At 38.8% G+C, this 144,179-nt stretch overlaps 2 protein-coding genes across 2 annotated transcripts; one reads left to right on the top strand and one right to left on the bottom strand.

The window, feature by feature from the left end:
• Positions 1-40,570: 40,570 nt before the first annotated feature.
• Positions 40,571-106,151, top strand: pcsk2 (proprotein convertase subtilisin/kexin type 2). The gene is made up of 12 exons (XM_048205933.1): positions 40,571-41,087; positions 44,299-44,403; positions 53,286-53,399; positions 53,796-53,904; positions 58,755-58,792; positions 67,834-67,910; positions 73,236-73,324; positions 76,711-76,886; positions 81,537-81,752; positions 86,772-86,872; positions 95,563-95,790; positions 104,997-106,151. Exons 1-12 carry the CDS (start codon positions 40,905-40,907, stop codon positions 105,484-105,486), a joined length of 1,926 nt encoding a protein of 641 aa, XP_048061890.1. The 5' UTR covers positions 40,571-40,904; the 3' UTR covers positions 105,487-106,151.
• An 8,047-nt stretch (positions 106,152-114,198) lies between these two features.
• On the bottom strand, positions 114,199-141,337 carry LOC125277519 (filensin). Its single transcript, XM_048205932.1, has 8 exons — positions 139,208-141,337; positions 137,572-137,632; positions 136,677-136,772; positions 126,392-126,478; positions 122,458-122,571; positions 119,770-119,990; positions 119,172-119,263; positions 114,199-116,018 (listed from the first exon to the last, which is right to left on the bottom strand). The coding sequence occupies exons 1-8, from the start codon at positions 139,594-139,596 to the stop codon at positions 115,099-115,101; spliced, it is 1,980 nt and encodes a 659-aa protein (XP_048061889.1). The 5' UTR covers positions 139,597-141,337; the 3' UTR covers positions 114,199-115,098.
• Positions 141,338-144,179: the final 2,842 nt, after the last annotated feature.

Raw genomic sequence — 144,179 nt, 5'->3', positions numbered from 1 at the left:
AGAATGTTTCACAATCCTCAAAGTTCCACATGCTTGATATATGCAACGAATGCATCATTTCTTGTTGTTCAGAAGCATCTCGTATTTGGGTTTTTGTCGATTTCTCTGAAACGAGAGCCGTACCCTGTTCACATTCTGTGTGATACAGCCCTGTCCGTCCCTGTATCTGAGTTGATTTACCCAATATCCCATCACAGCACGCCACATCTCCTTCAACCCGGAGTCGATCACCAGTTGGCCAGCATCAGCATTGGAGGGTTTCCATGGATACGGAGGGGTCCGTTGTGCACAGTGGAGTGACGGAGTGACGGCTAGACCTCGATGTGTGTGTTTGTGAAAATGAGGGCAGCAGCTGTGCTCCTTCAGCCTGCATCGTCCACAACTGAGGAGCTCACAAAGAAAATCAATCTGAATCTCATCAGAAAGCATCTATTACAGTCGGGCTGATGTAAATCTGCTATTCAGCGGACTCTGCTATTTGAGTCTTTGATTGTACTTGGGCTGGGAAAATACTTGACAAGCAAATCCCCGGGTCTACAGTCGACATTATCCTTGGATTCACAAGCACATTTTTAGTTTTTGTCTTAACATGCATACTTTCTTACCAAAGGGACTGGTGTGTACACACACCATAGTGTGTCAGGACTATTGCTCAGCTAACAAAAATATGTTCTGAGAACGTTCCCATAAAATGTTATACCTGAATGTTTTCAGAATGTTATGAAAGACCAGATAAATTTGAAAGTCAAACAGAACTGCCACGAAACACTGAAATATATTTTTCGAACAGTATTACACTAACAGTAATGGACCGTGGGGCGACACTGTAGCTGCAATTGGGAAGTAATTGGCAGTTGCTTCTAGTCCTTATCTAGATCTAGCTTAATCCAGAGAGTCTCTGTGTGTAAAGTGACGAGATTCAGCTGATAACAATGACCTGGCGGGAGTCTGCGGTTTGAAAACAGAAGGTCAGATACAGGGCCGTAAATCCTATTTCGGCAGGCATGGGAATCAATGGATGGATCAGAGCAAGTGATACGAATCTTCCAGAAGAACAAAGGTCAGGCTCATGGCAGATGTCGACTCGCCAGTGAAAACTCTGCTGAAAAATCCAGCATAAACCAGCATGGATTCCAGGCTGGTTCAGGCTGGTATAGAGCCGGTGGACCAGCATGTTCATGCAGTTCTCAAGCAAAACAGAGCCGGTGAAGCTGGTTCAGCTGAACGGTCTTGTGGGGTTGAGGTCAGCTGTCTGAATGCAAGCAGTGTTTTGAGGACAAGCATAGTTTTTGCTTGCATTTTAACACATTAATGATGTAAATGAAGAACAATATAATGTTAAAGGTGCCATCGAACGTTTTTTTACAAGATGTAATATAAGTCTAAGGTGTCCCCTGAATGTGTCTGTGAAGTTTCAGCTCAAAATACCCCAAATACCTCATTTTTTAACTGCCTATTTTGGGGCATAATTGGAAATGCGCCGATTCAGGCTGTGGCCCCTTTCATTCTCCTGCTCCCCACCCACGGAGCTTGCGCTTGCCTTAACCAGTGCATAAACAAAGTTTACACAGCTAATATAACCCTCAAAATGGATCTTTACAAAGTGTTCGTCATGCATACTGCATGCATGCGTCGGATTATGTGAGTATAGTATTTATTTGGATGTTTACATTTGGTTCTGAATGAGTTTGATGGTGCTCCGTGGCTAAAGCTAACATTACACACTGTTGGAGAGATTTATAAAGAATGAAGTTGTGTTTATGAATTACACAGACTGCAAGTGTTTAAAAATGAAAATAGTGACGGCTCTTGTTTCCGTGAATACAGTAAGAAACAATGGTAACTTTAACCACATTTAATAGTACATTAGCAACATGCTAACGAAACATTTAGAAAAACAATTCACAAATATCACTAAAAATATCATGTTATCATGGATCATGTCAGTTATTATCGCTCCATCTGCCATTTTATTGTCCTTGCTTGCTTACCTAGTCTGATGATTCAGCTGTGCACAGATCCAGACGTTAATACTGGCTGCCCTTGTCTAATGTCTTGAACATGGGCTGGCATATGCAAATATTGGGGGCGTACATATTAATGATCCCGACTGTTACGTAACAGTCGGTGTTATGTTGAGATTTGCTTGTTCTTCAGAGGTCTTTTAAACAAATGAGATTTACATAAGAAGGAGGAAACAATGGAGTTTGAGACTCACTGTATGTCATTTCCATGTACTGAACTCTTGTTATTCAACTATGACAAGGTAAATTCAATTTTTTATTCTAGGACACCTTTAAAACATATTGAATTATATCATTGTAACTTTGTAATTTCTTTTGCTCCCTCTGCTGAAATTGTTTTAGTTATGATGACATTATTAATCAATGTCACTGGTAAACTGGGGGGAAAAAGGAAAAGCATCAAAGGAATTGTTTCTTGTTTCAAAAGATCTGTACGCAAATCATTTATAAAGAGCTTGTGTACAGTGCAAAACAAAAACATTTAGAGATATGAAAACCAAGAACAATGCCCAAAAAAGCATAATCATAAGGTGTTTGTTCAATAACAGGGGTTATGAGAGCTCTTTCAATGGGACAGTTAATAACAACTTCAGAATTGAAAGTTGCTGTTTTTAAAGATTGTCATGATCATTTGGGAACTCACATGGGTCATAATCCAGCTGTCAGTCACTGATGACAAAAAGTGTACCTAGTAAACAGTATGTCATTGCAGTCGGGAGCATGAAATATTGTAGACAACAGTGATAGCATGTACTTTCATCAACTGCTGAAAGATAATTAATTCAGCCAAAGTGAATAGCCAAGTGTCTAACAAAAGTGAACACTAATTGCCATAATGGTGACTTCAAACAGACTTCAACAACCTTTGTACATGTACCAAAGAAAATAAAGCCAAACTGGTTTGTAATAAGTGAATATGGTAGTGCTGATTTCAGAGTTGTTTAATCATCTTCTGGTGAGATATTGATGCAGTTAATTTCATCTAAAGGCAGGAACACATCAAGCCGACGGTTGGCCGTCGGGCAGTTTTTGTTCGTCGGCCGACTAAGTTTTCTCAGTGTGTTCTGCACCGTCAGCTGAAGTTGGTCCTTGTCTGCTTTTTTCGGCTGATTCGACATGTTAAATCAGCGCCAGAGCTTTTTGGTCCGTCGAGCCATCTGATCATTCTGATTGGCCGTTCAGCTACTGCCACCTGCTGGTACGGAAAGGCATTTCATCTCACGCAGAACGGACGTGCCACTTGGCCGTCGGCTGTCGAGCGTCGGTTTGGTGTGTCAGGGCGACTTTGGACACAGACGCTGCCGACGTGAGCCAACCCTTCAGCGTCGGCTTGGTGTGTTCTGGCCTTAAGGCTGTGTGGCTGTAAATCAGTAGTAGTTGTTGTGTTTCTTCTCATCTCCTCTCTTTTTTTCTGTTCTTGTTGTTCCTCTTATCTTCAGTGATTCTGCTTGTTAACCGCAGGTGTTCATCACTAATGCTCAATCATCACTGTAGACTGAATCTTTTTTATTTCACTAACTGCAACATTGCGTCAGTGTTACTTTTACTCCCTATAGATTGGGACCATATGAAAATTGAGCTGTGTTTGTTTAACACTGACAATGTTACTGTGTACCAGATATGTTCACGAGTCTTTTATCTGGAGTCCGAGTCAAGTCTGAAGTCTTTATCGCTGGAGTCTGAGTCAAGTCTGGAGTCTTTTGTCATGAGTCCGAGTTGAGTCTCGAGTCATTTAAAAAAAAAATATAAATAAATAAAAAATAAATTCTCATAATCAAATCCTAGTTTATCCTAGTTGTATTATATAGAAAAATTATATGATCTTTCTATAATATGTTTTATTTTAAATTAAGGTCCTATGATGTAAGGGATCATGTACATCCAGTTTTTTGCTTTATAATCCATTACAATGTACAAAACATAGGTACAAAACAGTCGTCCTGGCAACACGAGTAGTCATTTTAAATACAGTCGCTAAACGGACACAAGATGGCGCCAGTGAGTCACGGTTTGTTATACAGCAGATTGTTATACAGCTTCGTTATTGGTGACGACAGTCATTATCAGAAAATATCAAACTTCGGAATGTTTAAGAATGTCAATATAAAACTCTACACATGCTGATAGTGATATGTTAAAATATGAGCTTTAAGTAATAAATGGATTAACATCTCTTTCTATCTCTCTTATGGACACACATTAAGAAATAGAAAAGCTGCAAATAATACGAAGATTGATAAAACGTAGTGCTAGGTTTAAAGTCTAGATTTTTTTGTTAATATTTTAACAGGCTGGCAATTCAAATGAGCCATGCAGCTACACCACAGTATAATAGCTAGTTGTGTGAGTTAATGTGACTAACTTTTGTGGATGCGATGTCTCATAAAATTTGATGGTGTTGTTCCGGTGTCTTTAATTGTTTTCCCACATTCTGTGCGTATAGCTGATCTGACGTGATAATAAACCCAAACGAAAGAACATATGACACGGTTGCTCCCGTCATGTTTCATGGGACTCTTATTATGACATTTCGGAGTTTATGCGCACGGACATACGAAATCAAATTCTATGGCAAGAGTCCAATCTACCACGACACGTAAGGAAATATATGTGACGCAGATATTATAAAACCATTTTAACACAACACAAATTCTTTATTTATTATGTCAGTAGTTAAGGGTAAAAGACTTGAGTCGTTTTTAAAATATTCCGAGTCTTTTGTGCCGAGTCGAGTCAAGTCTGAAGTCTGTTAAAATGCGACTCGAGTGCGACTCGAGTCCGAGTCTCTAACTCGAGTGCCCATCTCTGCTGTGTACCAGTAAACGTGTAACCAGCAAGATGCATTTTTCTTGATTAAATCATTTATTCAAATTAATTTGGAAAATTGTTTTGGGACTTTATTTAACTACGAACAAACACTAAGAAATATGAGCACATACGCAAGTTTGTTGTGGTCTTGCTGGAATCATACCAGCACCCAAAAGACAACAAATGCTGGTCCACCAGCACACCAGCATCCCATGCTGGTCCCAGAGAGCAAAACATACCTTATCCTGGTGACCAGCAATGCTGGATTTTTCAGCATATTAAGGTGCAGTAGTGGTGTCAGCTTATGTTAAACATAGTGTCATGCAGAGTCAGGGCCTAAAATTAACACTCACCAAGCGCCAAATGTGAGTAAAAATCAGCATGTGTACATTAAGTATCAGTATATTGGATCCGTGCAGGTCTTAAAGTGATAGCAACCTGCATTATTTAATGATAAAAATCACTCACTGCTCTTGACTGAATAACTTTTGTAACTTTAATAAGGATTAAACTATGTTTCATTTATACAGTGAAGACTATGCTGTGTTATTTTACATTTAATTAGCCTACTATTCAATTTCTGTACCTGAAAACTACTGAAAAAATTCTACACTCTAAACAATTCTGGGTTGTTTCAATCCATGTTTGGGCCAAATATGGACAAACCCAACCATTGGTTTAAATTTTTTAATTAAATTTTAATTTCAATTTTTTTCACTGATATCTAAAATTTTGGTGTCATAACTGCCTGTTTTTGCATGACTGTAAAAAATATTTCTGCCTGGTAAATTTTCTTAAGTCACTGGCCATTAGCAGGTGTGGAAAAAAGTTAGTTTTAGGCCCTAGTTGTAGTACTTGACACCAGATTAGGTCTGAGCCCAAGACCATATATTCATGGACTCATTTGGACATTTGGACTAGGTCGTGACTCGGACGTGACCCTCTTCTGGTCTCGGTTTTGACTCTGACTCAACCTACTCAGGTTGAGTTGACCTCGACTACAATTCTGGTGAGGCGTAGCCAACTGCTAACCTGGAAAACATTTGAGCTTTGGCAAATCCAGTGATCTTCATTGTAACAACCTGGCTCTTGTAAATTACATTGCACAGCATGTGCTATATGCATCAGGAGGTCAGTGAACGAACTTTAGGCACTTCAGACCTGGGACTTGATCCAGGAACGTGTCCTTTTCTTGGCAAAATCACATCATGCACCTAAACAGGCTGGATTAGGGCTGGTAGAAGCTTTTCTCTGCATAAAGACAGAAGTTGATGAACACTGAAGACACGACCATTTAAAACGATTGCTTTAGAGCCCAAACTTTCCGGCTTGTTTGCAGGATGACAAGTGGAGGTGTTATTCCAGCAGGAACAGCTCATTTCTCACAGCAGGCCTATCATGCAAGCCTTTGTCTCATGCATTTCCTCAGCACTGAGGAAAGAAACATCCCTTTCTCTGAGGTGCTGATCGCTGCCAACCCTAATCAACTTCCACCTGTGCACCTGACCAGCTTACATGAGGCGTATCAAAGACTTTATATAAAGATGGAGCACTTATATTACTTATGAATGGGAGAAAGTGCACAGTGCAATAAGCCCTGCCTTCTAAATAAAAGAGCCAGTCAATGATTGATAAAGTCATTGCGTTACGGCAGCTATTTTTGCATAAGAAACAACATTTATGGGACAGTTCATGCCAGATGTCAGATATCGTAAAGTGGCATGAAGCTTTGTTGTCAACTACTGTGTCAATCTTTATCTCTCTTCTAGCCCTCTGATACTGTTTTATCACGTTTTAGCATTTCATTTTTAAACTTTTTTTTTTTTTTTTTTACTTTATCAGAATGGTACGAAACTTATTGACCTTTGTCCCACTTGCTATGTGAATGCACACAAAAGTGGGGGGTGGTTACAACTTATGAATCATGATGCAAAAAACAAACAAACAAACAAAAAACAGCAATGAAAGGGTTACATTTGACAATATCAAGAGTGCAAAACACACACACACACACACACACACACAAACACGTTGGGTTTTCATGTTTTGTTGAATATTGTGTAGTACAATGAAATCCCCTAAAATTACAAAATATTCCCCAAAAAATTATTCAAATGAAATATAGTACATTCATTTGATTAAAATACAATTATTTTTTATGCAATTTACGCAATTTAATTACTAGTAAAATTCCATAAAATTGAATTGAACAACTGATTAAGATTGTTCAATTATTCAATTAAAATACGTAAAGATTATTGATGGAATTTTACTATTAAATTGTGTAAATCTTAAAAAAAAAAAAAAAAGGCTTAATTTTTTTTTTTTTTTTTTTTTTTGAGTGTCTGTAGGTCTATTTGAACCCGTGAACAGCACAAGTGTAAGCCCCAAACGAACAGTACCAGAGGGCGAGAGCATTTTAGGAGACAAATCATGTGACAACATTGATACTATGTTGAAACGTAACATATTCCAGATCTCCAGTAAGCTTTGAAAGAGCAGGAAAACTGTCCTCTGAAAAACAATCATCAGCACTCAAATCATTATGTGACCATGAGCATCGAATGACCCAGCAATGTCCATTAAAAAGAAACAACGATGTTTTGGGGCTTGCAGGAGCCTACTAAAGCTTTTTTATGGCGGGAAGAAGGATACAAAATGAGTGTGTGTTTATAGGAGAGCGGGAGAGACAAATAGAGATACAGACATGGAAAAAAGGCTTTATTGGATATATTATGGGTGTTATTTTCTAAAACAATGTTACTTAGACCTGATGAGATCCTGTGCTCCTTGACCATGCTATGGTCATCACCATAGTAACCGCTGTGTTTGAGGAAGCGTCATGGCTTAAATGTACTATGGTCATTGAGAGAAATGGGCCAGAAACAGGTAATGGCAGGCTTCACTACTTCCGAGACGGTGCCATACGCCACTTAACTGCTCTCCTCCACCAATGCAAAACACCACGGTCGTCAGGGTAAAGTCATTACAGGCAGTTTTGCGAGTGAAATAATTTCTTCCGTTTCGTTAAGTCACTCTTCGTTAAGCTTTTGCCAAAATAAAGCATGCGGCCACTGTTTCTCTGCAGAAGTGACAAAGAGAGCAAGTATCATTCCTGTGAAATCTGAATGGACTGCAAAACAGTTGCTCTCTCTCACATCAGACACCACATTATATTGATTTGTGGGTTTTGCCAGAGATTTGCATTGCAAACAGGGCTCGTTTGTTTCACAGTGACATGAACTGAAGGCCAAAACAACGACTGTGACAAATAAGACTGATGTCTCGCCACACTAACGCCATCATAAATATGACATTAAATCATTTAAATATGCTCCTAGAGAACACTGAATGTTTCACGATGCTCCGTTTTGCGTGCAGTTAGATCACGCTGCAGTAATATGGTTTCATTCTAGAAACCATAGCTACAGCCATGAAATAAATGTAACCAAAGTAGAATGTTCAGATAAATAAAGGTTCCAAAAGTGATGTCATAGAAGAACCTTTTATTTCTTAGTGTGAAGAACATTTTTTAAATTCTAAAGAACCTTTTGCAGAAAGAAAAGGTTCAATAGATGTTAAAGGTTCTTCATGGAACCATCAATGCCAATAAAGCATCTCAAACAAAACACCCCCTTGGTAATCTAGGCTTTTAGGTACATTTAAAAAGTCAATATAAAATATATTTGCTTTTTATGATGCTTTTTAATATTTTCCTTTTCTCTTAATGTATCTGTTTGTGCATATATATGATCTTAAAAGTTACAAAGTTCATAGTCTCACATAAAGGGATTTATTCTATCTAACAGAGAGAACACTGATCCAGATTTGATTTAAGTCCAGATGTTACTTCCTCAAACATCCATGTCACAATGTGAAATATTAGCATAATGCCGCCCAAAGGCATACGCAAAGCAAGAAGGGGATGCCTTTTTTGGCCTTCCAAAAATGAATCAAATTAGAAATCAGAGGTTAAGAGAAGACAGTTATTAATAAAGCTGTTCTTGTGCACAGCGCATTTTACAGAGGACGGCTGTGAGAGTAAAACACTGGCTATATATAAAGACTACTGACCAATGTCAAACCTTCTGCTCAAGTCATGCTTGCAAAGTTGGTTCGGCATTTTCAGAATCCGACTCAGGCTCAAACTGACACGGTAAAACCAACGATATTAGGTGCGTTGAACTAGACGGAGCCAGCTAATCGCTCTCGCGGTACTTTGATGTTTTACACCGATAACACACCTGTTATTAACTGTGTGTTTACGATTGCTTTAGAAGCCTTAGAAGCTGAAACTCGCGGTTATTGTTAGAGCCGTTACATTTCTGTGTTTGGACATTCAGAACGTACTGGGTCAGCTGGCCAATCAGAGCACTCTGAGCTTTTCGGAAGGCGGGGCTCAGTGCGTTTCATTCAGACTGGGAAAAGAGAATCTGCAATAATGTACAGTATGTGAAAAATAATGTGTTTTTTGAACATTAAAGCATGTTAACCTATTCTATTACACCTGATATACAAAATAATGAACTTTAAAAAGCTGTATTTTTAGACAAGAAATATGTCTAAAATTCCTGTCCCCTTTCCTTTGATCTGTCTCTTACTAATATGTTATGTTATTTGTATAAACACTTTACTTGAAAAGATTTACATGGTGATATTTTGTTGTGGTAATGAGGTTTCTAAAATGTTGCAAGGGGATGTGCTAACAACATTTCTGAAACGTTGTGAAAATGTTATAGTACATGTATTTTTTTAGGAGTGTAATATAAAACTAAAAAAGTTTTTACACACTGTTCTCTTCACAGCTGAGAGGCAAATTTTTACAAATAATTTTTATTTAAATATATCATTAGGGTTCATTAAAGGTGATTTCTGAGAAATGCTGTTGATATTTGAAATCACCAAAACAAACATGCCCCTATCTTGATAGCCCCGCCCCCAAATTCACAAACACACTGTGCAACACAGGCACCTCCCCCTTCGTGAGTGGACACGCCCCTTGCTGCTGATTGGCTACAAGAGTGTTTTGGTGCTCGGTCCAATCCACTTTTAACAGCATTTCTCAGGAATCGCTCACTGCACCTTTAACTAATGACTGAATTAACTAATTTAATAATTACCTTTACATGCTCACCCACCTATAATACAGCTCTCAATTATTTATCAAATTTCACTTTTTTCTCCAATTTATTTGTATAGCGCTTTTAACAATACACTGCGTTACAGAAAATCATGATGTTTACAATGTCTTGATATCTTCATGTCTAATAGCTGAATTTAGCAGATTAGAGCTGTACGATAACATATTTACATTTTCGCAATCAAGTTGAGGTACAGTACATATCATCCAACACGAGTAATGAATGCATGAGGTTAAATCAGTGAAAAATGGTTTAAACTTCAGTTTATCACTCAAAAACGTAAGGCTTTAGGGGACTTATTATTGACAAATGTGGTAAAGCAGCTCGGCTAAGTGACTTTGTGTTCCTTGAAAGGAAAAATAATACATGTTTTAACAACATGAGGGTGAGAAAATGACAGAAACATCTCTTTAAGAGAACATTGCATTAAGGGGACATTAGAAGTCTGTCTGATATCTTTAAAGCACATAGAGGCCCTGAGAAATCACAAGCTGCAGTTAATTAACATTTAGGATAAGCTGTTCAGTTGTCACACTGTATGCCCGTTTTATTTATAGCCAAGGGTTAATTAAACTAAGCTTTTGCTTTTGTTTCCTCAAAAGTTTCTCATATGCTTTCTTTCTATTTTCATTTTATCTCTCTTTTCATTTTTCACTCTCTTATTCTCAGTGAGAATGAATCATGACTGCAGGGTTTGCATTAGCAGCACATGAATCTAAAGTACTGACATCTCATAATGTACAGAAGAGAAGAGAACACGGGTGAGTCATTCATTCTGAGGGGATTTCACGTGTGTGTCACTGATGCCTTCATCACATTCATCTGTCTTTAAAATGCTTATGGAGAGCCTGAATCTGATTCAGAGCATGAGGACTCACTCCATAAAAAACACGCTCGTTTAAAGTCCCCAAAGCACTCTGTGTTAGATGGGTATGAAAACATCAGGATGAATCAAATCAAGATCACTTATAATATACATTACTGCAACCAATTTAAAAATAAGCAGTCATTTTCATTAAAGGCACAATATGTAAGATTTTTGGATTAAAATAAATCAAAGCTCTGTTTTGTTGAAGATCATTAAAGTGTCTGTACGAAATCACGCTGCCTGCAGCAGTTTTTGGCTGCATCCTATACTCTCTTAAGCTAAAAAAAATGCTAAAAAAGTGTATAGTATGAATGTATATAGTTATATATAGTTTTATATTAATGTGTGTAGTAGGTAATCTGGACGTTCTACAGTCGCCATCTGCTGATCTGTTTACTCATTTGTAATATTCCACACCTTCAGTAAACTGCTGCAATTGGGTTCATCTGCAATTGTGTGTTTATATAGAAGCATAACTACAAGATATAGCAAATACATTTTTTGCTATTTCTTGTAGTTATGCTACTGGAGCAGAAAACAAACTTCACCTTGAAAAGCGCAATAAACAGAGTTAAATTGCTTAGTGCCAGTACTTCAGAACAAATATATTAAACATATTATGATAAATTTAGTATTAAAACAACGCAATTTGCTATTCAAGTGCTGTCAAACTGATAGGCAGCTGCTTTTGTGCTTTTGCATGTGGATTTTTTTTTTTTTTTTTTTCCCAAGAGAAGAGCATGTGCATCATAAATGTTATTAATTGTTTGGCCAAGTTATTAATGTAAACACAGTCTGATATGTTGACTGTAAACCAGATAAAATCAGATTTGTGTCAAAATATTGGATCTGTGCATCAGGAGCAAATGCAGTCTAATATATCTGTCTATTCTGCTGTCAAACAACAATTCTGACAAGAAAGAAAAAATAAAATCTCTTGCTTCTCATCGTTTAATTAATGTCCAAATAAATGAAGGATGCATTCCATTGTTTTAATTCAATATTTATAGTAATTTTATATTCATGTAACATATGTTATTTTTTAAATACATTATTTATTATGTTATGAAGCAGGCTAATATAGGTTTTTGAAAGTTTACCAAAACGTTCATATTGTGACCCTAAATACCACGGTTAACTTTTAAAACACTGCAGAAACATCAGGTGGTGTTTGTCACAGCAGTCACAACGAGAGCTGTTCTTCACCGGTGACGAGTGTCAGAAGGTCCACAAGCACAGCTGCATTATCCTTGAATTTAGCTGAACCAAAACATAACAGTCCAACAATAAGCTTACAGAAAAACACGAGGACTTCAGCACTGGCTGGCTGACGTGGGAGCGTCAGTTCTCTTGGCTATTCTAATCTTCTTTTGTCACGGTGGCTTTTCCGATTTCCCTCCCTCATTGCTGCATGTGAAGTTTGTCATGACAACCAATTAAACATAGCAAGAAGAACAAGCCTAAGTAAAGCAATTAAGTGCTGATGCCGAATTGCCTGCTCACGGCTGTGACTGATATTTAATTTTTCTGCTTACTTGAAGAGGAGTAATTAGAGGAAAAGAATCCAGTGGAAAGATTGAGAGCGTTGAGTCAGTCTCTGGTTAACACTTTACAAACATGCATGACCCACACAAGTGCCCTTTATGTGGAGGATGGTAGAAGCAATACGGTAAAACTGTTCCAAATGAGACTTTGTTGGACATTTTCAATATGCAAGTGGGAATCACTCTTTTACCCAAAAATGAAAGTTGTCATTATTTACTCACCCACTCATGTCAATCCAGAACCATATGCTGTTATTTTTTTTAATCTAAGGAACACAAATGGAGAATCGGGATTTGTATGACTTCAGAATGAGTCATACAGCAGCACAGACTATTTTAATGTTTTCTTGTCCTTTTGGAGCTTGACAGCCCCTGGTCACCATGACCTCGTGTTGTATGGATAAAAGCTGCGTGAAAAAATCACCAAAGTTTTTGTGCTTTTGTGCTCCACTGAAAAATAACAGCATACAACAGCTATTCAGTTGACCTTACGATAGCGGTTACTTAACCATGAAGTCAAAATGGACAGTTCTTGTATTTTTCTATGGAATATTGCTGTCACAGTTCTGCCAGGCTCCTGCACCAGCCAATCACAACACACTCCCTCTCCTGAAAACTATCCATGCACACCTGCACCTTGTCTGCACCCTCATCATCTCTGCCATTTAAGCACACACCACGCTTCAGCTCATTGTCCGGTCTCGTTCTTATGAAGTGGACTCTTACCTTGTTTCCCCAAAGATTATTTCCAGCGTTCCCTCCTCCGATCCTCACCAGTGTCTTCCCCTTCCTCGAGTCTTCTGTTTATACTTGCAAGTATTGTCAGGGATATGGAGGACTCAAATGCAGTGAACTAACGTGAAAAGTTTATTAGGAAAACTTGAGGAACAAACGTGAACAGTTAATGTGACATAGTGAAGATGTAGAAGCTCTGTATGGTGGTACACACCATAAGCGGACACACAGACTGAGGAGACCACCAAGAGGAAACGCAAGCAAGAGATGACGAGCCTGAGTCCAGCAAGTGATAATGTCCTGCTACAAACTCCTCGTCTTAGGGTCCTGAACACAATAGACAGGACCATAACAAACAACAGAGAAGAACCGGTGACACACCCTGACCTGAGATAAGTATACTCACCGTTCATTCAGCGAGGTGTGTGCATCCAAATATCATCCCTTCCATCAATCCACAATCTCCTAGTCCAGTAAAAGAAAGAATTACCAACCAGACTTGCCAATTTACCTGCTTCCCATGATCTGCTCAGTTGTCAATAAAACCTCCAGTTAACTGCCATGAATATACTTCTGTAACAAAAGACCGGACCTGCTACAGTCTGACAGCATCATGACCTTGCTGAATCCATTCCAGGAGAAGCCTGTGGGAGATTCATCAGTGGGTGAGAAACTTTGTTATATCCGTCAGGGAAAAATGTAAATGAATGATTATGCCCTCAAGTTCAGAACTCTCACAGCGGCCAGCGGATGGAATGAGGGCTCCCTCCTCTCAACCATGGCTGCATCTTGCTGCATATGATGATTCCATCGGCCTTGAGCGTTTCATCCAGCTGTCCATCAGAGTCACCACCTGTATGAAGTCGTGTCTCGAAGAACACCAGGGCTAACAATCCTCCTACCTCCTCTGCCAGCCTGAGGCCATCAGCACTCCAGAACCAGGCAACGAACCCATTCAAAAATTAATTCTACAAGACTGACCCTCATTGAGCGGCAGAGGCGGCTGACCTCTGTCTTTACTGTGATGCTAGTGGGCATGTCATCTCCACATGCCCGGTTCGTCCTCCACACCCTATGGTTAGTGTTCTCCATACTCCAGTTGTTAATTTACGACCACTCACTACGATTGTAATGCTTACATGCCCTCCTCAATTCTGGGTCAGCCAGGAATTACATCTCTGGAAGCCTCTGCCACCAGCTCAACCACCCGACAATTGCAACTAAAATCATCTACCAGGTCCAGTTGGTAACTTTATGCAAAAAACATGTATGACTTAATGCTGGTCCCATCCATCTACGAGTTGGACAGCTGCATGTGGAATCACTCCATCTCCTGGTTCTGGAGAACTCCACCACTGATGTGATTCTAGGGTGCCCGTGGCTAGTGCGGCATGATCCCATCATCTCTTGGAAGACTGGCGAAGTCCTGAAGTGGGGCAAAAAGAGCTTCCCAGACTGCTTTCCACAAGTTCCTCATCCTGCTCCATCTCAGACCAAGATTCTTCAGGTGAACTCCACCTCCATCAAGAGCCCCTTTGAGAAGCAGTCGGTCAACATTCCAGCCTGTTATGCCCCCTTCAGTGATGTATTTTGCACAAAGAAAGCCTCTCTGCTGCCTTCACACCGGCCAAGGGACTGTGCCATCGATCTGATTCCAGGTGAGCCAGTGTCCCGTGGGAAGATTTATCCCCTGTCACTTCCCAAGCAGAAGGCCATGAAGGAGTATATAGAAGAGGCATTACAACAAGGCTACATTCACCCTTCTACATCCCCTGCTGCATCGAGTTTTCTTCTCCATGGCCAAGAAGAATGGAGGCTTGCGGCTTTATATTGATTACCGCGCTTTAAACAAGATGACAGTAAGGTTTTGATATCCACTTCCCATTGTCCCAGCGGCGCTTGAACACCTCAGCGGACCTCAGCAGCACATATAACCTCATCTAGATACATGAGGGGGACCCCTAATGGCCACTACAAGTATCTCATTATGGCGTATGGACTGGTAAATGCCCCCTCCATATTCCAGGATTTTATGCATGAGGTGCTCTGGTAATATCTCCACTGGTTTACTTGTCTACATTGATGACATCCTCGTCTACTCCCAGAGCATGGCCGAACATCGCCACCATGTTACGGAGGTCCTGAAATGTCTGAGAGAGTTCCACCTTTTCCTCAAAGAAGATAAGTGTTCATTCCATCAACCCTCAGTGCAGTTCCTTGGTTACAACATCAGCAGCAATGGTATCAGATGGATGAGGGGAAGGTGGAGGCCATCAAGAGCTGGCCCACTCCAACCACCATCAAGGAACTCCAACACTTCCAGATGAATAATCGGCTATCGGTATCAGTGGAGAAATTAAGTATCGGAGCATCTCTTTGTTTTTTTTACTCAATTTAATTTCTCCATTTCTTATCGTCCAGGTACAAAGAGTGTTAAGGCTGTTGCCCTCTCCCACCTGCACACTCCAGAAGTAGTCAGCAAAGAACCCAAACCCATACTGTCTAAAGAACTGATTGTGAGTCCCATTCAGTGTTCTTCAAATACCGACCCACCTCCTCCAATGCCTCCACCGCCGCTCTGCCGGGCTGTCCACCAGAATTTTAGTATGTCACAAGAGCACCTACCATCTGGCAAACTCCACCCGTTGCCCGTTCCCAACCGGCCATACTCACACCTAGGAGTGGACTTCATCACAGATCTTCCCTCTTCTAATGGTAACGCATGCATTCTGGTAATCATTGAACTATTTTAAAAAATCTTGTTGTCTTCTTCCCATGGCGATGGAAACAGCAGAACTTCTTTTCAATCACATCTCCCAGAAGACATCGTCTCAGACTGCGGACCTCAGTTTATCTCGAAGGTATGGAAAGCCATTTTACCCTGCTAGGTGTGACCGTAAGTCTCTCCTCTGGATACCATCCCCAGTCAAAGGGGCAGATGGAGAGAAAGATCCCAGAAAGATCTCAGTGTCTGAGTATACTTCCGTAACAATTACAGTGTTTATTATAAATGATTTATTGGTGCACATCATTATCTTGTTAAATTCATGTTCCACAGAATATCTTCTCCTCCCTCTTGCAGCGACACCTCTTCTCTTCTCTGATGACGAGGGCGGGGCAACCTGTCACTCACAAGTGATCCACCAATAGCAAACTACAACCATCCAATCAATTCCCAACAGACCTACCCTACATTTTTTTTGTTCCAGAAGTGTTTGACTCAGATATACGTAACAATAGAGAAGAAAAGTCACTTTCACTTCTCTTTCATTATGACTTTAACTACAGCCATTGCTTTTTCGATGGCAGGTTCTCTGTCAATATACAAACCCGATTCCAAAAAAGTACAAATTGTGAATAAAAACAGAATGCAATGATGTGGAAGTTTCAAATTTCAATATTTTATTCAGAATACAACATAGATGACATATCAAATGTTTAAACTGAGAAAATGTATCATTTTAAGGGAAAAATAAGTTGATTTTAAATTTCATGGCATCAACACATCTCAAAAAAGTTTGGACAAGGCCATGTTTACCACTGTGTGGCATCCCCTCTTCTTTTTATAACAGTCTGCAAACGTCTGGGGACTGAGGAGACAAGTTGCTCAAGTTTAGGAATAGGAATGTTGTCCCATTCTTGTCTAATACAGGCTTCTAGTTGCTCAACTGTCTTAGGTCTTCTTTGTCGCATCTTCCTCTTTATGATGCGCCAAATGTTCTTCTACGCAGCCATGATGTTGTAATTGATGCAGTATGTGGTCTGGTATTGTCATGTTGGAAAATGCAAGGTCTTCCCTGAAAGAGACGACGTCTGGATGGGAGCATATGTTGTTCTAGAACTTAGATATACCTTTCAGCATTGATGGTGCCTTTCCAGATGTGTAAGCTGCCCATGCCACACACACTCATGCAACCCCATACCATCAGAGATGCAGGCTTCTGAACTGAGTGCTGATAACAACTTGGGTTGTCCTTGTCCTCTTTAGTCTGGATGACATGGCATCCCAGTTTTCCAAAAAGAACTTCAAATTTTGATTCATCTGACCACAGAACAGTTTTCCACTTTGCCACAGTCCATTTTAAATGAGCCTTGGCCCAGAGAAAACGCCTGCGCTTCTGGATCAAGTTTAGATATGGCTTCTTTTTTGACCTATAGAGTTTTAGCAGGCAACGGCGAATGGCACGGTGGATTGTGTTCACCGACAATGTTTTCTGGAAGTATTCCTGAGCCCATGTTGTGATTTCCATTACAGTAGCATTCCTGTATGTGATGCAGTGCCGTCTAAGGGCCCGAAGATCACGGGCATCCAGTATGGTTTTCCGGCCTTGACCCTTACGCACAGAGATTGTTCCAGATTCTCTGAATCTTTGGATGATATTATGCACTGTAGATGATGATAACTTCAAACTTTTCACAATTTTTCTCAGAGAAACTCCTTTCTGATATTGCTCCACTATTTTTGGCCGCAGCATTGGGGGAATTTGTGATCCTCTGCCCATCTTGACTTCTGAGAGACACTGCCACTCTGAGAGGCTCTTTTTATACCCAATCATGTTGCCAATTGACCTAATAAGTTGCAAATTGGTCCTCCAGCTGTTCCTTATATGTACATTTAACTTTTCCGGCCTCTTATTGCTACCTGTCCCAACTTTTTTGGAATGTGTAGCTCTCATGAAATCCAAAATGAGCCAATATTTGGCATGACATTTCAAAATGTCTCACTTTCAACATTTGATATGTTATCTATATTCTATTGTGAATAAAATATAAGTTTATGAGATTTGTAAATTATTGCATTCCTTTTTTATTCACAATTTGTACAATATCCCAACTTTTTTGGAATCGGGTTTGTATATGTTTCTTTCTCTGTCAAAATGACAGCACTAGTCGGCTCGTTTAATGAAGTACTTGATGATTTTGGAATAAATTACTTAAAATGCAGTTGATCATCACAAAATCAGAAAGCACAAGGTATTGTAGCACTAAATATAATGGTAGAAGATGAGAAAGCTGTGAAATTACATGAGGAAAGTGTCAACGTCATTGACACATTGACATTAATTAACACACAAAAAATGTGTCATGAACACTATGCAGATGCAAACAGAGGTAAATAATATGTAGGTAAATATGTTTTTTGTATGTTTTAAATATAAATGTATGAGTATTTCGAAAAAGGGGAAATCAAACATCGAATAAAGCACAAAAACAGTAAAGCAGTGCTCAGTTCATTACAGAAGCATGTCAGAAGAGTTACGTTATATGAAGAAAGCTGCTGACTGAATGAACCACATGTATATGTATAAGTGTATGGCAAATAATGCATGATAATGTGATCAAAAAATGAACAGCTTTCTGTTGTTTAAGTAAATTAACTATAAAATATTAAATGCATTAATTGGGATCTCGAATCGACTAATTGTCAGAAGTTATTACCTGCATGTGACGTCATTATCGACAGTCCTATATTGTTGAAGGAAACACACCCCTGACAAGCTCTGGGGTTATTTTTAGTGCCTACGCACATGAACACCCCTCAAACGGTCACAAATTCATGCATGACTAAATGTCTCCTATCTGTTACCCCAGTTGTGCTTTTATTTATTTTCAAGAGTCAATAGAGAGTTTATAGATCCTGCAGGTTTGTTAAGCTTAATGGGCTTTTCATTGATTGAGTTGCTCGTGTACGTACTTGGTGGACGAGAGCAATATTCTTTTAAATAAGGACATCTAGGCACCTTTTGCTCTGTGGTTTTATAGCTCAGGTTGTGTTTAATGCATGGTTTGTTTTGAGTGCCTTTATGAGAGCGTTATTTATTCAGGCAGATGTCTGATTAAGCTTGGATTCTGAAGAGGGTATTGAACCAGCGTCTTTCATCAGTTGCTGTGCATGCCAACAGGATTCAGCTCAATAATGAAATTCTCTTTCCTTGTGCCGCAGCTGGACTGCGTGTTGTATTAGTATTAGTAACATCCCAGATAATTTCCTTAACATTTCATATTGACTAATGAGGATCTGCTGACCTACAGAGACCGAACGAGAGGGAGCCTGTTGTTCATTCGGTTTGGCATATGAGTCAGTCTTGTTACACAACGAGAGAATTATGAATGTGTAAATTGACTATACAGTATATTTCTTTAGGCTGTTGTTGTTTTTCCCTGTAGGTTAATAAGTCAGGCCTATATAGCCATTGTTTGTTCTGCTCACGTTTCATGAATAAGGTTTTGAGCGTGTATGACAATACTCAGTAAGGAACACTAGTATACTTCGTAGTATGTACTATATAATGTCTTTAAAAAACATAATGTCAAAGAAAATTGTCATATGAACTTATTACCTTGCACATTTATTCAGGTAGTGGCATGCAGTTGTCTTAGAAATAAAAATATTTCTATTGCAACTTTGTGTAATGATGTCTTAACCTTTGATAATAATGAATAAACCATGTTCCTCATAATCTTGAATCAGAATATCTTCTCCTCCCTCTTGCAGAAACATCTCTTCTCTTCTCTGATGACGAGGGCGGGACAACCTGTCAATCACATGAGATCCACCAATAGCAAACCACAACCATCTAATCAGTTCCCCACAGACAAAACCAAGCCCCGCCCTACATTTGTTCTTGTTACAGAAGCCGTATTTCCCGCTATACAGTATGTGTTTCTTCAATATATAGTATGCATACCTTGCAAAGTATGAAACAGCATAACTGGATGATCAACTACATTTGCTTAGATCTGCAGTGTTGCACATGTCAGCGATCATGAAAGAGGTCGTACAGGGACACCATCCATCCAGACGGAGAGTTTTTAATCTGACAGCCTCACACCTCTCTGCTAAGAGCTCCTCCTGTCAGAACGCCTCAGTGTCACTGTTGCTTCTTCACAGACCTGCAGGCTTGACCTCTGACCTTACGCCGACATCATCATTTTGCTTTAATGACAGCCAAACTGGAGCCGGCATGGACTCTAATGATCAGGTTATCATTTACTTATATGCAGTACCGGACACTTTTTTTTAGGATTCAGGATGATGAATAAAAAAATAAAAAGCACAAAATTATTCAAAATAGAAATCTTTTCTAAGAATATAAATATTTACTATCAGAATGATTTCTGAAGGATCATGTGACACTGAAGACTGCTGAAAATTCAGCTTTGATCACAGGAATAAATTACATTTCACAATATATTCACATAGAAAACAAAAATAAAAATATTTCACAATATTACTGTTTTTACAGTATTTTTGATCAAATAAATGCAGGCTTGATGAGCAGAAGAGACGACTTCAAAACATTAAAAAATAGTAATGTTTCTAAACTTTTGACTGGTACTGTATTTTACACACTTCTAGCTCTGGTTCTTTTTGTCCATTGTTTTATAAACAGGCTTATCAGTGCCGGCTGAACAAACATCCAGTGTCTGTGTACTGCGGTGGGGAGAAGTGGAAACCTACTTAAGCTTTGTGCCTTTGGGTTGTCTGTAAAAAACCTTGTTTGCTTTTCTAATGGAGTGTGTTCTTGTGCTGGGTCAGGTGTTGCTTCTGTGATAGGCTGAGTACAGCGCAGGCTGAGAACAGTGAGGTATCATTACCGTTTCTGCTAATGTAATTTGAAGGTGGAAAAGAACATCACCCACACACAAACAGGCACACATGGCTCTGGTGAGTTGTAGCACTTGCGTGAATGAGATCGTCGACTTTGACCCAAACCACAGGTCAGATGTCTGACTTTGCATATGATTTCTCTCATTAACCCAAGCATTAGTTCACCATATTAATTTCAGTAATGCTAGAAAATGATCAAATCAGTCAGCATGTTGTGTGTTTATTATTTAGCGTCAAAAGAGTCATGACATGAGAAATCTAATTTTTCTGGATCTTTTGACAAAAAAGAGGTCTTTGTACCATTGAAACATCAGGGAAAATTCATAGATTAAAATGGCTTGTATTGATATTGCAGGATCTGTGACATAACACGGGCAAATACATTTGCATATGACATCGATGAATAGTTATACATCATCACACCATAGGCATTCAGTTGCTTAACAGCTGATATTTGCCTACACTGGATGTGAGCATCGCATCAAAAGCAAATATAAGTCATTATAATCACTGACGCCGTCTACGCTGATGCAGTATACAGATGTGCGTTCGGTTTCTGAAGTCATTATAATCACTGACGCAGTCTACGCTGATACAGTATACAGATGTGCGTTCGGTTTCTGAAGTCATTATAATCACTGACGCAGTCTACGCTGATACAGTATACAGATGTGCGTTCGGTTTCTGAAGTCATTATAATCACTGACGCAGTCTACGCTGATACAGTATACAGATGTGCGTTCGGTTTCTGAAGTCATTATAATCACTGACGTTGTCTACGCTGATACAGTATACAGATGTGCGTTCGGTTTCTGAAGTCATTATAATCACTGACGCTGTCTACGCTGATGCAGTATACAGATGTGCGTTCGGTTTCTGAAGTCATTATAATCACTGACGCTGTCTACGCTGATGCAGTATACAGATGTGCGTTCGGTTTCTGAAGTCATTATAATCACTGACGCTGTCTACGCTGATACAGTATACAGATGTGCGTTCGGTTTCTGAAGTCACTATAATCACTGACGTTGTCTACGCTGATACAGTTTACAGATGTGCGTTCGGTTTCTGAAGTCATTATAATCACTGACGCTGTCTACGCTGATGCAGTATACAGATGTGCGTTCGGTTTCTGAAGTCATTATAATCACTGACGCTGTCTACGCTGATGCAGTATACAGATGTGCGTTCGGTTTCTGAAGTCATTATAATCACTGACGCTGTCTACGCTGATACAGTATACAGATGTGCGTTCGGTTTCTGAAGTCATTATAATCACTGACGCTGTCTACGCTGATACAGTATACAGATGTGCGTTCGGTTTCTGAAGTCATTATAATCACTGACGCTGTCTACGCTGATGCAGTATACAGATGTGCGTTCGGTTTCTGAAGTCATTATAATCACTGACGCTGTCTACGCTGATGCAGTATACAGATGTGCGTTCGGTTTCTGAAGTCATTATAATCACTGACGCTGTCTACGCTGATGCAGTATACAGATGTGCGTTCGGTTTCTGAAGTCATTATAATCACTGACGCTGTCTACGCTGATACAGTATACAGATGTGCGTTCGGTTTCTGAAGTCATTATAATCACTGACGCTGTCTACGCTGATACAGTATACAGATGTGCGTTCGGTTTCTGAAGTCATTATAATCACTGACGCTGTCTACGCTGATACAGTATACAGATGTGCGTTCGGTTTCTGAAGTCATTATAATCACTGACGCCGTCTACGCTGATACAGTATACAGATGTGCGTTCGGTTTCTGAAACCATTATAATCACTGACGCTGTCTACGCTGATACAGTATACAGATGTGCGTTCGGTTTCTGAAGTCATTATAATCACTGACGCCGTCTACGCTGATACAGTATACAGATGTGCGTTCGGTTTCTGAAACCATTATAATCACTGACGTTGTCTACGCTGATACAGTATACAGATGTGCGTTCGGTTTCTGAAGTCATTATAATCATAATCACTGACGCCGTCTACGCTGATACAGTATACAGATGTGCGTTCGGTTTCTGAAACCATTATAATCACTGACGTTGTCTACGCTGATACAGTATACAGATGTGCGTTCGGTTTCTGAAACCATTATAATCACTGACGTTGTCTACGCTGATACAGTATACAGATGTGCGTTCGGTTTCTGAAGTCATTATAATCACTGACGCTGTCTACGCTGATACAGTATACAGATGTGCGTTCGGTTTCTGAAACCATTATAATCACTGACGTTGTCTACGCTGATACAGTATACAGATGTGCGTTCGGTTTCTGAAGTCATTATAATCACTGACGCTGTCTACGCTGATACAGTATACAGATGTGCGTTCGGTTTCTGAAACCATTATAATCACTGACGTTGTCTACGCTGATACAGTATACAGATGTGCGTTCGGTTTCTGAAGTCATTATAATCACTGACGCTGTCTACGCTGATACAGTATACAGATGTGCGTTCGGTTTCTGAAGTCATTATAATCACTGACGCTGTCTACGCTGATACAGTATACAGATGTGCGTTCGGTTTCTGAAGTCATTATAATCACTGACGCTGTCTACGCTGATACAGTATACAGATGTGCGTTCGGTTTCTGAAACCATTATAATCACTGACGTTGTCTACGCTGATACAGTATACAGATGTGCGTTCGGTTTCTGAAGTCATTATAATCACTGACGCTGTCTACGCTGATACAGTATACAGATGTGCGTTCGGTTTCTGAAGTCATTATAATCACTGACGCTGTCTACGCTGATACAGTATACAGATGTGCGTTCGGTTTCTGAAACCATTATAATCACTGACGTTGTCTACGCTGATACAGTATACAGATGTGCGTTCGGTTTCTGAAGTCATTATAATCACTGACGCTGTCTACGCTGATACAGTATACAGATGTGCGTTCGGTTTCTGAAACCATTATAATCACTGACGTTGTCTACGCTGATACAGTATACAGATGTGCGTTCGGTTTCTGAAGTCATTATAATCACTGACGCTGTCTACGCTGATACAGTATACAGATGTGCGTTCGGTTTCTGAAGTCATTATAATCACTGACGCTGTCTACGCTGATACAGTATACAGATGTGCGTTCGGTTTCTGAAGTCATTATAATCACTGACGCTGTCTACGCTGATACAGTATACAGATGTGCGTTCGGTTTCTGAAACCATTATAATCACTGACGTTGTCTACGCTGATACAGTATACAGATGTGCGTTCGGTTTCTGAAGTCATTATAATCACTGACGCTGTCTACGCTGATACAGTATACAGATGTGCGTTCGGTTTCTGAAGTCATTATAATCACTGACGCTGTCTACGCTGATACAGTATACAGATGTGCGTTCGGTTTCTGAAACCATTATAATCACTGACGTTGTCTACGCTGATACAGTATACAGATGTGCGTTCGGTTTCTGAAGTCATTATAATCACTGACGCTGTCTACGCTGATACAGTATACAGATGTGCGTTCGGTTTCTGAAGTCATTATAATCACTGACGCTGTCTACGCTGATACAGTATACAGATGTGCGTTCGGTTTCTGAAACCATTATAATCACTGACGTTGTCTACGCTGATACAGTATACAGATGTGCGTTCGGTTTCTGAAGTCATTATAATCACTGACGCTGTCTACGCTGATACAGTATACAGATGTGCGTTCGGTTTCTGAAACCATTATAATCACTGACGTTGTCTACGCTGATACAGTATACAGATGTGCGTTCGGTTTCTGAAGTCATTATAATCACTGACGCTGTCTACGCTGATACAGTATACAGATGTGCGTTCGGTTTCTGAAACCATTATAATCACTGACGTTGTCTACGCTGATACAGTATACAGATGTGCGTTCGGTTTCTGAAGTCATTATGATCACTGACGTTGTCTACGCTGATACAGTATACAGATGTGCGTTCGGTTTCTGAAACCATTATAATCACTGACGTTGTCTACGCTGATACAGTATACAGATGTGCGTTCGGTTTCTGAAGTCATTATAATCACTGACGCTGTCTACGCTGATACAGTATACAGATGTGTGACATACTCTATGCACTTGAGTCTGTCGACAACAGGACGAATGGAAGAGTGAAGAATTACTATTAAATTTCAAAAATAATTAGATTTGACTGTGCTGACATTATCGAATGAAGCTGAATAATGACATATGAATATAAATATAGTCTTCAGTAGAGCTGCTTTAGAACAGAATTTGAATTTATCTCATATTTGATGAAATTGATTCTGTTCTTTTCCTGTTTATTACTGTGAAGCGGCTTTGAAGCAGTTTCTGTTGTATAAAGTGCTATAGAAATAAAGGTGACAACAAAAAAATGGCAAGTAACACACTAAATAAAACATTATTTTTTTGCAGTAGAAAGACTGAAATTGCATTTTCTTGTATAATGTTCTCCAATAATATTTGTTTTATTTATTTTTTTATTTTCAGTTCTAAGTTACTCGAATAACATATTTTTGTAAGTCGCACTGTTTTTGCTTTTTGAACCCTCCAAAATGCCCATAGACTTCATTTGTGAATGCATTACAGTAAACACGATTTCCTACATGTGAAATGGTTTTGCGACATGTGAATCATGGGTGCAGTCTTGGGTCCTTTTAATTTAAGGCGCTTTCATTTTAGCAAGCATCTTATCATCCACCTAACAGGATATTACTGTTTTGTTTTGTTTTTTATCTGCTTGTCACCGCATGAGATCATTTTCTTGGAGCATATTCTCAGGTGTCAGTTTGATCTTGACGGAGTGAGCCTGTCCACGGCGGTCACATTTCACCTACTTTTAAAGGAGTCATTTTCAAAGAGCAGCCCTAATGTGTCGTATTCTTTCATCCGTGCACAACACAGATGGAGCTCGAAGGACACTTCGCCTTTGAGTCGTTCCACCCATGCTGTCTCAGAGTTATGACCAGCGTTACCCTTCAGTGACTGCAGTGAAGCCTGTGCTGAATGAGAGCACAATGCATTCACAGCATATGTGAAAGGGTCAGAATTCATCTCACTTTCTGACTTACAAAGACAACATATGGTCATGAAATCTATTTTATAGCTGCAGACAGGGCAAGAGAGCTTGTGATCATATGTGGCATTTGCAGTGAGATCAACTGATGTATAGTGAGTCCTAAAGTCTGAGAATACATTGAGCATCTGCAATTGATTGGCCTAATAGTGAAGGAATGAAATTTGCCATAGGTAACTTTGTCTCTGTAGGATCTGTTAATGTCATTCAATTCTTTAATTTTTATAATCTTGGTGGTTTTAAAAAATCTTGACTCTGATTATCTTATTTATCAAGGCAATTTTCTTTGATTAGCCTAGATTTTTCCTAAATATGAATTGTGTCCTGAGGAACTCCAGCTGACTCTGAATCACTCACTTCCTTCTCTGTCCATCAGCGGTTCATTCTTTAGAGCCACAAGTGCTCAGTGCTAAACAAGACATGAAGCGAGTGCTGCGAATTAGTCTGATTATGCATTACTCCCATTTTCTTTTCATCAATTATCTTAAATTTGCACACAGAGCATACAAAGAATAACAATGGGGCATCATTTTCTGGAAATTTTCCTTTCTTTCTTTCAAAAATAGCAGAAAAGTAGATTATTTAAATTTAATTTAAGAATTCAACTCAAGACAGTTAAAGGGTCAGTTCACTTAAAAATGCAATTTCTGTCATTAATTACTCACCCTCATGTCGTTCCACACCCATAAGACCTTCATTAATCTTCAGAACACAAATTAAGATATTTTTGATGAAATTCGAGAGACTCGTCCATAGACAGCAATATAATCAACACTTTCAAGGTCCTGAAAGGTACTAAAGACATCGTTAAAACAGTCATGTGACTGCAGTGGATCAACCTTAATGTTATGAAGAGACGAGAATACTTTTTGTGCGCAAAATCAAAACAAAAATAACGACTTTATTCAACAATTTCTTCTTTCCGTTTCAGTCTCCATATGCAGTGCTTCCGTGTTTCGTTTTCCGGTTCCGGCGGTAATTAAATTGCTGTCTATTGAGGAGTTAGAGAGCTCTTGGATTTCATCAAAAATATCTTAATATCTGTGGTTATACCTTTTAAGAGTACAATGCTTTATAACAGCAGATGAAGCCTGCATTTATCATGCATTATAAAACATGCATAATGTCTGCTTTAAATAAAGTAACAACAAATTGGACAGAAACAACTTATATAATGCTGAACTTTAAATGATTTTATTTCAGTATAGGCTGTCATGATATATTCTGAGAGATGTGTCAGTGTCCTCACATCGAAACAACATCAGTATACCTCAGCGGGCGCTAAACACACGCAGCAAATCACCGAGTTAGCAATGCGAGGGACTCATCTGTCATTCGATTCCTGACCTGATGCGGAAAATATAAATAGCTCTGACACTGTGGCAGGACAATTTAGTTTCCTGAGAGAGGGAAGCGAGACGGATGGATTTAATTTAATCTACCTCAGCCAGTGTTGTGTCACATGACAAATCGTCAATCACTGTCTGCCTCTACAAACTCAGTTTAACAGGTGCTTTCTTCAGTCTGAACGGTCATGCAATCTTGTGATGTGGCTCTAGAGGAGCGATGCAAAGTTGTTTTCCAATTGGCAGCTAGAAAAGACACTGCCACTGGACAATACACTATGAGGCAGATGATCACACATCAAGTGATGGCTATTTTATTGATTTTCAAGAATATAAATTCATAATGGTGTGTAATATTAGTTTGGACCTTCTTTAGCTCCGCCAGTTGCATTTGGGTCAGTTTTGACCCGGAAGAGGCACATACAAAATTCATAGTTTTCAGTACTAGAAAAAAACATCAATCAAAATTTACATCATTTATTTTTTTTTCAGATTTTAGCTATAAACATTTAAAAAAATTGTACATTGTAACACCACTTGCGTTCCGGCTCAATTTTGACCCAGGTGTCAACTGAGGCTTTACACATGGTTTTATGCATTATGACTTTTAAAATTGGGGTTTTTTGCAACCTGGTCTCATGGAAAGACGTACCTGTGGGAACGTTTTCGCGAGTCGCAAAAATACGTATCAATACGTATATATCACTGCGGTTTCCAACAGAAATGAACACTAGAGGTAGTAAAACAGCAAGCGCTTTTAATCGTTTTCATACACAGTTTCACGTCTCCTTGCACAATATTGTGTTATGATCTCAAAACGCTTTTTACCAAAGTGCACGATTTATAAACAAATATATTTTGGACTTTGCATCTCCATATGTTTTGCTTTTCTGACATAACAAGATTGCTCGGTAGCTCAGCTGATAAGGAGTTGGATTTAAGATGAGGAAGCCTTGGGCCCGAATCTGGTGAAAAACAAGTCACGGTAAAAGAGCTCAAAGATGAGAGATCAAAACAAACTAAAACGGCATGCTTTTTATGTCACATTTGGTACGTATTTTGCGACTCGCAAAAACGTTCCCACAGGTACGTTTTTCTAATGAGACCAGGCTCGTTTTTGTCTCAAAAATACTTTTGTAAATATATATTCAGGGTATGTTTACACATAAACGATGTACTAAAAACAGAAATGTTTTTCCTTTGCGTTTTTTTGTATATAGACGACAATGTCAAAACGATTCGCAAAAACTATTAAAAACGCTGTATTATTCAGCCAGGCCAGTAGTTGGCAATATCACTTCATAAAAAACGTCACCGTTTTCACATAATTCGTGTTTTCATAGTTTACACAGAGATGATAATGGTACCGTTTTCAAAACTTGCACTTTGAATCCTGATTTCAAAAGTTTGTGTTTTCAGGCCCCCAAAACATCATTGTCATGTAAATGAGCGGCCAAAATGCATCAAAAGTTTCCCATTTTCAGTTAAAAACAGTGTTGTATAAATGGCTTTCCCATATCTCACACACACTTTTAGGACTGAATTTTGTTGGTAAACATGAATACGCACATACAAATACACTACAGGCGTACAAAAGATGTAACTGACATAAAAAATAAACTATATGAACTACAGCCCATGAAAATATATCATCTTATATCATCATAAAAGTGAAAGTTATACATGTAAAATTACACAATTTCTAATTTCTAATGTATATAATTTTTACATTTATGTTATTTTTGTTAAAAATAAATAAATTTGGACTGTTTGTAAGCAGTTATATGTTCAAAGAAACTGAATGAAATCCATTGATTTTAATGGCGCTGATACTGGTATATTCGTGTAAATTTTCATATAATGATATATTCAAAAACAATTTTCATGAATATTGGAAAAAAAAAATATTTTTCTTGCATGACAGTGGTTTTGCTATAGTTTAAACTTTGAAATTTCAAATGATTTCACTTTTTTTTTTTTTATTATTAAAAAGGGTAAATGTAGTAACAACACAGTATTAACACTGTAATATCTAAAACTGTCATTTTTAACGCACAAATGCATTTATTAATGATAAGTATGTTTTATAAGCTCGTGTTCAAAGCTGACCAGGGAATGCAAAAGGTGCTGGCAGTTTTTAAATGCATTATGAAAGTTAAAAACCCTAGGATCCCCACTGGAGAGAGACAGTAGACCCAAAGAAAGATGCAAAGTCTCCGAGCAGCAGCGAAGGCCTTGATGCGCATGCGAACCTGCAATCAGTGTGGATGTAATGGCTGTGATTAAGTGGCAGTGTGTAAACAGAGATCAGTCTGAACCCTCACCTCTCACTTAATCTACCATTCAGGGACAGAGAAAGAAGCAGACGTCTCCAAAGAAGAGCCTTTGGAACCACAGGAGGAAATACAAGCTTTAGTCTTTCCAGACGTTAAAGATGTCTTGCTTGTTTCCCAGGCAACATAAAGTGATTATATTTCACAAGTTTTTATTTGGATGCTGTTCGGCAATGTTGTTGTACGTCTGACATCGGGCTTCTTCTCAGTGATTCCTCTGCCTTTTCTAGGAAAGATTTAAAGAAACCGCATGCAAAATAAAACAAAGCTCTCTAGAATATCAAACGATGCGTTCTCGGCGAAAACATCAGATCGATATGTTGTTATGTTTAAAAGGTCACAGTGACCAGGTGAGTGGATCTGATACAGTGAAAGGTCAGCGCTGACATAGCTTTTCCGCTTCACTTCCAGCACTGTCAGAATGCCGGAGTTGATGGCTGATTCCTGGGAGCGGTCAGATGGAAGCCCGCATGCAAGGCTTGAACTGCCCAAAGCTTCTTCACCCCAAAATCTAAAGAACAAAATAAACTCTGATTTATTTATAGATAAAAGATGGCTCCTTTGTGTTTGGCAAGATGATTAACTTTAGCTCTACTGCAATTTTTTACGTTCGGCAATCTTTGATAGAGAGTAGGTTTTTAAAACTCACCTATTTAACCCTTATGCGGTCTTCGCATAAGGGACTACACTCGTGGTCTTCCGGGTCTCTGGAGACCCCGGCAACAAAATGCAATTTTGTAACAATATAATATATTTTTTAAAAACCAATGTAATTTTACTCTGTTTATTAATGTTTTACTCAACACTTGTGCAGTTTTTGGAGGATTTGTGATATCTTTTAAATTTATATAAATACATTAAAAAATATTTTTTTTAAATAGGTTTTTATGCAAAAGCAGCTTTTTATGTAAAATTCACTTTATGAAAGGCCCAGATTTCTAACTTTTATTCATGGGGATAACATGGATAATTTGACATGGTTTAGTGTGAGATTTTTGCCCATCTTTTGGAAAATGCAGTTATAAAAGTAAAAAAACTATAATTTTTACCAGTAGATGGCTGCAGAGCTCCACTATTTGCTATGTGCTATTTGAATGACTGAAAGACGTCTTTGCACAAGTTTTTTTTTCAGTTGGATTCATATCTAAATATTATGAATTCACAATTATAACAATAAAAATTACTTTTTACTAAGTTTAGCATTTTTTGTACTGAAAAAAAATCTGTTTTTCAATAATATCATCAATAATGTAACCCACAGAGACCCCACTTAGAAACTGGACAAAATCCATTCTCAAAATCAGAAACAACGCACAACACACATAGACAGAAATGAAGTGGCACACTTCCAAAAATGCAAAAAACATCCCCAATACAAAATGGACATGCTCACACACACACGCACGCACGCACACAAAAATAAAAAATATTTATTTTATTATTTTATTATTTTTATTATAAAATTATTATTGAAAAACTGATTTTGCCCTGCACAAAAAATGCTAAACTTTGACAAAGTAATTTTTATTGTTATAATTGTGATTTCATAACATTTAGATATGAATCCAACTGAAAAAAAAAAAACTTGTGCAAAGACGTCTTTCAGTCATTCAAATAGCACATAGCAAATAGTGGAGCTCTGCAGCCATCTACTGGTAAAAGTGATATATTTTTTTTTACTTTTAAAACTGCATTTTTCAAAAGATGGGCAAAAATCTTACACTAAACCATGTCAAATTATCCATGTTATCCACATGAATGAAAATTAGAAATCTGGGCCTTTTATAAAGTGAATTTTACATAAAAAAAAAGCCTGTAATGTTCATGCATAAAATGCCTATTTCAAAAAATATTTTTTAATTTATTTATATAAATTTAAAAGAAATCACAAATCCTCCAAAAACTGCACAAATGTTGAGAAAAAACATTAATACACAGAGTAAAATTACATTGGTTTTTAAAAAATATATTATATTGTTACAAAATTACATTTTGTTGCCCGGGGTCTCCAGAGACCCTGAAGACCATGAACGTAACTTTTTTTTTTACACTAACATAAAAACAAGATATCACTCCAATTTTTTTTTTTTTATTTGTAGATCTTAAAAGTGTTAACCACAGTACAAAGTCTCATGCCATTTGGACAAAGAGAACATTTTTTTAAAAAATTTGAGCAAACATCATTTGCGGGTCAAAAAGACCCCGAAGACCGCATAAGGGTTAAACAGCAGTTTACAGGTCGATATATAATGTGTTTAGTGTGAGTTTACTTTTGTACAGCACCGATAATGTGTATTCATTTAGTTTTGTCTTCTAATATTTTGTGTACAGAAAACTGGTCAAACTTGGGTTGTTTTTAAATGTGCTTTATAAATAAAATTAATAATAATAATAATAAAAAATGTATCTATTATTGCTGTTAACACCTGGCTCTTTGGAGTTCTCATGCTGATGGACTTTTAAACAAAATTCCTTAAAATAGCCTTATTTTTTCCTCTCTATGAACAAGGACAGAAGAACTCAAACAGCACAAATGATTATCTCTCCCCTGTAAATTGCAGGTGTGCGAGGATTTGTTCAAGTGCACGCAAACACGCTCATCAAGATTAGCACCCGCCTTTCGGACTGATTTACAATTGCCTGGTTGTTCCTACTGTTACTGTAATGCGAGGACACATGCATGATTTACCAACATAATACCTGGAGCAACAGTGGACGGATAATGAGCTGGAGGTGCGTATGGAGTGAGATTGTGAATAAAAGGGGATCATTAGCAGAAAGCCTCCTAATGCAGTGAACATGAACAAAAAGATCAATGAACAGGCATTAACCTGTGCGACCTTTTTAATCGTTTTGCCTGTGTTAATGCCAACTGCATACATTTTGGCACAGGAGTGTATTTTTATTGGAATTTTCCTATTTCACCCCCATTTTTCACTAGGTACACAAAATAGCTCCTCTCAGGACCTTAAGTACAAAAATGTCCCCATTGAAACCAATTTAAACTGTAATTTTTAATCCCAGGGCCATTTAACTATAAAATGATGGTATCTTTGTTAATAGGCTTTCATTCTGTTGACAAGGCGTCAAAATGTTTGTTTGTTTTTTCTATTTTTTACACGTTTGGACTGTAAAGCAAATACTCACTTTATTTCTGTTTTCTGCTTATGCATATTATAGAGCCAAATGGATAAATTATGCAACTATAATTGTGTGGGTGTGTTGGTGTGGATGTCAGAGAGTGGTTTGTATGTGTGTAAAAATTGTGTGTGTGCTTGTAATTTTGAGAGAGAAAAACTCTGCTGCAAATGACAAATCCAACCACTGTGTGCACCAGTGGAGTTTTGCTGGCATCTAATGGGGAAAATTTGGTACTGCACCCAAACAAAATCTTACTGAAAGCTCATTTTTTGAGATATCGAACTTAAATTTGAAACATAGCTTGTTTAGATTAATGGCTTTTATTCTATAGCAATTTTCGAGTTCAACCTGTTTTAACATGTTTCATAAAAACTTACATAAAATAATGTTCATAAATCATTTTCATAAACTTTATTTAACTTTTTTTATAGCATTTATTATTATTTTTTTTTTTACTTCAGCAATAATCTGCCAATGGTTTACTTTAAATTAGACCAAAATTAGATATTTTTTTAACATGTTAATGCTAACTGCATACATTTTGGCACAGATGTGTATTTTTATTGGAATTTTATTATTTCACCCCCATTTTCTTTAATAAATCTATTTTACACTAGGTACACAAAGTAGTTCCTCTCAGGACCTTAAGGACAAAAATGTCCCCATTAAAACCCATTAAAACTGTGATTTTTTTAATCCCAGAGCCATTTAACTATTAAATGCAATTTAATGCAATTATTGTTAAAGGCTTTCATTCTGTTGGCAAGGCTTCAAAATGTAAATTTTTACTATTTTTTTTTTACCAGATGGAGCCATTTTTTATTTTTATTTTTATTTTTTATAGAAAAACTCTACTGTAAATCACAAATCCAACCACTGTGAGTTTTGCTGGCATCTAATGGGGAAAATTTGGTACTGCGCCCAAACAAAATCTTACTCTTAGGACATCAGTGTGTCGTCACGAGCCGCAGGGTTTAATTTGGATTTGTCTGTGCATGTTTTTTCAACTCTTATTGATGGAGTTCCCATTGACATGCATTATACGACTGACAGACGGCAATCAAATTTTCATTTTTGGGTGAACTATCTCTTTAAGATGAGTCTATTTTTATGGCAGTTTTTTTGACACTGACATTTTTGTCCTCTATGAACCTGTGTAATGTTTTTTAACTGATACACAAGGGTTAATGTAAAAGTGGCATCATATCTATTTATTTATTATTATGTGGATATCTTTTATGATGGATGGATGGATGGATGCACTTTTTTTTCCTTCAAAATCTCATCTTCTATTCACAGCCATTATAAAGCTTAGGAGAGCCAGGGCATTAATTAATATAACTCTGACTGTGTTCATCTGAAAGAAGATAGTCATATACACCTGGGATGGCTTGAGGGTGAGTAAATGATGGGGTCATTTTCATTTTGGGGTAAACTATCCCTTTAAGACTCCAGCATCAGTATTTGACCAAAGATTAATTGTTGCAGTGAGAGTAATTTATTAATTTGTGTCAGGAGTGTGCATCAATAATTCTGAATCAAACTGGTATTTATCATTATTTGATATAAAAAGAGAACACATACCTGCCTCTGTTTATTTGTTATCACACGAATGCACACAACTCCATTGAGGCTTTTAAGTCCAAAGACTTACACATTTAGAAACATATTAATAAAACATCATATGTTTATTTTACATTTCTTTAGTAAGAATGAGCATTTCTATTAATTTTCCACAAAATTATGCTATCTAAGGATGTTTGAGCGATCTCTCTTGTCTCATACTGTTATCCTTCAGCCAGAGCAAAAGAGGGTTAAGTGTATAATCAGACAGTTATGAGTTAACTGGAGTATACGTCATTATGAGATATGCAGTTGCATTAGTCCAGTGTGGTGACAAATCAGGTGTTGGCAAAAATAAGTAAACATTTTCAACATCAAACCTTATGGTTAAAACTGATATATCTGTATAAGGAAGAGTGTATGTTTTTAAATGTTTAAAACTGTGTCAGGTCATCATTATCTTTTACTCCACTTTTAGTCAATTTTTACATTTTTCATTGAGTTACAATGAATTTGAGTTAATGAAAAACTCTGAGTAAGCACTGCAAATGTAATCAATAGTAGGAGGTAAACCTCTCACCATTCCTAATATGCATGCTTGAAAATGTCTTGTTTATTTTCTGTTGGGTTCCTGATTAGCAACAATTTCATGGATCCCCAAGAGAGTCCCTTTAGAAAGGGGTTTGTGAGTCACTAATTGGTGAGAAAATTGCCCAATTTTGTCACTAATTGCCAAGAATTGTTTTTACATTTTAAGGTAAAATGCAAATTCATGAGCAATGAATAGTTAAAAGTAGAGTATAGGCAATTTTTTTCATAAACACTTTTTATTATTCTGGTTGATACTCTCTTCACATTCTGTTAGCAATCAATAAAAGAAGTGCTCTAAATATTAAAACATGTACATATATCTTCTGTGGAAATCTCTGGATTGTCCAATCATTGCATTCGGTCTGAATACGATGTCAGCATATGTATTTGCATATCTCCGCCCATCTGCTCATGCAGACATCACACGTCATCAGCGCGTTGCGTTAGATAAACAGCAACCTCCTTTAACAGTTCCTCCTGAACCAAAACAACGAGCTTATGCTGCGTTCACGCCATGTTGTAACCATAATTACGAGATGGTAACCTGCAATGTTCTACCCTGAGATTTATGCGTTTCTATGTCAACACAATCAACGGCGAAATTAATCAGCAGCAGTCAGGTGGTACAAAGAGCTTTGTAAGTTGTTTACGTTCAGTATTACTGTAATGTTATGTGCTTTGAGAAATGAGGTAATTTATCGCCATCTCTTGTGATTCTTTGCAGACTCTGCTCTGGCTGTATGCGTTCATGTGTTTTGAAGGGGGCGTGGCCAATTTAAGTTGTTTTCAATCCAAGGGCTGCTAAATATAGGACAGAACACATGTTGGGTTAATTTTACCCAGCAAATTGGGTTGGTTATTTAACCCAGCATAATGGGTTGATTCATTTTTACTATAATACTAGTTTTTTGTTTTTTTTTACTTCATACATGAGTTAATGTTTACAGATTAACTGAAATCCTAAAAGCTTTTTTTAAATACTCCACACAACCACTGGTTTGCATGATAATTCCTTTATTTTTGATTATATTTTATAGTACAGCATATTTTATATTGCCTACATTTAAGCTTGTTTAACAAATATTAGAAGTAAAAATGAAACATTTAGAAGTAATTCAAGTGTAATGGATCAGTCTCTGTTGTCCCGTTTCCACCGTAACATCGCTGGATCTCGTGCCGGAGATGGCTCACGTTCAGCGAGGGAACTGATAACTTCAGACCGCCGCCTGCGTTTTTACTCATAGACGAAAAATGCTGTGACTGACTCCATAACCTGTCCCTAAATATTATATTTTTACATCCTAAGTATTTATATTCTGTATCTGTTTGAATAAAATCATAACATTTTCCATCACGCGAAAAGACTGACACGACACTCGTTTAGGTGACACATCGCACCCCTGTATGTTGCTTTGCATGAAATAAAATGATATACAGAACAATAATGAATTTTTAGATAAAATAAAACGTACACAAAACTGTATTTTACCGAAGACATGCACCAATTTGATGGAGCTGCACTGCTCTCTCCTGAAGAGGGCGCAAAAACCCCACGATAAATAACTCAACTCTTGTGTTGTTACGTCTGACCCAGGATCTGGGTTACACAAAAAAATACCCCCCCCCCCTCCAAAAAAAAAAAAACAAAAAACAAAAACAAAACCCTAGGTTGTTTAGAGTGTGCTAGCCTCTCTAAAATTGCCTACTCTACCTTAAATGACAATATATTTAATTAAATAAATATTTCTGTCAAACATTGTTCATTTTGATAGGTTTCTTTCAGAATTATTTTGCTTTCATAATTTCCACATTATATTTCACATTGCTAAATAGATAAAACAATTTGAATAGGTTTTTATGGACAAAACGTGTTTTTTGGCTGTCCAGATAAATAATAAAAATATAAAAAGTAAATAAAAAACTATTTTCCTTGGAAGACTGTAAAATGACATGTCAACACAGACCTTAATTAATTTCTAACCTGCTAGACATTTGTCCTTCCAGCACAAGGCCACAGCGCTTCTGCCGAACGCACAGTGATGTTCAGACACGTTCACACCGAGAGCCTATTCAGAGACACAGACTGAAAAGGTCACTTCAATAGAAACCCCAATAACAAATGACTCTACAGCATCACATCTACGTTCAATCACAGAACAGCTTCACACAGAAGTTTTCCCTGGGTCTGCCGCGTATACTCTACAGATGACAGCTCAGTAAAACAACATCTGTTTGTACACACATCCCTCCCTGACCCCATGTTTGGATTTAATTGGTGTTAGTAATGGGCGTTCTGTGAAAAGAAGCCTTCAGCGCTGAAAGGAGTCGGAAAACGCCGCAGTGAGGATGATGGACATTTAGCCCCTCGTTGGCTTCATAATCGTGCTCCTCTATGGAAACTCACATACTGAAGTGTTTCAGTCTAAATGAAGAAGTGCTCCTCATTTGCATATAAAAAAGAAGCCAAGCCAGCAAAGGCTACTGGCATAAAATCTAGAATGTCAACATGAAATCAAAACCTTGTAACACATTCCTGCTCATATTGTTCACAATAATTCTGACGAGGAATTAAGAATTTTTGTGGAATAGAAATTTAAATTGAACTGAAACGTTAAAAAAAGCAGTTCCTGCTTTGTTTGTTGCTAGTTAACAAAATGCAAAGAAAGAAATTTAAAAATGTGTTTCTTGAAAGGTGTTTAATATTGCTGACCCACTTTGGCTGAATATGTTAGATTAAGTGGGATTCAGGTCAACCTTCAGTAATTATACTCAAATAAATAAACTGACATTTGTTGGATATATTATAGTTGACATGTATAATATACTTTTTTCGAAACAGAAATGGGTGTACAGTCAGGAAATTCAAGTCAGAGATGGAAGAAAGGAAAGAACAGAGAGGAAGGCGAGATATTCATTTCAATCTGTGAAGAATCTGAAGAAATGATGAGAGCAAAATTTAGATGCAGAGTATAAAGCGTTAAAATTCAGACACAATTAAAGTTCATTTAAAGTGTTTAGAGAAAACAGATATAGGAAAACATTTTATATGGTCCTCTCATTCATTTTTTGTTAGCCTATGCCTATTTGTTGTCACATGTGTTTAAGTCATATTTTTTAATATGTTAGAGTTAATTTTCATCAATATCCTGATTTCTGAATATTCTGATATTAAGATTTCATCAAATGTAATGTCAACATAACATGTTATATCAGTTGTTTAGAATTTTATACATGCATTGAGTGAACTTATGATTTTTGGATTTGTTAAAAATATATATATTTTTTTATTTATATTTTTTATTACCGTCCCTCGTGTTGTTCTGTCTTCTGGTTTGTATTTTCACAGCATGAAGGTAAGATCTTACAGATTTATGAATGAACCACCCTCTTTAAAATATTCCCGGTCTACTGACATTTGTTATGGCATCTGCCGCAAACACAACAATGCACATGATAACCTTTGTTAACTGTACAATAAGTAAATCAACTTCACCAGCTAATTACACTTCAACAGCGATGCCTTAGAAATATATAGAGAACAGAAGTTCAAAGACAACACTCTAAAGATGGCTGCGTTTTATTTCAAGGCTAACATTATATTTCTGTGACGCAGAAGGTCTATACCTTGACAATAACACATTATATAAACTGAATTAAAATAAAACTATTACAGACCATAAAGTTAAAAGTAGGGTAGAGCGGGGGAAAACACCCCCTTGGTGTAACCCCCCCACTGTTTTTCCAAAATAACCACTATAAAGTCAAGATACATTTTTGTTGCAACTATGGACTACATTAACAAGAGTAAATGTAGTCAGTAAAGAGTAAATCACTGTAAATGATCTAATTTTCAGCAATAAGAAAAGAAGTTTTAAAGCTTGTTTTGTAGAACATCACAGTTATATTATATGAGAATAATATCCATGTAGACAGGGATTACATGTTATTTTAGGAAAATATAATTATATTTTCAGAATGACAAAATAATTTTTTCAAACAAAGTCTGTGGGATAAAACGCCCCATTCTCACTATCATAATTACTGTAGTTACTCTGTTCTGAACATCAGATACTTTGTTTTTCAATCAAATGTAGTATAACTAGGTGCTTGAATAAAAATATTTCGACTTTATTTTTTTTTTTTTTAAATGACCTCAAATTAGCATCAGGTAGCTAGTTAGCTAGCAAGCCAGTTAGCATCAGCTAACAATTTTTTTCAAATAAGATATTATCATTTTGTAAATCATAATTATTGATTGTATTCCTTTTAATTTTAAGCTAAAACTGCCTGTAGTCTGATTTTGCTAAAGCAACTTGCTTTGTCAGACCGTAAGCATTTTACCCCACCTGTGGGGCAAACCACGGGTACAAATTAAATTTTTGTTAAAAATCTAAAACTCTGGACATTTTTCATACTTGGTTTATAATTTATGTCATTGTCACTAAAACTATGATAGCTATTCTGGACACATTTAAAGGGATAGTTCACCCAAAAATGAAAATTTGATGTTTATCTGCTTACCCCCAGGACATCCAAGATGTAGGTGACTTTGTTTCTTCAGTAGAACACAAATGATGATTTTTAACTCCAACCGTTGCCGTCTGTCAGTCAAATAATGCATGTCAATGGGAACTCCGTCTATAAGAGTAAAAAAAAACATGCACAGACAAATCCAAATTAAACCCTGCGGCTCGTGACGACACACTGATGTGCTAAGACACGAAACGATCGGTGTGTGTGAGAAACCGAACAGTATTTATATCATTTTTTACCTCCAATACACCACTATGTCCAACTGCCTTGAGCAGTTTACAGGCTCATTTACTCATTGAAGTATAAGCACGAGACATCACTGCCGCTGTCAGAGCACGATCAGACCTCACTAACCGAGTGCTGAACGCAGTTGGACATAGTGGCGTATTAGAGGTAAAACATGATATAAATACTGTTCAGTTTCTTGCTCAAACCGATCGTTTTGTGTCTTAGCACATCAGTGTGTCGTCACGAGCCGCAGGGTTTAATTTGGATTTGTCTGTGCATGTTTTTTTACTCTTATAGACGGAGTTCCCATTGACATGCATTATGCGACTGATGGACCACAACGGCTGAAGTTAAAAATCATCATTTGTGTTCTACTGAAGAAATAAAGTCACCTACATCTTTGATGCCCTGGGGGTAAGCAGATAAACATCAAATTTTCAGTTTTGGGTGAACTATGCGTTAAAAAAACTATACTAAATTACACATTAAAAAAAAGTGGCCCACATGATCTGAATTCACCATAGTGGTTTCAATCAGTGTTTCAATACACATTATTTCTGAAGCCTGAAAATCTTGTCCTCAAATTAAAATGGCACAAGCAAGATTAGCCTAACTGATCTGAGAACTGAAATCATGTAACTTCACAATACTTCACTACTCATATTTTGTGGTGCTTTATTGTTTTTTTCTGGAGCTTGACAGGAACGGACCTCATTCATTTTAATGTGAAAAAAACAAAACAAAACAAAACAAAACAAAACAAAAGGTTTGGAATTGGCGGAACAAAGTGAGTAGCTGAATGATGACCATCCCCCAGATAACTTTTAGGATAGGCTACCAAAAAGGACAGTTTACAAAGGAAACATTTACACTTCAAATAAACAGCTAATTTAAGAAATACGAGCTGCAATTATTCTGAAGTCTCGTTTACAAACTGAGGAACGCGTCGAAATGATTTTGTGTTGGGATTCCTCATGAATCCGAGCTGGGTAAAGTAGACTAAACTAACCCGAGTCGGATGGAGGAATTCTCCAGGGTGCTGAAAGTACAGCACTTCATCCACTCTACTGAGGGAGGGAGAGAGGCGATCAGCCACACCCGCTTCAGCTTATTGGGCATCTTTCCGTGGAACGTCACATGCAAAAGAGCCACACGTTTATGCCGATGAATTATAGATTAAAGGGAGGCTGAAAATGCAGATTCGGTCCCACACACAAACACGGTGCTCGCTCGACGAACGGTCCGACTCCGCGCACCTCATCCACCGATGACTGAGGAGATGCGTCCTGACGAGCCTTGCTGAAGCGGTCCAGCGTTCACAGCGATCTCCGTTTGACAGCGTTCACTCACAGACAGCAGAAATAACACGATGCGTGGATTCTTTGGAGATGGGACAGCGGTGGCTCTCACACTGCTCAGTGCATGGGCGCTCATAGCTGCAGCAGACGAGGAGCTCATCTTTACCAATCATTTTCTGGTCCAGTTGCACGAGGGGACGAATGAAGATGCTCATCAACTTGCCCTGGAGCATGGCTTTGGGAGTGCAAGGAAGGCAAGTAACAGTATGCACCTCAGAATGGCTTCAAAACTGCCAATTTCATGCATGCCTGTTTGCTTCAGGCACAAAGGCAGTTTTTTTTTATAATTATGCAATAATATAGAAGCACATATATCATCATGTAAATCTGAGTACAAGGTGTTCTTGTTTACAACAGAAACACAACCACTGGAATTAAGTACTACATTCATTCTGCAAAATATAGTCTCAGAAGTTGAGAAGTACATCCATTTACAAAGTCATGCTGACTACAGTTTATTGGTTTTTAATGGTAATACGGATCATTAGGCTTTTACTAGTCGGAGTTCATTTTCCCTTCAGAAACCCTAAAGAAACATGCACAGGATTCCTAGTGGAACTGCCAATCCTAACTTCAAATAAAAATGTGGAAATAATAAAACTTGAAAGGAATTTCAATTTATCCAGTAGGATTTTATTTAATTCCTGGACGGCATGTATTTGATTCTGTTAGGATTGGTTTCCCAATTATGATTCCAATAGAAATCCTGCAGATATTTTTGACTAGTGGAGATTGTAGATATACAATTATGCAGGTGATTGTGATAACATTACGCAACTGAATCACATAATTTCTTGTTTGCAGCACATAAGGAATATTCACATACAAAACATCAACCTCTCAAATTTGCTGAAAATAGCTTAGCTTGTCATTTTGATTATGCTTATGTTATTCTATAATGTTATCAGGAGCAGTAAGAAAATGAGTGAGAATTAATCTAGTGTAAATAGTAAACATGTCTTTCATCTGACATCCCAATGTTTATTTATTCCATCTCCATAAAGGGCCATTTATCACAGAACAGAGGACTTGATTAGCTTGACAAATCAGCCTTGTCAAATGTCAAAACATCACTGGTGTGGAACTGAGGCTCACGTGTGGCCATGCATTGGAATAACACCTTATTACCATATGGCTTACTGATTTTGACATGTTTTTGTTTTGTTTTTGAGAGAGGTTTTGTCCTTCTAATTCATGAACTCATTGTCTAAACCAAAAAAATTGAAATAGATAAACAATGTTTGGACTCTGGGATGAAGCCTCTATTCGTTTTACTGGAGGTTCTGGAGATTGTCTCTCACTTTATTTTACTTCAATTCCTTGATCAGAATTTTCACAATCACAACTTAGCTTGTAAATCACCTAAGAACAAGATTGAAATGAACAATTATTGACTGTGAAAAGATGTTGTGAGAAGAGGAACAATTAAGAATCGATAAAAGATAAATTATAGTGTAATATACACTAGATAGCTAAAGTAAAAAAAAAAAAAAACGCAGCTGCCAAAATATCATTTAGATGTAATGGTTTCAGAGCGGCAGTGGTGTAGCCATCATTTCAGAGGTGAGGGGGACAGAAATGTCAGGTGTAATACCAGTTGACAGATTTTTATTTCTCTTGCTTTTAATTTGGTAAGAAATTAAATACACTGCTGAACAATAACCAATAATATCGGTAATATTTTTTCCCTTTATGTGCTACAAACACTTGTGCATTAAATCCTCAGATTATCACAGAATAAGGCAGAAAATTTACAGTACCAGTCAAAAGTTTGGAAACATTTAATGTTTTTGGAAAATGTTTTTGTCTCTTCTGCTCATCAAGGCTGCATTTATTTAATAAAAAAATGCAGTAAAAACACCAATATTGTGAAATATTATTACAATTTAAAACAACTGTTTTCTATGTGAATTTATTGTGTAATGTAACTTATTCCTTCATATTTTGGTGGAAACAATGATGCCATTGGAAAAAGATAGAGAAATTAATACTGTTATTCATCAAGCATGCATTAAATTGATTTAAATTGATCAAAAGTGACAGTGAAGACATGTATAATGTTATAAAATATTTCTATTTAATAAATGCTTTAATAGATTTAATAAATGAATAAATGCTGTTCATTGAAATTTCTATTCATCAAAGAATCCTGAAAAACTGTTTTCTACATTGATAATAATCATAAATGTTGAGCAGCAAATAATCATATTAGAATGATTTCTGAAGGATCATGCGACGCTGAAAATTCAGCTTTGATCACAGGAATAAATTACATTTTAACATATATTCACATAGAAAACAGCTGTTTTAAATTGTAATAATATTTCACTGTTTTTACTATTATTACTGTATTACAAAATGTACTGCATTTTTGATTAAATAAATAGCCTTGTTGAGCAGAAGAGACTTCTTTCAAAAACATTAAAAGGCTGTCAATTAGCACTGCATTATTCATATACTTAATTGTCACTAAATACCTTGAGATGGCTTGAAAAACACACATAAACCATATATTATCGCAATCGTGTGTTTGATTCATCACATTTCATCAGTCAAAAAGTTTCAGCTTTTTATTCAGCTGCTGCCACAGCAAATATCTGGATGCCTTTGTTCATATAAGGGATTTCCTGGAACATCATAAATTATTACTTCTACGAATCCGTTTTGGACTTTCTGTGAGAGAGCGCCCTCTGGCTTCAAATATAAATTAAACATGCATTACACAAGAGTGTTAGTGCTCCATAAAGTTCAGATCACCTCCTTTTTGGATAATAATAAATATATTTTGTCACTTTGAATTTAAACCTAGATGTATTCACATTGGCCTCTAAGTGAACAGTTACATTTAGAAGGATGGAACTGGATCTGATTTGTAGCAAACATTTTAACATATTCTGCATGAAAAATAATGTAACGTATTTCCTCAATGTTAACTTATTAGGATGAATATTTATTAGTTGGTGTCAGACCAGGTTTTGTAGATCAGTGTAAGCCAATAAAGTTCTTGCTTATAATGTTCAAAGAGTGTCAGTTTATAATATACAGTAATACACATCACTATGATCATTGCTGAGGGAAGCATTAGTGGCATTGATTTCGACCCATAAACATCTTACTTTATCTAACATTTGCAAACATTGCATGCGCAAACGATCTCAGCATCTTTTCTAGACCCATTTCAAAACAGTTTCATGCTGATAAGTGTATGAGTGTCAGTTTATGAATTCACATGAACAACACAGTGAGATGAAATATTGCCATTTAACCAGACACTCTGTATTTTGACCTTTGAAAACAGAACATTAACATTACATTAAATCAATCATACTCAAGTGCATCTACTGGGTTTGTTTTATTCCACACGACTCTTTGCAGTCCTTCTAACAGAGGTGTGTTTCATTTCAGCTTCCTTTCGGTGAAGGGCTTTTTCACTTCTACCCACGGGAAATCCCTAAAACTCGGAGGAAACGCAGCCTTCACCATATCCACCGCCTGGCGAAGGATCATCGGGTAAGACCAGAATCTCACAGTGTGTTTGTTCCCATAGAAACCAGCCAGTCATTGGAAAACAATAGCTAATCTGATGCCAGATCCATTGTTTGTACGAGTTAAAGGCTAACATGTCAATCAAGTTTTCGGCTTGATATTTAAGTGCTCTTTTATCAGGTATTATGACATCGTGCAGTTTGAATGAGGTTACGTTATTATTTATAAAAATGCTTCGTTATAATCCTGGATGCTGATTGGTCAATGCAGTGCTAAAATACACAATATAGTAACAGCTCTGACGTGAAACACTTGTTACTGTGTATATTGCTGCACAGACCCATTGAGGCCAACTGTTAACATTAGTTTACATGTCTAGGGCAAGAAGGGTGGCATCTATTATTATTTAAAAATTATGCCATAATGTCATGTGTCAAGGTTGTGTTATACTGTGCCATGACAATATCAGTATATATAACGTATGTTTTAATGTCAGCATAAGATGAATAGCATTTTAAAAAGCTGATTAAAGTTGATTGATTTGGTACATAAAGTCCAGCTCAGCATATTCTGACCAACAGCTGCCAGTTTAGACAGGAGGAGACATGTTTGTTTTGTTTTTTATGCTATAGTGCGAACATCCAATAAGTACCAATTATTTTAACTGTGACGGTACCATTTAAACACAGACTACACTTTCTGTTTGGAGCAGAGACTACTATTTCATAAGGAAATAATTCTGCTCTAAATGAACCATAGATGTATTTTTGAGACAGAAAATGGGAAGATTTCAATCTGTAAGATTTAAGCCTATAATCATCCTCCATAATCCTGTGAGGCGGTGCAGCACCAATTTGCACTCACATGAGAGGATCGGTTCAGTTTCTGCACTTTTAATAACTAAACAGCTATTAATGTTCAATTGTGGGTTTCAATCGGGCTTGAGGAGTTGAATTATTTATTAGTGTGTTCGTCAGGGCTGAACCTTTTGAAAGCATTGCTCCGACTGGAGTGTGTTAACTCATCCGCTGGCATAAAATGTTTCCCAACCATCATAACAGCCTTTGAGTTTTGCAAAGATCTTCAAAGCATGAAGATGCATTAAATTAAGCCGGTTAAAGCTTCTCTGGACATCAGGAAAACAAACTGATTTCAACTTGATTCACGTAAACTTAGTAAGTTTTCCTGCCTAATCTGACGTATTTTATGTCAAATTAGAAATAATGGGAATTATGCGATTTTGGATGCAGTCTGACTTTTATGTTTTATTTAATTCACTTTAAACTAGAAAGAAAAAGCTCACCAGTCACTAATGACTCTATTTTTCTATGCCTGTTTCCTTACATGGATGATATCTGTGAAAACTTCCCCACTTAGAGTTTTGATTCAATTAAAGGCCATTCCATTGACCAGGGTAATAAATTAAGAAATGACAGTCCCATCACATTCAATGCATTCATCATCTTGACAAATAACACACATCTCATTAACAGACTGTGATGTGCTTTGGCTCAGAGGGTCTCTACTGATGGCCACAACCTAAAAACGGACATCAGGTCATGGACAGCAGGGAAAAAAAAAATAAAATAAAAATTGCAATGCAAATAAAAAAACCCCAACAGACTATAAAATTATGCTATCAGCTTTTACAAAGGAGAAGAAAAATGCTGTTGACGTCAAAGGTTTTGTGTCCAAATTCTACTGTATTTTGGTGAATATGATCTGTTACTTGGTAGAACTTAGCCAAATGGTAACTTGCAATTTTTATCTTAATTAGTAATTAGCTATATAAATCTATAGTTGTGTCCCAAGCGACGCACTATACACTGTGCACTTATACACTATGTACTTATGCACTATGTACTCATCCATGTAGTGCGTGAATTGTATAAGGTTATTTTGTCATTTAACAACGGAGTCCGATACCCCCTCCCCCTCCTCTACGTAATTAAAGCTGCGACAGTTGAGTGCACGAAGTGAAATTATCACAGTTTGTGATGGATTTACCTCAACTTTAGGTTTTACCTCAATCTCTCTCATTCATATTCAAGAGAAGAGTCTTCGAATGACCCTGGAAGGCCCTTCAGAATCGATACAGAAGAATGAAGGAGAGGTTTCTCCATCGCCACAATCATTTTCAGCTCAAGTGTTGTCACAGAGCGCTGTGTATTGATCTGTTTCTTGTTTTTGTGCTCTGCTCATTCACACTCTCTCTCGGGTTGTTTACACTGACGCACTGCTAATATTTGCTTTGCTCTTCATTTGGACAGTCTCTCCCTTTCTGTCCTGTTCAGATGTTGCATAACAGCATTCTTCATTTTGCTGCTGAACGTCATGGTCCGTGGATCATTTGTCTTAATCCAAAGCAAGTTATTACATTTAAATAAAGGATTGCAAAGAGGACATGAGCTACACTCTTAAAAATAAAATAAAGTTGTTGTTTTTTTTATGGGCATTTATGGTTCTATGGAACCTTTAACATCTATGGAACCTTTTCGTTACACAAAAGGTGGAGAAAGGTTATTTAGATTATTTAAATGCTCTTCACACCAAGACAACTGTTTACTGAAAGGAAGAGTTTTGGGTTCAGTTTATGGAACCCGAAATGGTTCTACTATGTTAAACCCCCTTTTGGAAGCTTTATTTTTAAGAGTGTACTGAACTAAGACCAGGAACTTGTGCTAATGAAACAAGGTCAATTATTATGTCATGTTCAATTTAATACACAGTACCAAGTGCTGTGGCTCTTCGTATCGCTCTAGGTTTTGGGTTTTGATTCAACAATGCTAGTGGAGCAATTATTACACACTTCACCTTTAAAGACTCTTTTAAATAAGAATGTGTTCTTTAGAACTTTATGGATAAAATTTTGAAGGATATTTATGCAAAGACCCTCTTACTTTTGCTACCAGTTTGAAACACTCGTATTTTCACTCGCAACACTTGCAAAGCTGCACTACTTATTTTCTCTCTTGGATTAATCATTACAACTTGTACTTTTCTCATTTGAAAGTCACTTCGGATAAAGCAGTCTTCTAAATGAATATATGCAAATGATTAAAATATAATTGCATATGAAGATCTGGCTGCAAAGGGAAAGGAAAGCGTTCAGGGTGATGCACATATGAAGCATGCGGTGCCATTTTGAGATGCAGCAACATCTGAGTCACGAGTATGTCAGATGCGAGGAGATAAGACAGGCTGTTCTGAGCGCAGTCCCACAGGAAACGCCACATACAGTACACAGAGCAGAGATGCACGAGAGAGAAACAGACAGGGTTAAGAACATATGTCTGTTCCATTAATCAGGAAAGATAATAAATCAGTTTTTTGGGATCACAGATGGTAAAACACAATGCAACTGATTGCGAAATTGGTAAATGAAAGGTAATGTGTCCTTCAAAACCCATATATGCTAGTGTATAAATTGTTCTGCAAATTATGTGAATTTTTACAATAGACAGAATCGAGCCATAAACCCGTGAAGCCAATTTAATCCTTGTACCTGTCACTTTCCCACCTTCAGCTCAAATTCGTTCAACTCAATTATCGTGTCCTTGAATCTACCTCCTGGTAGAGCTAGATTTTCTTGTCATCTTTTGCAGAAAGAAGCACATGCAGTGCAGTATAAGTAATTTTTTTATAACAGTAACATCATGATACACATTTCTCCTAGTAATATGAGGAAAAAGTTTTATACATTTAATGATGTGGTACTGCCAATTTGTGGATAAAACAGTGAATTAAATACTTCACAAATTAAATGTTCTTCATTTCCTTTTATTTTTTAAACTTTTTATTTGGAACTTGCATATTTAATAAGATTATTCATAGCAAATTGAGTTAAAAAACAAAAGATTCAAAAGAGCAAAACTAATGACAACGATAATTCAGGCACTAAATTCTGATTAACACACTGTCAGCTGAAGCAATGTCTTTTTCAAAAAATAAAACAAAGGTACTCAGAAAACATGAGCAGAACAAGCAACTTAATGCGATGAAGACCGAGCAAAGACTATCAGAAAACAGGCTCACTTTATATACCAATGAACAAAATGAGTGACAGGTGCAGTGCGTTAAACAATCAATGTATAACCATGGAAACAAAACACTATCACAGACAACAGCAAACAGTGCGAAATCAACGAAGAATACAACTCAAACAAAACTCAAACTCAGACAAGATGTGATAGCACATCAGCTGTGCTTTATAAAAATTTACTTGATAAAGCTGCTAAATTAAAATGTTTTCTACATTTCTACTTTTACTCATCATATATCAACCAGATTAAGTCTGTATTGTTTTTTTGTAGTTTGCATTATTACATGAATCATCTCTATTGACCTATTACAGACATTAAAGGTGCAATATTTAAGATTTTCTGTCCGCTAGAGGTCGCTAGAGGCCTATTGAAAACAAAGGCATAGCTTGATGATGCCAAGTTTGAGAGCAGAATCTTGGGACATGTGGTCTTCACATCACAGCTGGTGGAAAATAATCGGGATAGGACTCGGGAAGAAATCATGTTCATGGATGTGATTATTAACGTTACTGTAGTATGAAGCAGAGCAGGAGCGAGTGTTGTGGAGCTGAACGAGGAGCTGGAGCGATTGATCAACACACGCCTCACGAGCAGCGGGACTTTTATTATGACACAGTCGCCGGCGCCGCTTCCGCTTTACCAGTCATGAGTATGAGGTAACGCAGCTCTGTTTATCATATTAGATACATTTGAGAGTGTTGAAAATGATGTTATAACGTTACTCTGTGCGTTCGCTCGGCGGCTGCTGTGAGACACTGTTACACACTGCAGTAAGATAGATCGATTTTACAATATCATATTAAATGCTGGATGGCTTGTGTTGATAAATGACATGCAATTCATTTTAAAGCGTATTGTATGATGGAGAAAATGCTGTATTACTGTTACTAAAAATAAAGCTGCATCTGATTATGCTATGTTAGCTACTTCACAAAATAGTGTTTTTCTCTGAGGCATGGTAAAGCATGGTACTCGCAAAACATCAAGAAAATTAGATTTAAACAATAAGACTAAACGTGTTGAGCTATATAACAATAATTAGTTTTCTGTCTATAAATATATCAAAACAGTTGTTCCCTTGTCTATTAAAACGTGTAATATATTAAAGCGTCTTTGGTGTTTCCATGGTTTCTACAAAATAAAACCGGAAACCGAGGGTAACGCGGGTATGACGACATTGACAGGCGACTCCTCACACGTCCCGGAGCCTTGGTTAAAATTGCAATTTTCTCACGATTTACAAATAGTTGGAAACATTTGGGATATTGTAAGTACTCAAGTGAACAAAATATATAACGCAGGTCTAGTGGTTTTTAGGTATTTTACTGCTAAATTCTTACATATTGCACCTTTAGGCACAACCTCAAGTCAGATTTATCTATAATGCATTAGAAATAGTTTTATATTGTTCGTAATTGTCATACTTGTACTACCACATGGTTCTGTAACTGTGAAGGTCTTTCCAAATGGGAAGATTCAATTTTTCTGAATAATATGCTGGAATCTTGTGTATATGCTTTGTGTATCTTAGTGAGCTGAGACACCAAATACGGGTGATATGTTGTCTGAATTCATTTATTTGAATGACCCTGAATGGGAGTTGCATGTGTTGATTTACTGTCGCAGTGGATCAATGGGGTCAAAGAGCTCTGACCTCTCATGGGTCTCTGGCAACAAGAATGCTGCTGCAAAGTATTTTCACAACTGAGAGTTATTCGTACCCTCGCAGACAGCTGTTAGCTTTTTTGTTTTGGTAATGAAATTTAATGAATGTAAAGGTGCAAAGTAGCAATTTGCCGCATATTGAGCTGAATTAAGAGATTTATTCCAACAGATTTTTCATAAAATGTTACTACATAATATGTGGCCTTAATATTTTTCTTTAAAACATGATTTTATTATGCATTAGTTATAAGTATAAGTAAATAAAAATATGTTATTTGTGCAGTGATTGCAGACAATTACAAGGGAAGCAGGTGTTTCACGTAATAGCTGGTAGTATATTGTGTATTTTAGCACAACTGTAATGTTGTTTTTAGCAATCATAATGCAGAACCAGAAGTATATGTTTCGTAATACACTCTCATATAAGGTCGAGAATCCCAACTGCCCTTAAAATGTTCTTTAATGTGTGTGTCTGTACACTTGCTGATACAATCAAGATCACAATGTAAATTAACAAGCAAAATGGCCGTGAAAATGAAAATGCTCATTTGATGCTAGTATTTGTGTTGTCTGGAGGGCCTGGTTTGAGCCGCCATCAAAGCGCTCTTTGAAACAGAGTGCAGACTTTGATCTGTTTTGTCTTTATTTCGGGAGCGAGCGCACATGCAGATGTGAGAGCGTAATTGGGGGTTTCTTTGTCTGTGAGGCATGGCTGACGTCATGCTTTGGTAGTGATGGGCTTCGGGGGTTTCTGCTGCTGTTGAGGTGAAGGGTCTCGCTGTGAAGCTTTCTTTAGTGTGCTGGTTTAAAGGACAGCGATCCAACCATAAGTAATCCTGTACTCTACAACTCTACAAGCTGTGAATATTGTGCTCTGCTCTGCTGTTTGTGTCTACTGATAAGACTTCATGGATGATCACCAGAAGATGTTGTGTTTTGGATGCTGGTGTCCACATGTAACTCACATGTAATTACATCTATATTTACACTGTTGACCCTTCCCTTATCTTACCCATACCACCAAACCTGTCCTAACTTTACCCTTATCTACCTCAATAACAGCACAAGTATTCTGCAATACAACATCAACGCAATATTTAAAGACACCTAATATAAAGTGTGACCAAAATCACTGTTTTTATAAAAGCGGTAACATTTACAATACGACCTCATTTGTAAACATTACTTAAATGCATTAGCTAACATTAACAAAGAACAATATATTTTTTAAAGAGTTTTTAATCTTAGTTTTTAGTAAAAATATAATTGTTCATTGTTTGTTCATAGTGCAGTACTTGTGCAACTTTTTATTTAAGAAATGCATTAGTAAATGTTGAAAATAACATTTAACATTGTCCTATGCCGCCACTTTCACAAGATGTAATATCAGTCTCTGGTGTCTCCAGAATGTGTGTGTGAAGTTTCAGCTCAAAATACCCCACAGATCATTTATTATAGCTTGTCAAATTTGCCTCTATTTGGGTGTGAGCAAAAACATGCCGTTTTTGTATGTGTCCCTTTAAATGCAAATGAGCTGCTCCCGCCCCTTTTCCAGAAAGAGGGCGGGGCTTTAACAGCTCAACAACAACAAAGCTGGAGAATCTCACGCAGCCAAAATTAAGGATTGTCAATTAAGGCGGGTGCACACGGTGCGATTTTGGCCACGATTTGGTCGTCTGAGACAAATTTTGAGAATCCTAAAAGATTCCTATGATCCTAGGCAAAAATCTGTAGTCTTTGATCGCTAGTTTGACATGTTCACCAACAGCCGATTAATGACCGTTGTGATCAAATTTTACCTCAGATGAAATTCTGGCAGTGTCAGAAGATTTGGCGCACAGTCCTGCAGTGTGACTTCTCCTACGACAAACATCAAATGGCCTTCGTTTTTCAAGATAAGCCGTAATCAAAATTAACGCTAAAGATTTCTTTGTTAGCCACCATTTCAGTCCCAAGTGTAATGTAGCTCACTGTCACCGAATGTGTGTGGGTTGATGATGTAAAACTCCGGACAAGTTTTCAACGTGTCTTGACTGTCGTACATTCTGACATAAATGACAGCTGAGATCCCACGGTGTGACATGAGGATCATGTTCGTACAGTCTCACAAGCAACAATCATAAAGGACTATTATAAATCGCACAGTGTGCACCCGCCTTAACGGTGTTCAGCCTTACGTTGTTCAAAGGAGTCGATACTGATGGAGAGACTCAGGAAGAAGTTACAACTTTTAGAATGAAACTGGACGTTTCTGAATGGTTAGTGGATAAATTGATGTAGTTGCTGTGGAGTTGATTCAACTCATCCACTAGCATGTGCCGTCATGTTCATCTTTTGTGCAAATCCAGCGTTGAATTGATCCTCGTTTGTGAAGCAGTCCAGCGCAAAATGACGGCATGATAACAACACTCTACTACAACAACTCTTCCTCTTCTCTAAAGCAGCCCAGCATGGCCCCGCCGTTTTTGTTGTGTTTTCTCGGGGGCGGGGTTTATGTAAATTTTAGGGTTTGTGATGTCACCAACCCAGGAAGAAGCTCATTGTAGTTCCTACCAGCTATTTGTTGTAGTCCTTAAAAACCAATTTCTGTAAAAGAAAATATTTGCATTGAACTTTGAGCGTCGTAATTTTGCAGATGTTGTTTATGCTCTAAAGCAACATTGCACACTAACTAAAGTTTAAAAAGTCAAATCATAACCAACCACCCCTTAATTAATGCCAACAGAAGTGTTATGCTGTCAAGTCACCTTTATTTTTAGTGCTTTATAAAATACAGTTTTTCAAATCAGTAATAAAAAGGAAAATAACAGAATCAAATATGAGACAAATTCAAATTCTGCTGTAAATTCTGCTCTAAAAAGGTAATAGTTGTGATTAAGAGTTGATTCAATTCTGTTCAATAACAATGTTGATGTTGTCAATTATGAAACAAAGTTGATTCAGCTATAACGCAGCTCTGCAGAATACAGTGTTAGTTCAAGTTAATGTAGTTAACTAAAGTTAACACATGAAACCTTATTATAAAGTGTTACTATAAGCAAAAAGGTGCATAGGGCCATGCTATATTATGATTATACTCTGCTACCTTATTGCTACAGTATTTGTTTGCTGTAACACGGTATTCAAGGAAAGAAGTGTAAGTCTGAAGCTTGAAATCAAAAGAAATCCAATGTAAGTTGCCTTTGCTTTGTTTTTCAGGTGAAAAATGTGTTTCCTCAGGAGGGGTTTGGCCGTCAAAAGAGGGGCTACAGAGATATCAGTAACTTTGATGTCAATATAAGTGACCCGCTTTTCACCAAGCAGTGGTATCTTGTAAGTAATTATTGTTCGTAATGTCTTCATTTCATTTGACCTTCAGCATTGGAACTGATTGTATTGTATTAGTCGTGATCGCTGATGACTCTTTATTTAAATGATTTTCCTCATTAACCATCACCGTCAACATTGGTGCATGAGCCAGAGTCAAAATACATTGATATCTTCTTTATTTCTCCAGGGCTTATCGTGACAGGCATCCCTGTCTGCTTTGCCAAGGAGAACATTCTTTAATTTAGTTTGTCAGTTATAAACACTCCACAGCAGGGTTTCAGCAAAGTGTAATATCTGTGTGACATTTATTTTCTCTACCTCGCCTCCTCCCTCACAACATCTAATTTTCAGTGCGTTGGATGCTCAGCTCGTGTGACGCTTTCTGTATTGTTTGATTAGATAAATACAGGCCAAGCGGATGGAACCCCAGGGCTGGACCTCAATGTGGCAGAAGCCTGGAACTTGGGCTTCACCGGCAAAGGTGTGACCATCGCCATCATGGACGACGGTGAGTTAAGTCTGTCCACCATAGACCAGTTATAAATGACTTAAAGTGCCCCTTTTATGCTTCATTGGATATGTACTTTCATGTAGTGTGTAATATAGCATCTGTTTGTGAGTGTAAAAGGTCTGTGCAGATAAATGGAGTTATTAGCTGCATTTCCATTACCCTTTACATTGTGCAAATTGAAATTGCGAATTGAAAATATGCCCAATTGGAAACGCATCAATTTCGCAAAAACTCTCTGATATATCTCGAAAAAGTTTTTATGCTTACATGAGGTGGTTTTTCAGGTCAATTTAAAAAAGGTATATTTCACAAAACTGCAATGGAAACAGTTTTTCCCATTCAGTCGGTCATGTTCGATGTACATTGGACAGACTGACGAATAGGAATCTCGCTAGAGAGGCCAATCTACTTCAAATGTGTAATTAAAACGAGCCAATGCATATTGGCATGCAGTTAATTGCAGCAGCTGATCTGCCCTGCTCTGCATGGGTATATAATGACCAGCAGGTGCACTGCATCTTTAGCTTTTCGCTTCGGAGCCGAGCGGTTCGTTTGTTCCCGTCTCTAATCTGCAAGCAGTGTTTTCAAAAAAAAAAAAGAAGTTCTTCAAGGAAGAAGCTTTCTATTTATTGGTGTCTGCTTGACGGTGCTATGGTGGTGATTCGAGTTCTCTTGTTCATGTGTGCGCCTTCAGTGAGCGCTAAAAGACCTCTCGCCCCTCTGGCGCTTCGCAGTGCGGGTTGTCACAGCGCTCTAGATGCACAGTCTCCTTGCCTATTCTCCATTGTAACGCCATCTCTGGTGCACCAGAAGAGGTCTACTTTGGTGAAATAGCTTGAGTGACTTGAGGATTGAGGGCTTCTCCTTCGAGGAACCAACCTCCTAGGGCCCCTCCCCCTCTAGCGCACTGCAAGCTGTGCAGCTTCTGGATTGGATTGCTGGTCCTTCTCATAGGGGAACCTAGCATTTCATTCAGGACTCCAGCTGAGGTTCAGATGTCGATTGCTGCATTGGTGAGAGGGCTGTTATGCTCTGGAAATGAGGGTGACGCTGTGCTTCCCACTGTAATGGTTTGTGCTTGTGCTGACTCAGATTCAGAGTTTACAGCCATGCTTTTCAGGGTCATTCTGGATGTGCATGGAAAACTTGGCAGTATGGATCTATATTGGTGCCAATAATATGGAATGCCAAAAGTGCCAAAATCTGCATATTTTTTTTCCCTCTCTCACTACCCTCAATAGTGGGGTGGCTGTGCACAGACCACACCCGCCCTGCGTGTGAGGCCAAGGCACTTTTAATGCACAAGGGTAGTTCTGAGCTGGGGTTGAGGTGCGCTGATCAAAGTCACTGTGTTCCACCTCGCTGCCCCCTGCAGGTACGCCTACGGTCCCATTGGTCCCGCTGTTATGGTCTCTGCAAGCCTGGCTAGTGCTCCCCAGTCCGCCTCACTGGCTCATTTGGACCATCAGGCTCGTCTATGCGATTCAATTCGCCCGGCATCCCCACAAGTTCAGGGGCATCCACTTCACTTCAGTGGAAGCTGTCGATGCCCATGTCTTATGTGTGGAGATCGCGGTCCTACTGGTGAAGGACACGATAGAGCCAGTCCCTCCAGCTGATATGAGGTCAGGGTTTTACAGCCCCTACTTCATTGTACCCAAGAAAAGCGGTGGGTTACGACCAATCTTGGATCTGCAAGTTTTGATTCGGAGCCTTCACAAGCAACCATTCAAAATGCTCATGCAGAAATGCATTTTCGAGTGCATCCGTCCCCAATATTGGTTTGCAGCGATCGACCTGAAGGATCTGTACTTTCATGTCTCGATTCTCGAACTGTGCCGATTCTCCTTCGGCACAGTTTGCGTTCGAGGGTCGGGCATATCAGTACAAGGTCCTGCCCATTCGGCCTAGCCCTGTCTCCCCGCATCTTCACGAAAGTCATGGAGGGAGCCACACAGAGGAACATGCTCAGTCAGTTTTGAACTGCTTGAATATGTTCAAAGGCAGAACAGCGGCCCCATTGAAATTCTTTCAGAGGCTCCTGGGGCATATGGCAGCCACAGTGGCAGTAACCCCCCTCAGTTTGCTTCATATGAGACCGCTTCAGCACTGGCTTCACGGCTGAGTCCCGAGACAGGCGTGGAAATGCGGCACATACAGAGTGGAAATCACTTCGGAATGCCGCCAATGGTTCGGAATGGTCGAACCCCTTGTTTCTACGGGCAGGAGTGGAGCAGGTCCTGTTAGTTGTGCCCTATTGGCCCAACCGGACCTGGTTCCCGGAACTCATGCTCCTTGCAACAGCCCCTCCCTGGCGTATTCCTCTGAGGAAGGACCTTCTTTCTCAGAGACGGGGTACCCTTTGACACCCGCGTCCAGACCTCTGGAAACTCCATGTCTGGTCCCTGGACGGGACGCGGAGGTTCTAGGTGACTTACACCCCGAGGTATTTAAAACCATCACTTTGACACATGCACCGTCTAAAAGACGTGCTTACACCTCGAAGTGGAACCTGTTCGTTGTGGTGCTGTTCTCGCCGATGAGACCCCCGAAGATCCCTCAAAGTTCATGCTGCCACAATATCCGCATACCACGACCACATCGATGGCAAGTCCGTTGGTAAGCACGACCTGGTTGTTAGGGCGAGATTGTTAAATCCTCCTCGACCCCCCTCCATACCCTCTAGGGACCTTGCTCTGGTGCTTTGAGCACTCCAGAATTCTCCCTTTGAGCCCTTGCAGTCAGCAGACTTTAAGATTCTGAAGACTTTGCTGCTGGTTGCATTGGCCTCCATTAAGAGGGGACGAATCATGACTAGAGTTCGGGCCGGGCGACGGCCATGTGGTACTGAGACCCCGGCCTGGCTATGTGCCCAAGGTTCCTACCACTCCCTTCAGGGGCCAGGTAGTGAGCCTGCAAGCTGCCCCCGGATGAGGCAGACTCAGTCCTGGCTTAGTGTTGGCTGCTGCGTTAACATGCACTTATTGCTCCAGAGAGTCCCTACAAGGCAGACCCTGTTGAGTCTTCCGATTACCCTTCGGCAACCGGACATGGCAGAGTGTCTGGTGCCAGGTCTATACTCCGTTGTATCCTTGAGAATCGGATTTAGGCTAGGTTCCATATGTGTGACCCAACGGGGATCCCATATGTGTTTTCCACGGTTGCTCCCAAACAAAGCCCATGACTTTCCCTATGGGAGAACCCTACCTCTTATCAGGTTTGAGTCACCCCAGTACTTCCATATGTAGCACAGCCCTTCCTTGGTTAGTCCATATATACATCTCCACATAACTCTTTCTGGAAGGATGTGGCTTCCGCAGCGTTCCTTTTCTAGTGAAAGGGTATGCTTTCCCAGTGTTGTCCAATAGTCTCTCTGAATGGGTTGTGTGGAACAGTAGTGATCGACACTCTCTGTGTTAGCCCTGTCACACCGTCCTTAGGCAAGGGGGTGCAGGAGGCTTGCACAGAGCACTGGAAGGGTGCAGCGCCCGTGGTGCTTTGGTAGGGATTCCTATTCGTCGGTCTGTCCGACGTCAAATGTAAAATGCAAAACGTCTTGGTTACAAAGGTAACCCTCGTTCCCTGAAGGAGGGAATGTATGCGTACATCCTGTCGCCACAGTCGCTGTACCCCACTGCTTGGCTCCTCAGCGAAAACCTAAAGATGCAATACACCTGCTGCTCATTATATACCCGTGCAGAGCAGGGCAGATCAGCTGCTACAAATACTTGAATGCCAATGTGCATTGGCTCATTTTAGTTACACTCGAAGTAGATAGGCCTCTCTATCGAGAAACCTATTCATCGGTCTGTCCGTCTCCGTTCCCTCCTTCAGGGAATGAGGGTTACTTTTGTAACCGAGATGTTTTGAATTTACAGGTCAACCACCGCATGTAAAGTCGATCATTCTTTAAAGAGGGCACGGTATGTTTGGACAGAAGATGAGAGTTCTTCATTAAACTCATAAAAGACAAAAGTATTATGAGACTACTGGATTCTAAACAACAAAAAAATGCCACAGTTTGATTTTATCAATACTCTGAAGCAGATAGGAGGGAGAAACATCCAGAAACACCTCATACGTGGCCGCTCCCAAGTATAAGGTGCTTTCCTTGCCATAAATACTTGGATAACACGCCTACGTCTCCTTTGATTAAAAATAATGGCTAGTGCAGTGGCTGGAATATGTGTAAACCTACCAACATCTGTTGCCATGATTTTTGGAATGGCTTATCGTGAGAGGAAAAAAATATGTTTTAGTCGCATAACATCAGTTAATGGAAACACCATCATTTCGCAAAAGTTTTTTTACCGGTATTTTAAAAATATTGCAAAAGTTTTGTGCAAATCTGTAATGGAAACATGGCTATTGTCTCCTAAAAGAAAGAAGCAATTCTGAACTGCCTGAAACGAGTCGTCCAGTTTCACTTTCTACATGAACCTTCATAGGTTTGTAACTAATTTGCATAGTGCCAGCCTATGGTCTTCATTGGCTGCCAGCTAACAATGTCTCCTTTGCCCTGCCCTCAAACACTGTATTTGTATCTGAGACTGGAAGAGTTTGTTTCATGTTGTTCATGTCGAGAAGACGCTGTTTTCTGCTGCCAAAGCAAATCCACTTTGATGTACTGATGCTGATGCTGCAATGTGTATTATGAGAAAAATGCAGTGTTTTTTGACCTTGGATGCATGCAAACTTATTGCAAGGAGACTCCAAAACAACATTATGAGCCTTTAAAATAGCATAATAGGGCACTTAAAAGGCTTGATAATGTCCAGGATTGTTAGTGAATTTCATTATGTAAGATTGAATGCCCAGTAACGTACTTTTTTGACATTACCTTGCAGGTATTGATTATCTACATCCAGATCTTGCCTCAAATTATGTAAGTACTTTTTTTTTCATTTAATCCTTATATTAAATATTTATTAAAAAAATTAAACACCTTTACAATAAGGTCCAATTTGTAATGCATTAACTAACATAAGCTAACAATGAGCAATACATTTTTTTTATAGTACTTATTCATTTTTATTAAAATTAGTTAAAACATACAACTGTTCATTGTTAGTTCATGTTAGCTCAAATACATTAAATAATATTAACAGATACAACTTTTGGATTTTAATGTATTAGTTTGTACTAATGTACTAAGATTGATAAATGCTTAATAAATTTTATACGTTTTGTCATTGTTAGTTCATGTTAACTAATGTAGTTAACTACTGTTAACTAAAGAATCCTTCTTGTAATGTGTTACCGATGTAGTACTTTCATCTGTGAAGTATTTATTTTACTGAACTGTCCAAAAATAGTCATTGCCGGATGGTTATTTACTAGATAAACCATTTTAATTTGAATGCTAGGCAATAATAATTTTATTATCGAATATACAGTTACTATAATATTAAATGATATTTTGAAATGAAACTTCACACATAGTCTTGAGTTCCTCTCACACGTCTAGAACTCATTTAGAGGCAGATTAACTAACCGGTTAATGTGGAGCGCTAACCAAGCAAACCCCTTTGTGGCAAAATAATGCATTGTTTTCCGTTTCTCATCCTTATTAATGTTTAATGTTCATACAGCTTATGAAGCAGTACAGCATGTAGACAGTGGACTAAATCCAATGTATGGCAATGATCCCTGTTGTAAAGGTTTGCAAAGACAGGCATTCTTTTCTTCAAACAGATGACACATTTGCATCCTGTGCGCAATTAAATATGCAGCTAATGGTTGAGTTTGCTTCCCCGCTGAGATGGGATTTTGCTGCACCTTGGCAATTAAGAAATGCTGCCACACATCATACATCAGTGCCTTACTTGCATACACAGATCTCTTTCCACCTTTACTTCACCCTGTGTCTCTCAGAAGAGATGCACTATTTTCATTCTGCCAGTCCTTCATGACTTTTGATAAAAAAAAAAAAAAAAAAAAAACGCTGGTAAAACACTCATACAGTGTTTCCTGCACTGGCTGTGTCAAGGCAAAGGCAATGATGTTTTAGTTACGATGTTGTGAGCTTGTCAGTCTGAATTGAATGTGATGAAAGAATGATTTGGTGCCATAAAATAATACAACGTCTATAAATAATTAATGCATTTTCCTTTTGTGTTGTCTTTACTAGTTGCACGCAGCAACAAACACATTCTTGAACGAATGACTTTTATGAACCATTATTTTTGAATGAATAATAACCCTGTAAAGCCTACAATATCATACTTGATATGGAAATTTCTAAATGATCAATATGATCAAAACATTGCTGAAAAACCTGTTGCACTGAATCTATTACATACCTCATCATGTGTAAACACAAGCCATTGAATGAAGTCAGGTGATGTTGCGTAGTACGTGACTGCATCCATAAAATTGCCCCTGCAAACGACGTCACCAGATTCATTTGTCTGAAGAAGCCTTGCAAGATGTACTTGAAGTATGGTAATGTGACACAGCATCTTGTTTCCTTCTCAGGGAACCAGGTTATTTACAGTATGTAACCCTGAGATGTTCATGAGAACTTTAATGCTGCATCGTTGTGTTGATGCCATGGGAACTTAATACCCATGCCTCCATACTGGGAGGATGCCTATAAAACATCTATACTATAAAATCTAATGAATGTGTGCGGAGAGGACCTTTGTATCACACACCTCATAGATGAGAGAAATTACATCTGAAACCCAATGCAACATAGTCTGTTTGGTAGCGGTGGACAAAGCAGACAAAGAGTTGATTGGTTTTATGCCACTGGCCTGATTGGTGGACATAAATCCTAAGGACCCTTACTGTACATCTATTCAACCTCTCCTGCTCCAATGAGTCAAACAGTGGATGGGATGAATCTTGAAGAATAACAGGATGAAATAGCGATGAAGGTACCTTTGGACCGGCCTTAGGTGCAACATCACCTTGACCAGTCCAGGGGCAAAATCAAGACAGGAGTAGGCTACTGAAAGGGCCTGCAAGTGTCCTATACTCTTTTATTGCTACTAGCAGAGTTAACCTTGAGAGTCAGAAGCTTCACTGAGGCTGACTCCAAAGGTCCAAAGGGAGCATCCGACAACCCTTCCAAACAATAGAAAGATCCCATGAAGGAACCTGTGGTCTGCAGAAAGGTATGAGGTTACATATCCACTTTCAGTCTTTTGGACTTACAGTGGCTGCCATGTGCGCATGTCAATTAAGTCCATGAGACCATAGGGTGTCACATTTGTCATCTGAGGTTTCAGAATGGTGTTCCCTTTGCGGTCGATATGCGCCCTTGATGCACACTTTTGCCTGAGCCACAGCAGACTTCTTCCCAACAGTCAAAGTGGTGTTACGTCACGAAAGTGCAGACTCGTAGGAAGACCACAAGTGTTTAGAGTCCCTTTTGGGACAGGGCCTTTTTCTTTTTCCTTGATCCCCTACAAGTTTAGCCACAGGTGCCTCTCTATAGCTACCATGGCTGCCATTGAATGGCCGATAGCGTGGGCCATCTGTTTGGTAGTTTGAAGAGACAAGTCTGTGGATCTGCGGAGCTCTTTAACCATGTTAGTGCTAAGGCCCTCGCCGGTATCCAGTTCCTTCAGCAGGTCAGCTTGGTAGGCCTGTATCACAACCATGGTGTGCAGAGAACCACCAGCCTGACCTGCCTCTTCATAGGCCTTGCCAACCAGTGCTGATATTATACAGCATGGCCCGGAAGGCAAGCCAGGCTTTTTCAAAAAATTATGCAGAAGAGGGAGAGAGATAGCTGCAAGAGAGATAGCTGCAAGCTCCTCCACTCATAAGGAAACGCTCATCCAGTTTATTACTAGGTACTTCCCTCTTTTGATCGGGCCATTTGATGCTTAACATAGCCACTGCTCAAATCACAACCTTGAGCATCTGTTCATAAGATTTAGAATAAGAAGGCTGCCCAACAGCCATAGCCGATTGGAAACCTCTAAGTCCAACTCCTCGAAGCTAGACTCAATGGAAGGAAGGTACTTTTCCAGACCGGAAGAAATCGCAGATCAAGCTTCCAAATCCAGAACAGATGTTCCCATAGTGTCAACGCAATGACGCAGTTTCGAATTTCCCTAAAAAGGGAACCTGTCACAGCAACATTGACTCAGCCAATGGTGTGAGATTGGGACAGGACTATCTGTTTGACTGACCAGTTGAAAATAGATTTTTTGTTTAGTATATACAGTATTTATTGCGGAAGTTCTTGTGGGAGTCGGAACCAGAATTCCATCCCTGCAGAATATTTTGCAAATGCTCCTCTTCCAGTGAAATAGAGCTGTTATTGTTTTGAGACCTGCTGAGCTCTGTGAGCCGCAGGAGCTGTGAATGTGCACCACAGATGAGTTTTAACCCAAAAATAACCTGGGTTTGACTGCGGTGGGGGATGATGCTGCTGCACGCTCCAGCTCGTCTGATGTCTCCAACTGGGCCCAGCTGAAGCATAATTCACCATGTCCTCCCCTGCTACTGTTTTATTTAGCTTCAATTCCTCCCAGACCTCCCCGTTACTCACCATAAGCTCTGTGTTTTTATACACAGAGTGCAACAGAACTATACTCGATGAAAGACAGAATGTAAACGATTGTGTGCCTGAAGTGTGTGAGGTTAAAAATAGATTTAGGATAATTTGCCTAATAAGGACTAATGTGGGATGAGGAGTGAATTAGCATAATCGTTTGAAGGATTTTTTTTTTTGACAGGGGACTGGATTTAATTCATCGCTTGCTAACTGCGGTCTCCAGGCGGCAGCCAAATGGAGACTTGCCAAAGAACAGACCGCATCACTCTCAGCTGCTGCTGAATTTAGTGTGCTTTACGTCTATCTTTCAGTGTGCTTTCCTCTATGGTGTTCGGTTTCCATGGTGAATAAAATGATGTCATACACACACACACACAAGGGATTTATAGTGTTTTTAAACTTTGACCTCACAGATATAACATGAGTGGAACTATTTAGTGAACATTAATCTTATTTTATACAATGCAAGAAAATTATGTTCTTCCTCAGTATGTTTGTCTTGTTTACAAATATCTAAAAATTCTTAAATCAAGATTTGAAATCTTATTTGAGAAGTAAAATTACATCTTGATTCTGAAAAACGTATCAAAATTAAGTGAATTTATTCTTAAAATAAGAATTTATTGAATTTATTCGCAAAATATCTGCCAATGGGATCAGAAAATTAAACTTTATTTCCCTATGAATTATGTTTATTTTTCTGGCCCCACTGGCAGATACATAAACAAAACTTAATATCTTACGTCACTTCGCTTCTTAAGAAAAAAATCTTGATTTTTTTTAGATATTGATTGATGTTTAGATATATTTACCTGAAAACGAGACAAAAATACTCAGGCTGTGTGTTACAGTGATTTAGCCATTGTATAAGGGGTGTTGGACCCTCAGCTTCCCTTTAACACTCTGAGGTCTGAAAACGCGCCGGCGCGTTTTGCAGGTTTTTTTTCACATTGCAGCAAAACAGATTTAAAATACTCCGTCATTTTTTGTCATAGAGACATAAGTAATATATCAATTGAAACTATAGAATATCTTCTTTTATTTGTATACACTCAGAGTAAAAACACAATGTTGTGCTTTTTGTAAAATAAAGAAAACTAACATGATGCGTGATTTCTCCTCTCCCTCTGAACGAAGTCCAATTTGATAGTTCTCAGAAAATGAACTGTAACTTAGTGAATACTAATCACAGAAAAATTAAACTTATGTCTAAAAAAACGTTAAGATGTCAGGTTTTAAATCATGTAAGTCAAATCGAAAACAAACCTTCTGTGTTTATGTAATCTGTATGAAAAGAGAGCCATGTCAGAAGTCCGTGATTCAGCTCATTATCTGCTAATGCGGCCACGCCCACGGAGCCAGCGCTATTCAGACGCAAATTCAGAGGCAATACATGCATTCATCGTCTCAATCGTGTATTTATTGTCTTGAAAAGTGTTTATCTGGATGTAAAAGTCATGGTTAGCGAGCTCTAGAAGACATGCAGTTAGTACCTGTTTTCTTTTCTTCTATAGATGAATTTTAGATGAGTTTTTGTTTCTTTAGCGCCCTCCGGCTGCAGTATGAATTGGAAACTCCATTCATGGAATAGCCTCTTCTTCTTTTAGATGAATTTGTGTACTAAAAATGCACAGAGAGCGCCCTCCGACTTCAAGGATGAATTGAAAACACCAGCGCTCATAGTAATGACAATGAATATTAAATAAATATAACTCCTCTGTATAGAAAATTGACATAAGCATATGAGAATCCAATATTTCTCCAAATGTGCATGCTTTTAAACTAAAAGCCTATATTCAGACTCTTTGCATCACAGAAATACATTATATTTTAAAGTATAATATAAAACCATTACTTTATATTGTAATAATATTTTTCTGTATGTTTCATATATCATGATGAGCTTGAGACATCACAGAAGGTTTTTTTCACAGCCTACCTGACTGAAATGCCTCATTAATATGCAAGTCATTTCAGCTCATTACTATCCAATTCTTTTGTCTTCTCAGGTGAGAATGGCCCATTATTCAGTGGTGATTCACGCCTCCACGCATACTGTGTTTCTTCGCAAAAAGTGTCTCACAAAAACTAAATCAATATATTGTTTTATATGAAGGAGTAGGCAGCATAATTTTTACATAATTTTGAAGCAAAAACTCTAGTCTACAACCTCCAATACAAAGTATTGTAAACAGTATTGTCTCTTCAGACTCCAGAGGGTTAATTGTGGTAAAATCACACACTCTGTCATGGCTTATAGCTAATTTTGCAGTAATGTAAATTGTACATTATATCTTGTTTTTCAAGCAAATAATTAATGAAGCTGCCTGCATGTGTATATATATACACACATTGCAGTTCAGTATAACTGATGATGTTTTGAAGCACTGATGCAATTTCATGTTTTCGACTTGCTCTCCATTAATGAACTCTCTTGGGCAGCAGAGAGAAGAATATTTCCTCCCCTCTGGGAGAGCTGAAGTGAAGGCCGACATGAACGGCAGAATCTGAATCTCCATGATTGCACTGATGGATTATGGAGACAGATGCACTGCTCTAGAGCACAGCAGACTGATGTGTCATTTGTTCCTGTTCTTCCTACCCTCACTGTGTGCTGGGGCTTTGGGAGCCGTTCGCTCGGGGACTGCTGTCCATTATCATGCTCTACTTTCTCTGAGCGCACAGTCTGAGAAAGTGGACTTTTTTATATGGCAGTAACACTAGCTATGTTTCCATCCACCTATTTTTATGTGAAAACGCTGGATGGAAATGCCAAGAAGCGCATAAAAATGTATGCGCTCAATTGAGGTGGATACACTTTCTATCTAATAAGAAGACATGCGCATAAACTACGATGGAAACACATTAACTGAATAAATCCCTCAAAGCGCAACAAAAAAACTTGCATGACTTTGCCTTAGCAGAGGATGTGATTGGATAACTGGACTAACCGGCGGATCTCATTACAGCATATCAAATGTTGGTTTGGTGGTTCTGAAACGCCAAACTCAAAGTCTGTCATGCGTTTAGTCTGCCACTCTGAGATGCAACTTATTCATGATGGAGGAAAAAAGAGCCATATTGCAGAAACTTTTTTATTACTGATATTTTGCACCAATTTCCCAGAAAGTGACGATTTTGTTCTCTTGAACACATGGGATGGAAATGGTGCTTTATTCGCAAATGTTTAATGAAATATTTCAATTTTGACCCCCAAATTCTATATATGGGGGCAAGTTTTTGTCTTATATATATGTCATATTGTAGAATTATGCCTTTACCTTCAACTCTTTTTACCTTCAACTTTTTAGGTCCTGAGCACCAATGGTGTGAGGACCCCATTGTAATTGCTCCGTTTCTTAAAATTCTTCTCCGAAGTGAATTGCAATTTTGAGGGCCTAAACAATCACAAAACTTTGCACACACGGCCCCAAACTTAACCTGTTTGATAAGAGTCCTGGCCTGAAGACATCTACATGGCAATATTCAGTTAGTCATACCGCCACCTGCTGGGAACAGGAAATGACATGCTTTACACTGTAATTCACTCCCAGAAACACATTTAAATATGCCATGAGGTACCAAACATGCTAGATACACGTTAAATCATGCAACACTTGGCTAAGTTCACATGTTTGATAACAGTCCTGACCTGAAGACATCTACATGCCAATATTGAGTTATAGTCAAAGCGCCACCTGGTGGCAGCAGGAAGTGTGGCACATCAAAAGGACTTTGCCATATTTCTCCTATATTTACCTGCTTAAATGCATGTCGCTCACTATTGACTGTTTTCCTAAGGCCACGGGGTGGTGGTGGCCCCCGTTGCAAGGGCCCTTTCAATGCTACTTGCAGATTTATTTATTTTTATAATTGATATTATAATAATTCAGAATTCTAATAATTATAAATAATAAGTACAAAAGAGCATTACTTATTATTATAATACATGTATAATTAAGAAACTTCATTTCTGTGGGGAAAATACATATGTTGTGGCAAATATAAATGAAATACTTGTTACTGTGATTTGAGACTTGATTGTAAGGACTTGAGAATTATTTGTGACTTGAACTTGTGGCTTAACTCTCTACCAGTCAAGAAGGGATTTCACATTGCATGCATTTGGCTTTTCTTAATAGTTAACAATGAGTTTATGGTCAGAACAATAACTGCATAAAATTGTTGTTATACTTTGTCATAATCATATAACTCACCGATGGTTCCACTAGGAGACCAGCTGAATTTGGATGAACCAGTGAATCTCATTTTTGAGGGTCCATTGTCATGAAAACCTCCAAGCCATTCCATCCTCCCAGTTACCTGCTCCAAACACGTCATTAAGCCGGGTCTCGGGAACGAAAGGCCTCCCTTTTGTCTCCCACTGAGTCACGCTGGTAAATGCCAGGCTGCATCCTCATCAGCCTGGAGCCTTTGACTACCCAAGTGAACCATCTTTTCAACTCTGGCCTAATGAAGGCCACGCTCAGGCCTCTCTGGGTAATGAATGCTGTGGATAATGAAAGAGCGGGTCTGGTTGGCAGGACCATGGTGAGAAAAGCCATTGATGAGCACGAGGAAGGTTCTCCAGACGGTTCTGCCTGGTTCCGCTCTGAAGAGGGCATTTGTTCAAAAATATTCATCAAATATTCCTGAATTATTTTTCACAAAACTATTAAGTAGCAAAAACTTTTTTCAACATAAGAACCACTATTAATAATTTAGCACCATTAATAATGATTTCTATAGGATCATGTGGCACTGAAGACTGCAGTGATGCTGAAAATTCAGCTTTGATCACAGGAATAAATTACTCTTTACACCATATTTACATAGAAAACAGCTATTTTAAATTTTAATAATATTTCACATTTCACATAGTATTTTTCATCAAATATATGCAGCGTTGGTGAGCAGAAGAGACTTCTTTAAAAAATGAAAAAAATATTAATTTTTCAAAAAAAAGAAAAAAGAATTACACAATTTTTGATCATTGAATTTCCTGTATATCGTGATATATATCATAACTGACAAAATGACTCCTATTAGATTTTGGTCATACCACCCACACCAACCTTTTCTTCCTCATCTTATACTTCATTTCTCTGCAAGTTTTCACCAGACCAGAATGAAGTTCCTCTCATAATTCAGGTGTCAGTGTTGTGTTTCCCGCAGTGTTACCTCTGAAAGTGGGTGGATAGTTAATTAACAAATAGCTAGACGAATGCTTAATGAGGGGCAACTCAAAACACACAGAGGGATGAGCACAATGGGAATTCCAGTGATGGTTTCTAAATAACGAATGACTAATTATTGAAATGAAGCTCATTGTTTGTTTTGACATAATTGGCACTATTTCATGAGTCTGTGAAGCTTGATGACGGATACTTTATTTCTTGTTGATATTCCAGAACGCAGAAGCCAGCTTTGACTTCAGTAGCAACGACCCGTTCCCTTACCCTCGCTACACGGACGACTGGTTTAACAGGTAATGAGCTCCGTGTCAGCGGCTCGCCTCTGTTTCTCGCAGGTGCTTTTCAGTATGACAGTATGTGTGACCATATTTTGATGTGTACATCTGTAGTTGTTAGAGTGGATATCAGTGGCCAGCACAGATATTGTTATTTCCATGTGAAAGTAGCAAGAAACATGCAGAAATGTGAAAATACAGAGTGTACACAATGCAAAGCTTATAGACGCAATGCCACAGGTATCTTCAGGGTTCCTTTATGAATAGAAAGTTCAAAAGAGCAATGTTTATTTTAAAATAGAAATCTTTTGTAACATTATAAATGCCTTTACTGTCAATTTTTCTGTATCTTTTCTGAAAAAAGTATTAATCTCTTGAAAGAGAGAAAATCCTACTGACCCCAAATTTTGAATGGTTGTGTACACTGCATACCATATAAGATATAAAACTACTCATAAAAGATTTTGCTCCTGCCGCTCACCCCTAGTAGGCAGGCAGTGCATTGACCTGCAACTGCGTTTCTTAGCAGTGGTTGGATGAAGGACTCCTTGCCTCTCTGTATTGATTTTCCTTACACGTAACCCCATTAAGTCATCTCTCACTGGCTCTCAGCCCAGCTGCATTAACACAGCAGTCGTGCCACAGCGCAATTTCCACAGAGTCTTTCCTTCTACGCTCTTATCAGAGCAATGTAGGACTGACCAAAACCACCCAGAGGTGAAGATTAAGAGGAAAATTGTGCCATCATTTTGTGTTGTGTTTTATCATTGGGAGCTCCAGTAGGACCAATCAAGGATTCTTAGAAAATAGATTTTACATTACAATAACATTCATTAATGCTCTGTGTGATGCAAGTAGTTTTAATACTTGAATCAACGTTTTCCTCCAGTCTCGCTGAATAAATCATTTGATCCTCCTCTCTGCTGTGCATTCTGAAACAGAACAAATGAGAGATGTCTATGTGAGGGAGGGAGCTGTTTGGAAAAGAAACACAAATCTCATCATTCAATACGGTCCGGTGTAACATACGCGTGCGCGCTCTGTACGTTTTGTACCGGAGTTCCACACAAAACCGAGCTTTTCGTAAAGCAGTGGCACACAAAATTGAGCTTTTTGTAATGCAGTTGACCCTTTGCAAAAACCCGCCCCCTTAGTTACTGTTGCTTTGTCCGACAAGCCATGGCGCTGTCACACCACACAGAGTGAAAAATACATTGCGGAGCAAAGAGGACACTGACAACACGTCGACAGACAAGACAGAACAGGTTACTTATGATATTGAACAAAGTCCCAACTTTCAAATTGTGTAATTTTGTAAGAAATTCTAACAATAAAAACAGTTTTGTGGCTCTTTAAAGGTCCCGTTCTTCGTGATCCCATGTTTCAAACTTTAGTTAGTGTGTAATGTTGTTGTTAGAGTATAAATAAAATCTGTAAAATTTTAAAGCTCAAAGTTCAATGCCAAGCGAGATATTTTATTTAACAGAAGTCGCCTACATCGAACGGCCAGTTTGGACTACATCCCTCTACTTCCTTCTTTAATGACGTCACTAAAACAGTTTTTTGACTAACCTCCGCCCACAGGAATACACAAGAGTTGCGTTTGTAGAGTGTGTTTGTCGCCATGTCGTCGAAACACTGTTATTTTCATCCCGCAGTCCAATCACCTTTGTTTGGCCTTCCCAGGGACGCTGTACTTAGAGATCAATGGTTACAATTTATGTTTAACTCGGTTCCCGAAAATTATAATCCACATGTAAAACTATGTTCACAATAACACTGAGCGCGTGCATCTCCACGTTATGGTAAGAGGCGTGACCTTTCCGGGCAAGGTTCGCTAAGCTGCTGTCGAATCACAACACAGGAACCGCTGGCACAATCAGAACTCGTTACGTATTTCTGAAGGAGGGACTTCATAGAACAAGGAAGTCATCAGCCCGTTTTTATGACAGTGGAAACAGCGGTATACAGATAAGTAAATTATGTGAAAAATACTGTGTTTTTTTACACGCGAAACATGAACACATGTTATATTGCAGACTATAAACACAATCAAAGCTTCAAAAAACCCACGAAAAACGGGACCTTTAATGTGTCGTGACAGATCGCTGTAGCGCCTCAGCTTAAGCGGCTCGTGAACCGATCATCTCTTCCTACTAGTTCATTTATAGCATCATGAATGAACATGAGAAGGAATGTTGTTTAAAACGCTGAAAGATGTAAATGCACGCCATTTTTCAAGTTCAAGTCCACTGAGGTTAATCTTCTAACTCCTGACTGCTTTGTCGGACAAAATGGCAGATTGGGTGTTATGATTAGTGTTGGGCACGTTACTTTAAAAAAGTAATTAGTTATAGTTACTAGTTACTTCTCACAAATAGTAACAGAGTTAGTAACTGAGTTACAGCATTATAAAAGTAACTAATTACCAGGGAAAGTAAGTATTGCGTTACTTTAAAAAAAATATATATATATATGTCAAATAACTTGAATGCCCCCATTATTAAATATAAGTCTAAGAATAAATAATTCTTGATCCGACTCGTGACTCATGATCCGCTCTTGTTTATGAAATTTCTCTGTACTGTCATTAAAGAAAATGTAGTTTCATATATATGTAATAAATAAATAGTCCTATGTTATGTTTTAAATTCATTTATTTATGAAAAGTGAACAGCATGAGTAAGATGTATCATAAGATGCGCAATATATAGTCATGGAGTGGGTCAGACATGATTTTGACCACTTCATTAAGTTTTGTTTTATAGAAAGCCTCTCTTTAAAGTGAATTTTGTTTTGTAAAAATTGTATCTTAATTTTAATCAATGTTTCATCACAACAATTGCCTGGATTTAATAAATAAGAAGCAAATATAGCAGGCGATCGGCGCGTGAACTGGAGCGCGACTTATAGGCTAAATGAACCGAAACTCAGCGTATAGGTTAATATATCTATAGAAAGCTTGAAATATCTGCTTTAAAATGAAATAATTAAAAACGAAAAGAATCCGAATGAAATGTGCATTTTCTCTCTAAGCGCGTCCAGTATATGTGGAGATGATGAGAGTCAACAATGTCAACTTCATCTTTGCAGCCGACACTGATTCAGAAAACATTACTTTATTAATAAACAATTAAACAATAAACAATTAAACAATTAAACAAGCGTGCGCTTGAGTGCATAGCCTATATTACATAAACGCTCATTATTAGTTTATTCTCTCCAGTATTTAAGAAATTAAATTAATATAAATGTGATTAGTCAACTAATGGCTTAAATGAACAGCTACTAGTCGACTAGAAAAACTTATTTCACATATTTTCGATCCAGCATGTCACATTTTATCGCAGTAGATAGGACCTTCGAACCAGAAAGACACAGTTTACATTTGACTAAAAGGTTTTTGTCTTTATGCTCAACTAAAGTGAAATAATGAGCATATTTCCACTTTGAGAAACTCGTCTTGCTCCACCAATCCTACAATGCGTCGCTGCTGTAAACAGGATAGGCTGGAGGCTACACTAAAGCCAAAATTAATTAATTTAAAAAGTAACGCACAATGCACCATATGGTAACGGTAACGGAGTTAATTTATTTAAAAAGTAATGCGTTACAGTATTAGTTACTGTCAAAAGTAACTGCGTTACAGTAACGCGTTACTAGTAACCAACACTGGTTATGATTGGTTAGATCGCTTGTCAGTCAAACTTCCGACGAAGGGTCAGTTCCACACAAAGTCGTAACAGAGTGGCACACAAAATTGAGCTTGCAGCTAAAAGCATTTGCATTCACATATGTGCTTAGGAGTTTCTAAGTGCTTTCTTTTCTTTTGGTTCATGATTAGTTCATGCCTTCAATAACCATTTGCTCATGTTGAATTCAGTATTAATAAAGTATTGATTCAGGCATTAGTACATGATTATTTATGTACCCTTAATGTAAAATGTTACCCACTAGTCTAATGAACCTTATTAAAAAGATGAGGGCCCAGAGCAATAAAATCACAAGAGACCCTGAATTCCTTGCTATGAAATAGTTCGAAACTGAAATATATCAAAAACAACAAAGTATGTTGTAAGATGTTTTCTTGGCTTGGATGCAAAGCTGTTTATTGTGGAAATTTGTGCAGCAGGCAGCCTACGCTTTCATGAGTGTGTGGTGAGATATTTCTCCTGCATATGTATGTTTGGACAGAAGGTGCCCTACGGGAGGAAGGTCATTGAAGATTGGCAAGCCTTCTGTTGCCGTGCTGCACTGCTCAGAGACCCCCATCAAACTATCACACCTTCAAAGACTATTGCTATACCACACACAAAGTAAAAAATGCAAATTTACTGCATGATTCTGGCTACTAGCTGCTGTGCTTTTATGGGAAATTCTTACATATGTAGTTAAACGACAACTGTCATTCATATACCGTGTTTTGTATGCCATGTTTTGTGTTAATATATGTGTGCCTTTCTGGTTGAGAACCCATACTAATATAATCATTGATTATAAAACATTAAACATTTTCTGTATTGAAACCTAAAATATTGCTACAATTATGATAAGACTTTAGATGCAAGATTTGATAAACACCCCTGTAAAAACATGTCAGATCGAGGTCAGGTGACCCTGAAACTAGCCTTATACAGGGCTTTCTTAAAACCGAATAGTCTTTCAGGCAACCCTCAGACTAGCCGATTTTAGTTGTGCAGGTCCATGGTTACCACAGAAAATGACGTAACCTGCATTGATTTTGTAGAAAGATATTAAGGTTAAACCTTGTCATAATTGATATTTTTACAGTGTGCATCAAGGACAGATACAATCTAATAGAAAGACGACAAGTGCCTCTTCTGTTTTTCCAGCGATCGTTGCGGGTGTGAAGCATGCTGGGGCGTGTGGTGAGAGCAGCAGTAATATTATCTGAGCTGCAGACTCACAGCATAATCAGACGCTTATATATATATATAAATAGAAGTGATGTCTGTCTGAGTGGAAGAGAGGAGGGACTCATTGCTGTGCTTCATGCCGGGGATCTTCCTGAGGATTTTCTGATCTAGAGAACCTTTTAGAAGCTTGTCTTGTATATTTAGGGGTTGTTATTTAAGTAGAGCAAGGTTCAACATCAATGACTTAATTTACTTTTAAAGGGGACCTATTATGCCCCTTTATTTTTATCTTTTGCTGTTTTCATGCATGTATCTTTAAATGCAAATGAGCTGCTGCTCCACATCCCCCCAATATGAGCAACACTTACTCAAAAGGGATATTTAATAGTTTTTAATTTAATTGTTATATCATGTAAATCATTGAGAAATATATAACTCTAGACATCTCTGAATGTTTTTCTTTCAGTCATGGAACCAGGTGTGCTGGTGAGGTGTCTGCAGTTTCTAACAACAACATATGTGGGGTGGGCGTGGCCTACAACTCCAAGGTAGCAGGTACGTTTCTGATAGGTTTTGTGCAGTGATTACCTCATAATAACTTTAAAGTTCCAGTTACTTTAGAAAGTTCCACTTTAGACATTTTACTAACTATCTTTGCACCTACATGTCAATAAACTCTCCTTAGAGTATTAGTAGACTGTTAGGATAAGGTTGGTAGAATAATCTGACGTACTTGCAAAGTTACTTGTAGCACAATGTATGTTTGGGGGCCATCAAGTCTGGTGGTTCCAAGTCCAGTGTTTCCAAACCTGGTGGTCTCAGGTCTCCTAAGTATAGTGGCCCCAAGTCTCTCAAGCCCAGTTTTCCCCTGTTCAATGATCCCAAGTTCAGTGATCCCAAGTCTGATGGTTCCAAGTCCAGTGTTCTCAAACCTTGTGGTCTCAGGTCTCCTAAGTCTGGTGGTCCCAAGTCTCTCAAGTCCAGTTTTCCCCTGTTCAATGATCCCAAGTTCAGTGATCCCAAGTCTGATGGTTCCAAGTCCAGTGTTCCCAAACCTGGTGGTCTCAGGTCTCCTAAGTCTGGTGGTCCCAAGTCTAGTGGTCCCAAGTCTCTCAAGTCCAGTTTTCCCCGTTCAATGATCCCAAGTTCAGTGATCCCAAGTCCAGTGTTTCCAAACCTGGTGGTCTCAGGTCTCCTAAGTATGGTGGCCCCAAGTCTCTCAAGCCCAGTTTTCCCCCGTTCAATGATCCCAAGTTCAGTGATCCCAAGTCTGATGGTTCCAAGTCCAGTGTTCTCAAACCTTGTGGTCTCAGGTCTCCCAAGTCTGGTGGTCCCAAGTCTCTCAACTCCAGTTTTCCCCCATTCAATGATCCCAAGTTCAGTGATCCCAAGTCTGATGGTTCCAAGTCCAGTGTTCCCAAACCTGGTGGTCTCAGGTCTCCTAAGTCTGGTGGTCCCAAGTCTAGTGGTCCCAAGTCTCTCAAGTCCAGTTTTCCCCGTTCAATGATCCCAAGTTCAGTGATCCCAAGTCTGGTGGTTATAAGTCCAGTGTTCCCAAACCTGGTGGTCTCAGGTCTCCTAAGTCTGTTGGTCCCAAGTCTAGTGGTCCCAAGTCTCTCCAGTCCAGTTTTCCACTGTTCGATGATCCCAAGTTCAGTGGTCCCAAGTCTGGTGGTTCCAAGTCCTGTGTTCCTAAATCGGGTGGTCTCAGGTCACCCAAGTCTGGTGTTCACAAGTCCAGTGGTCCCAGGTATCCTAACGCTGGTGGTTTTGTTTCTTTTTATATGTTTTGGGGCTTCAGGAGCAGTCTCTTAAAGGGATAGTTCGCCCAAAAATTAAAATTCTGTCATTATTTACTCACCCTCAAGTTCTCACCCTCCAAAAATGTATGAGTTTCTTTCTTCTGCTGAACACAAAAGAAGATATTTGGAAGAATATGGGTCACCCAACAGTTGATTGACCCCATTGACTTCCATAGTCCCCCCCCCCATACTTTACAGTAAGCTAATAAGTGCTGTCACGTCAGTAGTTTAGTGTAGAGAAGGGGTGTCCAATCCTGCTCCTGGAGGGGCAACGTACTGCAGAGATTAGTTCCAACTCCAACCAACACACTTGACTGGAAGTTTCTGGCAAATTCTGAAGACCTGGAGCTAAACTCTGCAGGACAGAGGTCCTCCAGGAGTAGGTTTGGATACCCCTGAAGTAGAGCAACTTTAGGGCTTGGCTCTAAAAACTGTGACCATCTCGCTGTCGCAAGACAGTTTAGGCTCATGTCAGCGTGACAACAACTGGTCTTTTGAGAAGAAGTTTCTTCTCAAACTAGCCTAATAATACAAAGAACATAAATCCCAGAGCACATGGTACATACAAATTCATGTATACAATTCAATTCAATTTTAATAGCACTTTTCACAATAAGTGAAAAGTTTCAATGCAGCTTTACACAAATGCATGTTTCAAATTACAATCAGGAAGCCAATCAAATTAAGAAACAGTATTCATATTAATGTGTTCAGATACTATCAAAATTCAAGACATTGTTTTATTTAAAATATTTATATGCATTTTTGTTTTATCAGGTTTGTTCTGTGCAGTCAATAAATATGATAAATTACCTTGAATGACTATGATTACCTTTGTTTCTTAGCCTAATTGAAAATCAGACCTTGATCAAATTGATAACTTCTACCCTTCCCCTCTTTCACAATATCCAGCATCCAGCACAAACATCAGCATCAATAAAAACATAATTTACGCTCTGCAGCACATTGATTTTTTTTCCTTTTCAAAAGGTCACACAAGTAAAGGAGAGTAACTAATAGCCATGTGAATATCTTCTGTTTAGCTTTTGTCCTTCACAAAAGCACACATACATTGTTTGTGTTTAGTCTCACCACTTCAGTTCTTGGGAGGTTTTCTAATCACCTTCCAGGAAGAGGTCAGTAGATCTCACGTGTGTTTGATGTCTTATTTTACATTACAATGGTATTTTTAGAGTGCATTCATACAGAGCTTCAGGCTTAAACGTGTGCAGATACTATATGAAAAGACAGAGATTGTGCTTCTCATTTTGCCTGTTGAAAAGATCTGCAGGTTACCAGCATAAGTTGCATTATTGGTCCACATCACAGGATGCTGGTGTCCCCATCAGACTGCTTAACTAGCAAGACTGCCTTGGTCAATCAGCTTCTCCAGAATGATCATGCTGGTTGCCCAGCTTTAATATCTCAAGTGAACTCAAAGAACAAACTGGTGTGATGTAATTTCGAACAAAGTTTGGACAAAAGAAGTTTGTTTTGAGTTCGAAACAGCTTGCCAAAATGAACTTTCCGGAAAAGGAAAAGGGGTTTACCAGCTCCGGCTGGTAAAGTGCTGTATAAATGAACTAAATTGCAGAGCTGGTGCAAACATGTCCAGATCACTGTGATCAGATGCTTTCTGAACTGCTGTTTTCTCACCGCTGACATTTTTGTTGTGTTTGTTTGTTATTGAGAGAAAAGCGCAGCTCATATTTTACATATTCATCTAAATGTCGCTCTCAGCAGAGTGAACGTCTTCGGGATGTTTGCTAAGTTCTTACTTCTTTTTACCCCTGAAAAAGAATTGTGCAGTTAGTATATCGGGGTATATGGGTATATGTATATGGGGCTAGAGTAGCTAAGCATTGCATGCTAGTTCACCAGCTAGACCAGCATGGAAGTTCATTTTCTTCTTTTTTGCAAGTCAGTCAGAAGAGAGAGAGAGACAGAAGCAAAATTAAGGTTAAAACTTGTGAAGTGCTTGATGCAGAACCAAAGCAATTATCTTCTGCTTCCTCTTCCATATGTCACCAATGAATCTCATACCCTCTCACCCCTCCAATTATCACTGATCATGATGGCTGGAGTGGCATCAAGGGTTTTCCTGTTGTTCCCATGTTCTCAGTCTTGCCATTTGTGCAGGTATTCGTATGCTGGACCAGCCATTCATGACGGACATCATTGAGGCCTCTTCCATCAGCCACATGCCACAGGTTATCGACATCTACAGCGCCAGCTGGGGTCCCACCGATGACGGCAAAACGGTGGACGGCCCTCGTGAGCTCACCCTGCAGGCCATGGCAGATGGAGTCAATAAGGTACCTAAGCTAATGCAGTCCTGTTTAAAGGCAAAAGAGTTTTCTTGCAGCATAGCCAAAGTGATTCCCTCATGAATCACCTGGTGCTGTGGAGAAAAAAAAAAGAGAAGAAAAAATAGACAGGTACAGAATTGTAACATCTGGTCCAATCAGATAAAAACCTGGAGTTCAGAGTCCTCTGCCACTTTAGATCAACTGTAACACCAGCCACCGTGGCAAATAATTGTGCAGTTCTGAAAATATCAGTGTATTCAGAGATTCAGCTTCAATATAAAACCAGATTAACTAATAGAACTAGAATTTGCATTTCCATAAGTAAATATCCCCATATATCCCAATATCCCAGGATCCCACAATTCAAAATATGAAAATATTATGCAGATGTTATCAAAGTGAAATAAAAAACGCAGCTGTAATTACCAAAACTTTAATATATATGTATATATTAGCAAGATTGAGCTTAAATTGACAGTAAAGTTCATCACAGTGTCATACACAGAAATATAAAACACCATCATGGTAACACACATGGCACTAAAATAATGCAATAAACATTCATCTAACAACATAAGATGTAGCATAAAACCGTACATAACTGATAAGAAAAAAAACTAAGAAGAAACAGAGATATTTCAATGAAACCCATCAAATATGAAGTGTCACACAGAGAATTTTGGAAATGTCAATTTACGTTTTGTCAATGTAAATTATAATGTGACTTGTTCTTTATCACTTTCAAAAACTTTACATTTAACAGTATTTTACTGTAAAATTACATCAAATGTCTCATTAGATCTATTACTGTTTTTCAACGGGAACTTACCATAAAGTTTTTACCATAGCATTTTTACAGTCTTTACCATTAAAATTACGGTTGCACTTTGTTTTACAGTATGTGCGCTTACATGTACTTACAGCGTTCTCTCCTAATAAAATACTGGGTAATATAAGGCAACTACATGGGTTAAGGTTAGGTTTAAGGGTAGGTTCAGGGTTAGTACCTAGTTATTACACAGTTATTGTAATCACTATAATAAGTATGTACATGTGGAACATCACTGTCAAATAATACTTTATTTACAGTGCTGTAGTTACATGTTATTACATGTACTTACTATAGTAATAACAGTAAATTATGCATAATTACAAGTAACTAACCCTAAACCAAACCCTAACCCTAACTGTAACTCTATAGTAAGTACATGTAGTTTATTAATAGTGCTCAGTACTTATTTGAGTAATTACAATGTAACTACGGCACTGTAAAATAAAGTGTAACCAAATAAAGTGCTACCAAAATTACAATATATATATATATAATTTTTTCAAACCACCCCCATCCAAGATTCTCTAACATACAGTATGTCAGTTGTCAACCTTGCAAAGTCTTGTTGCTTCACACTATACATGTCATTTAGTTGCACATCCCCTGCCCGTGACTGGTGCCTTCACAAATTGCCTCAGCTTATGGGTATAAATGGAGCTGAGCATTCTTCTGCTGAGCAGGATTTATGAGGGTGACCCACCTGTCAAGACGAGGCATCGCACAAAGTAATCTCTGTGTGTTTTGAACAGCCCTTTTGCAATTGAAATCAGATTGGACAAGAATAGCAGTGATGGGTGAAGACTCCGTCTGTCCCCCAGGCGTTCTCATTGCAGTGAGAGAGGACTGAGGTTGAGCCTGGGAGTAATACGGAACGCTGTTTAATAATTTTAAGGGTCAGATGGCAAACACTTCATTTGTATTTATATGTAGGATTCCACAGAGAGTGCTAATGAAATGCCAGATACAGTTCAGCATTGTGGTTTTGATGCTGGTCATAGCTTAAAGGAATGCTCTGGGTTTAATATAAGCATAATGTCTTGTCAGTCAAAAACTGTGGATACTAATATTGCTAATATTGCAATAAACAAAGATTATTGGAGTATGTTTTACAAGAAAATATTCTTTCTGCCTTCTTAAAACTCTGTTTAATTCAATGTTTCATTTGCCATTTCTTCGTAATTAATTGTGAAAATTTCTATAACAATTTGTTTTGCAGTGATATATCCAGTCTTTCAGTGTCATGACCTTGTAACATGGCGCGATTATGCACAAAATATGTGTAATTACAGAGTACAAGAAAGAGACTGTTTAAAACTCTAGAATCCATGTCTGTCTAAAACAGATTATTGTGGTACATTTTACAAGAAAACATTGTTTCAGTCTTTCTACTTCGATATTTCACATTTAATTCATTGTTTTATTTGCCGTTTCTTTGTAATTAACTGTCAAATTTATTAATTAATACATTTGTTTCAGTGTAGTCGAAATGATTAAATACATAATGAGTATTACACATATAAGGCAACTCAATTTAAAGGAATAGTTCAATCAAAAATGAAAGTTTTTAGATGATTTACTCACCCCCAGGGCAAGATTTATATAATTTTGTTTCTTCAGGCATTCCAGGATTTTCCCCCATAATGCATGTGAACGTAGATCACCGTATTCCATTTTTGACAGTCCAAAATCTATATTTAGGCAGCTTTAAAGGGTTCCACACGACGCCCAGTCGACAAATAAGGGTCTTCTCTAGTGAGACGATCAGTCATTTTCTGAAAAAAAGTGCTTTTTGCCATTAAAGGAGGGACCCTGAGTCACATCTAGAGAGCAGAATATCATAAGGACTTAGAAGAAACCACACAGCAGTGTGCTAGAAACCACCCATAACCATATTTCCATAATGAAGTCAATGTCATGACACTGCATTCTGTGAATAGCTGCACAGACGCTTCTGTTCCTGCTCTTTGACCAAATGTTCCTTCATTTGTCCGGAAGGAATTTTCTCTGTCTCACACTAAACAGAGCTTGTTACAAAACCAGCAGTGCTTAAAGCTCAATCGTTTGTTTTAGTTAATTGTTCCAGAGTTCAGCTGATGGGTCTCCATTCATAAAAAGTGTGAGAGGAAGAGAAATAAGAAAGAAAGAGAGAGATTGGAGAGGGTTATGTTCACTAAAATGAGCACCAGAATATTAATTTAATCAGTCAAGGGATGTGTAAAAAGGATCTAGACCAATGAAGCCAGTGCACTTAGATGTCTGACACCCCAAAACAAGGCACTGCAAATGTAAAATTGATATTGATAGACACTTGCTTGAATAGGTGCCTCTAAATGTTGGCACAATGCAACGCAACTGGAAAAACATGCCTCTATCTACTTTTTTTTTTTTTTTTCCAGCAGAAATTAACACTCTTGGCAGTAAAACATCACCAACTTTTTTTTTTTTTTTTTTTTTTTTTTTCATTTTTACACAAATTATGATTACAAGAGCAGATTGTCAACTAATAAATATTTATTTTTGCATGCTTACTTGCACAATACCATGTTTTGACTTCAAAATATTTCTACCTTAGTGCATAACTTGTAAACTAATTTTTTTTTTTGACATTTGCAGCTCCATAGGTTTGGCTTTTCTGGCATAGTAAACTTGCTCAGGAGCTCACCTGGTACAGTCATGATAAAACTAAGCTAAAATGAATTAAGCTAAAATGTCATGGTTGCTTCAGAAAAAGGCCTTTTTTAATCTCATGTTTGCTTTTGATAATTCTATGTTTAGGGTAGGGTTTAGCGTAGACGCTACGTTATTTACAATCGCAAACCTGACATTTAATTTCCAAACTGCAGTTTTATGTGCAACAACCCACATACTAAAGCATTGTCAGATTCAGGTTCATCTGTTTCGGGGAAAACTGAACACACTTTTAACAGCACTCACTGGACATTTTGATTTGAAAGTGTCACGAAACTTGCAAGAAGCAGGTTTTTTTCCAGTGAGCCTGGGTGAATCAGATGTGTTATTGGTCCCCGATGCTTCCTCTGCTCTAATAACACCTTAGCATACTGTAGCTTAGATGTTGATAAAGTCTAAATTGTTTTTACAATTGCAATGTATTAAACATGGAGTCTGTGACTTTATTGTATTACACAGTTGAGACTTCATTTCTCATATTAGCAGATATTGCAAACTGCATCAATTCAGCTTTATTAGTCACTTGACAAGTCACATTGGGGTTATTAGAAGCTGAATGAGTCATTTTGATTTAAAGCCTCAATTATCAGAAAATAAAGTCAAAATTCAGAGATTTTCTCTAGCGACTGCAGAATTTAAAGACACCATCTTATTTTCTTATTTGTTTACCCCAAAGCTGCTGGTGTCCAGAGGTCTCAAAGGACCGTAATCAGTAAAATAACCACGTACTGTTCAAATAACAACAATCAAGCACCCTTTTAAGATCACAATTGCACTGTACAAATTTCCTCCTGTCAGGTGCCTGCCACTATAAAACCCAAAGCCTAAAGAAAAGAACGCTCTTGCATTCAGCTAAAAGCATCAAAATTATATGTTCAGACAAGAACCTTAAACACAATGCCTCTGCCTGAATCAGCGACACTCAGAAGAGAGCTTGTAGTCTTTAAAAGGTCTTGAAACGCCTCTCTGATGTCGCTGTTCAATTACTTCTGGTTATGTGAGTGTAATTTTTATGATAAATGGAGTGAATCTCAAAAGCTCTTAAAGAAAAAAATCACAGAGAGTTGACTGCCCCTTATTGAGCTGCAGCAGGTGCGAGTACGGGTCGTAATCGCGCCGATTTGTGTGTCCAACAGGGCCGAGGTGGGAAAGGCAGCATCTATGTGTGGGCCTCCGGAGACGGTGGTAGCTATGACGACTGTAACTGCGACGGATACGCCTCCAGCATGTGGACCATCTCTATTAACTCAGCCATCAATGACGGACGCACAGCGCTCTATGATGAAAGCTGCTCCTCCACTCTTGCCTCCACCTTCAGCAATGGCCGTAAACGAAACCCTGAAGCTGGCGTGGTGAGTGTGTGCGTGTTTGTTTGTTTGTGTGTGTGTACCCATCAGTGATTCCTACAGGATTTGGGTTATGAAGTGAGGAGCACCGACTCAATCCTAAATAATGATTTGCTTAACTATAACAAACAATAACAAAGCTATTTTTCCAAAAACATTTTTTTTTTCTTTAAATCTAAAAACCATTGTGGTAACACTTTACTTAAAGACACCGATCAGGCATGACATTATGAGCACTGACAAGTGAAGTGAATAACACTGATCATCTCTTCATCACGGCACCTGTTAGTGGGTGGATATATTAGGCAGCAAGTGAACATTTTGGGCCCTATCTTGCACCCAGCGCAATTGACTTTGTACACCGACGCATGTGTCATTCCTATTTTGCACCCGCACAAAGCGCGCTTTTCCCTCCACAGAAGCACGTCGCTAAACTAGTGAATGAACTTGCGCTCCCTGGGCGGTTCAGCGCAAAAAAGGAGGTGTGTTCAGGCCCATAGACCAACTCAAACCTGGTCTAAAGTCAATGGCGCAATATTTTTTTGTTAGAGCGCGTTGGTAGAAACTGCGCCTCTGGGCGCGTCCACAGTGCGCGTTGACTTTGCTTATTACACACAGGGATGCGCATCACACAAACATGCCAAATATTAAAAACAAAAGGATTACAGTGTAAAAGAATATTATTGTGTACATAAATATAAAAATGTAATGATGAATAGTCATTGCGTGTATTAGAATTAGGCTACCTATTTTCAATTCAGCCTATTACTACTTATAATGATGAACGAAATTGGCTAATTAATTGAACAATCGTGCCAATACACACACACACACATATATAATAACTGACTCATCGCGTGTACGCAATGTAAATAGCAATCCGCCATGGCGCGAGCGCATCTCGCTCTTAAAGGGAATGGGAGATGACACTCTGATTGGTTTATTTCACGTTACGCCCAAACCACACCTATGAATAATGAAGCTACTTCAGACCAACCCATTTTAGATTTGCGCCGGGCGCAAGAGCCATTTATCCCGCCGGGAAAATAGCAACAGCGCCGAGACCCGCCCACAAAGTTACTTGCGCTTTGCGCTTTGACACTTGCGTTTCAGATCGTTAAAATAGGGCCCTTGGTGTTAGAAGCAGGAAAAATGGGCAAGCGTAAGGATTTGAGCGAGTTTGACAAGGGCCAGATTGTGATGGCTAAACGACTGGGTCAGAGCATCTCCAAAACTGCAGCTCTTGTGAAGTGTTCCCGGTCTGCAGTGGTCAGTACCATTCCCTGGTGGCTGTGGCCTCTTTTAGCAGGATAATGCTCCTGCCACAAAGCAAAAATGGTTCAGGAATGGTTTGAGGAGCACAACAACGAGTTTGAGGTGTTGACTTGGCCTCCAAATTCCCCAGATCTCAATCCAATGGAGCATCTGTGGGATGTGCTGAACAAACAAGTCCGATCCATGGAGGCTCCACCTCACATCTTACAGGACTTAAAGGATCTGCTGCTAACATCTTGGTGTCAGATACCACAGCACACCTTCAGGGGTCTAGAGGAGTCCATGCCTCGACGGGTCAGGGCTGTTTTGGCAGCAAAAGAGGGACCAACACAATATTTGGAAGGTGGTCTTAATGTTATGCCTGATCGGTGTATAATGCATTATAAAAGTATTACACTTTGTAATGCACCTTATAATGCTTTGTATGATCTCTAGACAACCCAGAGTTATAATTCATTATAGTACATTAATATTCATTGTTACACCTTTAGAAAGTATAATGCATTAAAACACATGACAACCAATTTCAGATACAAGGAATCTGCAAATATTATAATACATTTTAATTATTTATGAAAAGATGAAATGCATTATAATACCTTTATAATGCATTGTACAGAAAGCCTTGAAGTAAATTGTTACATTTGTTTATAATTTTATGTTTTATGATTATATATGATTTTTATTATAATGGAAGTATAATTCCAACATATTATTATGAGTTTTATTATAATGACATTTATTACAACAGTATTACCATTTATTATTTCTTTCTTATTCTTTCATTACCATTTTATTATATTCTTATCTATTATTTACTTATTTTTATTACAAAAAACAAGTTAAAATACGTAGTGAAAGGTAATGATTTGTGGCATATATCTGTCCTCGTTTTGTGATGTTGACATTTTTACAACAAGATTCAATTTGGTGCTCAAGAGTGTGCAATTCATAGGTGCTTTAAAGTATCCCTTATTGCACAGTGAGATAATACAGAGTATGACAGTGATAAAATGACAGGGAGTTAATTGTTTCATGCATTTTGTGTCTGAACAATGACTTGAAAATGGAATCGGAGGGATGCATTCAGCTAGGAACCTAATCAGAGTATATCTGCAGACTCAAAGAAAGGATCTGAGATGAAGACTGTGTTTAGTCTGTCAGAGGTGATCCTGTCAATGGAAAAGCGGGAATTGCCTCATGTCAGTCTGGATTCAGTCAGGGCGATCAGGGTTGCTGTGGTTTGGTGTTTCAGTTTATCGCTTCACTCTGATTCAGCAATGAGCGGTAATAATGAAACCAAAAGTAATGGCAAGTTCTTCATTTTTAATTAATTAGGGGAATTATTACTGAACAGTTGCGTTACAATTTTAAATGTGCAACAATTTCCAAAGGGTAGTTATTAATATTTAATATTTAATATTTTTTACTAATATTTAATTTATAATAGGCTCCTAATATTTATTATATTATACTTATTTTTAATTCTTAATTAAAAAAAAAAAAATACTTCTAGCATAAAATTAAAATTAAAATTAACATCAGCCATGGTGTGTTTAACCCGATGCACCATACCATTTACAAGGGAAATGTGTAGTTTCTGCGATACTAGTGATGCAATACCCATCTGTTGTTGTGTTGGACCATTGAAATTCCTCTGTTGTGTGACTGTTAAATTTGTTTAAATGCAATTCAGAAAATTCCAGTCATTCACATTCCAACTCATCAACTGAATAGAAGCCAAATATTAAATTCTGAATTTTTCCCAACTCTGTTGACCACAAACAGAACTTGTAATAAAACTCTAGGTTTGGCTGAGTGCAATTAGGAATACCCTGCAAAATCTCAAAGCTTTATTCGTCAACACAACACTTTGAGGTGATGTAGACGTTGGAGTTGCCCAGCATTTCATGATCAATCAAAGGCAGGAGATGAAAGAAACATCCATATTTGATGGATGGATGTTTGTACTTGTGACCAATTTGGATTGATGCAAGCAAACCTTACTAAAAGCAATGAGATGAAAGCAAAAATGGAATGATTTAGTGTTTTATTTGATGTGGGTCTAATCTGTTTAATAAAAATCATATTGTTTGAGAAAAATGTTGGTTAATAAATCTTGTGTATGTATTTCCTAAAGCTGCCAAAGGTAGCATGTTAAAGAAGAAAATAAAATTACTTATAAAAGAAATCCAGATGGGACTTATCAAGTCAATTGCTTTGTAATGTAATCATTTAATCCCCACAAGTATGAAATATCACACCATTAACAGCAAACAAATGACTTGATTTTCCTTCCTTAAAGAAATAGTTACAGTAACAAACCTGTTTGCTTTATTTGTAAGTGTATATATGTACGCCGATCAGGCATGACATTCTGAGCACTGACAGCTGAACTGAATAACACTGATTATCTCTTCATCACGGCACCTGTTAGTGGGTGGATATATTAGGCAGCAAGTGAACATTTTGTCCTCAAAGTTGATGTGTTAGAAGCAGGAAAAATGGGCAAGCATAAGGATTTGAGCGAGTTTGACAAGGACCAAATTGTGATGGCTAGACGACTGTGTCAGAGCATCTCCAAAACTGCAGCTCTTGTGGGGTGTTCCCGGTCTGCAGTGGTCAGTATCTATCAAAACTGGTCCAAGGAAGGAACAGTGGTGAACCGGCGACAGGATCATGGGCGGCTGAGACTTATTGAAGGCTGGCCCGTGTGGTCCGATCCAACAGACGAGCTACTGTAGCTCAAACTGCTCAAGAAGTTAATGCTGGTTCTGATAGAAAGGTGTCAGAATACACAGAGCATCACAGTTTGTTGCGTATGGAGCTGCATAGCTGCAGACCAGTCAGGGTGCCATGCTGACCCCTGTCCACCGCTGAAAGAGCCAACAGTGGACACGTGAGCATCAGAACTGGACCACGGAGCGATGGAAGAAGGTGGCCTGGTCTGATGAATCACGTTTTCTTCTACATCACGTGGATGGCCGGGTGCGTGTGCGTCTCTTACCTGGAGAACACATGATGCACAATGGGAAGAAGGCAAGCCGGAGGAGGCAGTGTGATGCTTTGGGCAATGTTCTGCTGGGAAACCTTGGGTCCTGCCATCCATGTGGATGTTACTTTGACACGTACCACCTACCTAAGCATTGTTGCAGACCATGTACACCCTTTCATGGAAACGATATATAAAAGTTCAGACATACTACATACTACATTCCCCATGCTGTCATTGTCTTGTGATCTACCAGCATCAGTTGTGTTGCTTTACTTTCATTCCATAGGACAGTAAAGTGTCCATCGAATGCACATTTCAGAATCTTGCCGGAAGTAGTTGGTATTTTTCCACCTACTGTTTTATGAATTTGGACATATGACTCTTATCGCATACTGTTTTTCTCCTACTATATAGTAGGGAAGTATTCTATTTAGAATTAAAATTTATTAGATGATTAAGATGATTATATGTATTTTAGCCTATATGAAAATTGTAATTATTATAGTATAATAATTAATACAATACATTATTATATATATGTAACATTATTAAAATCAGTTAAAAAGCAGTTAAATTTATTTGAATTTGTGCATTTTTTAATTTTAAATTTAAACTAGAATTATGCATCCTGTTTGCTACCTCTAATTCAGTTCAAATTTAGTACCTGAATTAGAATTTCAAAGGAAAGTGCAATTAGGACATCATTGGCACTAATGTTTAATTAAGACTTTCTCTTTGTCTGTCTCTGTCTCCAGGCCACCACAGATCTGTATGGAAACTGCACACTGCGTCATTCAGGCACATCTGCTGCTGCCCCTGAGGCTGCTGGCGTGTTTGCCTTGGCGTTGGAGGCCAAGTATGTACACTTTTGTTTTCCAGCGTACAGCTCTGATGAGTAGTGAGCCACTATGAAAGATTTATGAAACAATAAGGCAGCTCGCGAACACACGGTGCTGGCAGACTCTAGCTGAGATCGTAGATTACTGCTGACGAGGTTTGTGTCAGAGCTCAGCACTGCAAGCACAACTCTGGATTTAAAAAGCTTTGCCTCATGCATGATTGATACCCTTTTAACACCAAAATGGTGCTGATGCCATAGCCAAACCTGCATTCATAATTAAATGAGAGTTGAATGATGATGTTACTGCATAACCTGCTAACAAGTAAACATTCTGCATCACGTTCCTTTATTCATATGTCTTGGTATTCATTTTGAAAACTTATATTGCATCTAAAGTAATCTGATTTTGCATCTTTATGCCTTAACTCTTTCCTCACCAGCATTCTTTAAAAAACAGTTACCAGCCATTTTTGATAATTTTCATAAAACTTTCATGGCCCCCAGAATATCTTAGATACTCTGTATACCCAGAGTATCTAAATCATTACTCAACAAACTTCAATATTCACAAAATTCGGCTGCTAGAGTACTGTCTGGGGTCAGGGCTGGTGATCATATTACCCCTGTCTTGAAGTCTTTGCACTGGCTCCCTGTCAGGTATCGTATTGATTTTAAAGTCCTTATGTCAACTTACAGTGGGTACGGAAAGTATTCAGACCCCCTTAAATTTTTCACTCTTTGTTATATTGCAGCCATTTGCTAAAATCATTTAAGTTCTTTTTTTTTTTTTCCTCATTAATGTACACACAGCACCCCATATTGACAGAAAAACACAGAATTGTTGACATTTTTGCAGATTTATTAACAAAGAAAAACTGAAATATCACATGGTCCTAAGTATTCAGACCCTTTGCTCAGTATTTAGTAGAAGCACCCTTTTGATCTAATACAGCCATGAGTCTTTTTGGGAAAGATGCAACAAGTTTTTCACACCTGGATTTGGGGATCCTCTGCCATTCCTCCTTGCAGATCCTCTCCAGTTCTGTCAGGTTGGATGGTAAACGTTGGTGGACAGCCATTTTTATGTCTCTCCAGAGATGCTCAATTGGGTTTAAGTCAGGGCTCTGGCTGGGCCATTCAAGAACAGTCACGGAGTTGTTGTGAAGCCACTCCTTCGTTATTTTAGCTGTGTGCTTAGGGTCATTGTCTTGTTGGAAGGTAAACCTTTGGCCCAGTCTGAGGTCCTGAGCACTCTGGAGAAGGTTTTCGTCCAGGATATCCCTGTACTTGGCCGCATTAATCTTTCCCTCGATTGCAACCGGTCGTCCTGTTCCTGAAAAACACCCCCACAGCATGATGCTGCCACCACCATGCTTCACTGTTGGGACTGTATTGGTGATGAGCAGTGCCTGGTTTTCTCCACACATACCGTTTAGAATTAAGGCCAAAAAGTTCTATCTTGGTCTCATCAGACCAGAGAATCTTATTTCTCACCATCTTGGAGTCCTTCAGGCGGGCTTTCATGTGTCTTGCACTGAGGAGAGGCTTCCGTCGGGCCACTCTGCCATAAAGCCCCGACTGGTGGAGGGCTGCAGTGATGGTTGACTTTCTACAACTTTCTCCCATCTCCCAACTGCATCTCTGGAGCTCAGCCACAGTGATCTTTGGGTTCTTCTTTACTTCTCTCACCAAGGCTCTTCTCCCCCGATAGCTCAGTTTGGCCGGACGGCCAGCTCTAGCTCTAGGTTCTGGTCATCCCAAACATCTTCCATTTAAGGATTATGGAGGCCACTGTGCTCTTAGGATCCTTAAGTGCAGCAGACATATTTTTGTAACCTTGGCCAGATCTGTGCCTTGCCACAATTCTGTCTCTGAGCTCTTCAGGCAGTTCCTTTGACCTCATGATTCTCATTTGCTCTGACATGCACTGTGAGCTGTAAGGTCTTATATAGACAGGTGTGTGGCTTTCCTAATCAAGTCCAATCTGTATAATCAAACACAGCTGGACTCAAATGAAGGTGTAGAACCATCTCAAGGATGATCAGAAGAAACGGACAGCACCTGAGTTAAATATATGAGTGTCACAGCAAAGGGTCTGAATACTTAGGACCATGTGATATTTCAGTTTTTCTTTTTTAATAAATCTGCAAAAATGTCAACAATTCTGTGTTTTTCTGTCAATATGGGGTGCTGTGTGTACATTAATGAGGAAAAAAAAAGAACTTAAATGATTTTAGCAAATGGCTGCAATATAACAAGGAGTGAAAAATTTAAGGGGGTCTGAATACTTTCCGTACCCACTGTATAAGGCTTTGCATGATCTGGCTCCTCAGTACTTGACTGATCTTTTAATGCCTTACACACCATGTCGGAATCTGCATTCCTTTCAGAGTGGACTCTTAGTTGTTCCTAAGACACGGCTTCTCTCTAGGGGTGATAGAGCTTTTTCTTCGTATGCTCCTAAGCATTGGAACTCTCTCCAAGCTGACATCAGGGAAGCAAATACATTAGTGACTTTTACATTTCTTCTCAAAACATTCTATTTTAGGATTGCTTTTACTTGATTAATCATTTTATTTTTTTCTATTTCTTTGATGTGTATTTTGTTGTATTTAAAGTGCGTTGTTTTCTCTGTTTTCTTGTAAAGCGCTTTGAGAGAGCCACTTTTAAAGGCGCTATATAAAATAAAGGTATTATTATTATTATTATTAATATTTTGTTGCATGAATATCTGAGCATGCAATATATCAAATGAAAGAACAGAGAACAGAACGATGATCAAAACACAGATGGAGTAGTTTGAGTCCATCAGCACCCCCAAAGCTTCACAGTTCAATATTTGGGCAGTCTGAATTTTTACTAGGCAGTTTTAATAATGCTGTTTCACATGTGCGTCAGCAATGCTTCTATTGCTTGTTTCTGCTTCTTCTTCACTTGTTTTTGAATCCGAAGATTCTGTACTGTTTCAGAAGATGCGTAACAGCGCCCCCTACCATATAACAGTGAAAACATGGATTGCTGGAAAATTCTGTCAATGGTGGGGAAAGAGTTAATAAGCTGCTTTTGTTGTAACATCCATCCTTCCATTCTCCAAACAGCCTGGACAGATGGCCAGTCCAGAACAGTTTTGTTGTAACAGTTATTTAAATTTAAGGCAAATAAAATTAAGAAATTAATTCATTCAAGTGATAATTTTGTAAATAAGTTAATTGTGCTTGAAATAAACAGAAAAAAATATATAGTAGCTGGAGCACTGTGCAACATGACAAAAATACAAAACGCTTTTCTTCAGTGTAAATGTGTAGTACAGGGTAAGATTGGGCTCTGGCACCAGCACTGTTACCCTGTTGGTGGAAAACAGGTATCAATGTTCATTTCTGAGACCCTCGGATGAGACACTTCATATCGACATACTTTCAGCTGTTGATGAGGAATGAAACTGGCATAAATGTTGCTGATTGCCTCATGAAAAAGAAATTGAAAGTTGCTTTTGGTTCAAGCCAACAATTACCCTATGTTTCGCTGAATGCCAGGAAACAAATCATATTTGGCTTGCATCTGGTACTTCAGGCTCATTAGAAAGGTGTGGAACTCAAGTTTTGTATCACTGGGTTGGCTGTCTTCTCTCACCCTCCTGTAGTTATTAACTCTTTCCTCAGCATTGAAGGAATTTTCTAACAATCCATGTTTTCACTGTTATATAGTAGGGGGCGCTATTACGCATCTTCTGAAAGAGTACAAAATCTCTGGATCTAAAAACAAGTGAAGAAGAAGCAGAAACCAGCGATAGAAGCATTGCTGTGGCACATGTAAAATAACATGATCATCAGACATTTAAGAGCACTTAAATCAAAACTGCCTTATGTTTTTGAATGAAATGTTGAACCCATGAAGAGGAAATGATTGTGAAGCTTTGGGGTGTTGATGGACTCAGTCTACTCCACCTGTGTTTTGATCATCATTCTGAATCCAATCTGGACTAATGCTTTGACAAAAAAGCTATTTTCTCAGCTTTTTGTTTAATTTTTTTTTTTTTTTTTTTTTAAAGGAAACTTACCCACATTCAAGTGTTGATTAAAAAAAATGCATGAAGCTAGAATAAAATGTTTTGCTGTTGTTTAAAAGCAGGATATCTGTTCTTTCTTTTGATATATTGTATGTTCAGATATTCATACAACAAAATTTTCAGGGGGCCATGAATAATATAAAAACTGCTAGCACTGGCTGGCAACTTTTTAAAAAAACCTTGCCATAAACTCTTTCCTAAAATGGTTTCCTAAGATGCTTAAGAAGGCATGCAATTTTCTGACAGCCAGGGACAGTCTATTGATTGGCAAATTTTCCTGACTTTTTATCATAAGTTAAATAGCAGCTTGACATGAAACACTTTTGTTACTTGAAGTGTCAATAAAACCTACATTGTTTTTGGTCAAGATCTTGTATTGACAATGCAGGAGGTGAGCACTCTGTAAAGTCTCCTCCAGCACATCCCAAAGACTTACATCGAATCTGGACTCAGAGATGCCAAATCATGTGTGAAAATGATTCTTCATGCTCCCTCCCAACCATTCTTTCACAACTTGAGCCTGATGAATCTTGACATCATCATCCTGGAATTTGGTGACGTGTCTTCCTACATGGTTATTTAAGAAATGAAAAGCTACACACTCCATCAATTAGGGTTAGAAGAACTGTTGCCAATGCTGCAATAATGATGCAGGCATATACTCTTAAGCATTTGCCTATTTCAATCCAAATAGCTTTTCTTTTTTTTTTTATGGCAGAGCAGTGTATATTTTAAATTCATACCATTTTTGACCTAAAAAGTTGAAAAAAATCCATGTACATGTTGTGCATTACTCCCCAATAAACACCTCTTATAATAGGAAAAATCCACCCAAATCCAAAAATATAAACTCTCTTTAACTCCAAAATGGCAAAACAAACAAAGTATATAAACAAAGTATATTGTGTTTTACACAGATTGTTTCAAAGCAGCTTTACAGTGATAAAAAAGGAAAATAATGATTCAATGATGCAAACAGAATTCAAATCTGATTGTTCAATTGAAATCAGATTCATTTTGATTTAATAACTCTGTAAAGTACATCACTTATGAAATGAGTTCAATTAAAGCTATAAAGCAGCTCTGCAGAAAAGTGATGCCATAATCCAGCTAAATTCAGCTATCATCCAGTTGTGTCAGTCCAGATCATTAATCATTAATATTGTTGAATATTAAGTGTCCCCAACAAAGCAAGCAATTTAACATAGTGTGATTATTTTTTAGCTGTATCACAAGTCAGAAGTCAGATTGTGAATCAGTAGCATTCAAATATTCATCCAGTTCTGCTTGAAGATCAGGTTCATTACGCCGGTATGGAGTTGAAGCTGGTCATAGGTCTGTGCAGAGGACTTGTCTGGTTCTTGTGGTCTTTGCTGAGGATCTGTGCTGATGGCTGTCATGTCAACGAGATCCTCACAGAAGAATGTTCTAGTAGACACGGTCTCTGCTGACATTCAGGGCTGTGATGAGGTCTAGATGCAGGTCCACCATCTGATCTGCATATGACCCAGATCTGGCTGACTATGGTAACCTTGGGATAAAGATGAGACCGACAGACTAGTTGTATTAGTGTAGATGCCATTCTTCTTACGATGTAACAAGTACATCGGGTGTTATAGGAAGTGTTCCCAGTTTCAATTGACCTAATTTAAGAAGCCTAACAATCATTTGACTGATTTGAGTAATAGAAATTAATAATGTGTTAAGTATATTCCAGGTTAAAGAGATGTGTTTTTAGTCTAGATTTAAACTGAGTGAGTGTGCTGCTTCCCAAACAAAGCTAGGAAGACTGTTCCAGAGTTTGGGTGCTAAAAAGAAGAAGGATCTACCTCCTGCAGTCGATTTTAATATTCTAGGTATTATGAACTGGCCAGAATTTTGAGACCACGATACACACAAAGGACTATAATGTGTTAAGAGCTCACTCAAGTACTGGGGAGCTAAACCATTTAGTGCTTTGTAAGTAATTAGCAAGATTTTAAAATGTATGCAATGTTTAATAGGGAACCAATGCAGTGTTGACAGAACTGGGCTAATATGGTCATACTTCCTGGTTCTAGTAATAACTCTAGCTGCTGCGTTTTGGACCAGCTGGAGTTTGTTTATTAAGTGTGCAGGGCAACCACCCAGTAGAGCATTACAGTAATCTAGCCTTGAGGATATGAATGCATGAATTAACTTTTCTGCATCTGAAATTGAGAGCATATATCGTAATTTAGATATATTTTAAGATGGAAAAATTTGGTTTCACAAGTGCTAGAAATGTGGCTTTCAAATGAAAGATTGGTATCAAAGAGCACATCCAGGCTCCTAACTGATGACGAAGACTTAGAGCAGCCATCAAGTGTTAGAGTTATTATGTGCTGGGGGTTTTGGTCCAATAATTAAAACCTCTTTTTTTTCAGAATTAAGTAGTAGGAAATTACTAGTCATCCAATTTTTTTATACCAACTATGCATTTCGTTAATTTTGTGAATATTCAAAAATACAGTAACAATGAAAATGAACACTATGCTTCCTAATGATATCTCCCAAGGGTAGTATGTACAGGGTAAAAAGCAATGGTCCTAGTACTGAGCCTTGTGGTACTCCATACTGAACTTGTGAACGATATGACATCTCTTTATTTACTGCTACAAATTGATAAATTTTAAAAAAACAAAAAACAAAAAAAAAAACAGGTATATTCTAATTAGAAACAAGCCTATAACAGAAAGCAGGATCTAGGTCAGAAACAGACAGAGCTTTTCTCAATGAGACCGGCAGGAATCATGAATAAAGCAATTGCCACATGTGAGCAGAAATGAGGAACAAACAGAATCCAAAAAGAGAACTAATAGGCTACTAGAGATGGGGAGCAAGTTACAACTACAAATGTAGAACTGCACTTTGGAGGGGGAACAGGCAGAGCTGTGAGAACGAACATACTACAGCAATTGTAGTTGACTACAGAGATATAAATTGTTATCCTTGGTAATAATGCATGTAGCTGCTTAAGGCTGGAATACACTACACACATTTTCCCTAGAGTTTTGCCCCAGTTTTCAGTCTAGACGAGTCAAGGCTAGTTGTGGAAAGTCAGAGCTGAAAATCAAAACAAAACAAAAAAAAATGTGTAGTGTTTTAAGGAACCATACAGACAGTGATTTCAACACCAACCGTGATAAATGCCGGTTCATTACACTTGATTAAGAAAAATTTATAAAAAGGAATTGGTGAGAAAATGGCAGTTTTACCACATTGTTTCTGCTTCCATTCACACATTTCAGTGGGATGTTAGGACTGGTGTTAATAACTGTTGACACGGCCTTTCCTGAGTAAAGTCTTTGTGTTTGCTCAGTACTAAATAATGATGTAGGTGGCAAGAGAGCAGCCTCTTTGTTCAGCCAAAAGCAAATACGCATTGTAAACTGTAGGTTCATTTGCATGTGTTTGTACTGTATACTTGAGCAGCACCAGAACTATGGTTGAAGGGTTTTGTACAGTATAGGGCTGGGAGGTTTCATGGTACACTGTGTTACGACCCATTTCTTGGGTCAGGGAGATAGCATAAATAAAACCCATTTCAACCGATACTTACCAAAGGAATAAACACACAGGTGTAAAATATTAATTGGAGTATTTGATATATTACTTTAGCATAAAGGTTTGGGCAAGAAAAGTAGTCAATTACCATATGAACTACATGCAAACTAGACTGCAACAATAATGCATTCATTTATGTATTATTATTAATCTGCAATCTAAGTTACTTGTTTTCCTCTATTTTACTGTAGACATGAAAAGAAAATTCACGCTATCCATTTTCCAATTGCATGTTATAGATCTTATTCTGAACCACTCATCGATGTATGCGTTTCTCTTTTTTGTGACTTCGTAATGTTTAATCAAAATGTCATAATTGGATCTGGGTAAATGTCAGACTTCTCTCCGGTGGCGTATGCTGGATTCTCCAGTCATTTACTCCACTTTAATTCCACCATTGCAAGCTCACGCTCATATGCATATACTTTTGAGTGTCACGCTCACATTTCATCATCCAATCAACAATCGATGCACAGAATCAAGTCCTGCCCTACATTTTTTCTTTTTCTCTGAGACAATACAACATTACCAAAACAGTGATGCTAAAGACCTCCAAGCCTATTTTAACTATAGTCAGTGATCATTTTGTAAGACTGGTTGCCCAGATGGGGTAAGCGGTGGTTATACAGAAATGTTTTTCTGCTGAATGCTGTGATTGATCAGGGTGAAGTATTCGAGAGAGCTGTGTAATAATAAAATATAAACCCTTCACTCATGCCAGATTTTAGTCTTAACTGTCCATCTCTTGGATTAATAGTCAGAGAGTAGTCAGTAAAACAGTGTAGTCAACATCCGCTTCCTCTACCGCTCTGTGCACATTGCTCTTCATCTTGAATCAAGGACTCTTGAGAAACCATATTTGACTGTAAGGGTTTTGTTGTTCCGTTGCTATGTGCTCTTTACAGGAAGCCATTGACTCAACAGAACACATTTATTTTAAAGGAGGCTTGAATGATTCAAGTTTATGACAAACAGCCGTTATCAGAGCAGTTTTTTATTTGTATAGACTTTATTTTGTTTATTTTTATTTGTGTGTGTGTGTGTTTTCCTGTAGTCCAAACTTGACCTGGAGGGACCTGCAGCATCTGACAGTACTCACCTCTAAGAGGAACAAACTGCATGACGAGGTGCATCAGTGGAGGAGGAACGGTGTGGGCCTGGAGTTCAACCATCTGTTCGGCTATGGCGTGTTAGATGCCGGAGGAATGGTCAAACTCGCCCGTGAGTGGAAAACTGTTCCGGAACGATTCCACTGTGTGGCTGGATCTGTGCAAGAGATACAGTGAGTACAGAAAATACACCAGAAAAGCAACCAATAAGACTACAACATATAATGCTGTTTGCAACCATTTTACTTCAGCAATCTGACAGTAATATTTCCAAGTGAACAGGATGATGAAGAACAAATATAGGGTGGGAAATGGCTGGATTGTGAGCATTTCTTTCCAGAAGTGAGTCAAATGGTTGAAAAATAAAAGGGACTGGTGATGTCAGCCGAAAAGAAAAGGCCACAAAGTCGGCACAATTTATTACATTTTGATAAAAGATTATGAATACAAACATTTCGTAATAATATAAGAACACACATTAGTCAGTTTTGTAAACTCTCACCTGTAAATTCATATCTCCTCTTTGCTAGCTTTCCTCCCTAATGTAGTTTTCTGGCATTGTCTATTACAAATATTGTTAACTCTCTGGCTAATTACTTATTTCCTCTTAAGTCGCTTTAGATAAGCGACTTGCATCCACTCATTCAGGTTCATGCTGAGAAGCCAAGACGAGGGCCCCACCATACAGTGGTTGTTCAGGGTTGTGGCAGGGGGGACATAACGTCTCTGTTTCCTCCATCAGGGAATGAAGGCCACATCAGTAACCAAGGAGATCCCTATCTGTCAGTCACTACAAGGTTATGTCGACTGACAAATGGGGTCTCTATGGTAAACGCCACAACCACTGAACTGTGTTATGACTGATGGAGATGCAGATGCTGGCAAGCTGTAGCGTGCCCTATTGGCAACTACTCCCATTGAGTCGTTATCCACCCAGCGCCCCACTTAAGCCCAGAATGATAGTCCTCCACCCCAATGGGATGAAAAGGAGACAGTCGTAGCTGCTGTTCCGTTACATTGTTATTTCACGGGGAGAGCTTCAGTCATGACCAGTGCTATGGAGAGGGATGCTACAGAGGCCACATCCTACCCATAGGGAGAAAAATGTGTAAACATGTGTAAACACACATATGGAAAGACCTCTGTGATACATCCTGTCTAGAGAGGGATGGAGGCAGGGCAGAGCAAAATCTGCCTAGGGAAAGACACGGGTTAACTGACAGGGAAACCGTACTGTAGAAGAATACCTATATGGAATTACCAAGGGGGAATCAAAACACATGGGGCATCTAGCCCAGTACAGGGGCTGACCGAGCGGGTATGTACTCGAGTACTGGGCCTGGCATCAGACGCCTCCGCCGCATCTGACTGCCGAAGGATGCTTGGAGGAAACTCAATCCAGGGTTTGCCAAGTGGGGAACTCAGCTAGAGAGACAAAGCTCTCGTGCCCCCCCTTAGAGGGGAATGGTGCTGCAAGCATGACACCGAGCCAGCCTTCCAGCACATTACCTGTTTGTACCCAAAAACACTGGAAGAAACCAGCTCCACCAGGAGATTGAAGAATCTAACAAAGGTATTAGATGTCTGCCAAAGAGGCACTGTGCGCTAACGCCCAGGAGGAGGCAACACTCTGAGTGATCAATCACAGCTCTCTTTGGGATTGGTTCGCCAAAAACAATGGCATCCGCTATCCAGTGGGCCAACCTCTGTTTGGAGACAGCCTTTACCTTCTGCTGACCTCCAAAGCAGACAAAGAGCTGCTCAGAACTTCTGAAGCTCTGTGTGCGGTCCATGTAAACTCACAGGGCACAAACGGGACACAGCAATGCCAGGGCTGGGTATGCCTCCTCCGGGGGCAGTGCTTGCAAGTTAACCACCCAGTCCCGGAAGGGAGTGGTGGGAACTTTAGGCACATATTTGGGCTCTGGTCTATCAGAGCTCAAAGGGAGCTCTCTGCAAACCAGGTAGGACCAAAGAGACATCCCAGGAGGGGATGTGGTGCAGCCTGGGATTATTTAACCCACTGGTGTCTCTCAGGAACCTGACGACCAGGTCGTGCTTCCCTAGCATCTCAGCAAGGTTCAGCCAGAGATGATCACTGTGCACAATGCCTGGGCTGGGTATACCTCCTCCAGGGGCAGCACTTGCAAGTTCACCACCCAGTCGTGGAAGGGAGTGGTCGGAACTTTAGGCAAGTATGCAGGCTCGGGTCTCAGGATGACATGAGAAGAAGCCGGCCCAAACTCAAGACATGATTTGCTGACTGAAAATGCCTGCGGGTGCCCCACCCTCTGGATGGAAGTGAGCGCAGTCAGGAGTGCTGTCTTTAGGGTCAGGATCTTAAGTTCAACTGACTCCAGCGGCTCAAAGGGAGCTCTCTGCAAACCAGAAAGGACCACAGAGATTATCGGATGGACATCATCTAGTCATCGCATGCAAGACGGAGACGCCTGTCCAGCGGCACTGTAAGCCTTAGCAGCCAGGTTGACGGCACATGACTGGCCATCAACCTGGCTGGCTAGTTGATGGACTGGCCCAGCGGGAATTCTCCCACTGTAATTCTCAGGTCTCAGAGTGTTAACCATGCCCATGGCTCTGCATTTTGCAGAGGCAGCATGGTGGCTAACAGCAAAAGGGACTCCAACCTTCACAATGAAGGAGAGTCGTGACTGCAGTATCGACATGGATCCATCCATGAATGCCATCTCAGCATGGTTTTGCCCCAGACATGCAGTGATCATGGCCGTCAAATGAAGACCGGAAGGAAATATCCACATGCAGAAACACACGGATGGAAAGGCATCTTTAAAAAGATGCTTACTGTCTGAATTTCGCTTAACTGTACACTACTCTATTAGAATGACTAAACCAACTGAATGCGCCCTTTCCATCAGCGTAGAACGATCTCAGTAGCACACTCGTTGCATCGTGATTGGAAGAGCGATCGCTATGCAATCCACTGGCTCCGAAGCAAAAATCTGAATGAGTAGATGTGTGACGGCATCTTATATACCCGTATATACGGGGGAGTGGCTCGACATGCAAATTCCACTCGTCAATTCCATTGGCCGTTTTTCTAAAGCTCAGAGGTGACTGAGGCTCCCAAGTGAGACCCCATTTGTCAGTCGACATAACGTTGTAGTGACTGACAGATGGAGAACTGTGTTACTTGCCGAAAAGAACTGCATATTGTATTTATAGTGTTAATATTATTACATTTATTGGTAACACTTTTCAATAAGGTTTCACATTCATTCCAAAATATGTGCGTCTCTGTGTATGTGTGATAGCTGTAGCTTGATTGTCCGGCTCAGGTCTGACCCCCTCCATACTCTGTGTGATGCCATATTGCATGTGTCAGCCCTCCTGACTCTCCACACTCACTCTGCTACTCTCTGCCTCTCATTCTCACATCTGCTATAATTAGTCCTCTCCCACTCACTGCTGGGCATTGCATGCTATGGCAACAGCCACAATTACACTGAGCTCCTCTGGCGCAGAGAGATTTGTCTCTGTGTATGTGTGTGCTCTTATTTATGTAGGTGTCCTTGTCAAAACCCCCATCGACAAAGCGTCAACCCTCGTATCATAACCATAACACAGGGTTGGTGGGAGTTCTGGCCGAGGCACAATTCAAGAACAGCAATTAAGCAGCGGTAGAGGGAAAGATGTGAGTGAAGGGTAATGAGTAGAGGCATGCAGAGCATTTGCTGTGTGATAAGACCCCCATCCGCACTGGCTAATGAATCCCTCCAAGCGTACAGTATATGATACTAACTATAGAACAAAATGACAAGTGTCACTCTAGCCAGAAAATATCAGGTTTTAATTGTTTTTGCTGGAGTTCCCCAAATGTATGACTGTCTAGGCTAATTCCTATTTCCTCTACAGATAGATAGATAGATAGATAGACAGACAAACGGACAGAGGCCCTGTTTACACCTGGCATTAAGATGTGTTTTTGGTTGATCGGATCACAAGTGGACGCTAAATAGAGGTGTAAACGGGTCTAAACACAGGTCTAAAATGTTTTGAGCTTGTCCACTTTCGATCACTTCCAGAGGTAGTCGAAAACGCATTTGTCCGTATTGCTTTCGTAGTGTGAACGCTCATGTGGTCGAATCCGTTCGAACAGCCACAAAAGACCACCTACTCTCCGCCTACTGACCTAACACATAACCATTATTTGAAGTGCGCTAGCCAGACGTGATTTAAACTTTGTCCACTGAAGACCCAAGTTTAGTTTGAAGATGAGAAATGTACCAAGCACAATATTCTCTCACCATTCCTAATTTCTAACATGCACTTTCAGCGTTTGCCGTGGAAACGAAAGCTGATGCTCTCTGTATGTTTTTTTCATCATATCTGGGAGCATTCATGTTCAAATTGCTTATTTTGAGCTTATTTTGAGAGATAATATCTGGAAAACTCATACATTTACCCATAGACCCTCCCCTTGAAGAAATCAGGACAGGTTGAAAGTGGACCAAAAAAAATAAAAATAAAAATAAAAAATTGATTAAAATACCAGGTGTAAATGGTAGATAGATAGATAGATGGATAGATAGAGGTGACAAAAAATGATACATAAAACTGCATTGCATACTAGGTCTATAGTTTAAAAACAAGTACAAATATATGGTAGATAATCTGTCTGCATTTTCCACATATGGAATGTTGTTTTGTAGGCACGCTGATTACAGTAGTTGTCGCAGTGCTCCCACGAAGCTATGCAGAAAAATAAAAAAATCACAGGCAGCAAATGACACACAGTGTACCACCTTTTTTCCCAGAATGGTAATTAAAAACAAAGCATCAGCTCATGTTATTTCTTGTTTGTGAGCTGTTCTATCTATAACAATGTTCATTAATGATCTCCCCCAAAGTCCCACAGTGCTGTCTCAGTGTCAGCTATAGCTACCAACAGCATTTTTCTTTATAACTTACACTGGCTTCAGGTCATGGCTCAATTTGTTGTCCCAGACAGAGTTCTCTGTTCGCTGATGTGTCTGCTGTTATAAGCAACGCCATTTATTACATTTGCATGTTGTCAGATCACTGCCGAGTTGAGGTATCCTAAATTTGGAAAGAAAATTTGGTGCACACACTCTATTGCGAGATATAAACTCAGAATTGCAGGATATAAACTTGCAATTGTGAGATAAAAAAATCAGAAGCGTAAGGTAAAAGTTAATGCAAGATGTAAACTCAGAAATAAAAATTCCCCTTTTTTATTTTTTATTCTGTGGTGGAAATAAGCTTCCATTAATGAACTGTGTTCTATGTACGTTCTTATGTAAATTGTTGCATTTAATTAATGTAAAAATAGTTACATTCACGATTTATGAATGATGTCCATAATTACAAATTAAATAGTTGCCAACAACCTGATTAACATGAAACGCTTTTGTCCCTAGCTGTATGACATTTATGTGCTAAATAGGTCTTCACAAACACACTGCCTCTCAACGGATCTTACATTTCCTTAGTTTCCTGTGGCTCTTTTAATAACTGCTGTCTCGCCTTTATGCACCAAACACATCCACACCCTTGTGTCCTCTTGTGTGGCCTTCGGATATTTCTATTAACTAGTTTCCCGGGAAACACTAGCCTCTCAAAGACTGATGCACACACAAACACACCCACTAATCTGAGTGCCGTAATGGGCCAGGCTGGGAGACCTGCCTCTGATAATGCCATTACATCCACTTTACGGCCACTCGCTCAAGTCCTCTGCCGTTATCATCGCAGCGGCACAAAACAGCCAGTCAGCAGCGGCGGGCCTTTGTGCTCACGCCACAACAAAGCAAGCCTTATGGAGGCGAAAAAAACCCATCATCTGGCCAAACCAATTGTTGGCACCACGATGGTGTGCCATTGAAAATGAAGGAACATGTAATCATTTTTTTCCCCATGGCCCAGTTTTGCTGCTTGTTTTGAAATGGCAGTTGCTCAGTATGGTAGAACAGTAAGGTTATTTCTGAAATGAAAACAGAAGCTTTGCATTAGAGCTCTAGCTCTGGCACAGATACTAATTTTGGTGTTTATTTATTTGACATTTCTGTAGATGTAGCATAACACATTTGTCTAAGCCTGGTGCCTATCCATTATGGCCAGAGATGGTTTTCACATTATGGTCTTCACATTCATACTTGTTTATTAGCTAATGTTGCTGAATTCATATTAACTCTGTAAATGTCTTTGGGAACATTAATGTGATCTAATAGCAAAGCTCAGATAGAATCTACTGACTTTCTTCTGTACTGATTTATTGGGCAAGTGTGCAGAAGGGTTTAAAATCAGTGTCACTGATTTAAAAAAAAGTTTAAAAAAGTGTCACATGTCTGTCTGTTTTGGACTTTTTGTATTTTGATCAGCTCTTTTGTTCAGTTTCCCACCACTGCTTTGTTTCTATGGTTACCCTTATTGAGTTCATTTGTCCCAGCTGTGTCTGATTAATTATCTTGTTAGCTCCCCTGTTTGTTCTTGTATTTAAACCCTGTGCTTCTCTCAGTTCTCTGTCTGTCCTCGTCATTGTGAAGTTGGTTGTTCTGTTCCCGGTTCCGAGTGTTTTACAGAGTTTTGAGTTTGTTTGAATAAAGAAGCTGCTGCATCAAGATCCTGATTATATTCCTTTGTACTGCAACCTGCGAACGTGACAGATGGGGACCAACAGAAATGGATCTTGCAGCACAAGACATGATCCTGGCTGAGTACCACCTCTGGAGCCTGAGGCAGAATACTCATCCTTTGAAGAGGTATGTGGAGGAGTTCCTTGAGCTTTCCCATCAGGTGAGCTGGCCTGACGCCTCTCTCAGTGTGTGTTTTCATATGGGACTGGATGAGGATACAATTCGGTATAGTGAACCTGCTTGTTATTTCTCTCTAGCCGAGTCTATTAATCTTATTTAAATGGTTCTAATTTTGAAGTTGAAGAAGTTAAGAAAGAAAACTATCTTCCTCATCCAGCCCCATTGAAAACACACGTGGCCTCAACAGCTCACCCCACGCCGGTTCCCTCCACATACCGCTCCAATGGATCGGTCCATTTCTGTCCTCTGGCATTCCCCTGAGCACATAAATGGGTCTCTAAGAGCGCTGAAGTCAGCCTGCCTCCGTCCATCTGCAGGACCAAAAACCACCCAAGTCCTCAGTCCAGCGGTCAAGATGGCCACCATCCCAGAGCCTCGTCCCAAGATGGCCGCCACTCCTGAGCCTCAACCCAAGATGGCCGCCACCACTCCTGAGCCATCTGCCATTATGGCCACCACACTTGTGCCCTTAGGCATTTTGGTCGAGTATGAGTCCGCTCCAGTGTCTGCTCCAGCCCTTGAAAAGAGTCTGGTGATGGCTTCAGCCCCTGACCAGAGTCCGATGATGGCTTCAGCCCCGGACCAGAGTTTGGTGATAGCTTCAGCCCCTGACCAGAGTCTGACGATGGCTTCAGCCCCGGACCAGAGTTTGGTGATAGCTTCAGCCCCTGACCAGAGTCTGGTGATGGCTCCAGTCCCCGAATCTTGTCCAGACTCTGCTCCAGCCTGCGAGTCAGCTCCAGACTCCGCTCCAGCCCAAGAACCCATAGCTCCTCCCAAAATTTTTTGGGGGGTGTGGGGTTGCCGTATACCCTTGGCCATAGTGGCAGAGCCTGGGTTCTGGGCCAAGGCCTTGGAGGCTGCACAGCCATGGCCCCCTGAACTGCCTGATCCGCCTTGGCCTCCCGAGCTCCCGGCTCTGCCCTGGCCTCCTGAGCTCCTGGAGCCACCCTGGAGGCTATCTGACCTGCCGGCACTGCCCTGCTCATAGCCCGTCACCTCCAGGACTTCAAGGTGCCCATCCCCACTCCCCGGTTGGACTCTTATTAGGCATAACTATATTTAATTATATGCACATGCAAACTCGTGAACCCCCTTCGATCCTTGCAGGCCGGGACTGCGCTCGGCCAATCATGGTGGCTGCAGCACCTGTGGTTAAGGACAGACAAGGCGAGGGAAAAGGAGACAGAAGCACGAGTATAGACAGAGACGAGAGAGGGAAAAAAATCTTGATCCGGTTTCTGGACACACTGCCGCTCAGCCCTCAACCCTCAAACAGCTACTGAGAGACTCTTGCTCGCGGTGCAATGCGATGGTACTGGACACTTCTTGTTGGACGACTTGATACTCCCCTGCTGCCTGATGGCCGGCAATGGCTCCTCTGGCTACGGACGCCCAGCAGTGAGCTCCCCATTCCCTTGGTCTGCCTGTTCCTCCCCTATCATGGCAGACCTCAGCAGGCCTGGCCTCCGGCAAATGACAGCAACTCCTTCCTCGCCCCAGAAGCATGGCAGCGAGCTCTCCATCCCACCTGTTGTTCCATCGGTCCAGCACCACCGCCTGAATTGAGGTGTTGAGGGGCTCGGGCAGCGCGATTTGAGCGGTGACCACCAGTGGCTGCCCGACCCCCTCAACACCTCAATCCCTCTTCGCAGAGAGGTCTCTCCGACAGCATGTCCGTCCTCCCTCCCAGGTTTCGGCACCAGTGTAATGAGGTTTGTTAATAAGGGAAGACAAATTTTACAAACTTTAATCATATACCGTAAATAAACGCCCTCTTGTCCTTCACTGTCATCGCTCCTCCTTTTATGCTCCTGGAGCTCCTCTGTGAGAGATACGAGGCCGGTGTGGCACGCAGCTCCGTTCTCATGGCTCTCGGCCCCATCCTGCTTGCTGCAGCATAGTTGTTTCTCACAAGGGAATGCATGTTCTTGGTGTTATTTAAACATCTTTGCAATGTTTTATCCAAATAAAACATCTTTCCTTATCACAAAGTCATCTTATTTTTAAACCCTCCTTATTCCGATATGTAACATCCACCTTTCAGCAACCAATTCCCAATGGATAAAAACCAAGTCCTGTTGTATCCTACATTTTTCAGCCATTAAATATTCATTTAGACTATGAAATATATCAGATTAGGGAAGTAAATCGGTTTTTAATTTTTCAAAATTCACAGAGAGCTGAGAGTACTACACTCTTATCAATAGCAGAATCAATCGATAATCAAATCAAAACCAGAATTGTTTATAAAATGCGTAACATACAAGGGTTGAGATGTAGAACTTTGTGAATCCTACAGAAATCTGCTTCGAGCTCGCCTAAAGGTCCTCCGTGGAATTTTAGCATGTATATCAACCCCTGTTAGCGTGGTGCTGGTGATACAGCAGTGGTTAACATATAGTGCACCTGATAAAATGTCATCTGTTGTCTGTAAACGAGCCAGTTAGACAGTATCTTCCATCGTCGATCATAGCATACAATTTTTTCTTTTGCCTCTGGCTTTCTAGCTGTATTAAATGCAAGTTTTATAATATCTCACTCTCTTGCTCTCTTTCTTTATGCAGTAAAATACAGTCGGGAAACAAACTGGTGCTGAGCATCACAACCGATGCCTGCCAGGGAAAGGACAATTTCGTACGGTATCTGGAGCACGTGCAGGCCGTCATCACCGTCAACGCCAGTCGCCGCGGAGACCTCAACATCAACATGACTTCACCCATGGGGACCAAGTCCATCCTGCTGAGCCGCCGACCCCGGGACGACGATGCCAAGGTGGGCTTCGACAAATGGCCCTTCATGACCACCCACACGTGGGGTGAGGACCCTCGTGGAACCTGGTTGCTGGAGGTGGGTTTCCAAGGAGAAACCCCACAGAGCGGCTTGCTGAAAGAGTGGACCGTCATGCTGCACGGAACACAAAGTGCCCCTTACATAGACCAAGTGGTGAGGGACTACCAGTCCAAACTGGCCATGTCCAAAAAAGAAGAGCTTGAGGAGGAATTAGACGAAGCTGTGGAGAGAAGCTTGAAAAGCCTTTTGAGTAAAAATAACTAGCCATGTGCATGATATCCTCTCTGTATTAGCATATATTCCTAGCCCGTTCTCTCTCGGCTTTCTCTTTTTTCTTGTAATTATTTGATGAATGTCTGATGTGAGTCTCTCATATTAAAGTGTATTCTCTGAATGATACAGTGGCCCTGAAAACTATTCGGACACTTAAGACACACTTAAAAATGTCATTGCACAAAATATCAATGCAAGTGTCTGACAGCACAAGCACATTTTACAAGCAAAACACTTCACAAAAAGAAGTTTATCAGGTTTCAAATGATATCAGTCATTGCAAAAATATATCAGAAAACCTCCAGCATCATTTTGTCTTGGTTTGATATTTTGTCTTTTAACCCAGTGACATTCAAACTTTAAAGTGTGACTCAAGTGTCCAAATGTATGTTTACACCGCTGTATGTCCCAACGGAAAAAAAAAATATTACATCTTACTTTCAATGTTCTTTTTTTTTTTTTTACTCTTTACAGAAATGTATATAAACCAAATATATCTACACTTTATTATGTTCTTGTTTACCCTGCTTTCCCCCACCTCTGCTGTACAGTTTGTGACTGTAAATCATTTTGTGTTGTTCTCCTTAAAGTTTAGTATCTTGCAAACAGAGCAGTGATATTTCTTTCTGTAATATATTAAATATATTTTGCGAGGAGAAGATTAGTTTTTATTATGAAGAGATGGAATGCGAGTCATTATACTGCTTATGGCCAAACAAAGCATATTTCATAGCACTGTCTATATATAATAAATCTATTTAGCTGTTTGTTAAAGCACCTGAGTGATTAAGACAATAATTTTCCCATTGGGTTGGGTGATCTGGGGTGCAATGGTTTAGAGTTGGAGTCTACTTCCAAACTGGTTCCCAAGAGGCTTACGACAAAAACTTTGAACACGGCTCATTCAGAAAGAATTATAAGTAATGTAAAATAAATAGATCCACATAAATAGGTACATTTATTGTTAATAATCAGAATAAACAATTCTTTTTTCTAGGTAATATATTTCATTATCCTAACTGTAGGCTGTTTTTGGTTGCCAAGCAGTGAAGCAAGTTGCTATGTTAACCCTCTGGAGTCTGAGGCTGATTTGGGGCTTGGAGAAGTTTTAACATGCCCTGACATTTGTGCTTTTTTCAGTTGTTCATAAACATATAAATGACAAAAGTGTCATTACACTGTATTCAGCACAAACTAGGCTACAATAATATGTGAGGAACATGTACGTACATGTTTGTATTTTTGAAGGAATAATGTTTATGCATGGTTATTGAAAAAACAAAAAACTTAAGTCACTGAAATAAGGCCAAAAAAAGTATATTAAATCTGTGTTCATAAGACTTCTGGGTATTGGAGGTTGTAGACTAGAGTTTTTGCTTCAGAATTATGTAAAAATTATGCTGCCTACTCCTTCATATAAAACAATAGAGAGATTTAAATTTTCTAAGACACTTTTGGTCAAGAAACACAGTATGCATGGAGGCGTGAATCCTCATGTATAATGGGTGATTCTCACCTGAGAAGACAAAAGAATTGAATAATAATGACCTGAAATGACTTGCATATTAATGAGGCCTTTCAGTCAGGTAGGCTGTGAAAAAACCCTCTGTGATCATGCTGATAACAGGATTAAAGTCCACTCAGGACAAAAAAAAAAACATGATTTTTGTGATCTCATGCATGCACGTATTATTGCACATGATATGAAGAAAATTTTGTATAGGCCTATGTTAATTTACACTACCAGTCAAAAGATTGAACACATTGCCATTATAATGTTTTTAAAAGAAGTCTCAAGTCTCTAACCAAATAATGGTTTTCTATTTTAATATACTTTAAAATATAATGTATTTCTGTGATGCAACACGTCTGAACATTCCTACCTCTAGTGTCAGTTCTCCCAAAAATGAAATTTCTGTCATTAATTACTCACCCTCATGTCATTATACACCCATAAGACCTTTGTTCATATTCAGAACAAAAATAAAGATATTGCTGATGAAATCGTCTCGGGTTACGAGTGTAACCCCTGTTCCCTGAGTAAGGGAACGAGACGCTACGTCAATGACGTGATGGGAACCTTCTGCATTTTGTGTTCATGAAGCACCTCTGTATCCAACCAATGAGAAGACGTGACGTCAGAGGCGGGTGACGTCACGGACCAGGAAACTATAAAGCATACCCAAAAGCAGAGAATGCCAGCTTCTGGAATATGTCTGAAGCAAGCGCTCCAGGTATGAGGGAGGTACGGCAACGTGACGTAGCGTCTCGTTCCCTTACTCAGGGAACAGGGGTTACACTCGTAACCCGAGACGTTCCCTTTCGTGGGAACTATCGACGCTACATCAATGACGTGATGGGAACGCTGTCCCAACTACGCCGTATCTTCAAGTGCCTGGCTGCTATCTTGCAAGACCAAGGAACCTGGAGTAGAACTTATATTAAGATTATAAAATCTGATGAAAGTGTGCTGGGATGACCATCCAGCTGCACCACATATGTCGTCCAGTGACACTCCTGACAAAAGAGCTTTAGAAGCGGCCATACCTCTTGTAGAATGAGCTCTAACGGCTAAGGGACATGGCTGTCCCACTGCTTTATATGCGAGTGAGATGGCCTTGACCACCCACTTGCTCATCCTCTGCTTGGATGCTGGGCCCCCCCTTCTAGGGGACCCGTAACATACAAATAATTGATCTGTTTTTCTCCACAGGGCAGCTCTGTGGGTGTAGGCATCCAGCGCCCTCACAGGGCAAAGCAGATTACGTTTTTCCTGATCCTGGAGGAGGACAGAAAGCCTCCAGTACAATGGGACCTGGGACTCTAGTGGGGACCTTTGGCACATAGCCCGGTCTAGTATGTAAGAAAGCCTTGATCATACCAGGCGCAAATTCCAAACATGATGGAGCGACTGACAGCGCTTGCAAATCACCAATCCTTTTCAAGGAAGAAATTGCTAACAGAAAGACTGTTTTTAGTGTTAGAAATTTATCTGACACTTCTTCTATTGGCTCGAAGGGAGCCTCAGCTAACCCTTGGAGCACAATAGATAAGTCCCAGGTCGGAGCTTTTGTGCGCACCGAAGGCCTCAACCTCAGTGCACCACGGAGGAAGCGTATAACTAGGGGGTCTCGACCCACCGAGGAGCCCCCTACAGGATTATGATAAGCCGAGATGGCTGCGATATATACCTTCAATGTTGAAGGGGTTAAGCCTTCTGAAAACTTTTCCTGAAGGAATTGTAGCACACAGCTAATAGGAGAGTGGACAGGGTCCGTATTACGCTGGCCACACCATGTGGCGAACAGTTTCCATTTATACATATACAGCTTCCTCGTGGAGGGAGCTCTGGAGTGAAGGATGGTCTCCACAACCTCGGTTGGGAGACCAGATTCTATGAGCCTTGCCCCCTCAGAGGCCAGGCCCATAGTTTCCACATTTCTGGGCGGGGATGGAGGATCGTGCCGCCCGCTTGTGACAGGAGATCCTGTCTGAGAGGAAGCTCCATAGGAGAGCCGTGAAGGAGAGATATTAGCCTCGGCCACGTCTGTAGCATAGCATCTAGCCCTAGAGGCGCTGGGTGCTCCAGAGAGTACCACAGAGGGCACTGAGTTGACTCCTCTGTGGCAAATAGATCGACTTGAGCTCAACCATAGACTTTCCATATCAACTCCGCCACCTCGGTGTGGAGTTTCCATTCCCCCGGCCTCGCGCCCTGCCTCGACAGAGCGTCTGCTCCCACATTCAACCGCCCCGGAATATACGCTGCTTTCAATGAAAGGAGTTTCCCCTGGGCCCACAGGAGGATGCGGCTGACCAGATTGCATAGCAGGCGAGACCGCAAACCCCCTTGGTGGTTGATATATGAGACCACCGTGGTGTTGTCCGTGCGGACAAACACATGGTGTCCCCTCAGGTCTGGGAGGAAGTGTTTTAGTGCTAGAAACACCGCCATCATCTCCAGCCGATTTATGTGCCAGGAGAGCTGATGGTCCTCCCAGAGACCCTGAGCTGAGCGACCACTCATGATCGCCCCCCAGCCCGTGAGGGAAGCATCTGTCGTTAGCATTACACGACGACGAGGAGTTCCCAACACGGGTCCTTGGGACAGGAACCAAGGCTTTTTCCACATGACCAGAGCACGAAGGCATCGCCGCGTGACTTTGATCATACGAAAAGGACTTCCCCTCAGGGAAAACCCCTTGGTCCTGAGCCACCACTGTAAGGGTCTCATGTGCAGAAGGCCAAAAGTAACAACGTTGGACGCAGCTGCCATCAGACCCAACAGTCTCTGAAACTGTTTTACAGTGAGTGACTGGCCTAACTTCACCCCGTTCACGGCCCCGAGAATGGAACTCACACGAGAAGGGGTCAATTGCGCCTGCATCGTGGTGGAATCCCAGATTACACCCAGATAATTTGCAACCTGACTCGGGACCAGCACACTCTTTTTGGCATTGAGCCTCAACCCAAGCTTCTTCATGTGTGACAGAACAACATCTCGATGTTGAACTGCTAGACGCTCTGTTTGAGCTAGTATCAACCAATCGTCGATATAGTTCAATACGCGGATGCCCTGGAGTCTCAACGGAGCCAGCGCTGCATCCACGCACTTCGTGAACGTGCGGGGTGATAAAGATAGGCCGAAAGGAAGGACCCTGTATTGGTAAGCTTCGCCCCTGAAAGCAAACCTGAGGAACTTCCTGTGAGAAGGATGGATGGATACATGAAAATAAGCGTCTTTCAGATCTATTGCCACAAACCAGTCCTCGGACCTGATCTGTGGGATAATCTGTTTGAGTGTAAGCATTTTGAACTTCAACTTTTTTACAGATCGATTTAACACACGTAAATCTATGATCGGACGCAACCCTCCATCCTTCTTTGGAACAATGAAGTAGCGGCTGTAAAAGCCTGACATTTTCCCCCCTCGGAGGATCGGTGGAGACCGCTGCGCCCTGACGCACACTGGGTGGCAGGGTTGGCAGGACGGCCTCCTGAGGGCACCGGGGTAGAACGGGCGCCCGAGATGATAACTGAATTACCCCGGAGGGGACTGCCCTCAAAGGTCCCAAATGACTGGCGTCAGGACCTTTTCTTGGAAGCCTTCCGGGAGATAATGACGGTCCTCAGATCCGCCCTACTCCGGAAGGCTTCGCCTGTGCTGACCGCCCCGGTCCCCAAGCTTTCTGCGGGGGAGCCCGGGTGGCCACACTGGCTTTCTGCTGCGCCCTGTGCGCCGAGAAGCTGGCTATCGGCCGAGACTGCTCCCGCCCAGCAGTCTCGGGGGGATGAGAGCGACGGGGGAGAAGCCTTTGAAACGCCGCTGACTGTTTGCGTGTCTCCTGGAACCTGTCGACGACAGATGTTACTGCGTCGCCGAACAGGCCAGCAGGAGACAGCGGCGCGTCCATCAGGACGTTTTTATCCTTCTCTTTTATATCGGATAAATTAAGCCATAGATGCCTCTCCGTGGCCACCAGGGCTGCCATAGAACGGCCGATTGATTTGGCCGTCTCCTTGGTGGCCCGGAGAGCTAGATCTGTCGCCTTTCTGAGTTCATGTATGGCTTCAAATTATGCTTCCCCGCTCTCATCTGTTTCCCCCAGCAGGTCGGCTTGGTAAGCCTGCAAGATAGACATTGTATGCAGGCATGCCGCCGCCTGACCTGCCGCCGAATAAGCCTTGCCCACTAAGCTGGAGGTTGTTTTTAATGGCTTAGTGGGCAACGTCAGGGTCTTAAGGGACGACGCAGGCATCGTCCCATAGCCGTGGTGTGTCAGCCCCATGATGTTACTGTATAATGACGTTTGGGGGCTGTAAACACGGTATTGTACTGGTCTCTTCCACGACCTCGACACCTCGGTGTGGAGGTCGGGAAAGAACGGCAGACCCCGACGCTGGGGTAGTGACCGTGCTGGAAGAAATCTTTCATCGAGGTTGCTCTTAGGCTGAGTTTCACTTTTCTCTGCGGGCCAGTCTATTTTTAACTTTTCAACTGCCCGGGTCACTACCTCCAAAAGCTCCTCGTACGCTGGAGATGAGGATGGCGGTCCCTCATCTCCTTCTCCGACACCCTCCACATCAACCTCCTTGGAGGAAGATATGTTGAGTGCCGGTATCTCTCTCCGGGGGGAAGAAACCGCAGCGCGTGCTTCCGCCACCAGAGGAGAGACACTGGGTCTAGCAGGTAAGGGGAGCGATAGGGCAGAGCCCGTCTCTCCCCCCTCTGCTAAATCCATTTGTGAACCCCACGAGTGCAGCCTTCACCGTGCCTCAGCAGCAGCGGGACCGGACCCGCGGGGAACACTCGCCGCGGCGCCCTCCTCAAAGAGCGCCCGGCGTGAACGCAGCACTCTGAGAGTGAGCCTCTCGCAATGTACACAGACAGCTCCCTCGAGAGCTGCCTGTGCATGCTCAACTCCCAGGCATTTTACACACATTTCATGTGTATCCCCGTCCGTAATGAAGCGCGGACAGGGAGGAGCACACTTTGTAAATTTCTGCTGCTTTTCCGCCATTTATATATACAGCTATGGAAAAAATTAAGAGACCACTTAACATTGATTTCTGAACTTGGAGTGGTCTCTTAATTTTTTCCATAGCTGTATATTTGTCTTATTTTGTGTTATGAAACTCATGTCCTTGGACGAAGAGATCAGTGTGTGCAATGTGTGCAGGGACAAACAACAGTAAATAAGACAGACAAGATACAGATAGCGCTTGCTGAAGACAACAGAAGCTGGCGTTCTCTGCTTTTGGGTATGCTTTATAGTTTCCTGGTCCGTGACGTCACCCGCCTCTAACGTCACGTCTTCTCATTGGTTGGATACAGAGGTGCTTCACGAACACAAAATGCAGAAGGTTCCCATCACGTCATTGACGTAGCGTCGATAGTTCCCACGAAAGGGAACCGAGGGTTTCTAAACTACATATAGGCAGCAAGATCACTGCACCTTTTGAGGTCCAGAAAGGTAGTAAAGACAACCTTAAAGGATTAGTCCACTTTCAAATAAAATTTTCCTGATAATTTACTCACCTCCATGCCAAGATCTCATTTTCTAAAAAAAAAAAATTATAAAAACTTAAAAAACGCTATTCAACTTATGGAATAAACACGGCACCAGTTCCATTTTTTCCGTAAGTACATTTTTCTCGAATGTTTTCATCAAAAACCTTAATTTCTTTTTGACTGAAGAAAGAAGGACATGGACATTTTGGATGACATGGGGGTGAGTAAATTATCAGGAACATTTTATTTGAAAGTGGACTAATCCTTTAATGTTATGAAATGGTCAGAATACATTTTGTGCACAAAAACAAAAAAAAAAAATAACGACTTTATTCAACAATTTCTTCTCTCCCCTGTCATTCTCCTACGCAGTTGATGTAGTGAACACAGTGCAGCTCTTCTGTGATTACGTCCGAGCGGCGGTTCTGTATTGGCTGAAGCTATACATGTGAGGAGTACGGCTTATGTGTGTGATTCTAACGTAGGAGCCAGCCAATAATGAGTCCGCGTTTGGACATAAACATGGAAGCGCTGCACTGTGTTCACAATGTCAACTGCATAGGAGAATGATTTGTGTTCCGAAGATGAACGAAGGTCTTACGGGTTTGGAACAACATGAGGGTGAGTAATTAATGACAGAATTTTCATTTTTGAGTGAACTAACCCTCTAATGTACATTTGTAGTCGCAGGTGTGTTTATAGGCATTGTACCTGGCTTATTTGAATTTAAAACTAGTTACTAATTATCTTGTAAACTGGTATGAACATCTCTGGCAAAAAAGTGCATTGTGCCCAAGTCAGAGGCCTCCTTTGAATTCTGAATGTGATACTTCAGTATTTTCTCTCTCTTGCTCTCTGGACCTTGGATAGTAGATTATGCAGAGGTCACGTCTGTATCCCGCAAGGTCAGTTTAATGAAAAATGGATGAGTTTCATTTTGCAACTGGCTCACGCAGAGAAGCAACCTCACACAGAGGAGTGAAAGAGATAGACTGCTGGTTTTGAACTAACTGAACCCTGTTAAGGTCTGTTGTTAATAGTATACAGTTACTCCAGTGTTTCTGACTAAACATTTTGATAACACTATACTTCGAAGTCTGTTCGGTAACATTACAATTAAGTGTTAGCAGATATAAAGACAGTCTACTAATACCCTAATGAGAGTTAGTTGACATGTAGTTGCAAAGTTACTTATAGTTAGTAGAATCTCTAAAATGGACCATCGAAATAAAGTGTAATCAAAACTTTTATAGGTTTAAAGCTGCATTGTCATTTTTGTCGGCTCTTATTCATTTAGAATTAATATGATAGTGGTTTTGGAATTTAACCTGACACCTATTGGTGTGGATGCAGCATCATACAAAGTTATCAATAGCAGTGAAGAAATACAGTTTTCACAAACTTATTCATCACCCATAATTGATTTATTCTACAGAATAAAATAGGGGGTTAAACTGAGTTGCCGAGAGTGAGTAGAATGCCATGATCTCAACATGGCAGCCACCTTATGTAGAATAAAACAACTTTTCCTTGAACACTCATATGACTAAGTAATCTTGAGTGAGTGAAAATAATTTTATTTGTTTCAGTGTAAAACTGCACCTTAAAATCTAATGGTTTCTACAACATTGCATTGATTGTAAGAACAGTGCCAGTGCCATGTAATGACATAACTAAAAGACAACACAAGGTGAGATTTGTGGTTTCGAAGTTTATTTGTGGTGCAGTTATTACACATCAAGACTGTGGTGGGCAATGCTGGCATCCTTAATTGAAAAAAATACTAGCAAATAAAACTCTAAACATTTGCTGTAGTTTGACTTCAGGGTAAGAGCGAAAGAGGGTGATAGTGTACATGTTATTGGGGTAGATGTATGGCTCTGTTCCAGAACTTAGGGAACTATCTGCCTAGGCAGCATTTTAAGACCAGATGCAATCACTGTTCCAAAAGGTAGGCAGCTTTTCTCTCACTGCCTTTTATGATACCAGGACTTAAAAAAATTCTAAGGCAGCATTGCAAGTATCTTTTGCAGAGAAGGCAATCCCAGAGTAAAACAATATCCATCCAACATGGTGAATGAAGCAAGAGGAAAAGCAGAATCTAAAATATAAAACTAAAAATGTACTATTTAACCTAGTATTTGTAAGCCATCAATGTTTATGGTTCTGTTTTGTGAGCATTGTGTTGTAAGCTTTGCAACATGGTAACACCAAACTCTTTTGAAATATTTCTTTAGATTCACCTGTGCACAGGTTGCTGCCTAGGTAGAGCATTTCAAGTCAATCATTTATGTAGTTGGTGCTCAAGAAGGCAGCTCACAAGGTTTTGGAATAGAGCCTGTGAATCCAATTGGAACGGGCAAGTAAGGTTCTCCATGTCACGGTTCTTAGTCATTTTTTGTGTGAGGGGGGAGATGGGGCAATTTATTTTTGGCTTCCCAAGTTTTCAGACAGTAAAGGCCAAAGGCAATGGTGCAGGATGTTAACAGCAGCACTAGGAATCTCGTCAACGGCAGGCAGGAGGCAAAACCGGAGAAAGTTCGAGGCAAGAATGGATAGAACTTTCGGAATGTTTCATTGACGGGCAACGCTCAAGAAGATCTATCGGCATGTTTCTTTCTACTAGTCTTCTCGATCATGGTCTCCACCACTGTGGTTGTCTCTTCATAGCCCTTCACTTTTTTGTCAGGCGAGAGCTTCTCCACTGACTCCACTACTTCGACCTTCTCATAACTCATGGAGTCAGGGGGGATGGAACTGTGCGATGGCATGGGTGGAGGGCCTCGGAAACCTTTGGAATCCTCCGGAGACTTTCTTCTGGGTGAGGGCTGCCTGGGGCCTGGAGGAGGACTGGGGCCTGTTTTGTCATGAGGACCTGGTGGTGAACTGGGGCTTGGTTCTGGTTCTTTCGCCTTTGGATCAGGCTCTCCATTTTTGGACTTTTCCTTCGCACCATTTCCACCCTTCTCCCTATCTCCATTTTCTTTTCCCTTCTCTGGTTCTGAAGGTGTGGAAGGGGTTAGGGGTGTTGGTCCGGATAGGGGAGTAGGGGGAGGTGAAGGTGTACCTCTCCAGTAAGGATCGTAAGGCATCATGCCATCTTGGATTGTAACATAGATGTGACTGGCAGAAGGGGTGGTCGAACAGAAGCAGGGATCCAGGTAGCTAGAGTCACCTGTCACTAGTACGTAGCGTCCCTTGGTGAAGAAGTCAGCGATCGGCTCGGGTCTCCTCACCCGTCTCATGCGATCACGGAACATATTGCAGAGCGTGTCGAAGGCCTTGCTGATCTGTGCACCATCAGGCACATCCTCACGAGGAGCATGCTCCTCTCTTCTTGCTCCCTGCTCCTCAATCACTTGTTCTTTCACTTCCTCCTCAAATTCTTCTGTTGCCTTCTCAAGTCCACTAGCTCCTTTGGAAGTGATCTCTTTCTTTTTTAACACTTTCTTAGCCAAGTGCTTCTGACGAGGCTTTACGTTAGTGATGTCTTGGATGGCTTGGGTGATATCTAAAAATAAAGCAAATAACAGATGTGATTTTAAAGAAATTTTGGTGTATTCTGAGGGTCAGTCTTGTTATGCAAATACTTTGTGAACTTAAACAATTACTAAAGTATTTCAATCAAGGTGCATATCAGTCTTTTGGAAATATGCTCTGACCAATCTGAGGCATGAAACATACTTTCAAACATTTGTAGCTACAACTCATATTTTTGCAATGGTAAAGTATGGATTGTATTCTCAACACTGCCTCATGGGGGCGTTATAGCAGGCATTAATGTATACTGTCTTCTTCTACTGCCAGTTTTCTCTTTCAGGTCTTATGGTGGAGCATCTATTTGAAGAGACTCCCATTTAGCAAGTTAGAACACATCTAACCACACGCAGTTAGATTTTTCTAACCCCTTGTGCGCCTTAATGTTACAATAATTAGTTTGTCCACAAGGTGAAAACACTGCCCAGGCCCATTGTTTCCTCAGTTGAAAAAGAAACCAATGAGTAACAACAACGACATAACGACAATAGATGGCCACATTGATGAGCGCTTGTGTGAGGGGATTGAGCGATACCTGAAACTCTAGTTTAAACAAGTACAAAGACATTTTTATCTGTTATAACTTCTGGAGAGAAATAGCACAGACAATGAACAAGGATGAAACATCAGAACAAAAGTCTACTTAAACTGAAAACACTTTTGCAAAAGCAAAACTCTAAGTCTGATTGGCCGACTTCTATGGGTTTTCTGGAAACCTATAGTGTGAAATGATATTTAACGGTCCACCAGGAAACAAAAAGACACGTTTACAAGTTCTGGGACTGCAGCAATGAACAGTTTAGATGAGCAACTAAATGCTGAATTTAAAAAGGTTTGTGAAGTGCACGACTTAAAAACTTTAAAGGTGCCCTAGATTCAAAAATTGAATTTATATTGGCATAGTTGAATAACAAGAGTTCAGTACATGGAAATGACATACAGTGAGTCTCAAACTCCATTGTTTCCTCCTTCTTATATAAATCTCATTTGTTTAAACGACCTCCGAGGAACAGGCGAATCTCAACATAACACCGACTGTTACGTAACCGTCGGGATCATTAATATGTACGCCCCCAATATTTGCATATGCCAGCTCATGTTCAAGGCATTACACAAGGGCAGCCAGTATTAACGTCTGGATCTGTGCACAGCTGAATCATCAGACTAGGTAAGCAAGCAAGAACAATAGCGAAAAATGGCAGATGGAGCAATAATAACTGACATGATCCATGATATTTTTAGTGATGTTTGTAAATTGTCTTTCTAAATGTTTCGTTAGCATGTTGCTAATGTACTGTTAAATGTGGCTAAAGTTACCATCGTTTCTTACTGTATTCACGGAGACAAGACTGTCGTTATTTCATTTTTTAAACACTTGCAGTCTGTATAATGCATAAACACAACTTCATTCTTTATAAATCTCTCCAACAGTGTGTAATGTTAGCTTTAGCCACGGAGCACTATCAAACTCATTCAGAATCAAATGTAAACATCCAAATAAATACCATACTTACGCGATTAGACATGCTGCATGACGAACACTTTGTAAAGATCCATTTTGAGGGTTATATTAGCTGTGTGAACTTTGTTTATGGTGTTCAAGGCAAGCGCGAGCTCTTGGGGCATGGAACACGAGATTTAAAGGGGCCGCGTACCCTGAATCTGTGCATTTATAATGATAGGCAGTTTAAAAAATTAATAAAAAAAACAAAAAACTATGGGGTATTTTGAGCTGAAACTTCACAGACACATTCAGGGGACACTTAAGACTTATATTACATCTTTTGAAAACATGTTTTTAAAAGACATTCAAGCATTTTGTTGAAGGCACCTAGTTGAATTTAAAAGAGATGTGTTAACACATTTACCAATGGGATACATAAAAGTACTATTTTCATGGCTGACATTTTGGATTTCCAGGTGATTTTATTTTATTATTTGTGCATCGTCTCACATCTGCAATGGAAAATCGGGTGAAGTACCTCATTGAGAAGGGATATCTGCGGCATAGGTAAACAGGAAAGTACTAAGAGTCTGTTATAGCACACCGGTGTGTTCTTGTAGAGACATTTAACCAGCCCTAAACATAACGCTGAACAAAACAAAACTGCAAATGGTCACTTTACTATGGAAAAAGATTTAAAAAAAAGATAATTGCAACTTTTTATCTCACAATTCTGACTTTTTTTTTCTCACAATTGCGTGATATAAACTTGCAGATGCGAGTTATCAAGTCAGAATTGAGAGTTTATATCTCGACTTTGACTTTATAATCACACAATTCTGACTTTATAACATGCAATTGCAAGTTCATATCTCACAGTTCTGACTGTATAACTTGCATTTTCGACTTTATATCATGAAATTCTAATTTTATAACTTGCAATTGCGAGTTTACATCACACAATTCAGAGAATAAAATGTGAGAATTGTAAGATGTAAACTCGCAATTGTGAGAAAAATGGTCAGAATTGTGAGATAAATAGTCACAATTACCTTTTTATTTTTTATTCTGTGGCAGAAACAAGCTTCTTGGCCAATATCAGCAGCTGTAGAGCACAAACCTTATGTCAGTAGGCAAAGTTCTGGATATTTACAAAGTTCTAAATATTTATTTATATTGTGGCGTTATAGTGTGGTGTCTTTTCATTCATTTTTTTTTATTTTAAACTGTGAATTTTAAATATAAAAATGGTAATATTTTATACAAATTTAAAAGTTGATGCTGACAAATGCATAGTAAAAATTACCCAGAAACAAAAACAACATACCGTACATTCAAACACACGGGCAAAGTGTGACCTAAAGCCTTTTCTTTCTTCTTACGTGTCCTTAACAAACAGCAGTTACTCGCTATGGTACCGTGAGCACAGACATAAAGGTCATTGTCATTTATCACTGTTAACAGGGCCAATGCAAGGATCTTAAAGGCAATTTTATTATGCTTCTAGATTCAACTAGCCTGAGAGAGACTGAGCGAGACAGAGTGGGCTTGATTGACAGCTGAGTGGGCGTAAATCTTCATTCAGGCCAGCAGCTGCTGGCTGTTAATTTGTTGCCTGTAAAGACTATCACAATGATGCAGTCATGTTACGTAACCGTCCCACCCCCACCACCAGACTCTCACCTTTTCCTTTCCTGTTCATGGTAGGACTGTGGGTGCATTTATAATTGGTTGTGAGGAGAGTAATAGGTGTCCCAATTATCGCTGAATTCAATCTGTGCCAGTGAGAGGGAGAAAGACAATTAAGCAGCCATATTAAAAGATTCTAAAACATTTAAAAAATATACAAAGCTTATCAAACACAGAGTGTGTTAATGAATGATGCTGGAATACATTTAGGTTAAAATATCTATAATAGGCTTTAATTACAGGTTAAGAAAAAAAAAAAACATCTTGCTGAGATTATTGGGTAAAACGATGATGTAGTTATACTGCCGCTGTGTGGCAGCTAGCCTGCCCTGACACAAATAAAAAAATCTTTTTCTTTTGCTTTAAATAATTAAGTCTTCATGCATTTGTGCAACTAATACTATGAAGATGATTTTTTTTGGCCAGTACAGTAATGAGAAACACTGGTGCTTAATCGTCATAATAAGATCATGTGACAGCATTACACATAAATCACAGATTTTATATGTACAGGTGTCAAATATAAAACTGTGTGGAGCATGACTGTCATTTCAAGATGTTTTTATGAGCCTCATATGAGTGTAAGACTAACCTGTTGTCCTCATTCTCGATGATCCTCGTGTACCGCTCGAGTTCGTTCTCCAGAGAGCTCTGGTACATGGCCAGCTGTCGACACTTATTGGTGTATTTCTCCAGTGATCTCTCAGCCTCTTCAATCTCCTTTCTGAGAGTCTCGATTTGTTCGTTGTACAGCTGGATCTCGTCGTCGTAGCTCTCTTGTGTGGTCTTGATGGTTTGTTCCAACCCAGAGGTCTAGAAAAACACATAGTCCAATTATAGGACCCTGATAACTCATGAAAGGGACGTGTGATGTTACACAGTCTGTTTAGTGAGAGTAAGACATGCAGAAGAAAGATAAAGTATGCCTCTATAGGGATGCAGACTTGATAGTGACTAATGGACCTTATATACAAACTACTGTTTAAAAGTTTAGGGTTGTAAGGTTTATTGGTAACACTATAGGAAACGTATTAACTATTAACTATGACTTTTCCCTCAATAAACTCCTAATTTACTGCTTATTAATAGTTTGTAAGGTATAGTTCTTAAGTTTAGGTATTCGGTAGGATTAAGAATGTAGAATATGGTCATGCAGAATAAGGCATTAATATCGGTTTAATAATTACTAATAAACAGCCAATATTCTAGAAATAAGTAACTAGTTAAAAGACCCTAAAATAAAGTGTTACCTATGTTTTTAATGTTTTGAAAGAAGTATCTTCTGCTCACCAAGGCTGCATTTATTTGGTCAAAAAAACAGTAATATTTTTACAATTTAAATGAACTGTTTTCTATGTGAATATATAGTAAAGTGTAATTTATCCCTGTGATCAAAGCTGAATTTTCAGCATCATTACTCCAGTCTTCAGTGTCACATGATCCTTCAGAAATCATTCTGATATGATGATTTGATGCTCAAGAAACATTTATGATTATCGTCACTGATTATCATCACTTGTGCTGCTTCAAATTTTTGTGGAAATGGTGATTTTTTTTTTTTTTCAGGATTCTTTGATGAACAGTAATTATTTGAAATCTTTTGTAACATGTTTTTACTGTCACTTTTGAGCAATTTAATGTATTCTTGCTGAATAAAAGTATCAATTTCTTTATATATATATATATATATATATATATATATATATATATTAGAGATGCACCAATATATCATCCAATAATCGGTATCGGCCGATAGCCAATAGTGTGAAAACTTGCTTTTGTCGGCCGATAGTTTAAAAACAGGCAATAGTCAGGGCCAATATATCCTGTCAATCAAAAGAGGGCAGGGAAATGCACTGCATTTGTGCTTTGTGTAAAGGAAATGCTAAGAAACCAGTTTGATGTTCAATATTAATAGTAATTATATGAATTAATAAAATTCAGAAAGTTAAGAAATATTAATTTAATCTTCAGAATGTAGTTCATGTGTTTTAATAATAATTTAAAGGTCCCGTTTTTCGTGGTTTTTTGAAGCTTTGATTGTGTTTATAGTGTGCAATATAACATGTGTTCATGTTTCGCGTGTAAAAAAACACAGTATTTTTCACATAATTTACTTATCTGTATACCGCTGTTTCCACTGTCATAAAAACGGGCTGATGACTTCCTTGTTCTATGAAGTCCCTCCTTCAGAAATACGTAACGAGTTCTGATTGTGCCAGCGGTTCCTGTGTTGTGATTCGACAGCAGCTTAGCGAACCTTGCCCGGAAAGGTCACGCCTCTTACCATAACGTGGAGATGCACGCGCTCAGTGTTATTGTAAACATGTCTTTAATTTTACCCTATAAATTTGAGCCGGAATCAGATCCGGTGATTGGACTGCGGGATGAAAATAACAGCGTTTCGACGACATGGCGACAAACACACTCTACAAACGCAACTCTTGTGTATTCCTGTGGGCGGAGGTTAGTCAAAAAACTGTTTTAGTGACGTCATTAAAGAAGGAAGTAGAGGGATGTAGTCCAAACTGGCCGTTCGATGTAGGAGACTTCTGTTAAATAAAATATCTCGCTTGGCATTGAACTTTGAGCTTTAAAATTTTACAGATTTTATTTATACTCTAACAACAACATTACACACTAACTAAAGTTTGAAACATGGGATCACGAAGAACGGGACCTTTAAGTAATGTTTATGTTTATAACTGATACCAGTTACTCTGAAACAAGTTGTTTTATTTGCATTTCTTTCAAAACATAATAATTAAAAATATAATGATTAATTATTCATTATAATGAAATTATCATTAATTTAAAAGAAGGTATAAAAGGCAGAACCCCCAAACTATCAGTATCGTTATCGGTATCGGCTCAATTCATATGGATTAGTTTTACGATCTCTTTATGAACTTTTTGAAGCATCAAAGTGGTAGTTGCGTAGACTCAGAAATCTCTTAGATTCATTTAAAATTACTTCATTTGTGTTGCGAAGATGAACGAAAGTCTTATGGGTTTGGAATGACATGATGGTGAGTAATTGATGCCTTTTTTCATTTTTGGGTGAACTAAACCTTTAAAGAATCTCCTATATGTTTGTAGAATATGTAGAAAATTAATTAAAGGGTTTAAAATTCTGTCCATCATTAATTTGATTATATTGGCTACTGTGTCTCTGCCCAACAACTCAAGCATTGTATCTTTGTTGAAGTTCACTTCATGCTTAGAGCATTCTCTGATGGTGTTGTGGTTATTGCTGTCTCTGAATCCATCTCTCTCCTACCTCGGTCTGCAGTCGCTGCTTCTGAGCCTGCAGCTGACAGATGGCGCTCTTGTACTCCTCCAGCTGGCTCCGCAGGGCCGGCACCCGCCTTTGAGCGTTCAGCCGCTCCTGTTCCTGCAGAAAAGCAGCAGGTGACACCCTTTTTAATGTAGTTATGATCAAAGTACGCTTGTAATCTGATCACATAGAGGTCGAACATGTTTCTCTTTGACTCATGTCACTGTACACCTTCAAATCCCGACACTGACTTTTCTAAAAGGGCTGAGACGCTGAAGGTCAAACATGCCCAAGAGTCTTTATTAAGAGAAGAATGATTACCACATGGAGGATTCAATTATTAAAGTATTCACTAAAAAGAAAAAGGTAAATCACTAACTGACAAGTAATAAGACATTTAAGACAATTTTAAGGAAATCTCTTTTCTTTTTTTCTTTTTTATTAATTGCTGTACCACCAACTAATGAAAGTGCAAGTATGATTACATTTAATCTCTCAAAACTGTCTAAACTGACAACTCAGACTCCACTTTTCTTATAAATCATAAGCAATAAACCTGCAGATCCAGATTTAATTTTCCTAATAAAGCTATTACAGGTTTTCATGGTTGTGTTTGTCCTTTAAAAGCAAAGAGATGTCAAGGACATGAAAGGGAAATTGGTTTTAATAGTTTGTCACCCAGTCGCAGCATTTAAGCTAACAAGATATTAGCTTAAATGCTTGTATTTTATGTTTGCTAAGGCAAGCATAGCTAGTATTGCTATTACTAAGTGTTATTAATTTGAACAAACACCTAAAATGAAGTATTAGGCTCAATTTTAGCTAATAACATACCCAGCAACAGACATGACACTTCTAAATGTTTGGGCTTTTTTATGCTATTTCTTTTCTAAGCAATCAGACTTTGACCTGTCAGACTATAAAACAAGCAAAACTATTCCACAGGCTTTCAATGAAAGAGGGACCTTTTGACTTGGGCCAGTAAACAACCGTCAACAACACCATATCAGCCACACAACAACACACACACTTAAAACAGCTTAGCAACCACATATCAGGACGTAGCAACCAACTTTAGCAGTGTGCTTTGCAAAGGCACGTTTTACATTTGGCTCAGAACATGTCATAATTTAGTGTATACTAATACTGTAGATACAGTTATGCTCATGAGAGAATACAAGACAGTATGATTTAGGGCCGGGCGATATGGCCAAAGAAATTATCATGAGAACATTTTTCATATCAGTTGATATCGATAATCATCACTCAACATAAATATATCAATATAATAATAATCAATATGAATATCTCACATTTCTGTCACAATACCATGGTGCAGTTAGTGTTACAAGAGTAAATCCATGGTAAATGATGGTGATTTATAGATTGAAAAGCCTTCTGACTATATTTTTTTGTGCACTTCTGTTTGTCAGCGCAGTTTCATCTGGCTTTAAACTAGTTTAAATCAACTGAATTCATACGCTTCTCACTGGATCTCACAGCGCTGTTTAGTGGTTGCATGACTGAGACGGATCATAGAGTAACACCATGTCTACACTGGACGCGAGCGGCGCGATGAGACATGACAAAAGACAATAGGATTCATTATAATCAGTGACGCTGTCTACACTGGATGTGGCGCGACGCGAGCGACAAATCTCCGACAGTAAACTGATACCTCGTTCTATGTATGACATATTGACATGAAGGACAAATGCTTTGCAACGGGTGCTTTGTCGCGTCCAGTGTAGACAGTTTTTAGCGTGAGTGACAACGTTCGCGTCCGGTGCAGATACGGATGTAAACACATCTGCTCTAGTAAGCTCGCGCTGCCGTTTGAACTTTGAGCTGAGCAGAAAAATGGTCTATTTCGCTTTTGGCGCATCGAATATTTATCCATCTCTTATGGTTTTATCGATGGAAAATTAATTTGTTTATCATTATCGTTTTCTCACCCAGCCCTATTGCTTGGATGTTCTCGAGGGTTGCTTTTCACAGACTGTGATGAATGGCCATCAATATCGTAAATCCTGCAAAGTATATATATTTTCATTTTTTTTTTTTTTTTAAATGTATGTACATTTATAACACTATACTTAGTATTATATTACCTTTGCATCAAATTACAAAAAAATAGTTAACGCTGCTGTGAGGGTGTTTCTAATACAGCTGCTATGGGAGTGAAGGTAAAAATGACATCTTTTTCTCTTCTGACTGCCGTTATCAATCGCTCTCTATTTATTTCCTTGTTTTGAAAGTTGTGAACACTATTGTTGAGGGTTTTTTTTTTTTTTTTTTTTCTATTTGCACAAATGGAAACAATATATATATATATATATATATATATATATATATATATATATATATATATATATATATATATATATAATAGCAGTGAATGAGAGACTTCATTATATATATAATGAAGTCTCTCATTGCTATAAAATTTTACCCAACTATTACAACTTCCGCTTCTGAGAAACCCGGAAATGTGAAAAGGGTCTATATATTGCATGCTGGTTACTTACTTGCACAAGTTAAAAGAACAAAAGTCTGAATGTCTGGGCTCTTCTGTAGAGCTGCTTTACAGCTGAAATTGAATTTGTTTCATAATTGAATTTTGCAACATTAACACTGTTATTTTCCTGTTTATTGTGAAGCTGCTCTGAATCAATCTGTATTGTATAAAGCGCTAATGACATAAAGCTGACTTGATTTGACTCAAGATAAGGTTTTTTTTTCTATTCTTCAGTAACAATTTATTTCAATGGTCTGTCCACTTTTTACTAACTTTTTACTACCCAAACCCCAATCAGTCTACTACAGCATACTCCAATGACTGCTGGTTGAAATGTTGTCAAGTTACTTATAGTTAGTAGAATGTCTAAAGTGAACAATTGAAATAAAATGTCTTCTTCTTCTTCTTTTTTTTTTTTCTTTTTTTTTTTTTTTTTTGCAAGACCAAAAAAAAAAAGAAAAAAAAGACGAAAAAAAAAAGGGAAAGAAAGAACAAAGAAAAATCGCAGGTATCAATTTATCTGACCTTTTTTTTTTTCCCCTTGAGGTGGTTTAAAAATCTATCAGTTTGTGTTTTCAACTATTAAGTAAATATTTTATAACAAAAAAGTTTAAATTCAGCATATATGTTTACATCTCAACTGCTGCAATTAAATTGTATATGCAGCATAAATCACATACTGGCATTACACTGGTCATTTCACTCACTAATTATTGTATCGGCCACTAATATTCATATCAGCAGATAATATAGACAATTAATATTTAGTAACATCATTGATTCATCTGCACTGACACTATCAGATGAGAACAAATTTGAACTAAAATGATTTGAATCATGACACTAATTCAAGTATAAGCAGTTCTACAGAAGACAGTTTCTTTCATAATTGATTTACTTTGCGTCATCGACACTTATTGAACTGAAGTGAATCAACATACTGACTTGAGCTGAATAACGACACTGTTGTCTTCTGCTCAGCTGCTTTACAGCTGAAATTGAAATTTTTCATAATTGATGAATTCTGTTTATTAATCTGAGAGTGACTTGACCACTAATAGAGACTCCTTAAAAGTTTGCTTTTGCTTTTCTAAAACTAATATAAACAAATACAATTAATTATTAAGTAAAAAACAAACCAAAAAGCAAAACATGAACACAACAGACTTTCCTCTGCAGTAAACGTGTGCGTCTCATGTCTGTGAGGAAGACAGTGAGAAGCCCTGCTGCTCCCGAGCGCAGAAGAACGGCGATAAAGGAAGATAAAGGGTGTCATCGCTCAGGGAGCCTGATCACTCAGGGCACATTCAGAGCGCCACGCTAATTTCACTGGCACCACTGCCGCACAATTCTTATTCCATGTGACACGCGGAGAGTCAGAACGGGCCTGAGGCGCTGTGAGCCACAAGGTCACCCTACCTCTGAGACGGACGAGCTCGCCATGAGGGGAATAGTCTGGTTGATCTGATGCAGGATGTTTAGATACGTCTGGATTTCAGCAAGGTTCTGTGGAGGAAAACAAACACATGGACAGAGATCAATGGAGGAGGACATTATGAGTGAGAGAGACTGTTGAAAGGTCAATTTCATTACAGAGGAGGAGATACCAGGTGTTAGAGGATGCACATCTTTTAACACCTGGTATTGTTTCCCTTGAGCAGAAAAAAGAAAATTATATATCGATATAAATTACATGTGATTGAATGACAAATTATCAAAGCGTCTAGTTTAGTGCTTCTGTCCCAATTATAGGGTCTCAAAACCAGTTGAGAACCACAATGCTACATTACTCACTTAAAATGAAATGTTTAAAGTTGACTTGAAATGGAAGCTGCGCTAGTCTTTTCTTCCCTAATGTGACGTATATCAAGTGAAATGCTTCTCAAACAAGAACAAATGTAGGGCGGGGCTTGATTTTGTCTGTGGGGAATTGATTGGATGGTTGTGGTTTGCTATTGGTTGATCTCATGTGAGTGACAGGTTGCCCCGCCCTCGTCATCAGAGAAGAGAAGAGATGCTGCAAGAGGGAGGAGAAGATATTCTGATTCAAGATTATGAGGAACATGAATTTTAAAACAATAATGATGTATAATGATTTATAATAATTACTGCAATACTGCAAAAAAGTGAATTTTGATTTCATGGTGACTTTAATGAATGGATTAATCCAATTTTTGGAAACCCATGTTTACATATTTTGAGAGGATAAAGACTCTCCTCCTTACTTTAATAAATATAACTAAAAGGTTTGGTTTAACCATTATCACCTGTGATTTTAAATAGGCATAATATTATATGTGCAGACCACAAATATATATATTTTTTTATATGGACATGTTTATTTGTAAATGTGTACATTTATGTTACATTTTATTTATTATTAGCATCACTATTATTTATAATAATATTTCTATGTACAATTTAATTATTAATTTTGGCAGAAAGTGTTCATATTAATTAATTTAAAGATCCTATGAATTAATTTGAATTAGCCACCAATTCTCCAAAAGATTAAATTAGTTACGAATTACCATGATGTTGTGTTGGAAAAACTGGTAACACTTTCTATGAATACCATATTTATAATGATTTATAGCCACATTTATACTTATTTATAAGTAAATATTACTTACTTATAATATATATATATATATATATATATATTTGAACCTGGAGCCGTTCTCATGCGCACAAACTCTTTCAAAGTAAGCACCGTCTTTGCACTCTCTCTACCTCGAACATAATAATCTAAATCAACTGACATAATGCTAAAAGTTCGTAAGACCGAATTCATGTTTCACGAGGCGCATTCGGAGAATGACAGGCGCCATGCATGTGCAACTGACATAAACCACACTTTCAGTAAACAAAAAGAAAATCCTATCCAGTGGTGAAGTGTTTTCTGTGTTGACAAATCTTTTGCGATATCCTAATAACAGTTGCGATTCGCACGCAACGCGTCATTGTCCGCTAATGTCCAATTTGCGACCTAATGACTCATTTGAACAGATTAATTTTAATGAATCATGACAACAACTGATCTGTCCACACAGTCTATAATGAATCATTTACTCGAACAACTCTGAAATGAGAACATAAGTGTGCTTACCCCATTTAGCAAGAGTGGTTAGTAAAATTAGCCTTAATAATCCACAATATTTTCAGGTTATTTAAATGACAATGTGTAGTAAATTAGGCCTACCTATAAAATCAGTTCATTTAGTCTGGAGTGAGGTGAAACCAGAACAAAGCAAGTTGTTGATAGCTAGGTGCATTCAATTGTATATGGTAGAAAATTATATTATTAGTTAATATAACTTCTAAATGCTACTTTTTAATACTTTTCAGGTTTAGCAAAAAAGCATCTTCTCTTACGAAGCTATAAAATGACTTTTTTTTTTTCTTTCTTTTCGGGTACTTTATTGTCAGTATCGGGCTCGCAAATCACGTGGGTAGGGCACTTTTTACTGTTTGTATGGATGACCATGTCTGTCACCATCGAAGACCATTTTTGACCCAGGAAAAACCCTGCATTGATTCATTTGAATTGAAATATTTAATACTTTCACAGCAAAAATTATGTATGCGATTAATTTAGATTAATTAATCACAGAGTATGTAATTAATTAGATTAAAATTTTTAATCGATTGACAGCCCTATATATATATATATATATATATATATATATATATATATATATATATATATATATATATATATATATATATTAAGATTTATACTGCATTATAAGAACAGTTATAGATACATTTATATTATTTTTATAATTACTTATAAGCCATGCATTTGCCTTTTCACTGTGCATGCTCATAATCCATTATACACTGATTTATAAACGATCACAAAATAGTTCCAGAGACAATTGCTTGCTGTATCAACTAGTTATTATGTATTTAATGGCTAAAGTTTGCATTAGAGGTAATGAATGGTAATTTTGATTTGTTAAAATCTATATCTGCTCAGCCATTTGCATGGTATTGCTTATAGCAGTTTGGAATTATACTTGCAGTGTTTTGCTAGTATATAACATTAAAAAAGATACTTTTTTTGTACTGTTTATATTAATGATTTCCATTTTTTTAATTTCATTACATGAATTGTTGTTTATTAGTTACATTTACAAGTAAATTTAAAATGTAAAATGAGTTCATATTCGTGATTTCTTAACATTTGATTTAGGAAAATTGCATCCTGTGTTTTCACTTTACTTAAAGCCAACAATGATGCATTTGTAAAGATTTGTAATTGTATTATTACTCACAATAAGTATTTATAAGTTATTTATATCACGCTATTAATAAATATATATTTACTAATTTGACAAATAAATCTGAATAAAAAGTCATTTTAACTATAATATAACATTATAGCAATGCAAGTTGCATCTTTATAAATACATTCATGGAACCATACGACGGGCTAATTAATATTTATAAATCAGTGTATAATGAATTATGAACATGCATTGAAAAGGAAAATGCATGACTTATAAGTAATTATGAAATAATATAAATATAACTATAACTGTTCTTATAATGTGGTATAGGTCTTAATAAATCTTTATAAATATGTTTATAAAATAGTAATACTTGCTTATAAATAAGTATAAATGGAGCTGTAATTCATTATAAGCATGGACTTCATAGAAAGTGTTACTGAAAAACCATATGATATTCAAAGTTGCAACATGTCCTCCAACCAATACACCCATATACTGTAGGTTGTTTGTCACTTCCATGAAATACGACCCATAGGAGTGTTTACGTTATGCCACTATTGACAACAGGATACTTTCATTTTAATGCATTGTACCCTTTTATCTGAGTCATATTTCGATCCCAGGGAACGCATGTGCTCATAAAGTGTATATGCACGATAAATCACTAAGGGTAGGTTTAGGGTTGTTGTAGGTGTAGTCGTTAATAAAAAATGAGTTTTGCTAAATGGAAATAGGACAAATGGTGGGTAAGGGACTGTGCAAAAGTCATTGCACATTGCATTTAAATGACACATTTTGATTGGTAACGACAGACGTAACACGACACTGTCATATTTTTATGCCAGCTAGAGGGTGCATGACTTTAAAACGTAAATATAGGTTATAAGGTGCTTGAAAAAATTACCTATAGGGTCAGGGTTTTTTTTTTTTTTTTTTTTTTGGAGGACAGTCTGGTGCAAATCTAGTCCAATCGTATGGAGCCCCGCACATGACATGAAAAAAAAATCAATCATGCGCAAGATTTACTAATTTGTTCCATCGATTTACTAAAATGTGTACACAATTTATAAAATTTAAAAATGTAAAAATTAAAAATCTCGATTTATAAATCATGCGGATGCCTACTATTTTTTTCCTGCATGTCATGTCCGGGGCTCCGTACAACTGAGATTTGGATTAAAACCAAACATTTTGCAATGCATCTTAATTTGAACATTCAGATCACAAGTAGTTGATGTGACACATACACTACCGTTCAAAAGTTTAGGGTCAATAAGATTTTTTAATGTAAAAGAAGTATCTTCTGCTCACCAAGCCTACATTTATTTGATTAAAAATACAAACAAAAACAGTAATATTGTGAAATATTATTCCAATTTAAATCAGTTGTTTTCTATGTCAATATATAGTAAAGTGTAATTTATTCCTGTGATCAAAGCTGAATTTTCAGCATCATTACTCCAGTCTTCAGTGTCACATGATCCTTCAGAAATCAATCTAATATGATGATTTGCTGCTCAAGAAACATTCATTATTATTATCAATGTTGAAAACAGTTGTGTACAAATTTATTTCAAAATTCTTCGATGAATAGAAAGTTAAAAAGAACAGCATTTATTTAAAATAGAATATTTTGTAACATTATAATTGTCTTTACTGTAACTTTTGATCAGTTTAACTCATCCTTGATGAATAAAAGTATTGATTTTTTTTTTTTTCTATCCCCAAAAATAAAATTAAAATTCTTACTGACCCCAAACTTTTGAACGGTAGTGTTTAATGTTACAAAAGACTTAGATTTCAGACAAATGCTGTTCTTTTGAACTTTCTATTCATCATAGCATCATAAAATAAAAATGTAAATAACTGTTTTCAACATTGATAATAATCATAAATGTTTCTTGAGCATCAAATCATCATATTAGATTGATTTCTGAAGGATCATGTGACACTGAAGACTGGAGTAATGATGCTGAAAATTCAGCTTTGATCACAGGAATAAATTAAACTTTACTGTATATTGACATAGAAAACAGCTGTTTTAAACTGGAATAATATTTCACAATATTACTGTTTTTGTTTGTATTTTTAATCAAATAAATGCAGGTTTGGTGAGCAGAAGATATTTCTTTTAAAACATTAAAAAATCTTACTGACCCCAAACTTTTGAACGGTAGTGTATGTGATGGCAAACAAAGTTTGCAGTATTGTCTGAAACTGCATCAATTGCAAACACACTTTTGTGCATATTTTACTCACTCTTTCCTCATATGTTATTAATTTGTAGTAAACAGTGAATGATTAAACAACTCAGTGGCTTTAGACACAGTATGCATGACTGCGCTAAAAGCATCTGTCATTTATGTTCTCTCATGCGCCTCATGAGATGTCTTGACAGACATGAGCAGGAGAACGAACAGCTTCTGGTTTTTCCATCCTCACTTTCCACACTGACATCTACTGAACTCTCAGTTGTCAAATGAGCAGGGCTTGACATTAACACCCGCCAACCTGCCGAATGCGGGTGTATTTCAGCAGTGGTGTGTAACGCAGTCACTACTAGCCACTTTGGCGGGGTTAAATTTTAATTTATATATAGCCTAAAAATACATTTTTAAAAGGCATCTGAAATAATAAACTAAGAGCAATGTTGTCAAAAATATAAATTTTTCGATACATATCAATACCGAAACATTCTCATTTTCCGTAGAATAGATACACGATCCCAGCTGCTCTTTCTCTCTCTCATCTCTCTGACAGCAAGTCGACACACAAACCCGCCTCCCCTCACTCACTCGTTTCATTTGCTCCAGATGAATATTGTTGGAGTTACAGGGCTTGAATTTCGGCATTTTACTCATTCCCGAAGATTTTGCGCTCACATCCAAAGTGACCGAGCATTAAGCCTCCTCTCAGTACTAAATTAAGTTCTTTTTCGCTGCTTATTGCGCTTAAACAGTCAAATACACACAAAATAATAATGTCAGTCAGTTATGTTTTAACGCATGTGTAACAGTATAATGGATCTGTGAATTAGCTCTTAAAGTGATAGCAGCCTAATATACCTGCTGCTAAATTATGAAATAATAAAAATATGTGTATGGCAGTTTTTCCCCATGGTATTGATGTCAAAAGGCTAGTAACTTTTAAAAACCACTAGCCACAGTGTCTGGTGAGCAAACTAGTTCATGTCAAGCCCTGCATATGAGAAAAATCATTTGGCATCTTGCTGATGCTTACATCATTACAATACATTGGCAACTGACAAATACTGACAACATTTTTCCATATCCATCTATTTTTATGCACATTTTTTGGGAAGTATCTTGTTTGCAATCACTTGATTCTGATGACATGCAAAATCAGGTGGAGGGCAGGAAATGAAGAGCAGAAAAGCATCTGATCCTTACGTTATAAAGAGGAGCGCTTTTTCTACTGAATTGGAATATTTGCCTGTCATCGAGACGATAAGCAACTTTTCCAGTGCCCGGTTGCGTAAAGCACCTCAAGTTTTTCCCTTAAGTATGAGACTTAAAGGGGTACTTCACCCTTGGAAAGATGAATGTGTATTTAAAATTGGTCATTTATGTAGTAGAAATGTGAAATTATTTTTGAATTTGGAGCTTTCTAGACTGAGAAAAGGCAGAAAATGTATTTTTGACTAATGTGGATGAAAGACAACAACTCCCAGAATGCACTTGTTTTGCTGCCCTTGCGAGGCCACGCCCAAACCACGCCTATCGGTTACAGGCGGCATTACCAGGAAAATTCAAACAACTAGGCTTGCTTTGTTACATATTAATTCTATAAATCGTGAGTTAGTTCATACATTTACAGCGAAATGGTGCTAAATTGCTTTGTACCTGGATGTACACCCAAAACCAGGAAAGGACAAGTAAGTTTCCATCATTTTCCGATTAAGTTAAAGATTTGGAGCGATGTAAACAGTGGCTGCGGGCCATCAAACACCCGAAGTTTGGAGATGACACCGTTATAGAAAACCTAAAAAACTGCAGAATATGTAGTCTCCATTTCAAGCACGAGGACTACGAACCAAATATCCTTGCAATGAAGAGAACCATTCTGAAGGACACCGCGATCGATATTCACTTTCCCAGAGGACGAACAGCCTGGGCATCTGGTACTAAGTGTATTCGCCTAGAGGTAAGACTCGCTGATACTAGACTGATAACACAGTGGCCTATATGTTGTGTTGTAGGTAGCAGTAAAACTGCAAACTTAGCAAAGTAACGTTAGATAGACAATTACATATAAGTTGCATATAAGTTGACTGTTATCAAAGTAAAGCCACTGTTCTGTAAAACTGAGTTAGTCTATTTATCTATTTATGCTAACGTTACCACAAAAGCCTGTTGCTGTATTGGTTGAGATGACTGCAGAGACCGATAAATTTGCGAGATGAACCACTGATGTAGTGCAGACTATAACAAAATATGTTAAGCTTAAAAATATAATTGACACCCACTTTTGATCAAATCTTTGATCTATGTCCGTGAGTAACCTCAAACGCGCATATGTATGGGCGTGGTGAAAAAATGCGGAACTACCTGCTATTACTGGCTGTAGTTTTAAGCCTCTGGCCAAAAAAGCCTCAGATGACGCAAAATGACGATTTTTGCGTCATCGGAGGCTTTTTTACAGAATAAAAATGCATAAATCTCTCATCTCGGGCTGATATGAAGGGGGAAAGCACGGTAATTCGAAAATACTAGTGGTATTCTACTAATACAAAGCTTAATGCTAAATCCTGAAGTAACCCTTTAAGGCATGATTTCCCCTACCTATAGGAATGACTTAAGGGTGTTGCATATAAAGTCTTTGATATAATCCCTTAAACCTCTATGTGTTTCACGACAGCGACCCAGGTTTTGCAGTTATAAAACAGTATTGTTGCCATGGACACGTTATTTGTTAGTACAGATAGGATATGCTACGTATGAAATTTGATCAGTGTTTAAATAAACACTTAAATTAAAATGCTTATCATGTAAAAAAGTAGCCGATCACGTCTCATTAGAAAACTGAATCTGCTCGCTCCGTGTAACACTTAAAGGGGCTCTATGTAAGTTTTTGACTGTACTAAAGCATAAAAATACCATAATATGTTTGCAGATATTTATTAAACATGCTCAGTTCACATACTCGTTTCTCTGAAAACCATTGCTACAGCCAGATATTTTACTTTGAAATTTGCGTTCCGTGTCGGAATGTCTGTTTTTGTTTCTCTTTGCAAAACCGCACGTTGCTAATTTACCCAATACCCAGTATTTTGCCACCCCAGGTTGTCAGGTGGCGAAAAACACATGCAGCGAATTGCAGCAATAGCAGCCAGCGAACAAACTGGGTCAGAGATCTCAGATTCTACCCATCCTAAAAAGCCTCAGCATCCATCTAAAAATCTCTACGAATGGGAGCATATTAAAACGCGATATCAACTCATTATAAATCAATAAATCAACTAATTATCTTACAGTGTGTAAGTCATCTCGCCTCGTCAATGTCGCTCCCGTCGCGTGTCTTCAAACTGGCAACCCGCGAGAGTGTCGAGTCCGAGGAGGAGGGGGCGGGGCGAACAATATTTTGAATTTGAACTGCAGTACCCATTTCAACCACTAGCTGTCATTCTTACATAGAGCCCCTTTAAAGCGTTAGTTCACCCAAAAAATGAAAATTCTGTCATTAATTACTCACCTCATGTCAGTTTGATCGATTAAAGCAACCATAAATGATGCAAAACATAGACATTTCATGGTGCTTCCCTATGTAGAAAATCACTTCCTGCCCTCCATCTGCATTTCTCGCCACCCCATGACGTCATGTAAAAATAAGTGGACTAACCAGTGGACCAATCACATCGCAGTATCTCAAATGTTGGTTTGGTGATTCTGAAAGTCAAAGTCTGTCATCAGAATGATTTGGTTTAATTCCCTCCAGAAGCGTCTCACACGATTGTGTTCCCAAACACCAGCATCCGAACGCCAGAGAACAGGACAGAGTTTATTGTGTTTCGTCTGACGCTCTGAGACGAAACTCATTTATGAAAAAAAACCTTCCATTTTCATTGCTGATAATTTGCGTCAATTTCCCGGGAAGTGACAAATTTGTTCTCTTGAAAACATTGGATGGAATTCTAATTTTAGGCATTAGTGAAATTCACAAATCTGGATGGAAAAATAACTACTGACAACAAACAGATCCAAATTCATCAACTTCAAAATGACAGCAGGGTGTCAGTCTAACAGCATATCTATTTAAAAGTAAATCAGATTTGTGAATACTGTCTTTACTGTACATCTACATTTTGTATATCAGTATATCTACTATTTTGCCATTTAAAATTATTTGTTGTGGTTGAATGGTGTACTTGTGCCATCTTATCTGGTAGCTTTTTGTGGCTTTCAGTCTATTAGCTTTGAGGCTAACATCTATATAATGTAGTAAAAGACATTTTTAGTAGTAAACAAAAACTAACATTAGCATCGATATATTCCAAGCCAACTTCCTGTTTCAATAGGAAATATGTCAACACAAGAAAGAAAACTGCACTCGTCAAGCTATTTCATGGAGTCTTTCGAATAAATGTCAGATGGAGAATATTACTGATATTCATATTTTTAATCTGTCTTAAGCGTACAAATACTATTTGGGGTCACTGGACAGCATTAAGCTTATTGACGAGCATTAAGATTATTACAGAATTATGATTTTATATTAAACAATAATACCATTGAGACATTTTCGCTGCTGTGTCATATGTCTATGTGTGCTTCTGGCTGCTCTGTAAAAGTTCCTGAAATAATGTACATGTTGATGAGAATATTCTGGCATTCAGACGCTGAATGTGTTGTACAGCACTGCTGATTAAACATAATACACAGCCACACAATGGACTGTCACTGTACGGCTCTGAAAAACACTGCTGACATCACATTTAAAAGATGGTCCAGTGCCAAATTCTGCTCTCTGAGAGAACAAATTTAAGGTCAGCACAAAAAAAAAAAAAAAAAAAAAAAAAACAGTTTGTGAAAAAAAACTGTTTCTGGTTTTCACTCAGAAATTGCACATTGCAAATTACAATTACAAAGAAAAACCAAGTAACAAATTGAATTAAATGTGACATTCTGAAGTAGAAAAACATACAGAAAAAGATCATTTCTGATTTCATGTTGACTCACTATTGTGCAAGACAAACAAATTGTGCGTGAGAGATGGTGTGATCTTTTGTAAAGGAATAATTGCTGTTATTTCAGTTTGATGTGCTGGAAACATCCACTGGTGTGCGCTTTAAAACATAATTTGTTTCAAATGCTTTTAGTAAGTGGATCTGCTGTACCATTGTGTGCCATTCTCTGTACAATTCTGCTGGCAACTGACATTACCGAAGAACTTTCAAGAAGCTACTTGAAAAGACAGAAGTAGAAATAGGGCTTATAGTTGCCTCCTACCTTTTTGTGCCTCTCTTTGGTGGCATTGACGTCGTCTTGCAGGAACTGAAGTTGGATTTGATACTCAAGGTTCCTCAATAGCACTGTGTCGGCTTCCTGCAAGCACAAGAGCAAATGGACTCATAATTGAAACTTTCTCTGGGAAACATTGTGCAGCGAACAGTAGTGGTGGAAACCCTGACTGAATCCCTGATTTTCAATGAAATTGTTTCTAGCATGTTCCTCTTTAAGATTCCTAGGTTACACTTTATTTGAATGTGTCTTTGTTACACTGTAATTATACACTTAACTACTGAGGAATATTAAATAACTTCATGTACTTACTATAGGGGTAAGATTAGGGTTTGGTTTGGATTAGGGTTAGATGCATGCAATTATGCATAGTTTACTGTTATTAGTAACTACATGTAACATATGTTACAATGACATTATGTTACCATGTTCAAAAACACCTTCTTTTTCCTATATTCGACATTGTTGCAGCTTGTCTCTTCCCAGTCTGTCAGTAACATTCTGTTTTTAAACTAATGTCTGCTATAAGACCCCAATATATTATTGCCGATAATGCAGTGTGCTACAAAACAAACTGTAACAATGCACAAATTCAGGTTTAGACAACTAAAAGCATTTGGATTTGCAAGAACTCATATAGATCATGTTTTCGACCTTGGGCTTGGTGCAAAGCATCTCGAGTAGCTTGCAGTATTGCATGTATAAAAAAAAATTACAAGTCACTTGAGTCTGTGTTTCATTGATTTTACTGTTGCTAAGGGGGTTTGAAGCACTTCACCTTGTGCCTGTGAACAGCCCTCGCCTGTGGTTATATCACTGGAGATTATTGCTTTATAATCGCCTGAGAAATTGCAGGTCAGAGAATGGCACAGTATATTTGTACCTTATTGAGCTGTTCCAGCGTGTTCCGCAGCTGCTCTTGGTATGCGCACTCGTTTCTGTATCTGTGGACAACAGAGAGTATTTCAAGTACAGTCCATCACAGCACTCATGCATGTTCACGCTTTTATTTCAAGGCTTTCTTGTTATTGATGTGCTCTGTGCTGCTTTCATCAGTGGAGTCTGAGGTCATTTCATTTGTCCGTACTTAAGAGGTTTCTTGGGTGTTATGAAGCATGCAAACATGACACCCTACTACACCCTTGACCTTGTCACACTTTATATTAGGTGTCTTTAACTACTATGTACTTACATAAAAAAATGTTATGTACAATGTACTTACTGTGTTGATTTTGTATTGCAAAACACTTGTGCTGCTATTGAGGTGGATACAGGTAAGGTTAGGATAGGTTTGCTGGTACGGGTAGGTTAAAGGATGGGTTAAGGTGTAATTACAGATATTAATTGTATTTTTAAATGAAAGTATATAATGCAAAAACATGTATGTGAATCATATCAAATGATGCACATATTAGTATTTTAACTTAAGACACTTAATATAAAGTAGGATCTACGGTTTTCCAAAGTTTGCCAGGTTAGTGGAATCAAATCTTTGAAATATGTTCTTTTAAGGCACTTAGTATCAAGTAAACTAACAAGCTGAAAATCAGAACTTTACGTTCTGTTTTGTTTTCTGAGTTTATGCCTGTTAATTAATCTGTATTTTGCTGCTCTATTGTTTTAAATAGCTTTTCTTCTCTTCTCTATTAATATTATATAATCTATTTCAGGGAAACCAGCCCCTAAACGGTCATTAAAACATCTTTACAGGTACGTGTCAGTCAGACAGTCTCTTCCTGTTTAAGTAGTTTGTTCCTGACCAGAATATGCTGTAATGTGGAGTTTATGCTGTGTAGTCAAAGGTATGTTTGACTGTCACTTGCTAAAAAAAACATTTTGTATTGTTAATAATAATATTAATGACTTGAATAGATCAGTTTATTTAGATGTTACCACACGAATAAGTCAATTTGACAATACATTTCTCACAGAGTGTATTCTGGTATAATTTTTTATCAGTTTCATAAAGTCGACTGTAGTTTTTGATTCTTTATATCTTGATATTTGATCATTTTGATATTATTGACATTCACACCAAGGACAATAACTTTAACGATAACGACGCAGACAAACGATATCTTTCACAATGATATTTTTCCCAGTTGATGAACGATAATAACATTGATAGCCAATCAGAATCCATTCTGCTTTAAAGAGCTTGAGCATTTAAAGAGACAGACGACAAACCTGCAGCACATGCTTAACACATAATAAACAGAACAATATCATGTGATTATGTGGCCGCTAGTATAGTTATCTTTATAGTTATCATTGGTGGTGTGAACGGGCCTTAACTCTGTCTTGTCTTGGTTACAGATACTACACTCTAAAACCCAACCGTTGGGTTTGTCCATTTTCAACCCAACTTGGGTTGTTTTTAACCCAGCATTTAGTAGTCAATTAACAGATTTAATCATCTTTTTGTCTTAAATCTATTAAATGGCACATATTTGCATTATTCATGCTACACTTCAGTCATTAAAAACCTTATACGCTCTTCTTCTGTCACATTTTCTGACCTGCTGTTGTACTCGTCCAGCATGCGTTCGGCATCTTTCAGCTCTCTCTCCAGCTTGGCCCGGTCAGACAGCAGTTCTCGGATGCGCTGCCTGTTGATGCCGATCTGCTCGCTGAAAGCCTCCTCCAGTCCGGCCGCCTCCTCCATGCGCTGAAGAGTCTCCAGCTGCTTGCGGAACACAGCGTTGCGCTGCTCCAGCACACGCGCCCGGTTGATGTAACGCGCGAAACGGCTGTTCAGCTCCTGCAGGCTCTCCCAGCCCGGGACGCCCGCTGTCGAGGGCCTGCCGGCCGGAGCCGACTCTGTCTCTGGGCTGCTGGGCTCCTCGACGACATCGGAGCGCTCGTACTTCTCCTTGCGCACCTCACGCAGGATGCTGGTCTTCAACATACCGTGTGCGTGATGGTTCCACCTCGGCAATCTTCAACTTAGTGCTTTACCCCTCAGCACCTTTAGTGTGTGAAAACTGGGGTGCTCACCCTCCGCTGTCTCATGCTAGACTAAACTCTGCCCGTTCGGGCCACGGGGCCAAATAGCAAAAACACTGGTGTTTCACATGGTGTCCCTATGGATTCTTCCAGTGAAGTCCTGTGTGCACAAGGCCAGCAAAAGCACCAGCATTGTCGAGGGCTTTGCCGTGTTGAATGATCTTTTGAGTTCTGCTTTTGTTTCCAGATCAGCAGCTCTGTCTATGATCACAATGACACGCTTCCACAGCCCTCTGTTTGACAATGAAAAATTGCAGGGCCTGCTGTTTTAGGGCACACGAAAAAAACAAACTTTTTTCGACTACAGTCTGGCATTGGCACACACACAGCCAGTACTTTACTACACGTCATGTCAATACATCCATCGGTGCAGCCACTGATAAACCTCATGAAATTGATATCTTATTGCATGGAAATAAGATTGTAAATTATTGCCACTAAGACTCAGTAGCCTACAGTGGGCTCCACAAAATATTGGCATCTTGGTAAATATGAGCAAAACGGACTGTGAAAATTTTGTTTTTGCAATTTTTCCTCTTAGTCTTTCATTCAAAATATTCACAAAAAACTGATTAAAGTCAGATAGTTGAAATAATAATGATAATAATAAAAAAAAAAATTTTTGGCACATGTGCATGATATGCTGTTTGATGGCACCAAAGGCTTTTTACTGCAACCTTCCCAAACAGGTTGTGGCTATATAGGTGAGGTCTGATCATAGTTTTGGTGTCTTTCTGACCCTAAGACCCAACTAGCGGCTGCAATTGTCCAAATTTTAATCCTTACAGTTGTTTGGTGACCCAAACATCCTCTTCTGTGCATGTGGGGCCAATATAGAGACACGTACTCTTCCAAGTACATTGTCACCATCTCCAGTTGAGTTAAACTTCTAAATTAATGCCCAAATAGTGGAAATAAGAATCCCAACAATTAAACTATTATCTTTTAACCATTTCATGATTTGTGAAGCTCAACAACCTTTTGCCACACATCATTACTGTATTCTCTGGTCTTTCCCATTGTCATGGATGACTATAGGAATTTGGCCTGTGTGTCCGGTGGAAGTCATGTCTTAACACTTAAAGGGATGGTTCACCCAAAAATGAAAATTATCACATGATTTACTCACCCTCAAGCCATCCTAGCTGTTTATGACTATCTTTTTTAAGACAAAGACAATTGGAGTTATATTAAAAAATTAAAGCTGCAAACAGCGATGAAAAGGCCCTCACACCCAGGCTCACCGCCACCCGGTGGCCTTAGGAAAACAGTGAACAGTGGGCGATATTCATTTAAGCGGATAAATAGAGGAAAAATATGATGCACCACAATTCCTGCTGCCAGCAGGTGCCACTTTGACTGTAACTGAATATTGCCATGTAGATGTCTTCAGGTCAGGACTATTATCAAACTTGTGAAGTTTGGGGCAGATCAGAAATTGTATGCCCGAGTTACAACAACTTCCTGTTTCATGGCAAAACATCGAATTTTGTCAGGCCGCCACGGACACGTGCCTCAATATAAACTCTATATCTTCGCAGTTCAATGTCTCAAAGGCCTTTAGATTAGAGTGATCAAATATGATGTTGATCTGATTAAAGCTCTAGGAGGAATTTGTTAATGTACAAACTCTGGAAATGGCAAAAACTGCACAAATTTTGCAGAGAAAATTCAAAATATCTCACATCCTGTTTGGTTTTCAGATTTTTCTCCAAGAGACTTTTTTGTAGGTATTGGGCTGTTACATGTGTGTACCAAATTTCTTACTTGTACGTAAAACGTACAGTGAAGGACGTTTAATTGAAATTTTGTAGATGGTGCTATCGAGCCATTTTGCCACACCAAATTCTGAAACCCATATCAGATATAAATTTTCACCACTTCTGATGCTTATGCAAAGTTTCATGAGTTTTCGAGCATGTTTAGGCCCTAAAAAATGTGATTCATGTCGGAGAAGAAGAAGAATTGACAGAGCGATTACAATAGGGGTCCTCACACCATCGGTGCTCTGGCCCTAAATATCCTGGCTCTTCCAAGCTTCATAATGGCAGTGAATGATGCTTCTGATTTTGAAGTCCAAAAAAGCACATCCATCCATCATAGAAGTAATCCATACTACTCCAGGAGGTTAATAAATATTTTCTGAAGTGAAGTGATGGGTTTTTGTAAGAAAAATATCCATATTTAAATAATTTGGTTTTATAAATCAAAATATCTATAGCTTCTGGGAGACGGCCTACACAAATCGTAATCGTACACAGTAATCTCTGACCTGACGAGTAAATCATGGGATAATTTTCATTTTTGAGTGAACTATCCCTTTAAGATAGCTCACCCAAACTATCCGGATGTTTTGGCTCTTTTAAAAGTCAAGATGGTGACCAATAGGAGGTGAGCTTTATGAAAGTTATAAGCTATAAGAATGTGTTACAGTAGCAATGTTTTTATACAAAGTTACAAATTTAACTTATCCCCAAAACTGGAACATCACATTAAACATTTGCGAATAAAGCACTGTTTCCATCCCATGTGTTCAAAGAAACAAAATGTCTCTTCATTAGAAATTGGTGCAAATTATCAGTAATAAAAATGAAAGTTGCTGCAATCTGCGAAGAAACTGTGGCTCTTTTTTTTTTTTCTGCATCAGAGCATGCTGATGAAATGCAATAAACGTTGTCATGAGGGAGGAAATTAAACCAAATCATTTTGATAACAGACTTTTAGTTTTGTTTTGTTTTTTGTTTTTTTGGTAATATCCCCAAATTTGCTTTAAAATAGGTGGATGGAAACATACCTAGTGATGGGTAAGGGGTGTTTTAAATGTCCTTGCTCATGGTAAAATCTATGTAACACAATGCTTTAGTAGAATGGTGTCAACAGAAAATGAATAATAAATAAGTCAATGGTCAGCTAGAATATGAAAGTTTGTCAAAAGGTTGGCTTGATAAAGCATTGCCTGAATGTTTCAAATAGTTTGAAGGTCACTTTGAAGTTTGAAAGTTATTTAATCCTTACGTAGTTTGAACATGTTTGAAAAGAAGTTTCAAGCCTGAAGGATATACAGCAAGGCATCTACTATGAATACTTGGGCAGATTTAAAAGGGATTTGAAGGTTGAATGGAGGTAGACTTTTCTAAGTAGTTCCTAAGGTTATAAACTTAAGTAGATCCCACATTTGGCTGCATTCATTTCTTTTTTCTTTCTTTCTTTTTTTTTTCTTTTTGTAAAATCGTATAGTCTAAATTGTTGAATGGTAGAGTCATCATGGTTTCCACAAATATGAAGCAGCACAACTGTTTTCAACATTGAATATCTATTCTGAAAGATCACATGTGTAACGCTGCAAGTAAGGAGTAGTTCAGGCATGGATCTTTATGCAGCAAATTATTAAACAAAAACAAGAAGGTAATCCAAGACAAGGAGACAATGAAAGTACAACAGTGTGAAAACAGCACTAAAACAGCTTTGGCAAAACAAAGACAATAACGGGCAAAGGAAGACTCACACAAGCCTATATATACACAGAGTAAACGGGGGATTAAACAAGAAACAGGTGAGCATAATGAGTAACTATGGAAACACACTCAGAGATCTGTGCTACATTCAAATGCCCTAAAAGTACTGTTTTTGAGGTGAAAATGTAGATACTTTTGAGTGTGTAGCAGAAGTAGAGTACTCATATTTTATTTAATTACATTTACACTACCTAGTGTACTAGAGAGAAAACAAGTAGCATGTTTATTGGTCAGTCATGGATCTTTCATTCAGTTTTTTGCATAGTGATGCATGTAAAAGTTGTTATTACTGTTCGTATTTTTATAAAAGTTCGCAATATTGTTGCAGATTGCAAATAAATGTTTGCAAATATCAGATTAGATATTGATGATTAAAATCTCAAACCCCTTTCAGGGTGTCTCTACTTAATGTGACAAATGTGACACTGAAGACTGGAATAATGGCTGCTGAAAATTCAGCTTTGATCACAGGAATAGATTAAAGTTATGCTATTTAAAGGTTCCTAGTTTAGTTTTGGAGTCTCCTAGGTTTACATGCATCCAAGGTCAAAAAAACACTTTAATTTTCTCATTATTCCATTGAAACATTAGCTCTTTTCTCACAGTGTCTGAAATGGTTCGATCAAGGATTCAGTTTCTCTAAACTCCACCTTTCTGAGAGCTGCTCTGTTCTGATTGGTCAAACGGCCCAGTCTATTGTAATTGGGCAGAAACCAAACACTCATTAACATATCTGAATTTCAGCTCTTCCTCAGCACTTGATAAACAGTGATATGAACAGCACTGATGGCATCAGTTTTACCGTATCAATTTCAGCACAAGTCTCATCCTTTGGCATCGAAATGGATTTGAAGTGCATCAAAATGGATTTGTTTTGGCAGCAGAAAACACTGTCTTGAACAACACGAACCTAACTCTTCTAGTCTCAGCTATGACTACAGTGTTTGAGGGCGGGGCAAAGTAGACGCTG

The sequence above is a fragment of the Megalobrama amblycephala genome, linkage group LG10 (genome assembly GCF_018812025.1).
Source record: "Megalobrama amblycephala isolate DHTTF-2021 linkage group LG10, ASM1881202v1, whole genome shotgun sequence".
Taxonomy (NCBI): domain Eukaryota; kingdom Metazoa; phylum Chordata; class Actinopteri; order Cypriniformes; family Xenocyprididae; genus Megalobrama; species Megalobrama amblycephala.
The sequence above is the reverse complement of the archived record's forward strand: the minus strand, read 5'-3'. Positions and strand labels throughout refer to the sequence as shown.

What these genes read in the sequence shown, in the direction of transcription:
- pcsk2 (XM_048205933.1), top strand. Translation starts at nt 40,905, where the DNA reads ATGCGTGGATTCTTTGGAGATGGGACAGCGGTGGCTCTCACACTGCTC. An exon ending in CATCGCCATCATGGACGACG is followed by an intron (nt 53,905 to 58,754) that starts GTGAGTTAAGTC and finishes ATTACCTTGCAG; the next exon opens with GTATTGATTATCTACATCCA. An exon ending in ACGGACGACTGGTTTAACAG is followed by an intron (nt 67,911 to 73,235) that starts GTAATGAGCTCC and finishes TTTTTCTTTCAG; the next exon opens with TCATGGAACCAGGTGTGCTG.
- LOC125277519 (XM_048205932.1), bottom strand. Translation starts at nt 139,596, where the DNA reads ATGTTGAAGACCAGCATCCTGCGTGAGGTGCGCAAGGAGAAGTACGAG. An exon ending in CGAGCTCGTCCGTCTCAGAG is followed by an intron (nt 122,572 to 126,391) that starts GTAGGGTGACCT and finishes GCTTTTCTGCAG; the next exon opens with GAACAGGAGCGGCTGAACGC. An exon ending in AGCAGCGACTGCAGACCGAG is followed by an intron (nt 119,991 to 122,457) that starts GTAGGAGAGAGA and finishes GTGTTTTTCTAG; the next exon opens with ACCTCTGGGTTGGAACAAAC.